Here is a 114470-nt window from a genome sequence, read left to right on the forward strand (position 1 = left end):
AATCTGTTTCTAGGAATTTGTCCCTTTCTTCCAGTTTGCCCATTTTATTTGCATATAATTGCTCATAGTATTCTGTTATTATTGTTTGTGTTTCTGCAGTATTGGTTGTGATCTCTCCTCTTTCATTCTTGATTTTGTTTATTTGGGTCCTTTCCTTTTTCTTTTTGCTCAAACTGGCTAGGGGTTTATCAATTTTGTTAATAATTTCAAAGAACCAGCTCCTGGTTTCATTGATCTGTTCTGTTTTTTGATTTTGGTATTATTGATTTCTACTCTAATCTTTATTATTTCCTGTCTTCTGGTTTGGGCTTTATTTGCTGTTCTTTTTCTAGCTATTTAAGGTGTGAGGTTAAGTTGTGTATCAGAGACCTTTCTTCCTTCTTTAGGAAACCCTGGATTGCTATATACTTCCCTCTTTTGACCACCTTTGCCCTGTCCCAGAGGTTTTTTGCTGTGGTGTTATCATTTTCATTGGCTTCCATGTAATTTTTAATTTCCTCTTTAATTTCTTGGTTTACCCATTCATTCTTTAGTAAGATGTTCTTTAGTCTCCAAGTATTTGTTGTCTTTCCAAATTTTTTCTTGTGCTTGATTTCGAGTTTCATAGCATTGTGGTTTGAAAATATGCATGGTATGATCTCTATCTTTTTGTACTTGTTGAGGGCTGATTTGTGTCCCAGTATGTGATCTGTTCTGGAGAATGTTCCATGTGCACTTGAGAAGAATGTGTATTATGATGTTTTGGTATGAAATGTTCTGAATATATCTGTTAAGTCCATCTGGTTCAGTGTGGCATTCAAAGCCATGGTTTCCTTGTTGATTTTCTGTTTAGATGATCTGTCCATTGCTGTAAGTGGGGTGTTGAAGGCTCCTACTATTATGGTATTATCAATGAGTTTCTATATGTTTGTGATTGATTGATTTATATATTTGGGTGCTTCCATATGGATGTTTACAATTGTTAGGTCCTCTTGGTGGATAAACCCCTTAATTATGGTATAATGCCCTTCTTTATCTCTTGTTACTATCTTTATTTTAAAATCTAGATTGTCTGATATAAGTATGGCTACTCTGGCTTTCTTTTGACATCCATTAGCATGATACATAGTTCTCCATCCCTTTACTTTCAATCTGAAGGTGTCTTTAGGTCTAAAATGGATCTTTTGTAAACAGCATGCAGATGGATCTTGTTTTCATATCCATTCTGTTACCCTGTGCCTTTTAATTAGAGCCTTTAGTCCATTGACATTTAGAGTGAGTACTGAAAGATAAGAATTTATTGCCATTGTGTTGCCAGTAGAGTTGGAGTTTCTGGTGGTGTTCTCTGGTCCTTTCTAGTCTTTGTTGATTTTGGTCTTTTTTGTTTTGTTTCATCTTTTCTCCCCTCAGCGTGTCCCCCTTAAAATTTCTTGCAGTGCTGGTTTAGTGGTCACAAACTCCTTTAGTTTTTGTTTGTCTGGGATACTGTTTATCTGTCCTTCTATTTTGAATGACAACCTTGCTGGATAAAGAATTCTTGGCTGCATATTTTTCCGATTCAGCACATTGAATATATCCTGCCACTCCTTTCTGGCCCGCCAAGTTTCTGTGTATTGGTCTACTGCGAACCTGATCCATCTTCCCTTATAGATTAAGGGCTTTTTTCCCTTGTTGCTTTCATGATTCTTTCCTTGTCTGTATATTTTGCGAATTGAACTATGATATGCCTTGTTGATAGTTGGTTTTTGTTGAATCTAATGGGAGTTCTCTGTGCTTCCTGGATTTTGATGTTTGTGTCTTTCCCCAGGTTAGGAAAATTTTCCACTATGATTTGCTCACAGAAACCTTCTACCCCTTTTTCTCTCTCTTCATCTTCTGGGAAGTGTATGATTTGGTTGTTACTCCTTTTTCATGGGTCACTGAGCTCTCTAATTCTTATATAGTGCTGTTTTGCCTTAGTTTACCTCTTTTTTTTCCTGCTACATGACCCTCCATAATTTGCCCTCTATATCACTGATTCGCTTCTCTGCTTCATCCATCCTTTCTGCTGTGGCATCCATTCAAGATTGCATCTCAGTTATAGCATTTTTAATTTTGTCTTGACTAGATTTTACTTCTTTTGCCTTCGCAGAAAGGGATTCTATGCTTTTTTCCACCCCTGCTAGTATTCTTGTTCAGACATCTTGCTTATATCTGTGTTAAGTCCCTGACTGTCAATTCTTTCTGTTCTTTCTTTTGAGGTGAATTCCTTTGTTTCATCATTTTCAAGGAAGAAAAATAATTGATAAAAAATGAAAATAAAAAACACAAAAATCAGATAAAGGATGCTAGATCCTAGGTTTGTTTTGGTCTGGTTGTTGAAGGAAGCTTGGTAGAATAGAGGAAAAAAGGAAATAAAAGAAAAGGAAAAAAAAGGAAAATGTTTGAAAATTAAAAAAAAGTGAATACAATAAAATAGAATAAAATGAAATGATTAAAGTGAAATAGAGTAAAAAAGTTACAAAGAAGTAAAAAATATAGTAGAAAAAAATTAAGGAAAAATCTTTCTTATAAAAACAAAAATAAAAATAAAAATTTTCTCTTTCTGTATTCAAGAATAAGAAAAGAAAAAGAAAAAAAAATGAATAGATGGACCAACGAACAGAATGGAATACGATGGAAATTACATCCAGTTTCCCCTAGCAGTCAAACTATGAAGCACTTTATACTCCGTAAACTAAGCAGGTGGAGAGACTTACGTTCCTCTAGAGCATGGTTGACACAGTTGGATGGAGCTTGGTGTAACGACTCCATTCTCTACTAGATGGCACTGGTTAACTTACCTGGGGTGGATTGTTGTGGTATGTGTACGTTCATGCACAGGAGAGGGGAAAATGGCATCACCCAGCTACCCAGTCTCTGGTATCAGAACTTTGTGTTTTTGCCAACCAGCAGTCAAGCACCCCTCCATTGTCTTTGGCCTCCACCCACTCCCCACTTCTACCCTGTCTGCTACCAAGACATCAGCCTGCCAGGTGGCACCTCCCTCCCGAGTTTTATCTCAGATGGGGCTGTGTTGCCAAACCCCTCGCTTCTGAGGGCCCTGACCCTTTGACCCACTCCACCCCTCTGGGGGAGGGTTTCACCAAGCAATGGCTGGGTGCTGGCCCACTTCCAGGAATGCTCACGTGACCGCTCTGATGCAGATGCTCAGAGACTGTAGCTGGGGGCCAGCCCGCCCCAGAAAAAGTCTGTGTGATTGTGTAGCAGCAGTGTTTCAAGGATTATGGTAAATCACAGCACACATCTGGCACCTTGTTCTTGTCTCTTAACGTCCTTGTTCCAACACTAGCAAGTGTGGCTGTTCCCTGGGTCCACTGGGACCTTTGCCTGTGGGGAGGCTGCACAGCCTCTACCAAATGTCCTCTCAGCAAGAGAACTGCCTCTCCCCGTGTGGCCCAAGGACCCCTCAGACCTTGCTGTCTGCTCCTAGGGATTTGCCCTTCTCACCACAGCTCCACCAGGTATCAAGGTACAGAGTCTCAGACTTTGCACTCCTCTGTTTACATAGAGTCTTGATGGTATCCAGACCCTCTCCTTTCTCTTTTCTCCCTTTCTTTTTAATTCCCTTATGGGTGCTTCCAGTCTTTCTCTTTCTCTCCAGCTGCTTTCAGGGGCAGTGCATTTCCTGTACTCTCCCCTCTGTCTCTGTTCTCTCTCTGAAAGCAAAAACAGCTCCCTACCTTCCCTGGCTTCTCTCTCCCCAAGTTCACCTCTCTGTATCACTTATGAGTTCTGTGGTTCAAGTCATGCAGATTGTTGAGTTAATCCTCAGATCAATTTTCTAGGTGTGCAGATTGGTTTGATGTTGATCTAGCTGCATTTCAGGGACAAGAGACACAAAAAATTTCTATGCTTTTCTGCCATCTTGGTCCCCTCCAACAGTGTTCTTAAAAATACTCCCCCACCCCCAGTTTTAAAGTCTATGTTTTAAGAAATGAATTATGGCCAGTAAAGTTCAAAGTTCTGCCTGTTTCTGAGTTGTAACTTCTTCTTCCTTCAGATTGTCTGGCCTTTGCACAGATTCAGATAATTTCCATGTTACCTTTTAATTTGATCTTTAAAAACTTTAAGACAGTGTTCCAACACCTACTGCAGAATCTCCTTATTTCTGGAGGGGTCCAAGAGGATGGAATATTTTTGATAGAAAATCATAATACCCTAGTCATGTTAATTTAAATCACTTACTATGTTCAACTGAGAACTGCCTACACCAAGGAGTCTCGCTTCAAGTAAAGGCAAAGAAAAATAGGGTAGAATATCCCTCAACAATATCTGTTTTTCTTTTGTCTTTTAACAGCTGAATATAGGATGTGGATGTAATTAAAGGGATACATTGGCTTAAATCCTTTTAAGGGCAACCATGTATCACATTCATAAACCAGTTTCCTGCTACTATAGGAGTAGCTTGAGGTCCCAATAGAACACCCACTCTAATTAAGGTAACCACTGCATAATTCTGCTTAGAGTCTTAAATACTACGTGGACACACACAGACACACACACACACACACACACACGCATTTAGTTGGCATAAACATGTGAGACTAAAACTTTACTCTTCAAAAAAATTTTTTTAATGTTTCTATTTATTTTTGAGAGAGAGTAAGAGAGAGAGAAAGAGTGAGTGAGGGGAGAGGCAGAGAGAGAGAGGAAGACACAGAATCCGAAGCAGGCTCTAGGCTCTGAGCTGTCAGCACAGAGCCTGATGCGGGGCTTGAACTCACGAACTGTGAGGTTCATGACCTGAGCTAAAGTTGTACATTTAACTGACTGAGTCACCCAGGTGCCTCTGAAATTTTACTCTTATCTGTATATTTGGCCAAGGTTTCAGATTGGTTTGTTCTCTATTACTTTGGATCCAGTATACCAGTTGTCCCATTCCCCAGGGCTTGACCACAGCCAGGTTATTGGAGATGATGCAGAAATTCTCTGTGTGTATTTAAGTCTGCAGTCTTTCAAGATCTTGGGGCCTGACATAGTTGCTGATTTCAGAGCCCTCATTTTCTAGTCCTGCAGCAGGGCCAGAGTCCTTGACAGGAAGTTTGAGAACAGAGGTCCAAAATGAGAAAAGACCCCTGAGGTCTGAGATACTGGTCTTCAGGGTAGTCACAATTCCCTGATCATGGGTCCCATTTGGTAAGGTGATCATTGACACAGGTATGGGTGAAATCCCTGGTAAATTGAATTTTATTTTATTTCCTAATATGTTTTTTACGTTTTTATTTTGGGCAGAGCTCTTACTAGCCTTAACCATCTCATGGCTGGTATCGTATCATTATTCAATTTTCGATAAGTAGTTTGTAACACTTGATGTCCTTCTGTGAGTAGATTTTTTTTTCTTACACCAAGTGCGTAGTTCATGTGGTATAAACCAAGTGAAAGTTACACACTTAATAAGAGGTATCAACTAAAATTTCACATGTGTAATTAATAAAGGCAGTGATTCTATTGTATGCCAAGATTCTAAATCCACATTAACAATATTATTAGGTAAACAGTAGATGAATTTGTTTCTATTTGAGTAGAGCAAATTGATTTGGGAGATTGTTCATGGATAGTACAAGTGAAACTTGGCCTCTTCTGTGTATCTTTAGTGAAAGATCAAAAGCCACAGTGTCTTTGGTGAGATGTTTGCCTTTGTAATAAAGACAAGCTCTTTGAGACCTTAAAGAAAGATTTGGATGGTAGGTTTAAATTACCCCTTCAGGGAATTTGTGTATTTGTCCTCTTCTAAAAGTCATATTTCTTTGCTTTAAAAAATTCACTTAGAATATTTTTTAAGAAGTGAAGACCATACTGGTAGGGGGCCTGGGTGGCTCAGTTGGTTGAGCGTCCGACTTCGGCTCAGGTCATGATCTCGTAGTTCATGAATTCAAGCCCCGTGTCAGGCTCTGTGCTTGATAGCTCAGAGCCTGGAGCCTGCTTGGGATTCTGTGTCTCCCTCTCTCTGCTCCTTCCCCGCTCATGCTCTGTCTCTGTCTCTCAAAGATGAATAAATGTTAAAAAAAATTAAAAAAAAAAAAAAGAAGTGAAGAGCATTTGACTAGCAATTTTATGGGAAGAGTCACGTGGATAAACTCGTAAACTAAAATGAAGGCACGGTCCGAGTTTGCCACTATGGGAACAATACTGTTGATAGCAAGGAGTTGTAATGTTTCTGAGTGGCCACAAGGAGGAGACAAAGAACAACATAGGTGGCCCCAGCATCTCCAATGCCTAAGTTCACTCAAGGTAGACATTACTTTAATTTCCTTTAGCAGGGCTTCTTATTTCATTTTAACAGTATTTGCTAGAGAAGTAGGAGATTTTATTGTTCTGTTCAGTGTGACCAACCATTAGTGCTTTAATGGTTTTGAAATTCATTGTCCATCCTAATAAGTCAGTGGCTATCTAGTGCTAAGGGAAGAAGATATAGGTAGAGTCCTTTTTATCACCTCAAAAACTGTAAAGCAGCCTTTACTACTTCCCTAAATTGCCCTAGGGTGATGTCTTTCCTTTGAAATTTGTCCAGTATTCTAGGAATTTGGGTATTTCAGATATTGGATCTAACAGGCTATAAGAACACATGTGGTTCCTTGTCCCATGCTCTGAGACACGAAGAATGGAAGTTGGGGTACCCTTAAGAATGAGCAAAGGACATGTGGATACAAGTCCTGTGTTTCAGACCAGATTCTAGGACTCCACCAGGCTGTTATTTTAAAGCATCAGATCTTTAAAATCCTCCAGACTAGATAGGCCAGGGTCATGGTATTAAAGGATGTGTACCTTAGATGAATGACCCTTATCATTAAGTAGTTTCTTTTGAGTAACTAGAAATAACGTTTTTTGGTTTTAGCAGTTTTGATCTGGTCATTTTTGGTTCAATAACTACGCATGCAAGTTTTTTTTTTAACGTTTATTTATTTTTGACAGAGAGAGAGAGAGAGAGAGAGAGAGAGCGCGAGCGAGCATGAATGGCAGAGGGGCAGAGAGAGGGAGGCACAGAAGGCTCCAGGCTCAGAGCTGGCAGCACAGAACCTGATGCAGGGCTTGAACTCACAAACTGTGAGATCATAACCTGGCCTAAAGTCAGACGCTTAACCACCTGAGCCACGCAGGCGCCCCTATTCATGCAAGTTTCATGCAAGAGGAGCTGGAGGTTGTGGCAGACCCAGGAAGCACGTGGTATGTTGGCTGAAGGTTTGGGCTCTGCAGTCCAACTTGGGCTTTACCACTTAGCTCTGTATTTCTACTTCCTTCTCTGCAAAATGGATATAGTAATAGTACTTACTCCGTAGGACTGTTGTGAACATAAAAAATAAAAGCACTTACAACAGTTCCTGGAAGACAGCATTTATTGATGTTGAGACCTACATTGACATCCTTGTGAGCAAATGTACTTGGATACAGAATACCCTGACATTGTAACAGTTAAAATTAATTGTGAACTCAGAAACAACCAGCAGAGCCATTTGTAAGAGGGAAGGACTCCAATTTCCACTACAGAGTGTGTGGGGGAAGAGTCAGGGTTTGTCTTTGTCTCTATGACAACCTCTTTTTTTTTTAATTTTATTTATTTTTTTAAATTGACATCCAAATTGGTTAGCATCTAGTGCAACAATGATTTCAGGAGTAGATTCCTTATTGCCCCTCACCCATTTAGCTCTTCCCCCCTCCTACAACCCCTCCAGTAACCCTGTTTGTTCTCCATATTTATCAGTCTCTTCTGTTTTGTCCCCCTCCCTGTTTTTATATTATTTTTGTTTCCCTTCCCTTATGTTAATCTATTTTTTTTCTTAAAGTCCTCATATGAGTGAAGTCATATGATTTTTGTCTTTCTCTGACTAATTTCACTTAGCATAATACCCTCCAGTTCCATCCATATAGTTGCAAATGGCAAGATTTCATTATTTTGATTGCTGAGTGATACTCCATTGTATATATACACCACATCTTTATCCATTCATCCATTGATGGACATTTGGGCTCTTTCCTTACTTTGGCTATCGTTGATAGTGCTGCTGTAAACATGGGGGTGCATGTGTCCCTTCGAAACAGCACACCTGTATCCCATGGATAAATACTTAGTAGTGCAGTTGCTGGGTTGTAGGGTAGTTCTATTTTTAATTTTTTGAGGGACCTCCATACTGTTTTCCAGAATGGCTGCACCAGCTTGCATTCCCACCAACAATGCAAAAGAGATCCTCTTTCTCCACATCCTCGCCAACATCTGTTGTTGCCTGAGTTGTTAATGTTAGCCATTCTGACAGGTGTCAGGTGGTATCTCATTGTGGTTTTGGTTTGTATTTCCCTGATGATGAGTGATGTTGAGCTTTTTTTAAAAATTTTTTTAAATTTTTTATTTTATTTTTTTTTATTGAGCATGTTTTCATGTGTCTGTTAGCCACCTGGATGTCTTCTTTGGAAAAGTATTCATGTCTTTTACCCATTTCTTCACTGGATTATTTGTTTTTTGGGTGTTGAGTTGGTAAGTTCTTTATAGATTTTGGATACTAACCCTTTATCTGATATGTCATTTGTGAATATCTTCTCCCATTCCGTTGGTTGCCTTTTAGTTTTGCTGATTGTTTCCTTTGCTTTTTATTTTGATGAGGTCCCAGTAGTTCATTTTTGCTTTTGTTTCCCTAGCCCCCGGAGACGTGTTGAGTAGGAAGTTGCTGTGGCTGAGGTCAGTGAGGTTGTTGCCTGTTTTCTCCTCGAGGATTTTGATAGCTTCCTGTCTTACATTGAGGTCTTTCATCCATTTTGAGTTTATTTTTGTGTGTGGTGTAAGAAAGTGACCCAGGTTCATTCTTTTGCATGTCGTTGTCCAGTTTTCCCAGCACCACTTGCTGAAGAGACTGTCTTTGTTCCATTGGATATTCTTTTCTGCTTTGTCAAAGATTAGCCATATGTTTGTGGGTCCATTTTTGGGTTCTCTATTCTGTTCCATTGATCTGAGTGTCTGTTCTTGTGACAGTACCATACTGTCTTGATGATTACAGCTTTGTAGTATAGGTTGAAGTCCAGGATTGTGATGCCTCCTGCTTTGGTTTTCTTTTTTAAAACTGCTTTGGCTATCCGGGGTCTTTTCTGGTTCCATACGAATTTTAGGATTATTTGTTCTAGCTCTGTGAAGAATGCAGGTGTTACTTTGATAGGGATTGCATTGAATATGTAGATTGCTTTGGATAGTATCAACATTTTAACAATATTTGTTCTTTCTATCCAGGAGCATGGAATGTTTTTCCATTTTTTTGTGTCTTCTTCAATTTCTTTCATAAGCTTTCTGTAGTTTTCAGTGTATAGATTTTCCACCTCTTTGGTTAGATTTATTCCTAGGTATTTTATGGTTTTTGGTGCAGTTGTAAATGGGATAGATTCCTTGATTTCTCTTTCTGTTGCTTCATTGTTGGTGTTCTATGGCAGCCTCTTAAAGCTGGTATTATCCATCCATGCAGTCTTCCTTAACATCATCGATAAGAATACCAGTTCTGGAGTTGAATTTCCTGGGTTCAACTCCTTTCTCTACCTATATGGAAGCTAACTAGTCACATGCTGAGACAACCAGAAAATCAGGTACCAATACTTTTTGGAACTTAAATTTGATATTTAGTAAAAATTCAGTATTTAACATGAAGTAAGTCAGAAGTTTGTTGAACTTCCATTTTCTAGGTAGATTTTTGTTTAAATTATAAATCTTTCATGGAGGAGTTTTTCACTGCTAGGGGTTTCACTCAAGCCCTGACTTTTCCTCTTATTATCTGGGTGACTTCAGAAGTTATTTAATATTCCTTAGTATCTGTCTCCTCATTTTTGACATGGGAATAATAATAGTACCTACTTCAAAGGTCTGTTGTGTAAATTCCATGAGATAACTCACATTAAATACCCCACACAGTGCCTGCACGCACTGATCGCTCATTGTGAGCTGGGTGTCATCACTGTTCTTTGAACTCACAAATGTTTATTGAGCACCTTTCATGTGAAAAGCACCTGAGAAAATATAGTAGTGAAATAAAAGGAAATTATCCTAGAATTGGGAGGAGGAGGATGGGATTCAAAAAAGGCATTTCCTAAGTCAGTTCTTCTTTAGAAGAGCTACTCTACTCTGAACGCAGTTCATGGAATGATATTCAAACCACAAAATATGGTTTAAAAGTAAGCTAGAGAAAAATGGCCACACCCCATTAATCCTGGAGATGTAGCTCCATTTAGAACTCCACCTAGCCAAAGAGTTGGGATGGGCTGGAATGCATTATTAGAAAGCTCAGGGTTAATTTGGTCTGCTGCATCCAGTAATCCTGCTCCTGAGTAAAGGCTGTCATGCACAAAGACTTTTCATTCAGTACAGCTGTTGTTATCACCGGACAGCGCCTTGATTCTTTGGTGACCAGAGGAGTCAGTCACCTATTTTGTGCTAAGAACAAACAGGCTGGTGGACCTGGTAGGGGTTACTGCTGTGACTTTACTTTTGGTTGAAACACAAGTACTAGAAGATGGAACTAACCAAAAAGACCAAGTGGCTTTGTAACATTGAGCTTGAATTTATACCATCTTACTTGAATTTATACCACTCTTTGGGTTAGGTCATACCCACGAGTCCTTCTAGAGGTGGGAGAAAGGATGTAAGACAGGCTAGGATCTCAGTACCTATCATCACCATGTCTGGAAACAACACCTGTACTCATTACATAGTCTTACACAGAGACTGCATGCCTACCTCAAGTGGCCAACTCTGAGGTGGGATTCAGTCTTCGGGTTGTCCACACAAGACTAGATAGACAGGCCAGGCCACCATGGGACCTGGCAAAAGCTGAAGAATGCCCTTGCATGTGTATGCATTTTGCAGTGGATGAACGTGTTCACCATTATCAAACGACTTTTATCCCCAAGTCACGGATGAGAATACAGAAGCACAGAGAGTTGAAGAGATTTCCCACAGAACCGAACAAGTCCAGGGCTCTCTATACCAGCCTGTCTCTCTTGCTATTAGAAAACTTCCCAAAGCATAAGAAATTTACAGTCATGTTCAAGGCTGGCAGGGGTGAGGGAGTGATGTCAGATTGTTATGGTAACCCATAGTCGTTAGAACTGTTGGTCAGAAGTAGAAGCCACGAGCCTGCAGGACCTCAAGATGCGCAGAAGAAAGGTCCTCTGCTGGAGAAGGAGGGTCGTGAAGCAAGTCGGTTGAACAGGGAAATAGTAACAAGGGCATTTTCCTGAGAAAGTTGGGGTCATTTTGTCTTATGACCTTAGCTGCCTTCCTGAAGACAGCTCGGGGATGGATGTGGGGCTCAGGCTCAAGAAGCTAAGCTGGAAACATGGGTGGTGGCCTTGGCGAGTGATCGTTCCTCCCCACCACCACCACCCCACTGCCTTGCTGCACATCCTTTATACCTGAGGATGCACGTACATCCGCATGGGGTTTTCTTGCCACTCAGGCAGACAGGACAGGCTGGCGGCCACTTCCTTCTGGACAGGCCAGCCCCAGGCCTCAAAGAATGGAGCCAGATTCTTCTGCACCTTTTCCGAGAACTTCTTCACCCACAGATTCATCTTGCCAGCCTTGTCTGTGGGGGTGCCAGAGAGTGTCTGGTACTCAGCAAATAACTGGGTGAATGGCTCCCACCCAAAGGCTTCCTGGAGCTGAGAAGAGAAGGAAGGGGCAGAATCAGGTACCAAGTTGTGAAAGCACCGGCAACATGCATGTTCAGAAGTATATTTCAGTTGCAGCGATTTCTTCTCCTTGACCATTCATGAGCCTCCCTCCTGTAGTCTTGGCTAAGACTACAGAGGTATAGAATGTGCAGGGATCCTGGGGTGTCCCAGACCACCCCTCTTTCGTGGAGGAGAATTCTGACCCTGGGGTATAAAAGCCAAAACGGATAACATCCTGAAGTCAGACCTCCCTCTGATCTTATTGCCCTGGCCTCTGACAGTCCTGCTCATCACTATTAATTAATGCATCAACAGACACTTATTACACATACAGCATTTATTAAATACCTATAGCGTGCCAGGCATTGCACTAAACAATGGTGATTAAGAGCCCCTGTCTTCCAGAGGTCACGGGTCAGTGGGAGAGACAGACGTGTAAATAAATGTTAAAAAAAAAAAAAAAGAGGCTTATCAAGGAGATAATGTCAGGAGAGGAGGGCAATAGAACTGAATGTTGACAGGGGACCTGACTTGATGGGTAGATAAGCTGTTCAAGCACATTTCAGCCACAGGAAGGAAGGAAACCTGGGAACTGGGGGACGAGAAGCTGAAGCAGCAAGATGTGTTCATAGTGGGAAGGAGTTTGGAGTACCAGAGGGTAACTCGAGGGGCACGGGAGCTGGGCGATGAAGCTGGTAAAAATCTGAAGCTGGCAGGGTCTTGTACACCCTGCTAGGTGGCTTTGACTTTGTATGTAGAGGAGATCACTTTAATAGTTTTAATCATGGAGTATTAAGATTGTTTTGGAAGTAAAGTGGATGAGGGACAGTAGGGGGTTGAGGCAAGGAGGCTGTTGTCACAGAGCAGAGACGAGCAGTGAGCACCTGTACCAGGGCAACAGTGGGAGGAAGGGTGGCGAGCAGGTAGAGGAATCAGAAGGTGCCTGCCCATCCTGAGACTGAGTCCCAGACCCCAAGATGATGGGTCTTTCCATAACTTCTGCAAAATGATCTTCAAGGCTCCATGGTGAGTGGGTAGGCGGGTAGGGTGAAATTATGGCTTTAACTTCCACTTCGGTGGCAAGCTACTATTTAAGGTCTGTCTCCATGTAGACCCTCAGACCGGCCGTGTAAGAATACAGAACTGAGGCAGTGCAAAGTCATCTCATTGAGTGGTGCTGTCTCCATTCACTCTTAGAAAATAAGGGGAAGAGGGGCACCTGGGTAGCTCAGTCGGTGTCCGACGTTAGCTCAGGTCACGATCTCGTGGTTTGTGAGTTCGTGCCTCACATCAGACTCACGGCTGTCAGACTGTCAGTGCAGAGCCCACTTCGGATCCTCTGTCCCCGTCTCTCTGCCCCTCCCCCGCTTGCACTCTCCCCAAAATAAATAAATATATTTTTTAAAGATAAGAGGAAGGGAAGTGATTGAGAGGCAGTGCCAAAGCTTGAGTTGTGTCATTAACTTCTGATTTTAGGTTCCGGGTCCATCATTTAAATGAGTGATATGGGAGAGGCTGCTGAACTTCTTTAATCTGGTATTTGCCTCTGTGAAAAGCAGGCCATACCACTGCCATATAGGGCTGTGGCAGGCAGCATAAGAGATCTGATCTGGGGAACAGACTTGAGAACTCTGAAACATTAATATTCAGAGCAGGCTGGGGAGGGGACAGGGCTTTGTGCTTATTTCACAGGAAGTCTACCCGCTTCAGGACTTTGGTATCCTTGGGAAGTGGGGTTGGTTGGTTATTCCTTTATTCGTTCTAAAGACATTTCAGGTTCAAGTGGTGTGACTGAAGTCAGAGAGCCTTGATAACAGTTATCTCCTAGAAAGCTCTTGTAATGCAGTTGTCCTGGACTCATACCACTGTTATTACAAACGGGTGGATGAAGGGATGTAACATTCTCTTAATTCACAGAACTAAGGTTAGGAAAAACAAAGAAAAACAGAACGACACCCATTTCTGGAGCACTCATTAGGCAACCATGGTCAGAACCAGTAAGTGGAAGTGCTTGGCTCCAGTCTCAGGAATGCCTCAGAACTTCTGCTCATGACCAGCAGACCAGTAGGCTGTATTTTGTCCGCTTACTTTGTTTTTCATAATACTTTTCATTTCCTCTTACTTAACATCGCAAAGTACAGAAGGCGAGTGGGACAGGTGTCATTATCTCTATCTTAGACATATATAACCTGGGAAGCCCCACCATGTGGTCCGGTCCCCCCCTACCTGTGCCCAGTCTGGAGGCGGCAGTGAAGGGGATCCAGGATGCTACATGGTAGAGGGTTCTGGTGGCTCTCAACTCCCTGACCTTCTCCGTACCTGTAGGTATGTTTCCAGAGCTGTCCACACATTCCAGTCGTGCAGTGGGGCTCCCTTTCTTACGTGGGTTTTAATTCTCTTCTCTCGTTCTGGAGGGCTCAGCGCAGGATGGGCCCGAGCCCTGGGGATGCCCAGGACCGTCTCATGCACATAGACTGACCAGAGGTTGCAGGTGGCCTCAGTGGTGTGTGGGGGGAACTCCCACTTTTGTTGCTGCTGGTTGTGACCCAGCTCATGGATGGGTCCCCACAGACCCCTGCTCCTCATGCCTGCCTCATTGATGAGCTCCTGCACTGACTCCAGGTGGCACATGATGGGGTATCCTGAGTGCATCCAGCCTGGGAACGCAGAAGCAAGAGATGAGGGGCAGGGGGTACCCAAACCCATCTCCCTTCATTCCTCTCTGCCGGGTAACTTTCCCTCACCATCCGGGTTGCCTTCCGCAACACCGGAATCTCCATGTTGATCCGAAAGTAGATGGCTTCCTTTACCCGGTCAGAAACTGAACGGTCCCTGGCCCCCTGCCCAGCCTTTCACGCCAGAGTTATGCCCTCCACCTCACTGTGGCCCTGAAGGATATGAATACACTTTACACAGCCATTCTTGCTACAATTCAGTGCTTCACTTTGTGTGATTTTCCTATCCTGTGAGTCTGTGACACCATGTCCTGTGTCTGGATTGGAGAACAGTGTCATTTCTTCTGCCACGTAAACCACTGTCTTGCAGATTTATACTCATCAGCAGAGGTCGTCATCTCCTTTTTTAAAGAGAAGAAAACCAAGGTCCAAAGGAAATGTCAATATGTCAGAACCAGATCTCCTCATTTTTCTTTCATGTAAACCTCTCAATACTGAACATAAACTGCTCCTTTCCATGGCCAACTCACTTCTGTTTGGAGGAATATTTCTATTTTAACCTCTCCTTGAAATAACAAAGAGATGGCTCGTCACTATCTGTGAACCCCCAGGAGCAATTTTTTTTCTGAGATTGTCCTGCCATCCTGTGAAATCTCACCTTGTAGATGTTCACCTTTTTACACGTGAACATCTCTGCATCCCCATCAAGGTCTTTTTTCCTTTACTGGTTAGATTTTACCCTTCACATACTGGACATGAAAAAAGGCAAAACACTGAATAAATGGTGTGCGCTGACTAGGAGGAGCACAGCCCTGGAGTACCCACCGGCTGAGATCTGCACGTCGGCAACAATCCTCTCGGGACGGCAGAGAGGGAAAGGCTGGGCTGCCAGCCGGGCTATCGCCTGCATCATCTCGTCCCAGAGGTGGAGTGCAGGCTCGGGGTCCTCCAGGGTACGGAGGTCTGCCGTTGGCACCGTCAGGATGATATTATCGGTGGCCAGCTCTCCCCAGGGAGCCAGGCTCTCCTGGACACAGTTCTTCCACTCCTGCACCGATGTCTTACCTGGGAACAAATATCATGGGCATGTCTCCCCACTTCTCCAGCTTACCTTGAACTCCAGGAGGAGGTCACTGAAATAATGAACTGGACATGTGGGTCTATGTGCCATGAAGTGAAGGACGGGCCTCTAGACCCTCCCCTTAGTTCTGCCCGGAAGTCTCCACAGCCACAGGGTGTTTCATAGCCCCACCCCACCTCTACTTACATCTTGAACACTTCTTCCCCCTTCTGTGTGCCAGTCCCCGCCCCAGCCCCCCTTAGCAACCGGCCTGTGACTCTGGTAGCATCCCCGGCATTGTCTCCTCACCCAGCTTGTAGTATGGGGCGGGCACGGCCCTCTTGATGGTGACAGGTATGGGGCCCAGTTTGCTGCCCTTCGGCACGATGACATAGAGGAGGCCGCCCCAGAGGCAGGAGACCGACCGCGTGGTCCTGTCCATGCAGCACTGGTGAGTCACCACAGGGGCTCGGGACAGCTTTCTGGCCTCGGTCAGGTTATCAGTGTGGCAGCCAACCTGTATCTGGGGAGGTGAGTCCATCATGTGTAGCAGGAGCTAGGTCTCTGTGGTGAGTGTGGGGGGCCCTGTGTGTGCTGGCTGGATGGCGGGTACCCGACAAACACCAGCTTCCCCCTTCTGTGAGCTACCCGTGAAACCTATGAGGTCGTCCTTCAGCAGTCATAGGGAATGAACGGTATGTGGGATCATTCTTCTGGGGGTTTAAACAGCCCAACGATGGAGTGTCACCAGACAGACCAGGCACAACAGCCCTGAGGCAGATATGGACCAGGGCCCTGCGGTGTCTCTGTACCAGGTGGGACCCGGGCTCTCGTGTCAGGGCCTACGCCGTGTGGTGATTCCAACACCAGGATGAGCCAGACGGGGTCCTGGGCCGCCTTTTGTGCACAGAGGGGGCCAGCCGTCCAGAGGTGGTGAGATGTGGCCCGAGGCGGGAGGGCTAGTTCTCACTTCCCCCCGCCCTTGTCCGGGGCCCCCCCACTCCCCTTCCTGGTCACACGGGTTGAGGTTTGTTTTGTCTGGAGTCCTGGGGTTGCTTCTTTTAGGTGGAACGTAAGCGAGCTCCCGAAAGGCGGACACAGAAGAGCCCCTGACTGTGGCAGGAAGTGACCCTCAGGTTGAGGCAGGACAGTGTTAATCCTGCCTGTAGGGCCTGCTTGTGTGAGTGACCAGATGAAGCACAGCCTCAGGGGTCAAGGTAATGACGTAAAACACAGAAAAGCCGTGTGCTGTTGGCGAAGTGGGTGAGGTTCTGAGGATGTGATGGGGCTCCTGGGGCCCCTCACATCCCTGTGGGGACGTAAAATCACCACACGTGGAAGTGCGAGGGCTTAGGTGTGAGTTCTATGCGTGACAGTAGCTCTGGCATCTCAGTTGCTCCTTTAGGCCCCCTGAAATAGATCTGCTTCGTCTATGAAACCTGTGAAATGGGCAGAATGGTCCCTCCTGGCCTCCCGGGAGCGCTGCCGAGACCCAAGGAAAGCCAATCGGCTCTGGGGTTTGGGGCGTTGGCAGTGGCTACTCTGGTCTTACCTTCAGACCGGCGCAGGCCGCAGCTTCGGACAGCGAGACTTCTGCACTTTGTCCGTGCGGGAGGTAGAGCCCGGTACTCACCCAGCGGTCCTGGTTGCCTGACAAAAGCCACAGGAAGGGCTGAGTTCTTCGCCCAGCTGACTCTGGGGCACCCTGGAGCCTCCCGGCCCCTCCCAGAGGCACAGCCCCTGCCCTGCAGACCTCAGCTCACCCATGCTTCCGGCATGCATGCCCCCAAACCCTCATTGGAACCCCGACCCCATCTTCCCTGAAGTACGTGATAGGGAATGACGCTGGCCCACTGGAGCTCGGTACCTGCAATGTCCTGTGACACCGAGGAACCCCCCCCACCCCCCTGCCCCGGGGCCTGCTGCTCTGGGCATCTCGCTCTGTACCTGGGTTGCTGCCATCGATCTCCACAGCGATGGGCTGATCTGAGGCGGCCGGAAGGGAGCCGCAGGTCCCCGTCCCAAGCTCCCGCACCAGCTGGGAGCAGTCAGTCCCAGAGCGTGCCAGCTCCGTGGCCAGGCAGAGCACCGCGGCCTCACAGGAATCGCCAGCCACTGGGTGCTCCCGGCTCACGGCTGGGAGGCCTGACAGACGCAGCATCTTCCTCAGGAGCCGGTGCAAGGAGGCGTAAGCCGGTACCCCCTCCGCGGGAATCTGTAGGAAGGCCGCACCGTCTGCTCCCAGCTTTGCCAGCCAGCGCTTTTCCAGGTTCCCAGCCCCACGGTTCAGCGTGGCCTGGAACTCGCACAGCGCCGTGCGGATGTGGTAGCTCCGCATCTCGGGGGTGGGGACAGGGAAGCAGCCCGGATCGAGGGTCTGAGCCAGGATGCTGAGGCCAAAGTGGTTGAGGATGACGTTGCCGGGGAAACCGGCCAAAGTGGAGCGGCCCGGGTTCTGGGAGGCCCACCACCAGGCCTGGCCCCCCATCAGCAAGCCCCCACCCTCGGCCACGAACTCCTGTAGCTGCTTGGCCTCCTTGTCACAGTAGGCCTTGCAGCAGTAGACACGCAAGTCGTGCGTCAGATGGGGCTGCAGACCGCACTCCAGGCCGTGCTCCGATAGGAGGGCGCACAGGTTTTTCAGCTCTGTGTTCACCCCACATTTGCCTGTCTGGCCTCTGGCCAGCCAGCGCACAGCATTGAGCAAAAAGGGCCCCATCTTGGGAGCCCAGAGCATGCCCTCGTGGGCGGCGAGGACCACCCGGCCCCGGCCATAGCGGGCGGCTGCCAGGAAGCAGCTGAGCGAGGCGTCTAACCCCAGCGGGAAGGCCAGGGCCCCGTGCACCAGCAGCTGCGAGGGAACTCCCCCCGTCTTGATGTCCAGCTCTGAGATCCCTTCCAGGAGCTGCTGCTGATCCCGCCTGAGATCCTCCCCGCACCTGGAGGGTGACACGGGGACAGAGGGTCAGAAGCACCGAAAACAAGCTCCTAGATAGGGAGTTCTCGGTGTGGGTGCAGAGGGGACAGTTCGTGCCAGCCTCCTGGTTCTGACTGATAACTGCTAGGATTCAAGTATGGAATACCATTTACCTTATCGGATCTGAGGCAGATTTTTTCACCTTTGAACGACTAACTGATGGCATATCGCTGTTTAATTGGCAGTGTTGACTCTTACTTCGTGACACAAAAATGGTGCTTATCTTATAACTGACATTGTCGTGGATTTGATGAAATACTGAGGAGTGACGTAGTGGCCTTATGTGTACATCTTAAAGTCCACCTTCTCCAAATAAACACTGCCAGGAATTCTTCCCATGTTAGTCAACTGGTTGTTGAATATTCTGGCTTGAATTTCATGTTTTTTTAAGTAATTAAACATATACATAAGTTAGTAAAAAAATAGTCTATTCCTAGAGAAAGTAGTCCTACTATATTTCTCAGAGCTAATTTTCTGCCAGAAAAAAAGCTGTAAAAACATCAGATTGCTAGCTCTGAGCTAGAAACACAAGTAAATTGTTTAATACTACAATTAAAGATTCATACACACACACACTGTAAAAATTCTCAAATCTGATGAGAGTATTTGTCACTTTTTATCGAGAAATGGTCTAAACGTAATAAATTTAAAAAAAACTTTTGTGTGTCAGGATTTTTTTAAACCAATTTGTAGATAGATTTGTGAATGTCAAACAACGGGACATTGGTTAAATAAGTTATGGTTAACTGTAGATGGCATACCATATGATAATTAAAATAACTGTAAGATAATATTGGAAAATGCTTCATGGAAAATATTTAAAAATCAGATTCCAAGATACTGTGCCCTAAATGAGCCAAATTTTTGGAACAAACCACCAAAAATGAAAAAGCAAATAGAAAACATGAAACCAGAGGCAGAATCTAAAGTCTGTTTATCACAACATCTTCAGTGACCATCTTGGCTAGTGGGATTATAGGCAATTTTAATTATCTTTACAAAACTTTATTGTCTCATCATAAAAATCAAGTGTTGTTAAAAAATAGTTTATCCATTTAAGTTGCAAAACATTATGGAAAAAAGTACCTCTTGCACAGCTTCTCCTTAATTTCTCTTCAGCATAAAGGAGGAACAAATAAAAAAATGGCATTAATCATACCATGGCTTGCTATTTATCAGTTAAAAACAACAGGTAAACCCATGCGAATTAACATGGGCAGATGTCCAGAACATTGTGCCGAGCAAAACAATTTGCAAAATAGCAGAACTTGGGGATGCAATTTATATAAGACAAAAATAAAACAATGTTAATATATGTCAATACATATGTCAAAAAAGTCAGGATAAAACCACAATAAACTTTTGGATCGTGGGATGGAGAGAAAGGGCTGATTTTGAAAGGGATGGTCACAGGGGTTTTTCCTCATTGGTAGTTTTCAAATAGGGAGAATATATGAATGTAATTTCTCTGGCAATTAAAAATTAAATTTAAAATGCTAAGGTAACTGCTGGAAAAATAGAAATAAAATGTATAATCTACAAATGTGTTCGGGACTTTAAGGAATAGAGAAAACTTAGTCAAAAAAAAAAAAAGAATGCAGAAAGAAACAAAGCATAAAAGCAGAAAATAAGGCAAGAGGAAGAGATACACTGAAATTATTATTTTATATAAATGGGTTAAATTTCTATATGAAATGACTGAGCCTCTTAGCTCAGGTTAAAAATATCTAGGTATAAGCTGCTTGTAAAAGACATACTCCAAACTGACACAGAAGGACTGAAAATGAGGAAATCTGTGTATCAACAAAGCTGTATCGGAAAAAACCACAACAAAAAGAAAGCAGAAGTGCCGGTATTAATATGAGATGCAACTAAATTGAAAGAGGAAAGAGTTAAAATACACCAAGTGAATATTTTCCATGGGTAAAAGTTACACTTTACCAAAGATACAATTTTCATCAATTTTTAGGGTCCTAAAAACAAAATGCTGAGAGCAAAAACTTGGCACAAAACAAATTAAAATTTGATGAACTCATAATTGCATTTGGGATGGTAGTGGATCTGTCAGCATCCAGTGGGTCAATTACATTAAAAAAAAGAAAAAAGAGGAGAGAGATGATTTGAGCAGAACAAAAAACACGCTTGATCAGAGAACACTGGTGCAATATCTCCCAGACGCTGAGGATGATGGGGAGAGAGCCTAGGATGCTGCATTCCACCAATTTGAGGCAAGACTATAAGGAAGAAAGTAGACTTTCTTAAACATGATGCATTAAATAACATACCAGTTTTCAGCACACAAGCACAGATGAGCAAATTAGATTATCTGCGTCAAGCTTTTAAGAGCAGTAGCAACCTCAGTCCAGAGGCGTCCTCTGGGGATAGGGCCTGGCAGTGTGGGATAAAAGACGATCTACTATTCTGTATATATTTCTCTGTGGTCTGTATGTTCTTGACAATAAGCTTGAATTCCTTTTGAAAGAGTTTTGTAAAAAGATGGGATGTTAAGACAAAGGAAAGATGGAAGGAAGAGCAAACATAGTAGATGGGATACCAAGTAATTCTCAGCAGAATGCTTGACAGTGTTATGAGGGCAATATTAATGATCTCAAGTATCGATTTACCAATATTCAAATCTTGCATACTATCAATGGTATTGAAGTCTGGAAAATAATGAACATAGCTATTGCTTAACGAGGCTTAATATATACTAGGTATCCACACACATGGATTCTTTCCTTTAATCATGATAAAACTGAAATACATTATTCTCGCTTCACAAATGAGGCTTAAAAAGTTAAGCAGTTTGCTCCATGGTTCTTAGCTAATAACTGGCAGGGACAGGAAGCAAATCCAGGGTGGTTTGCCTCTAGCCAATGTTGTCCACACAGTGAAAACTCTCCTTCAATTGCTTGAGTCTTTGGATTAAGCCCACAAGTGGGTATATGGCAATCAATGCATATAGTTTGTGCAAAGGAGACTTTAAAAAGATGTGAAGGTGCAACTAATACTGTGTTTATGAAAAATGAAATATGTGTGTCCCTTCGGAGCTGACAGTGAAGGGAAGCGAGAGGTGATAGTGTTCAGGTAATACACTAGGTCACACCTAAGCAGACAAGTGATACGTGCAGTGGCTTTTTTTTTTTTTTTTTTTTTTTTTATGTAGACTTCACACCCAGTGTGGAGCCCAACGCAGGGCTTGAACTTACCCTGAGATCGAGACCTAAGTTGAGGTCAGCAGTCAGATGCTCGCTCAACTGAGTCACCCAGGCATCCCATGTAATGGTTTTCTGAATGCAGCTTAAAGAACCTCACAATAATGACAACTATGAAGAGAGGGCTTAGTGGGAAGTGAGCCACTGTCCCCTTAACCATACATTGGCCTTCCCTATCCTATTCCTTATGATGCCTAATTGACTTTTTTCCTGAGGTGTTTGGTTCTGAGTTTGTTTTCTTTGCTCTGACATCCTTCTTTTCACTTCATTCTGTTACTTGTTTAACATATATTTTTGGAAAGTTCTAAATAGAACTTTAATAGCCTGAAACATTCTCAGGGAATCTGCTTCTGTTCACTGGGTCGCATTTTTCTCCCACGCCTGATTGATTCTGTCATCTTTCCATACTAAATTTGTCTTTTCTGTATTTCCCTTTCCAATGTATTACGGTGTTTTTATAGAGTTATTGTACAGATTTGTTCCCCCAATTAGCTGCTGCAGATCTCTTGCATGTTCTGAAATAGTTTGGTTCAGTTCGCCTTCATATGCTCCGGGACCCGTTTGCCTATACACACCCCCCACATCTATCCACCTTCCTGGATTCTACGGAGGTTGGGATATTGCTGCTTTCCACTTTCTTGTTGTCTGAGGTGTGTAGCATGAATCAAACGGCAAAGTAATCACCTGGGCCTACTGCTGTCCTTGCTGGGGGCTAGTCCCTGCACTTTGGGGGACTTAAGGCTATGCCTACCCCACCCGAGCAGGTGTGGAACACACCTGAGGGGTTCCACCCACCACTGTGCATGGAAGATGGCAGCTCCGGCTTCCCTTTCTGCCTCCACCAAGTCCTGCAGTGGCTCTGGTGCTTTTATATACTCCCCAGTGTGTTCGTTCTAGAATATGAGAAGGCATTAATGATAATTCTTGGATTTGTGGTGGTAGCTTTCTTCTTGCGTCTGGGTTGGGGTGGGGGTCAGGAGATGGTACATACCGTGCCACACATCAGTCACCTGCCAGCCTCGAAGCCTCCCGTTCAGCTGTCTACTTGGCATTGCTCATTCATTTGGTCAGATTTGGTGGAGAGGGCAGTTCTGGGATCTAGCCCCATTGCATACAGTCTTTACCTGGAAACTCTTTGGACCGTGGTGAGGATCAAATGAGAGAACACAACACCTTTAGAAGATGCATAAGCTGCTGGCATGTGTTTACTTTCACGTGAGCAATTCCTAATATATTCTAGACTTTCTAGGTTACACCACGTATAAATGTCACGAGCTATTGTTCTGGGAGTTGTTTTCCCTAGCAAGTGCCTTTGGATCTGACTTTGTTCTTTGTTTTTGTTTTTTTTGTTTTTTTTTTTTGAGAGAAAGCGAGTGTGGGAGGGGCAGAGAGGGGGACAGAGAATCCAAAGTGGGCTCTCTGCTGACAGCAGAGAGCCAATGCAGGGCTCCAACTCATAAACCATGAGATCATGACCTGAGCTGAGATCAAGAGTCAGACCCCTAACAGACTGAGCCACCCAGGCACCCCCTGACTTTGCGTATTAAAGTAACTTCAGTGTCTCTCTCAGTTATATAAGCATGGGTGTGCAGTCAGCGCTTGCCCTTGGGGACAAGACATTGAGAGTATCTTCTGTTTTGGTTTTTGGAGAATGCCCCTCCCCTTGGCAGAGCATTTCCCTTAAGACACTCCAGGGCCTCCAGCAGGACTTTGAAGTCAGCGAACCTGCTGGGTCAGTCCAGGCGCCTTTGACCAAGATTTGCCAGCAGGAAAGTTCCCTAAAAACCTCTAAGGGGACGCCAGGTAAAGGAGGCAGGAATCTGAGCTGAGGGCCTGGGCTCAACATTATCAGGTCTTATTAGACTTTAGACGTGACCCTCTCAGCCAGCTTCAACCCAGTTTTTGGCTGAGCTCCCCTGGCAGAACATTCCTTAACATGAACTTATCTGTCGGGTTAACACTAGCATACTAGCCACCCTTTCTCCTTCATGGTTTTGGGTGTGTATTCACCTACGTATCCATTAATTTATATGGTATACAAACATTTGTCGCTCTATACTGTGTTTCACACGGCAGGCGCAGCGAAGAAAGCAGCAGACATGACAAGCAAGAGCGAGGCATTGGTGCAGCTTAACGTTCTGGCTGGCTGGACAGGCGCCAGCCAGTGCACAGGTCGGGGGTGTGCAGGTTGTGATCACTGATGCCGAGGCCATAAATGCAGAAGAGTGACACGGGGAGGTTAGTCTTAGATTCAATAGGGTCATCAGGGAAGACTCCTCTGAGAAGGGGGTTTGAGCTTGAAACTGAATAAGAAGAATAAATTGTCTGGTCCAGAGCTTCCCAGAGTACGAAGAGAAATTTGAAAACCAGGTCTTAAAATGAACTTTGCCATTGAACTACTAGTGTTATTTTTTTTTTGAATAACTGGATTTGCAAATGTCTTTAAAAAACTTCTTTAAAGTTTATTTATTTTGAGAGAGAGAGGGAGGAAGAGAGAGAGAATCTCAAGCAGGCTCTGCACTGTCATGTGAGCACACAGCCGGACGCGGGGCTTAATTTCATGAGCTGTGAGATCATTACCTGAGCTAAAACCAAGAGTCAGATGCTTAACTGACTGAGCCACCCAGGCACCCCCACAAATGTCTTGAAACTTTATAGGACGAGAAACCTAATGTTACACCTTGAGGTCTTTGAATTTGGGGGGATTATTTTAGAAATTTAAAGATGTGTGTGGCTGATGTACAAGCTATACCCCCCCTCGAAATACTCAAGTTAGAAAATGTCTACGTACTCAACAAAAGGACACAGTTAAACCAACTGTGGCACGTATATTGTGACTAAAAATTCTCATTAAGAACATTACTTTTAAAAATAGAAAAATGTTCTTAAGCAAATACAAAATAGCAGTACATAACAACAACTGGCAAAAATGATGCATGATGACAGAAGATGTGTAAAGGTCAAAATTTTGTTGGGGACACAATGAAAAGCTAAAAATATTCAGATATTTCACTGTCATGTTGTTATTTCAGTAAAAGTTTTACAAATAAGGAAATCTGATAACATGGAAAACTTATTTTCATACATTACCTGAACATTCCCAACACTTCTGTTGGTCAATCAAGTATGGACTTCAGTTAAACACTACTGTAGGCCCAGAGCCCAAAATAGTGTCTACAGTTTCACAGGCTCTCAGCACATTTTAGCTGAGTGAAAGAATGGATTGACAGGTTCTAGAAAGAGGGAAGGAAAACTGATATGGTAATGAAATTTGCATCTTTACCCATTTTGTTGCTGCATTAATAGAACAATATAAGACATAAGGTCAGAGAAAGAATCTTAGTGTAATTTGAGGAAAATTTCCTATTGTGTAAGGGTTTATACAAAGGCAGAGGAGTGATATAAAATTTTTTTCAGGTTATAATTATAGACAACTTGGAGATAACAAATGTTTAAAGAAGAAAATAATAATCACCTATCAGCTTATCTCTAGAGATATACTATTAATACTTTTATTTTCTATCTGTACACATCTTAACTAATTTGGCATCATTTAATATAGTTTTATATACTAATTTTGTCTATTGTATCATCAGTATTTTCTTACTCCTTTAAGTAATAAGTCTTTAAGGAGTTAAAGAGTAAGATATACCATAATTACTATTTTTTTAAAGATTTTTATTTTATCTTATTAAAAAAATTTTTTTTTAACATTTATTTATTTTTGAGAGACAGAGACAGAGCATGAGAGGGGGAAGGGCAGAGAGCGAGAGGGAGACACAGAATCTGAAGCAGGCTCCAGGCTCTGAGCCGTCAGCCCAGAGCCCGACTCGGGGCTCGAACTCATGAACTGTGAGATCATGACCTGAGCCGAAGTTGGATGCTTAACTGACTGAACCACCCCGGTGCCCCTATACCATAATATTTTAAGCAATATTCCATCTGTTAGACACTTATAGTTTTCCCCGTGTTTTACTTACTAGTGAAACACCATTAAAATTTTTGCTACTAAACTTTGCCCCATAGACACATTTCTCTTTTCCAGTCCTTCCATCTTCCCTTCCCCCATAGGTGCTGATTCGGAGAGTCCCTCCTAGTAAACTTTCTGCTTACTCTCTCGGTCTTTGAGTTGGGTTCCTGGGGAACCCAATTCTGGGATAGTTGGTAATGTTTAGCAAAAATTACATGTGCATTTATCCTTTGACTCAGCAATCCCATTTCCAGCGATATGCAAAATTACAAAGACATGTGCACACAGGCATTTACTGCAATATAGATGAAATAGTAAGAATACTGGAAAAAATTTTTAAATACTACAAACTCAAATCTGTCAGTAAAAAACTATCTGAATAAACTATACTACATCCATACATTTCAGTGTAATATATAGTGCATATCTATAGGTTATTATGGAGCCATATCCAGAAAACAATATTAAGTGAAAAAGTAAGGTGGAGAAAAATATGTATCGTATACAGTTGCTTTTTTCAAGAAAAAGGACACCAGTGTGTGTGTGTGTGTGTGTGTGTGTGTGTGTGTTCATACATATACTAACAATGGAGTAAAATGATTTTTTTTTAAAAAAGTGAGAAAAAAAATTATATAAAGGAACAGGGATAGAATATTGGCTTCTTAAGATTTTACTTTAGATCCACATAGCTATGCTAAATTATTATAAAATAAAATTAATTCACAAAAGCGCTTCCAAACAGCAAAAGTAAAATATCCAAATGAATCTACATGTGTATCCATTTATTTATTTATTTATTTATTAAATTTTTTTTTTAACGTTTTTTTTATTTATTTATTTTTGAGACAGAGAGAGACAGAGCATGAACGGGGGAGGGGCAGAGAGAGAGAGGGAGACACAGAATCCAAAGCAGGCTCCAGGCTCTGAGCCATCAGCCCAGAGCCCGACGCGGGGCTCGAACTCATGGACCGCGAGATCGTGACCTGAGCTGAAGTCGGACGCTTAACCGACTGAGCCACCCAGGCGCCCCTACATGTGTATCCATTTAGTGGTGTAACCACAAAGAGAAGAACTAGTCTAAGTGACTTTAAAAGATGGTAATTTGACTTTATATACCTCATAAAATATATCATAAGGATGAAAGGAACTGAAAATAATCTTTAACTGTGCTGGTAGTACTGTTATTTGGCAACTGTTATGTGTGTCTTGTGGGATAAAACAAATGAGTTATTAGGGTGCTTTCTTTCAGAACTAGGATTATTTAGCATGGGACAAAAAGGAGGCAGATGTAATAAGATCACTGAAAGGAAATAAAACCCTATAGCTCTGAAGTTGAATTTGAAGCATGAGAATGAGCTCTTGATGTATTTATCATTTCAAAATCCTTATTTCTTAGCTCTGCCCACTCAAAAGGCCTGGAAACAATGATCAACCCAAGAGCAGTGAGCACACCACTGTGTCTCTGGCTCCTAAACACCATTTCCCACTCAAAGGAATAAGGGCTCCTTGTAGAAATGGCTGACGTTGGGTCTGGGGCAGGAAATGTGTAACATGAGGCTGAAACAAGGAAGTCCATTAAGGCTGGGTCAAAAAGTTTTAGTTTGACTTGAATAGGTTCATGATGGAACATGTTTATTATGTGAGTGTTCCAATCCATGAGTTCATAAGGACAATTAAAAAAAAAATAAGACACAGTGGAGACCTTTGGAAGATTCTAGGGAGTCCAACTCAGTGCTTTGGAAAATCCAGCATTTATCCTGCCTTCCCTAAGCAGACTATGCCAGGGTATGCAAATAGTAGATGAAGGGAATTATGTTTTTATAGAAGTATTCTTAATACTGGATAAAAGGAATGCTAGAATTTTAAATATACCATCTTAAGTTTATTTTTATTTATTTTGAGAGAGAGAGAGACACAGCAGGTGAGAGAGGGGCAGAGAGAGATAAATAAAATAAATAAAAGAGAATTTCAGGCAGGCTCAGCTATATCAGTGCAGAGCCCGAAGTGGGGCTTGAACTCACGAATGGTGAGATCATGACCTGAGCCAAAATCAAGAGTCAGACACTTAACTGGCTGAGCCGCCCAGGCGCCCCTAAAGCTACCATTTTATAGCCACTGATGAATTAATGGATCTAGGACTAGGCAATGATTATTAATGACTTTTAATATCACAGTGAGAGAAACAGACATTATGTTCCATTCTGTGGACATACACACATTACCACGTTTAAAGTGATCAGGCCAAAAATTCAAACATGAGGCTCATCAAGCTTCTAAATTGGGGGGTGGGAAACTTTTCCAGCAGGGTAGATAATAGACATTAGGCTTGTGGGCCACATGGTCTCTGTTGATCCTATTCAACTCTGCCATTGTAGCTCGAAAGCAGCCACAGACCACATGTACACAGAGGGGCATACTGTGTTGCACTGAAGCTTTATTTACAGAAACAGGGAGGGCATGGTTTGCTAATCCCTGCCATAGAATCTACATCTAACTTCCAGTGTACAGGAAATACAGGGAACAAAGGAATATATTACATGACACCGTAAGAATGCAATCTAAAAATTCAGACTGAAGTGAACTGTTCAGGCAGGACAAAGTGCCTAGTTTCTTCAACAACAACAACAACAACAACAACAACAACAACAACAAAACAGAACAACAAAAAAAGCAAGAGATAAAAAGAATTGGGAAGGAAACTGATATCTTACAGGAGACATAAAAGTCGTATCAGTCAAAATATTTGGGTTTTAATAAATACCAGTTCCAATAAACTTTGAAAAAAAAAGATAATCATGGAAATAAATGATGCCATTAAGGAATGACAGTGGTGCCTTGTGATTGTTTTTGAAAGAGTTTATATGTTTAGACATACATACTGAAACATGATGGGATCACCTGGGTGGCTCAGTTGGTTGAGTGGCTGGCTTTGGCTTGGATCATTATCTCATGGTTTGTGAGTTCAAGCCTCACATCAGGCTCACTGCTGTCAGAGCGGAGCCTGCTTCGGGTCCTCTGTTCCCCTCTCTATTCCCCTCCCCGGCCTGTGCTCTGTCTCTTAAAAAAAAAAAAAAAAAAAAAAAGAAAAAGAAATATGTTATGTCTGCAATTTACTTCCAAGTAATGGTAGGGCTGTGGGTAAAACCGACTATGAGTTGGCTCTTCTGAAGGTCAGGTCATGGCTGCATGGGGCTCATGGGACTGGTCTTTTGCATGTGTGAAGTTTTCCGTAATTAAAAGTTGAAACAAACACAAAACATAACTCAGGTTCAGCAACAGAGATGAAAAAAATGTACGTGTAGATGAAGAAAAATCGCTTTAGTTTGCCGGACAAGAGCCTCTGGAACAATTAAGTAGAATCGGGCTCATGGGATTTCCTGTTTGTCCCATAGAATTAGAATCAAAGACAAGCTGGAGTGGATCAGATCCACTCTGAGGTTTCTGAGTGACCCGTCCCCTCCCATCCCCTCCTGCCCCTCTCGGAGGGAAGGAGGTCCCAGGGCACCAGGGCTTGGGGCTGACGGCCCAGGGTGCTGCTAGCTGCTCACCCAACAAGCGTATGCTCTTCCTGGCATCAGCAACTTGATTTCTTCAGAGTTGCTAGTGCGCCTTTAAAAATACTCAGCAGGGGCGCCTGGGTGGCTCAGTCCGTTAAGCGGCCGACTTCAGCTCAGGTCATGATTTCGCGGTCTGTGAGTTCGAGCTCCGCGTCGGGCTCTGTGCTGACAGCTCAGAGCCTGAAGCCTGTTTCAGATTCTGTGTCTCCCACTCTCTGACCCTCCCCCGTTCATGCTCTGTCTCTGTCTCAAAAATAAATAAACCTTAAAAAGAAAAATTTTTAAAACACTCAGCCCCTCAGAGCCTCTGGCAGCAGAGCTGGCCAGGTGAACAGCAAGTCTAATGGTCGGGGCTTCCAAAAATATTTTATTTTCTGAACTAAAAGGGATCTACTCAGCAGGTGTGGATATCCTAGCTTATCCTAGGTATACTTACAGTGCCTGAAGTAGTAGGGGCAGCCTTGTGACCATAAAGAATAAGGTGATACGCCATGACGGGAGGGGTGGAGGTGACGGTGCAGAGACAGAGAGAGAATGAATGAACCTGGCACATCACGGAGTGTCTGCCACAGGCTTATCTACCTGAACTTTGTGCTCCACAAGAAAACTTAATCCTGCATGGTTAATCCACTGCGGTAAGGCTTCTGTGACATGTCACCGAACACAGTCACTGGTTTCACCGTTACCCCAACCCCCAAGTATCCAAAATTAAACTTCCTGGTCTCCTCTGAACTCCCTTCTCAGTCTTCTTCCACTTCATAAATAGCAACTTTGGTCTTTAAGGCATTCAGATCCAAACTCCTGTCGCTTTTTCCCTTCTCGCTCCATTTTCATCCATCAGCCATGCCTGTTGGGTCTCCAGTCTCACCTCCAGCTCCACTGCCGTCACCCTGGTGTGAGCCACGGTACCTCTTAGGTAGCCTGTTTCAGGAGCCTCCTGACTGGTGTCCTGCTTCAGTCCTGCCTCCTACAGCCTATTCTCCATCAATCAGAAGGCCCCTTTTGAAATGCAGGTACTTCCTGTCAGTCCTCTGACCCAAATTCTCTCACTTCCAGTAAGACCCAGAGCATGCCAAGGACTACCTCACGTCCTTTTACACCAGCCCTCATTCACCCAGCTCCGGTCACACCAGCTCCCTCAGTGTTCCTGCAACAAATCAGGTGGGCTTCTGCTTCGGGCTTTCACCTTTGCTCCCCCCTCTGCCTGAGTTCTCTTTTCTTTTTAAAAGTGTATTTATTTTGAGAGAGAGAGAGAGAGAAAGGGAGCGCATGCAGGTTGGGGAGGGGCAGAGAGAGAAGGAGAGAGGGAATCCCAAGCAGGCTCCACGCTATCAGCACAGCCCGATGTGGGCCTTGATCCCACAAACCATGAGATCTTAACCTGAGCCAAAATCAAGAGTAGGACGCTCAACTGACTGAGCCAGCCAGGCGCCCCCTCAGTTCTCTTTTCACGGATGTCCATATGGCTCATTCCTGAAATTCTTTCAGATCTCTTAGCTGTCACCTGACCAGACCAGAGAAGCCTTCCAAGGTGGCCGTTTTCTTGTTTGCACTCCTCTCCACTCCCCACGCTCCTCTGTCATGCTCTCCATTTTAGGGAATTGTGTTTCCCTGGCTTCCTTGCCCTTGGGCTTCTGGTGGGTACACCCACGGGAGGCAGAGGCAGAAAGAAGACTGAAGGCAGGCAGGCAACAAGAAAGAGACGAGGTCTGTGTCTCTCTCTTCAGGCTGTGTCTCTGGCACTCACGGTGTCTACTCTGAGATGCCAGGTCCCACAGACACCCCTCCATCTGGGGTCCCAGCTCCTGCTACACAGGCTCCTACCAGATGACTCAGAACCTGGGCTCCAGTGACAAGGCCACCTCCCTCTGTTGGTCATGCTGTCACTAAGCCCTCCATTACTGTGCTGTCTCTTGTGTGGCTTTCCAGTTCCTCCCTCACCTGCATAGTCAAGTTCTTATATTAAGTCCTTCTGTTTCAAACACCAACTAGTCCTGACGGGGCCTGACCGATAAGCCTTCCCTGATGACCCTCAGTGCCCTCGACTCCCCTCCCTGTCACTGTCCACTTATCCTGCATTACTTTCCCTGTGGCTCTTATCAACACATGCTAGAGTTTATATTTATTTGTTTTCTTAATTGCCTAACTCTTCACCGGCATATAAATGAGCAGGTAGTAGGACTTGGTGTGCTGTGTGGGGCTGGCAGTGGGCTGAGCTCACACAAATAAACCAGTGTTCTTTGATCTGTTTAAGAGATCTTGATAAGCACTCTCCCCATCCTGGACACTAGACACAGGAGACGGAGAGATGAATAAAGCAAACACTTCTATCTGGACATAGGACAGGGTGACGGTGAGAACCCAGCCTCCCTCCCTGTGTTTGCCTTGTGGTGCTTCCAAAACAGAGTGGAGAATCACGTGTGTGAAAATGGAAGCTCATCCAAGAGGGAGATCAAATCTATTGTTACCATGTGTCCGACTCCCCGTAGGGAAACACCACTCACCTGACATGGAGTGGGATCTTGGGTACCTTCTTAGAGACCTTGAACCGTCCTCTGTCCCCATAGATGTCGGTGAAGTACACTCCAGCCACACTTGTCACCTGGTTCCCGGGGAACCTGGACAGCACATTGTCACGACCATGCTGACTGGCCCAATACCAGGCTTGGCCCCCGATGAGCAGGCCACCTCCACGTTTCACAAACTGGATCAGCTCTGCAGTCATCTTATCATGGTAGGCACTGATGCAGTAAACCCCCAAGGGGGCCCCCAGTTCCGGCTGAATCTGTGCCTGAACCCCACAGCCCTGCAGGATACTTACTAGTGATCCCAGGGATGGGTGCACTCCAGTGGGAGCCCCAGGTGAGGGACAGAGCCAACCCACTGCATTAAGAAGAAATGGAACCAAGCCAGCATCCAGCAGGTAGCCTTCATGGGACACCACCACCAGGCGGCCTCGGCCGTAGAAGGAGGCAGCAATGAGGACCTGGCCCTTGTCATTCACCATCACCGGGAAGGCGGCCTCTCCAATAAGAAGAAGTTCACTAGGGATGGGGTCTTTGGGGACATTCCAGCTTGTCACTCCATCCATGAGGGCCTCGAAAGCACTGGCAGGAGTTGTCGCCATGGTTCAACCAGCTGCTGCGGAGGAGATGAAAGGCTGCGCTTGGTCAGAACTGATGAAGCATCAAGTGAAAACACAACTAAACACATTCAAACTAAACCATTCACTGGGTTCCCCACTGTGTGCCAACCACTAGGGGGCCCAGCAAGGCACACGGGGACAAGGCCTTCATTTTCATGAATCTGATATTTCAGCAGGGGAAGGACAATAAATAAATCGGTAGACAAACATAAACCCAGCAATTCCTAACCATTAGGATGAAAATAAGGAAGTGATGTGATATCAAGAGTAACTGGAGAGTCCGTTGAGATTGTGTGACAGGAAAGGCCTAGATGAGGAAGTGACCTTCAAGGTGTAACCTGACGTTTCAGCTGAGACGTGGCATGTGTGGGAGCCCAAAGTAGCCCTGGGCAGGGCAGAACACGACCTGAGTGGCTGAGGGGGGCGGGGCTGGGTCCTGCACAGCCTGGTACAAGGTGACAGCCATGTGCGTGAGCTGACTTAGTATTGTGCTGCATCTCTATGGACAAAACGGTCAAGTGACCTTTCAGAAAACTGCATTTTGGGGGACAGTTTTGACTAAATGAATTGAAATGTCTCCCAACTTATCATGGCTGCCCTAACTAGGAGTTCCCTACCTCTGTGTGGGTAGCTTTCTTTTTCCAGGGGTCTTTTAAAATTCATTGTGCCTGGAGAGCCTGGGTGGCTCAGTCTGTGAAGCATCAGACTTAGGCTCAGGTCATGATCTCGCGGTTCAAGGGTTCAAGCCCTCTTTTGGGCTCTGTGCTGACAACTTGGAGCCTGGAGCCTGCTTCAGTTTCTGTGTCTCCCTTTCTCTCGCCCCTCCCCTGCCTATGCATTCTCTATCTCTCAAATATAAATAACATTTTAAAAAAGTCAGTGTGCCTAAAATTCAGCTATTTTTTCCCTTAAAGCAGCTTCTCTTGGATAAATTACTTAAGCCTCAGTTTCCCCACTTATAATAAAGAATAATACATCCCTTGGAGGATCATTTTTGGAGATTAAGAGAATGCATATGAAAACACCTTGTTCTGGGTACACAGTGAGTGCTGAGAAAACATGAGGGTCTGTCCCTATGCTGACCTTTCTAACTTCCCCAAATGACAAGGGCCATGTTCTGGGTGCCTGTCTGCTCCCCTCGGCCTAACCCCGACTTCAGCAACTGCCATGGAGGAACTTCCTGGGCACTCGAATGCCTCCTCACTTCCGCAGGTACACAGGGGCAGCCCTGCAGTGGCCCTGAGCGGGGAAGTGGAGGGCATGTGGACTCCGTGCCATAGCGGCTGTCCTACGTGTGTCCACGAGTCCCTCAGCAAGCACCTGAGGGGCTCAGCTCCAGCTGCCCCAGTGGTGAGCAGCTCAGCCCTTCGCTGCCTTTCCCTCTTTCCTGGTCTCCCCCTCCCCACTTCCTCACCTGCATTCGGGGCTCACTTCCCAAATAGGCTACCCGGCTCCAGTCCTTGTAGCAGGCCTCGCTTTGGGGAAGAATCAAAACTAAGACACCAAAGTTTTCCTCTACCTTTGCCTCCTTCCTTCCTCTCTCCTGTTTCCATAGACAGTCGGCTACCTCACTTTGTTCTTCTTGCACCGGGTCTCTCCAACATGAGTGAGTGCCTTCCGCTTGTATTCACATCCAGACTAAACCCATCTGGCTTTAGTCCCAGGATGGATTCTCATCTACCGTCTTCTCAAGCCATCCTACCCACTTCACTTCGTAATAAAAACCCTCTGATTTCATCCACTCTCCATAAGGTAGAAGCTGAGTGCCTTGCCCTGGATTCTAAGACCTCCATGGTCTGGGCTGTTCCAGACTTTTTTTCCCTGCTACATACATTCTCTGCAAACCTCTAGCAGGCTTAGCATCCCTGAACATGTCCTGTATTTGCTATAGAAGTCCAGCTCCTGATCACCCTGTAACTTCCCGGCCCATCTAACCACCTCTTTCTCAGTAATGCTCCCAGGAAAGTGAATTCACAAAAGAGAACCGGTACCCACATCGAGCATCATGGGCCATGAGGGCGAGTGATCTCAGCTTTCTGGTTTAGGACTAGGGAAGAAGCAGCGAAAGAAGTCAGGCAGCCTGAGATCAAGATCATGTTAACTACCTTGGAAAGGGAAGTCTTTCAGTACCCTGGGCCTAACAGGAAAAACAGACAAAAAACCCAAGAGATGAGTAATAGTTCCTCCGAACCCTGACCTCAACTCTCAAGAAGTAGGTGCGCGCGTGTGCGCAGACATGCGCACGTACATGCATACATCTTGGTAAGATTTTTGATTCACAGGTTCAAAGAGGCGAGAGAAAAGTGTTTTCAGAAATATAGCAAACAGCACCAGACTGGGTACACGAAAGGAAACCCGGGACCCAGGCAGAGAGAAACACCTGAATGAAGGAACATTCCTGGGCATGCTTCCGGCACCAAGCGGCGCCCCAGCGAGCCCAGGTTCTCGGCCCCCGCCCCACCCGCAACGCTCTCGGATTGTTAAACTCACGATCGGTAGCAGGGTCCGTGGCGCTAGCTCCGAGCACGGGGAACTTAGGCGGTGGCACAGCAAGCGGTCTGGGGTGGGGCCTGATGGAGGAGGCAGGCGGGGTGGGGCGCGGTTGGGGCGGTCCGGGGCGCGGTTGGGGCGGTCCGCGGCGCGGTGGGCGGTCTCGGGGCCGCGTGGAGAGGGCGCGGAGTGGGACCCAGAGGCGGCGAGGATGCGGCGAGGTGCTGGGGGTACGGCCCGGGGGCAGGGCGCGGCGGTCGGTCTGGGCGCCTTGTGGAGGGGGCGCGGCTGGCGACCCAGGGGCGGGCGTGCGGGGCGGGGTTGGGGTGGTTCAGGGACGGGGCTCAGTGGGCGGTCTGTGGGGCGGAGCCGGCGGGGCGCGGCAGGGGTGGTGGGGCGCCGCCCGGTTGAGGCGGCCCGGGGGTGGGCGGGGCGCGGCGCGGTTGGGGCGGTTCGTGGGCGGGACAGGCAGGAGAGGGGGCGTGGCGAGGGGCATCTCGCCTCCGAGAGGCCCCTCCCGGCCCGCTGCGCTTGAGGTGGTGTCGCAATTTGCGGAGCTCCATCAGGGTGCGTGACTCATGCTCCCAGGAGGTGGAGTTCCTCGATCTGCGGGGTTCGGGCGGAAAGAGGCTCTCTCAGGCCCTCCGAGAGTTCTGGGGTACGAGAGGGGAGCTTTGCCGGAAAGCAAACGCCAGGTCTCTAGTAAACCAGATTCGGGGCAAGCAACGCCCGACGACAGCGTAACCCAGCGCCTAGGGGTTTTGGCGTGGAAGCGCCTCCCTCCCCTCCAGTGGTGGGGTGCAGCGCCGGAGAATAGTTTCCTGCGTTGAAAGGCTGCCTCCTGGTGGTCAGCACCCGCCCGCGCAGCCCGTGCTCGTGGGGTTTCCAGGCTGTGCAGGACACTCAAGCTAGTGCTGCGTCTGGGAGTAGAAGAGACATCGGTGCCAAAGATATTCTTGTTTCAGGGGTTTTCTTTAAGTGTATTCAGTGTGCAACACTCCTTACTAGGAAAGTGAAATTTTCTTCTCTTAGAAAGCGACGCTTTTTCTTACCTTAGCGCAGCAGTCACTTGCCTCGAAAAGAATTTCCTAACCTCCAGATTATACCAAATCCTGCTCCCGACCACACCAGACACCTCTTTCTTCTTCTTTCCCAGGTTGCCACTCCACACTTGCTTGTATGACCACCGATTACCGTTGGTTTCTCCCATAGGCTCTCTTGCTGAGTGTGCCATCTGTCTCCGTCCTGTCCATCATTGCATCCTCACTGCCGAGTTTCATTTGTCACGTAGCAGGCTTCCGTTTCTTAATAATTGCATGAAAGTGTGTGATTGAATAAGCGAATAAGCATATAGTGAATGTTCAAGAAATGTGTACTGAACTAGTAAATAACCGCGTCTTTGGAGGACTAGCAAAAATTTGTTTGGTAGAGGACCAAATGCAGTCAGGTTTCAGATGGAAGAGGCAAGGAGAAACCTATACAAGGCACGCGATTTGGCTAAGACCTATCCGAATTTGAGAATACTTCAGGGTGGAAGCCCAATGTGAGCTGGGGTTGGTTGAATTCCTAGGTTTCATACCAGGAAACAAACCTTGGAGAAGTAAGGTGGGAGCCAGCCACTGAGGGAGTGTGTCAGGAAAGTTCCATGTCAAATGCGGAGTCTAGGGGCCCTTTTGTGTTTGCGCTCTAAGGTTTTAACCAGTCTCTGCCTACATCAGTGTCACACTTTATGGTCAAGTGCCACGATTCTAGTAAGACACCTGTGAGTATTTTTGGTGTTGATCTAATAGAAGAAAGGGCTTCAAATAAAGGTGAATTTTTCAGGGCCAGCGAGCAAATGGTACCTGTGGTCATTAGGGTACCTCCATTTGGGAACAGAAGTTGGCTGAAGAATGGAAACAAAACAACACAAGAAACAGCACAAAGGTCCATTTAAAACCTAGCAAATGAAAGATGGTGGCCAACACGGGTCAGACTAAAGGGTCATTGCTCATGTGCAGACCTCCAGACCCTTCCTCCAGCCTAGGGGAAAACAGAGACTCCTCCATGAAAATCAGCATATTCTCACCGGGCACATATTCTGTGGGGTGCTCTGGGAGATGGAGATGATACTGTAGTCAGTAAATCTAAGAAGACAGTAGACACGAAAGAGCTGTAATGCCATAAGGATTTATGTAGGTGTCATAATCAGCTGAAAAATCAGTGCCAGGAAAGAGAAGGGAAGAGGCCATTATTTTTAGTCATCAGAGATGAACTTACAGGGACGGAGCCACTAAAACTTAGCTTTGAAAAACATAAATGTGATTTGTGAGCAGACAAGAGTCAAGGGCATTATAACACGAGGCCACATCGTAGTCCACGGCATGGAGATGTCCTTGTGAAAGCTTGGTCTGAGAAAGACAAAATGTTCATTGTGACCGAAATTTGTGAACCGCGCTTGTGGGAGTGAATTTGGATGGCAACCCAGGAGTTTGGATTGTAGTCTGCAGTCTGGAGGAAGGTTTTTAAGAAATGCCGTGTCGTAAACATGGAGAGTCCCTCCTCCACATCTATTCCCTACCCCACCTCTACTGCCCTTTCTCAGCAGATCCCATTTTTGTTAGATAATCTCCTTCTCCCTCTCCCTTAAGATGCAGGGGGAGATGGAGCCATTTCCAGGTCCAAGTGTGGGTCTGTCCTAGCTCAGGCCAAGCATGCCAACCCCTGTCCTTTGTGCTACAATGACTGACTCCTTCTGGGTTATACCTAATACGTATACATGAGCAATATGATACTTAATTGTCTAGCACATGCAAGGGGCATAGGGATCAGAACTTTTACTGTTAACCACTGGTACACCAGCCCGTTTTTGTCAAACAGAGGAAAACTCTTGCAGTAATTCCATTTTCTCACAAAGCCAAATGCAGGGGTTACCTAATACCTCAGCTTTCTAATTATGGGCTAGCATTAATAGTCACTGACTTCCTTCTTCAATTATTTTTAGCTCTGAGTTAAACTTAATGTGGTCCCATATATTCTTTCCCTGAAGGGCCTCAAGAATCTGGGAAGGATTAGCCATGGTCTAATTTAGGAATAGAGATGGTTGAATGCACCTATGCGCATTTATTGGTATGAGTCGCTGGGGAGGGTTACTAAGTCACTATTTAAGATGATCCAGAACAGGTGTCCGCAGCTGTTTGAAGAATAAGTACTGGGCCATGAAAAGGCTCCACTCTGATCTCCAACTGCAAGGAGCGGGTATGTAAGTGACAGGCGGCCACAGCTGGTGCACCCTGGAATCCTGGGTGCTGGGCCGTGGATTCTCCTGGCTGGTGATTAAGTGTACTCGGGCTATTGAGGCAGGCCCATTCCTGGGGTACATGGGACTCTTCTGATGGGTGACTTTGGCTCAAGGACTCCTATTGGCCTTGACAGGACTTTCTCTGAGACCTGCCCCACAGAAGCCTTTCCTGCGTTTGCTCTCTTCCTTCAGAGGATGAAACCTCCCTCACGGTCCCATGGCTCTCCCAGCCTCTTCTGGTCCCTCTCCATTTTCTCTCACAGATGTTTCCCTTGAGATAAATCTCTTGCGCATCTGACCTCATCTTGGCTTCTACTGCTTGGAGGATCCAGGCTAACACATGTACTGTTACAAGGATATCTCCTAAAGTTAAAATGCTCAAGTGCACTTATCAAAATTGTGCCTTAGTGGGAGTAAAGAGCAAAGCCGTTAACTTGAGAGCATGTAGGAAAGCCTCACCAACTACATTTTTTCATTCTTTAGTACATGTATGATAACCCTCATTCAGATTGTAGCATGGTCTATCTCTAGGGCAAGTTCCTGCCTGCCTATTTATTTAAAGCAGTGAGGCTGGAATTTGCTGCTACTCTTGACAGATGGCCAGCGCTTAATCGCAGTTAGAAGAGCTTTCATTTTCTCCTTTGGCGTCTTTGTGAAATTAACCTAGGCCTATTTTTTAAAATTTATTTATTTTAAGTAATCTCTACACCCAACACACTCACAACCCCGAGATCAGGAGTCACATGCTTTACCGACCGAGCCAGCCAGGTTCCCCAACCTGGGCCTGTATTTTCTTTTTGGATCGTAAGGATGTGGGACGTATGTGGCAGGAGCAGTAATATTGCAGTCACAGGGGGTGTCTTGGAACATACCACTACCACTCCACAGATGTCCATTCTGAAGATGTCTTCTTCACATCAGCAACAAGAGAGGAGTCTTCATACATTTCCAAACTTGTCCCATCTCCATAACGGTTGGTTTTGTACTGAAGATTTCAGTTGTCCCGGAGCCAGTGGAGCTGACTTAGCCCAAGGCTGAGTGTGGATGTTTTTCCTCTGGCTCTGAAATATCAGACCCATTAGGTAGGTATACAACAGACCCAGTTTCTATAATTGTATCCACACCAGTGTGGTTTATCTGTCTTCATGCGCAAACCCACAAGGGTCGCAGATGTCAAGATGCCAGAGGGGCTGCTGTATGGGAATTGGGAGTCACTGAAGGCCAATATCTCTACAATAAAATCCACGTAGAGAAGGAATATCAAAGCTACCAGTCCTATGGGATCAACAACATTATTTTTTAGATTTTTCTGCAAGTATAAACAATTATTTCCAAATTGATTTATTCTGAGAATTACTGTAATATCAAGGTTTTCCTCTCAAGGTTTTTCATTTTATATCGATACTTATGATCCAAGTATCTTTTCATTTTTTTAAGTTTATATATTTACTTAGAGAGTGTGTGTGTGTTTGTGGGTGTGTGTGTGTGTGTATGTGTGTGAGTGGGGGAGGATCAGAAAGAGAAGGAGAGAGAGAATCCCAAGCAGGCTCCGTGCTGTCAGTGCAGAGCCTGGTGTGGACCTCCATCTCACGAACCTCGAGCTCGTGACCTGAGCCGAAACCAAGAGTCAGATGCTCAACCTACTGAGCCACCCAGGTGCCCCCATGTGTCTTTTAATTTTAACCAAGGTCAAACGGATATTATACAGCTTAGCAGGGGAAGAGGGATATGGACTAGGAGGCCAAGGATAACTGAGGCTGTTTCCCATGACACATTTGTCCTAATGGACATCAGTATGGAAGTCTAAAACTTGCACTGCTGTGCAAATTTAGTCATTTGCTTCCAAATCAGTTTTCTCCCATGAATGTGGTTCCAAAGTCCACTTGTTACTGGATCCATCAGGCCATCAACAGGGACCCAGAACTTTGTATATAAAAGTTAAAGGCATGTCTTCATTCAGTACCTTTGGTAGAGGTCACAGCAGCCACTAAGATAAGCCCCTCATACTCCTCAGTCACAGGGATATTTCAGAGTGAGAAGTGTGCTTTGACTTTGAAGTTTGAGGAGAGATACTCAAAAGTTGTGAGTTTCCATTAAGTCAGTGGATTCTGTCATAAGGCTAAGGTCAGAAATTAAAGCTTATATCCAAGAAATAGCTATGGACTCTTACGGGGATGAAACTCTTGTCTGTCTTGCTGCTCTCAGTATGCCAAGTCTAATTTTACCTCTCTTTGCCTTGAAGTATCTGCATGCTTTGCTCCCTCATTTCCTTCAAGAATCTGCCACATGTCCCCTTTATCAGAGAGGCTTTCCTGGACCTCACTGCATAAAACAGCAAACACACCCCTTGTCCAGTGCCCTCCTCCCCAGAACACTCCTCTGTCTTAACTTTGTTTTATACTTCAACATACTCGATATATGTTTATTTGTTCATTTTAATGTTCAAACTGGAACATAAGCACTATGAAGACAGGTGCTTTATTATGTTTATTGTGTATTTCCAGACCCTCTAACTAGCATTGTAGTAGGTGTTCAATAAATGTTTATTGAGTGAATTTATAGGTGACCCAATGGCCAGATTGGAAGGAGATGCCCAAATGTGGGACATGCATCTTACAGAAGCCAAAATTTTATAATGATTTTATGAATGTTTAGGGAACATTTCTTCGAACATTTCTTTTTTTAAAACTTTTTTTAATGTTTATTTTTGAGAGAGAGAGACAGAGTGCAAATGGGGGAGGGGCAGAGAGAGAAGGAGACACAGAATCTGAAGCAGGTTCCAGGCTCTAAGCTGTTAGCACAGAGCCCGATGAGGGGCTTGGACTCACCAACTGTGAGATCACGACCTGAGCTGAAGTCAGATGCTTAACCGACAGAGCCACCCAGGTGCCCCTCTTTGAACATTTCTTAAAAGAGGGCAGATCAAACACGAAGAATTTTAATTTAACTTGGTAAAGCATTTTTCCAGTGGTTTCATTTAGTTTTATGCTAAAAAATATTTAAAATCTCAGTGAGGCCACAGATCTTTACTGCTTTACTCTCCTATCTCCCAGAGACTATGAGCTCCATAAGGGAAGTTTGAGCCCTGGAGAAAATGGTTTCTGCTACTCCTTTTATCAAAGCACTATAGATCTTTTTTAAATATACATTTTTTTTTAAAAGTTGACTTATTTTTGAGAGAGAGAGTGTGTACACAGCAAGCAGGGGAGGGGCAGAGAGGGAGAGAATCCCAAGCAGGCTCTGTGCTGTCAGCACAGAGCCTGATGAGGGGCTCAATTTCATGAAACATAATAAGATCATGACTTGAGCCCAAGTCAAGAGTCAGACGCTTAACTGACTGAGCCAGCTAGGTGCCCCGAAAGCATTATATATCTAACTAACATAAAGGCACCTTTCAGTTTCTGTTTTAAATTCCAATTTTTCCTGTGTGGCTCAACTAGCAAGTGCATTTAGACGGATTGTAATGGTATCTTACTGTTATGTTCTTCCTGTTAGGTAAAAGCAAACTGCTTCCCTAATGCCTACTTTATATTCTTCTCAGGAATGGCTCAGGGAACCTACATTTCAAAAGTGGGAATGTTTCAGAGAGTAAGTGGCCTGTTAGTTTTAACTTGTGGTCCCAGCCTCATTTTGAATTACAACCAAGACTTGCTCCAAGTCTAGGGAATCATTAGGGAACCACCCTTTCCAGGGGTTGCTCTTGGGCACCTTGTGATTATTTTTTTCCCCAACTCATCCGTATGCTCAGTCAAGAGAAATGCATATTTTAATCTTGTGTAAGAGGAACAGAGGCTCTTCATTTCATCCTCTAGCACTGAGAAAGAAAAAAAAAAAAAAAGCAGCTCCTGACATCAGGAGCCTGTCTGATACAGCTAGGTGCTGTTTTTCCCCTTTGTACATAAACCATTCCATGGAACATCCACGTCAAACAAGATCACTCTGAGACCATGATAAGGCAACAAGAGCAAGATCTCTGGGCAACCTCAAAATACCAAATATCCCTCTCTCTTACCTAAAATGAGGACCTGCTACTTTTTCAGAGACCAGTTCTGGCTCTATGGCCACTGTAGGCATCCCTTTACCAATAGATGAGATTTCCTGAGACAATCATAGAATTGCCCCTGCGTCTTGACAGCATCCAATCCAGAACGAAGCCTTGCTTCCTTAGACCCTCCCCACAATGATTCACCCAAAGCCAAATTCTCTAGTCGTTTCTTTTAAACACCTTTTACTGAGATGCCCAGTTCCCTGCAGTGTGTGCTTTTCCCTAGCCGCAATGAGTTACCCAGCTTGTTCAGCTAGAGGGGTGCTCCTGGTGGTCTTTGGCTGGAGGGCATCAATACCATCATCTGTTAGACCTGAGGATATTCACCCCTCCCCATCCCATCCATCCCATTAAATTCTCTTCTTCATCCAGTACCAGAGACTCAGTAGGCATTATCCAAAGGTCACTCCGACACTACTGATGTGAGTCACTGTTCGCCTTTTTATAGTTTAATCTCCATTTCCTACGAGGATCTGAGATTTGTCTGCTCTAGATTTTGACTGTTACCAACGGACCAGCTCACAGTGCCAAATGTCTTGTGAATAAATATCAGAAACCTTGATTACGACTTATTATTGCTTCCTTTGTGTGGCCCCCAAGCTGCTCTGACAGTAAGAACCACAGGAAAAACTGTTAAAAAATAAAACAAAAAATTGGAGTTGGCCTCTCCCACTCGCTACCTTGATGGAGGCTACAAGGAGAGCTCATGACCTCTTCCAGGTACTTGGCTCTTACTTAAAGCAAACACTTCACAGATAACAGGACTTGGCATAGGTATAGCCAGTTATATATACTTGGGTCCAGAATTACAGGTTGTGTTGGGGAAGGGGGGGGATGTCTCGGTCTGTGGGGCCTCTCCTGGACTCCTTGATTTGGTTGTCTTTATGTTTTACATTTGATCATTTTGCCCTCCTGGCTCCCACCCTCAACATTCTCCCACCCACCCACCTGTACTATCTCTGAACTCAAATTATACTAAATAATTTTGGCAGTCTGTGACAGTGAATTTTATGCCAAATTTAAGGCAGTTCATGCAAAGAAATTTTTAGTACCCACACGTACATATTTCTTAATTATGTATATTTGAGTTCCTTTATAGTTCAGATGAACAGAAGTAACATTTTAATGACCTTCATGTACACATGCTTGTGTTAACATAGTCCTTGGCTCCTGATAACTGTCATCACTGATCAATGATTGTTTTGTTTCTAATTTACTCATTTATCCTATTTTTTTCCTAATATAATGAGCACCTATAAAACTAAGCATCCAGCATGAGAACATTGCCAATAACAATGTACACAACCTTTCCTCTCAAAGAAATGCTTCTTTATAGCATTCAAATGTGTAAGAATCCAAATGAACCAGTAGCATTTCTATAGCTCTCTTGAATTAGATGTGGAGTGTGTGTGTGTGTGTGTGTGTGTGTGTGTGTGTGTAGTTAGAAGATGCTTGAAAAGTAGAGGATCACCCTCCCACCCAAACCTTCTCTACCACACTTCTGACTCTAATGATGAGGGTCAAAGAAAGAAATCCTTTTCAAAATGGAAGCTAAGTAGAGGTCCAAAAGCATTGAAGGAATAAAGAACCTAGAAGTGATGTCATCTTGAAAGAAGGCATAGAATGTGTTACTTTTGCCAGCAAAACCAGTCAACATCTAATGCCATATCTACTTACCTAGTGGCTTGCTAGCATATACCTTAGGTGAGGTTGCGACTCACCAATGTGAGGACATTGGTTTAGGGACTAAATATAGCAGCCTAATGTGTAAGGCCAATATATATGGCTGTAAGGCCAATGTTCCTTAGAGAGCTCCACCTGGCCTTGGGAGTTGGACAACAGAAGAAAGTAAACTAGTGGGGAAGGAAGAGCCACCAAGAGATGAAGATAGCAAAACACAAGAAATTTGGGAGCCTGAAGATTTCTCCTACATAGTTGACTGCCTCTCCAAAATACGGGGGTGGGAGGCAGAGGGAGAATTGGAGAAAACAGATTATGATGTTCAAGCAAAGTGGCAAAGAACATAACACGGAGACTGACGGGTAGAAATCTTCTGACATGACCTGGTCTCATCTAAGACTAAAACTTACCCAAATCGTCAAATGAATAGGAATGCAGGAAGACTTACAGCCCCATTATGATCTTGAGATGTTCCCTGGAATAGAATAGGGACAAGTATCATGCCTTCTTGGGAAAGAACACTGGTTGGCAATCTTCATGCAACACCTGTTGAGTGTTCCTTCACTCAATGAATATTAAAAATCTGCTAGAGAGTAAGCTTAATCTCAGTTACATGGTGAGATCAGGGACAAGCTTTGTTTTTTGTGGAACACCTGCAGAAACAAGGGACGGTGAAGTGTGAATAATGGCCGGACCTAGAGAGTAATGGGAAGAACAATGAACCTGGACACACTAGGTGGAACCAAATATCTGAGGGCCTCATAAGCCATTGTAAGGGTTTGGTTTGGAGCATATCTTAGTCAATATGAAGTCACTGGAGAATTTTTATTTGAGTTTATTAAAAATTTTTCAAAGTAATACATGCACAAGGTAAAAAATTAAATAGTACAGAAGGACTTAAAATGAAAAACACGGTTTCCCACCCCACCCTCTTTAACCCTAGCCCCGTTCCCTAGAGGCAATGCATTTAACATTTTCTATTTTTAGATCTTCTGTTAACTAACTTGCTAACATTAAATAATATGTCTGAACAATAATTCTTGACTTATTAACTTTAGACAATCTTTAATAATTCCCCATTACAAAAGATAAGGATTTAACTTACACTATCCCCACCTTTCCTTTGCCTGTCCTTTCCCAAGCTTTTGATAGATAATGCCATTTTTAAGACTTCTGTTGATTTCATTTATAACTTTGGACAGTATACTGCCCTCTAGTTCTTGTTCCATTAACTGCAGACTTCATCTTCTCATTCTCGCTGTGAATGCAGAAGTGGCCCATCTCTTCCTTCCACCCCTCCTCCCCCAACCAATTCTCAACCTCTTTCTGTTCTCTTGTTTCTTAGCTTGTCAGGATTCGTTATATTCCATTTCAGTTCTGAATAAAAAATTAAGCTTCTCATGTTTTGTCTCTAGGCTGATCAGAACACTGAATACCAACAGACAGCATCTACATTATTTTGTCTAGGTAAATAGTGTTTACTGAGAGCCGAGTAGATGCGAGGGCATTTTTTTGCCATTCAAAACCCAGTGTTCGTGATTCCTATGCCACTTGTAAGGAAAGGTACCTACCGCCAATGTCAAATTGCATCTCTTCGTACATTCCACGAGTTTTTGTTTCACAGTTGGACCTGAATGTCTCGACATACTTCCGTTTTCTTTTTGCCGACTGAAGCATGTATGTCTTCCATATTTTCAAACATTGCAGCTTCTCAATGATACGATCTGTGGAACAGAATGTATATTCTTCCCAAAGAGCCTGAGACTGTGTGCTCTCATCTGAAATGGGTCTGCTAGAGTGACGCATCCTGCTGGGACAGCTGTCACTCTAGAGTGACACATCCTGCTGGACTGTCACTCTAGAGTGAGGCATCCTGCTGGACAACTGTCACTGTAGAGTGAGACATCCTAGGTGAGGTCCATTGTTTCCTGGATTCCATTTCTTCTTCTTTCCTGGTCTTCTTCCTCATTTTCTTGGAGAACTTCCTCAAGGTACTTTCTTAGTAAGGGTGCAAAGTAGGTAGACTTTCTGAAAACTTGCCCGTCAGAAAATGTCTTTATTTTGACGTCACTCTTGACAGTTTGGCTTGCTAGGTTATCCGGGATCCAAATATTTCCCATAAGGGAAGAAACTGCTCCATTGGCTTCCAGCACTCAGTGTTGCTGATGAAAAATCTGCTGCCTGTCTATTTCTCATCCCTTTTTAGTTGAGCTAATTATGATGACTTTATTTTCTCTTTGGGCACTTGTAATATCTTCCCTCTTTCCTTAATATTCCAAAACTTCACAAGATCGTGTCTAGATATAGGTGGTATCAGGGTCCCTCCATCTGGAGACTTAGTTCTTTCTGTTCTTCAATTTTTAAAAAATTTCTTCACCTAGATTTTGTATGTTCTCTTTTCCAAAAAGTCCTAATGCTTAGATATTGATTGACTAGATCTCTTTCCTTCATTTTTTTCTACTGTTTCTTTTTGTTGTGTATCTAGGGAGTTGCCCTCAACTTTATTTTCTAGCCTGTCTACTGAATATTTTGGGTAGTTTTATTTCACTTTCAAAGGGCTCTTTTTATTCAGTTTTTCTTTCCTTTGTAGCCTTCTGTTTTCATGTTCACTTTGTTCACCATGTTCACTTTGTTTCCTCTAGAGTTGGTTGTATTTTTCAAGTCTCCCAATTCTCACTGGTTATTTTTCTTACATGCTCCTCCCCTGGTCCTCCCCCTCCACCTCCTAATGCCCAAACTACTGGGCTGACCGTTTGCATTTAAGAATCAATATAACTGTTAACTTCTATAGGAATTGGCGTGGGTATCCTCTGCCATTGTATGGCTGGGTCTGTTTCTCTAGTTAAGCCTCTTCTGGAACTAGAAGCACTTGGGCATTTGCAGAGGGATTTTGACAGAGAATTAGCTGATAGACTGGGGGGGGGGGGTCACTTATTTCCAAAAAAGAGAAATCTTATTCTGGGGCACCAACTTCTACCTCTCCTCAGGCAGCTTAATCAACTTCTGTACAAACAACAACAACAACAAGAACAACAGATTTTTAATGGGTACCAATCGCAATACTGCCTGTGTTCTGCACAATGGTTGGGGTAGGATAGGACGGGGTTCAGATTTACAACGGGTATAAGGTATAACTCTATAGACTCTTCAGGTGCTCATGTTTCTTTGGGATTAGGTTGTTCAGATCAGCTTCTATTCTGTCTGAAAGACACCTTCACTCTTTCATTCATTATCATGCTTCATCCACCTTCTCTCTTCCAGAAATGTGTTGAGATCTTCTTCAGTTATTATCAAATCTGTTCCATTTTCTTTGCTGAGATGTGTCAATCCTCTTTTGCATTTCTTGACTTCAATTTCAGTGGGGCCTGGGGAGGGAGGGGAAGTAAACTTATATGCTTAGTTCATCATCTTAAATTCAAAGTCCCACTGGAAGCTTTTAGACACAAGAGTGACATGAATAGCTTTATATATTTAAGAGGTCCCCGGGGCCGCAATGCTAAAAATGAACTAAAGAGGGCCAGAATGCATACAAATATTATTCTAGAGGACTAAGAATCTGATTTCCTCACTGAGAACATGCAATGTCTGGGACTTCTGGGAGTCAGGCACTTTACCAAAATAACCCATCATTCAAAACCCAGTAAGCTACTAGAATGTGTTCATGGTGCCCTAGAGATAATGTGTGAAACCTGAATAAACTGAACCTGAAAGACCCACACTGTCTTTGGGAAACACTTTAGGAGCCTACCGTAGATTCTTGCTTTGAACTGGCATTTGGGGTAAACAAAAGGACTTTCTGTTCTGATAAAATTGGATGGGGGGTGAGCACAAGCAGCCAAAAAGCTGGCAAGAAGGACATAAAGGTCCTTCTGTTCGCTGGCTGGTTTCATTTACTCACTGATTTGCTTATTCAAAGCACTTTCGTTACTAACACCATTCTGTAATCAGAGGGCCCTGGTTCGAATCCCAGGTCTACCACCTGTTAGCAATGTAGCCTCAGGCACTTTACTTGATCTCCATAAAATTCAGCTCACTTATTCCTGAAATGGGAGCGATACATTTCCACTTCATCAGATTATTGTGACGATTAAATTAATCTATATTAAAAACAAAAAACAAGTATGTTATTTGGCACACACTCAAAAACCCTCTAATTGACAGGATTTTTTCAAATGTTGAATGAACGTCCAACATCTACGTTTAAAGCATCTAGAGGAAGACATTCATGATAGAGGAAAATAATTCTAGGACTGAGAAATGACATAATAAAGGAATCCACAGAAGAATACTCTGTGGGTCCAATCTTATTGCCTATGCCTCCACCCAGTTCCTAACAAAGTGAATAAAATAGTGTATTAAAACAACTAAATGAATAGAAGTGATCTAAAGGAAACTGGCTGGGTGTACGAATTAATCCCAGAGCCTCAACTCTACTTCAAATTACACAGAAAATGGGAGGTTGTGAATAAGATCAGAAGAAAACTTAAGAAAGTCTTTGCATTGTAATTAAATGAAATTTGGGTCAGTCATATCCAGTTAGCTGGTTCTGAAGTAAAGATTTCTCTGTGTGTGTGGACTTTATCTGCCAAACTGGTAAGGAACTCTGGCAGCGATAGGAATCTGTGCCACTCTGGAAATATAGACACCATCACTAAGCCGGGTGCCCATTGTTTGCTAGACAAACACCCTCACGGATTTGTTCTAGTTTTTCAAGTGACTTCCACTCTTGATCTAATCAAGGAAGGGCTTTTACCTGAAAGGTGGAACTGAATGAAGAGACCAAACCCCAAGTAGCTATTAAAACCCCACTGTGGATTTAGAGCCTGTGGATCCTGTAGATGCTGAAGCAAGATTCCACAATGCTTTCAGAGGCTGGTGTGTAAAGTGTAGGATGCGATGGGACAGATCACACTGCCATCTGTAAATGCCATCTAAAAGGGCGGTCTAGCTCTACAATGATACCGAATTCATTAGACAGTAACAACAGAAGCTGACACTTTCTCAGTACCTGCCAACTGCCTGGTACTGTCCCAATTCCTTTTAGAGGTGCTAAAATTTAATCCTCACAATAATTCTATGAAATAGATCCCATTTTATAAGCAGTTTGCCCAGAGTCACGTGACTAACAGGTGGAAGAACCAGGTTTGGACGCAAGGAGTCTGCTGTGAGAGATGATGGTCTTAACCTCCAGGCTGTGGCGAGAAAAGAGGACGTACTAAGCTCACTACTCCGTGGGCCAGCAGAACGCGGAGCAGTCTCTGAGACGTGCAAGTACTGTATTTGCAGGCCTCTTCAGAGCTATTGGTCTGAGTCTTCACGACCACCCTGTGAGGCAGGGATTTTTGTCCTCACCTCACACTCATAGAGCTACAGTGACTTTCCCAAGAGCTAACCCCAGCTATGGGCTCTTTCTGGTACACTAGATTGCGTCTCATGCTCTTGGAAACCGACCTAAGACACAGAATATCAAGGAACTGTCTGGTTATCCTGGTAAATTTGTGCTGCAGTAGATTCTAGGGTCAGGTTTTTGGAGCAGCTGGTCAAAACATACAAGACCAGAGAGTGCTCAGGATGTCAGAATGAGGACCACCCCCTAAGGGCCATGGCCCCCAATGGTGAGCCAAGGGCTGGCATGAAGGCAGGTGTCAAAGCTCTCAGAACCAGGCCAGTATAGGGCCAGGAGGGAATCTGACAGCTGAGAGCAGAGGAACGAGACTCACAAACAGAAGGCCTTGCTCCTGAGAAATTAGGATTCCCCTTTTTGCTGTGTTCTTAACCCACTTTCTAGGGATGGAGCCAGGCAGTCAGGTACAGGGGCAGGGAGCTGAGAGGGCAAGGCTAGGACCCTAAGAGACAGAGGTCGAGGACTGAATCCCCATCTCTGCCTACCTCCCCAAACCTCTCTACCTGCCACCTCGCTGGGCACTCCTTACATCTGTGTGAGGAGGTATAATTTCATAATATTTTCCTTCCATTCAGGCAGATAGGCCAGGCTGGTAGCCACTTCCTTCTGGATAGGCCAGGCCCAGGCCTCAAAGAACGGAGCCAGATTCTTCTGCACTTGGTGGGAGAACATCTTCACCCACAGATTCATTTTGTCAACATTGTCTGTGGGCAAGTTGGTCTGGTTCCTGTACTCAGTGAAGAGACGGATGAACGGCTCCCACCCAAAGGCCTCCTGTAGCTGGGAAGAGAAAGCAGCAGCAAGATGAGACATTTAATCCACAGAAAGAAGGCCCAGCAGACACTACAGTAAATTAATGTATTTAACCTCTGAAACACAAGTTTCATCTCTGTCACTGACCCTGTCTCCCGTTGTGGCTGCTGGCCTCATGGGCCATCCTTGATCTTATCTTCGGAAGGGCCTCTGAGCTAGCACGGTGCTCAGCACCGAGCAGACACTCAATAAATGATGGCTGTGGTAATAACTGTAAAGGTTATTATCAGTATTTACCACCAGTATCGTTATTCATGTAGCTCACTAGATCGTGAAAGCGTCCACAGGATATCACACAAGGATTCAAAACAGGCTGACGTGGAAAAAAATCCTTGTATCTTCAACAGTTGCAAAGTTAAACCCCAATAGTTGGGGAACCTCCACCCTTACCCTGATGTTAGCCTGCATCGGCCACAGGCCTATGTTAGTCTGCAAGGCTAGGAACATGGCCTTTAGGGAAAAGAAGGTGAGTCCTATAGACACAGAAGATTATGTACAGTCTAGGTGGCTAGAATTAAGTTACGTAAGACATAGTTTTAGGAAAAGGCAGCTGTCCTGAGGCCACTGGCAACAGCCCACGTGAGGCTGGGTTATGGCGCTTTACCGTTGGGACGGACATTAGCCATTCTCTGGAACAGCGTCAGCTGGATTTCACACGTGAGCACCTTTTGTCCCTGGGGTGAAAGCGGCCCAACGACAAGGTTAAGGTCTGCAGGCACTCTCACTGTTGTTCTCAGGGCAGCGGATTCGAACAGAGCAAGAACCAGAATAGAGTGTGCCTGGCTGGAGGCCAAGTTCCAGAATCCCAGGTGGTGAGACGCTGCCCGGTGAGCTGGGAGCTGCCCCAGCAACTGCGGGGAGGGAACTGGCGTGTTGAACAGTAGTTCAAAGGCAGGGGCAACCTCATGTCTAGGCCAGTGAGGAATCTGGGACTGCCTAAGAGGGAGAAACTGAGGCAGGGAGAAGATCCGCCTCCTGTAAGGAAACAACAGGTCCCATCCCATATCTTGTGCGTGGAGGGCAGGGCGGGGGGGTGTTTGGTTTTAGAGGGCTATTCTGTGGCACGGCTTGGCTTCAGTCTCAGGTACGTCTGGGTTTAAAGCCAGAGATGATAACTGTACTTAAGTACTCTTTTCGCCTCTACCAAGTTTAAGCTTTCGTGGTGCTTTCTATCCACTCTACTGAACCTCCTCAGAATCATGGTGTGAGGGTGGGGCTGAGGCAGTCATGTCCACTGGGAGGCTTCATCAAATAGCACTGTCACACTTGGGCTCCGTCAGGTCTCCTGGGTCACTAGGACGTCACCTGACAAGGTTGCGCTGCCGGTCCCCTGAGTGGGAGGTTCCCAACCCCCTCCATTGCTGCCCAGTACCTGGAGATATGTTTCCAGGGCGGTCCACGCATTCCAGTTTTTCACATTGGGACCCTTGCCCAGGTAGATTCGGACCCTCTTCTCCCGAACCGGAGGCCACAGAGCAATATTGGCGCGGCCTCGAGGGATGCCCAGGACCGTCTCGTGCACATAAACACACCACAGGTTGCAGGTGGCCTCCGTGGTGTGCGGGGGGAACTCCCACTCCTGTCGTTGCTGGTTACGGCCGAGCTCGTGGACGGGGCCCCACAGCCCCTTGGTTCTGATGAGCTTCTCATTGATGAGCTCCTGCACAGACTCCAGATGGCACATGATGGGGTACCCTGCATGCATCCAGCCTGGGCCGCAGGAGGGAGGAAGAAGGGTTAGGATGCTCCCCACGCATCTGTACCAGGACTCCCAGAAACCGTAATGCTCAGAAGGACGATCCACACAAGACCCACCTGGGCTTCCCCCCTCCTCTCATGGTGGATGGGTGCCCCCACCCCACTCCCACCCGACAGGGTGTGGCTGCAGGACTGATGCACGTTACAGACAGCCCTTCGTGTTCCTCTTCAATTTCTATTTTTGTGAGAGTGTCCTGTCCATGTGAACCTGTCTCATTATACCCTTCTCTCAAAACTGAAAAACTCCTGACAGTGGTTTCCCCTTCTCAATATTTAGATGTGGAGTTGCCCACATTGACACTACTTTATAGGGATCATCTCCGGAGGGCAAGAAAACTGGGGTCCAGAGAAATTGCCATCGTTCTTTAATGTCCACACCCCCCCTGGTTTTTCTAGGCTTCTTAACCCCCTGGCACAGATCTCTTCATTCAGTGTCTTCTCAAAGTTGTTAAGTTCCTTCTCCCAACAACTGTGACCTAGGTCCAGACCCTCTGCCACTTTTACTTTCTCCTTGACATCCCCTGCTGGGGCTGCTGTGAAAGCCTGGCACTATTCTCTGAATGGTTCCTGCTGTTGAAGACCTCTCTTGACATGCTGACTTCAACTGTTACATACTTTTATGTTTTACTTTATGTTTATTTTTGAGAGAGGAAGAGAGAGAGTGGGAGTGGGGGAGAGAGAGAAAGAGAGAGAGAGAGAGAGAGGGAGAGAGAGAATATCCCAAGTGGGCTCCGGGCTGAGAGTGAAAAGCCTCATGGGGGCTCAAACTCACGAACTGTGAGATCATGACCTGAGCTGAAGTCTGACGCTTAACCAACTGAGCCACCCAAGCGCCTGTCAACTGTTACATATTTTAATGTGCTGCTCATATAGTTCTGTAGCCTGCTTTTGTGTCACATAATCCCATTATATTTCTTTCTGCCATCAAAAGATCACTTTAAATATCTTCCTCAATGACTGTTGAATGTACACACCATATATCACTTAACCGTTCCATACTTTTGGACATTTAGGTAGTTTCCCATTTTTTGTTGGGGGATATGGCTGCATCTATTTTTCTTAGATCCATTTTCCCCCTTTTCATCTATATGGCAAGACTTACATCTTATATGGCTTGCTAGAAAAACATTTTTAACCAGGTGGCCGCCCACTGGATGGCTGTTGGAAAAAAAAAAGGAGAGGCCCCGAGGGGAGCGCGCACAGAGGGCTGGTTCGCCCGGGGCACCCACCAACTGAGATCTGCACATCGGCGACGATCCTCTGGGGCAGACGCAAAGGGAAGGGCTCGGCCCCCAGCCGCGCCACAGCCTGCATCACCTCATCCCAGAGGCGAAGCAATGGCTCAGGGTTCTCCAGGGTACGGAGATTGGCGGTTGGCACGGTCAGGATGATGTTGTCCGTAGCCAGCTCTCCCCAGGGACCTGGATTCTCCTGGATACGCCTCTTCCACTCCTCCTGCGAGGTCTCCCCTGGGAAGAGAGGCCGTGGGGCTTGAAACTCACTTTCCCAAATCCCTTAACGTGAAAAGATACAACCTGAGCCCAGGCGGAGAACAGCAAGGTCATGAACAACCACATCCCCTCTCTCTCCTTCTGTGAAGTCCCTCCCCATGAATGTGGTTTGGTCCTTCTCTCCTTCCCTCTACCAACCCACATGTCTCTCTTCCTACACCGAACAGCCCCAGACGACCCATTCCCGCAGGCGTGCACCCCACGGCTTTCGCTCACCTAGCTTGTAGTATGGGGCATGCACAGCCCCCTTCACAGTGATGGGCACGGAGCCCAGTTTGCTGCTCTGAGGCACGATGATGTAGAGGAGGCCGCCCCAGAGGCAGGTGATGGACTTCGTGGGCTTGTCCAGGCAGCACCGGTTGATCACGAGCGGGCCTCGGAACAGCTTGCTGGCTCTGGTCAGGTCATCCGTGTGGCAGCCAATCTGTATCTGGAGCAGAAGATCCCCCCCGCCCAGAGTCACTTCGGGGAGTGTGCAGGTGGAAAGGGAAGGCTCCCAGGAGGTGGGGACAGTCAGGATCACTGGGCCATGATCCCACGCAAGCCCAGTTTTTCCACCATTCGTGAACCATGTGTGCCAAACCCATGCAATTCCATCATTCCTCAGGGCCGCGTGGACTGAACCGCGTGTAATGTCCTCCCAGGGACGCTGAAGTGAGGGGCACCAGGTGGAACCCACACGCTAATGCTGAGGGGGGCCGACTCCCGGGCCCCTGGGTGTCTCTGAGACCCACAGGATACTGGGTTGCCTATTTCACTGTGGCCATTCTGGCATTGGTAATGGGGCAGAGGGGACCTTGCGGACTTCTGCGTTTTGTTGACTAGAGAGGAGGCCCGGTGAAGGGCAGGGTGACCGGCTGATGGCCTGGAGGATAGATTCAGTTCCTCCTGTTCTCCGGGGCCCCCCTCCTGGGCCAGTGGAGCAGTCCCTGTACTTCACAGAGTCCTGGGATGGTTCTCCCAGGCTGATGCTAGAGAGTTCCAGGAGAGGTACAGGCACAGAACAGACCCTACCTGTCACAACTCTCAAGGGGGCTGAGCAGGATGGCTACTTAATTTGTGATATGTGTGTGTGATGACAGCGGCAGAGCTGAAGGTGGAACAGGGAAGCAGGAACAGTCTTCGGTGTCACAGGGAAGAGGTAGAAAGACCTTGGGCTCCAGTGGGAGGTTAGATGGGCATGGAAAGGGAACTGCGGTTGACTGAACATTGCTGTATGCCGGGATGCCTCCATGTGGTGCCTTATTTTATTTTACTTTAATGGAAGCATTTTATTTTTTAAATTATTATTATTATTATTTTTAAGTAGGCTCTGTGCCCAACGTGGGGCTTGAACTCACGACTCTGAGATTGAGAGTCGCTTGCGTACCGAGTGAGCCAGCCAGGCACTCCTGTTTGCTGCCCTTCTTATTCCCCACTGCAGGACATGAATGAAAGGCACAGAACTTGAGAGCTAGCAATTGGTGAGCTTTGAGTCCTGGGCTCCACAATGCATCAGATCTACTGATCGACCCAAGTATAGTTGACACACAGTGTCACATTAGTTCCAGGTGTACTAGATCAATATTTTCAATCCACCTGCCTCCTCAGTTGTCTTACCCTTAAAATGGGGTAAGTCCTTGCCTCACAAGGCCAGTAGGGTTTTTAACTGGCAACCAGGACAGCAAGGACCTCTGGCTTCTGCATCACATGGGAGATGGGGCCCGGCCTTACCTTCAGATCAGCAGAGGCAGCAGCTTCAGGCAGCGAGACCTCTATGATCTGCCTTCCAGGAATGTAGAGCCCGGTGCTCATCCAGCAGTATCTGGTGCCTGCCGACGCACAGAAGGGCAGACTTTATCCCTCCTCCGTGACGCCATCTCCGTCCAGCACATCCACAGCCCATTCTGGAGCTCCGCCCGCCTCCCTCCCTTCATGCCGCCCTGATTCAGGTGCTTAAATGTCACCTAAATCCCCAACCCCCATCTCCTGGAAAGTGCACGGCCAAGGGTGGCGATGGCCTTCTGAGGCCATCAGGCCCCGTCCCCACGGCCCCCCATGCTGAGTTCTCCTTCTCCCTGCCCCCATTCCTTACCTGGATTGTTGCAGTTGACGTCAACGGTGATAGGAGATTCCGAGGGGCGCAGATAGGGGCTGCTGTACATGTCTTCGATTTCTGGCACTAACAGAGAGAGGTCGCTTCCCGAGTGGGCCAGACCAGTGGCCAGGGAGAGCATAGCACCCCTGCAGCAATCATTGATAACGGGGTTCTCTCGCGTTGCTACCGGGAGCCGATAGCGACTCAGCAGTTTCCTCAGGAGCCGGTGCACAGACATATAGGCAGGGATCTCCTCTGCAGGGATCTGGAGGAAAGCAGCCCCGTCCGGCCCCAGCTTTGCCAGCCAGCCCTTTTCCACATTCCCTCTCTTCCGGCCCATTATGACCTGGAACTCGGCCAGAGTGGAGCGGAAGTGATAGGTCCTGATCCCTGCTTTAGGAGTACGGAAGGGCCCCGGATTGAGGCTCTGGCTTGTGATGCTGATGCCAAAGGGGTTGAGGAGGAGGTTTCCTGGGAACCGAGCCAAAGGGGACACTCCAGGGTTCTTGAAGGCCCACCACCAGGCTTGGGCTCCAACGAACAGTCCCCCGCCCTCTGCTACGAACTCCTGCAGCTCTTTGACCCCCACATCGCTCACGGGTTCAAAGCAATAGACACTCGCGTCGCTGGTCAGATGGGGCTCGATGCTGGTGTCTATGCCCCCCACTGCGAGCAGGCCGCTCAGTGTCCTCAGTTCTGTCTGCACCACGATCTTGCCTCTGCGGCCCCCGTCCAGCCAGCGCACGGCATTGAGCAGAAAGGGGCCCAGTTTGCCAACGGTGAATAATACCTTGTGGCCGGTCACGACCACCCGGCCCCGGCCGTAGCGGGCAGCCGCTATGACACAGCCATGGTAGGAGTCTAACCCCAGGGGAAAGGCCAGAGCCCCGTGCACCAGCAGCTGGGATGGGAAGCAGTCTGAGTTGCTGATGTCCAGCTCTGAAATCCCGTGCAGGAGCTCGTCTCTGTCCTCGGAGAGGTCATCCTCACAGCTGCAAAGACACACAAGTGTTCTCCATTCAAGGAGCAGCCACAGAAAGCCCCAGGGACAGCACCCAGCATACAGCAGGCAGCAGCTTTCCTAATATGACCACTTTTGTCTCTCACAGGGCAGCTGGGAGAACAAGGTGGGCATATCTGACCTCCCTGGGTATGGAGGCTGGTCAGAAGGAAGACAGGGGAACGTTGATTCTGGTCTACTCATTCTTGGAAGACAAACTCTCCAAAGCAAGGGCGCCTGGGTGGCTCTGTCAGTTAAGGGCCCTACTCTTGATTTCAGCTCCGGTCGTGATCTCCTGGTTGATGGGATCAAGCCCCACGTTGGGCTCTGCACTAAGAGCTCAGAGCTTGCTTGGGATTCTCTCTCTGACCTCTCTCTCTGCACTCCCCCCCACCCCCCAATTGCAAGTGTGTGCTGTCTCTCTCTCTCTCTCGCTCTCGCTCTCTCTCTCTCAAAATAAATAAATAAACAGGGGCTCCTGGGTGGCTCAGTCAGTTAAGCGTCCAACTTCGGCTCAGGTCACGATCTCGCAGTCAGTGAGTTCGAGTCCTGCATCAGGCTCTGTGCTGACAGCTCAGAGCCTGGGGCTTGCTTCAGGTTCTGTGTCTCCCTCTCTCTCTGCTCCTCCCCCACTCATGCTCTGTCTCTCAAAGATGAATAAATATTAAAAAAAATTAAAAATAAATAAACATTAAAAAAACACAACACAAATTTATTAAAAAAAAAAAAACCCAAATTCTCCAAAGGAAATCTCAAAGGAAGGCTTGCTGTGTTTACCTAATATTATATCTTAAATATTCCAGATTTAAGTGTTTATTTCAGCCTTTTGCACATTATATAAATAACTGAATGGTAAATCATGTTTTCATTCTCATAAAGAACCTTATTTATAAGTTCTGTGCAGCCAGTTTTCTGCAAATAAAGTCAATGGAGAGCTGAGTTGGTGGCACCAGTATTATCTCAAAAGGTGAGGCAGGGGAGCTGAGTGGCTTCAACTCTAGTGAGACCCTCCTGGTAACTTGAACCTAAAAGGATTGACTGCTGACACCCAGCACTCCACCCACTCATTGCCGGCTCGCTGGAGTGACATCCACACTATAAGGTCTTTCTCAGCACCATCTGTACCCGTCTCTGGGTAACGGACCCCTATCACCTCAGGACACCTGTAACCCCAAAACAGGAGACGCAGCCCTGGCCACCTAGTGGGATCCTCAGGGGGTAAGAGGTGGAGTGACCTCCATAAGTTCGAGATCCCAGAACTGGCTGTGCCACTTTTGTAAAGATGTGGTAACTGCAGAAGGCAGCTGCCAGGATACAATGGAAAACAGGAGCCAGGCGGACAGCAGAGCTGAGTCGTGTCCTCTGGCTGGGAGAACTCCAGTTAACCGACGGGGAGACTGCGGTGCTCTCAGTGGGTACGAGCCTTTCCTGGAGACAAGGTATCACCCTAGTGACTCTCCAGCTCCTTCAGGTAGTAACCTCCGAAGTTATTCAGCTCGCTGTTCCTGCTCTGAATCTCAGTTTACCCAACCACCTTGTGATTATAATCTTGCTTCTGATTCTGACGATCACCTGCCCCAACAGGCCAGGCCACGCAGAATGTTCTAGTTTTGTGACATGTCTATTTCTCAAGCAATATCTTGGACAGTCTGTCTTTAATTTGGTGATTCTAAAATTAAAAATATTAATTTAGGGGCGCCTGGGTGGCTCAGTCGGTTGGGCGGCCGACTTCGGCTCAGGTCATGATCTCGTGGTCTGTGAGTTCGAGCCCCGCGTCGGGCTCTGTGCTGACAGCTCAGAGCCTGGAGCCTGTTTCAGATTCTGTGTCTCCCTCTCTCTGACCCTCCCCCGTTCATGCTCTGTCTCTCTCTGTCTCAAAAATAAATAAACGTTAAAAAAAATAATTAAAAAAAATATATTAATTTAAAAAATTTTTTATGACTTTATGCCTGCATATAAAATTAAATGCAAAATGTGTTTAAATTCTTATAAGAAGCAGTTCTGTGTATAAATTTCACGCAGTTGTTTTACAGGTGAAATCAGTGAAGAGGTAGGTCACTGTGTTTTATTTATTGTTTTATTTTTTTTAAGTTTATTTATTTATTTTGAGAAAGACAAAAACTAGACAAGTAGGGGAGGGGCAGAGAGAGAGGGAGACAGAGAATCCCAAGCAGGCTCCACTGCCAGCACAGAGCCCGATGCTGGACTTGAACCCAAGAAACTGTGAGATCGTGACCTGAGCCAAACCCAAGAGTCAGACGCTTAACTGACTGAGCCACCCAGGCACCCCTGTGTTTTAGATAAATACACTGGCATCAAGGTTTATACACTATTATGACAAGGGGGGTGATACTGAATGTGCAAACTTGAGGTCCAGACACTGAGTCGCTAGAACCTCATCTAGACAATGACCCTGGGTGAGGTCCTGCTCATGCTAAGCTGGGGGGCACCCTCAGAGTGTCTTTTATGTCTAATAGCCATGACTTCTTTGCAGGGGGAGAAAAATTTTTCTTTCATAAACTGAAAAAAATCTGAACTGGATTTTTACTTCTCTTTCCCATTCTCTTCTGAAATGAAACATTAAGTTTTAAAATCAGAATAAATCCATGATAGCACTGGGTTTGGAGAAGGGCACAATCAATAAACTGGGCCAGTGAGAAATTTATAGAAAATGGAAATCAAATGGAATCAGACTGATCAGAAACCCTTGAAAACAGAAGAATCTGTAACTGCATCTATGTGAAAGAAAAAGACCAAGAAAACAGGAAGAGTAGGGATTATCATTTGTCCTGAGAAAATACACCTCAGTAACCAGTAATGACCAATCTAGAATTTCAATGCCACTTAACATTTAAATAAACAAGAATCACTGAATATGTGGTGAAAAGTAACACCGTGAAAGAGAAGCACGAAACTAACCACAGAAAACCAACACTCTAGTAACAGTGATAAATGAAGGTGAAAGTCCTACATAAATATTGCAGATTATTGGAGTTTTGAGATGACATACTTTGTCTCCAAAAAAAAAAAAAAAACAACAACAAAAAAACAGGCTGCTATAATAAGTTACTCATTAGAATAAAAGTATAATTGCCAGAGAATCTCAATTTTAATACATGGCAGAAAGTAAATCTTGATGGGGATGAACACTATGAATAAGTCAACAGGGAAACTGAGTCAAGTGATCGTTCCAGAGGGCAGTGCTGAAAGGCATGAAGCTAAACAGTAGCAGAAAAAAGAGAATGAAGGACAAAGAAGATCTAGCAAGCGGGAGTTAAGAAAGCAAAGAAAGAGAAAAAAGTAGCAAGAAACCTACAATTACATGGCAATTTCCTTGCACTGAAAAACCGATTTCAGTTCTCAGAAAGACAGGACTACCCGAATGCAAAGCAGGGTAAATGAGAAGTGCAGGATCTAGCTGGTTACTGACAAGCTAATGAACTTCAAACATGAAGAAAAAGCCTTGAAGGCCGCCAGAAAGAAAACAAAGCCAAAGAGAACAAATTACCTACAAAGAAGTGAAACAAGTTCCCTAAAAACAAAGTATTTGAGGGCAGTGAAGGCACTCTCTTCGTATGACACACACAGCCGCCTAAAACTCTTCGTTGGCACGTGGAAATGCTGATACCACATCAAGGGTTTAGAAAATGTACCACTCATGAAAGTTTTCCCCAAAATGTACCTAAGGTTACCCTGTAGGTCTAGAAAAAGAAAAACAGGTACAACAGACAAACAAATTGGCTTCAGGAAACAGTGGCGGGCACGAAGACCAGTGTAATTTATAAGTAATGCTGAGAAAGGTCTTCTGCAGTTGCTAAGAAAGAATCCCGAATTAGCAGAACCATGATGTTAAACTAAACTGAGGCAAAACCAAACTGGAACCAAGGTGCCGCTGTTTTGGGAGGTAGAGGGTGAGCATGCAAAAGTGCGAGAAAGAGACAAATGGCGTTCTTAATCTGGAGATGCAGATTATAAAAACTAGTTAATTCGCATCTCAGATCTAAAAATATAAAGCTTACTAAAACAATAAGGGCAACACAGTAAATATGGCTATTAGTGTATAATAAAGGTGGCATCTTGTATTACTGGGAAAAGATACTTTCATAAATATAATTTCAAATAACCTATATTATAAATTATATTAACTTCTTATAAATATTGATGTAATACATAATGCATAATATAATCTATAATTATATAATATAAATAATAAATATGTTATCATATTATAAATTATAAATATAATTTCATAAATGTTGGGATGACTGGTTAGGCATTTGGGAAAAGATAAAATGGATACCCTCTGACACACAACACACAAGACAAGATTCCAAATGCATCCGAGCGGTAAATTTTAAAAAGGAAACCACCCAAGTACTAGAAGAAACCAAGAGTGAAATCTCATAATCTAGGTGTGAGGAAAGGCTTCCTAACTATGACCCCAAATCAAATGTGCTAAGAGAAAAGATTGATAAAATTAGCTACATATGCATTTTTGAATGGCAGAAATACTAAGTACATTTAAAAAACAAACATGCTGTAATCACAGATAAAAGATGAATATTTCTAATCTGTAAAGACCTCTTAAAATGAGAACACGAAAAACATATCTGAAAATGGGCAAAACATGTAAAAGGACAGTTTGCAACCAAAAAAACCTAAATGACTCTTAACACACACTGATTTACTTCTAGAAAAAAGAATGAAGGGGCGCCTGGGTGGCTCAGTCAGTTAAGTGTCCGACTCTTAGATTTGGCTCAAATCATGACCTCATGGTCCCTGGGTTCAAGACCCTCTTCGGGCTCTGTGCTGACAGTGCAGAGCCTACTTGGGATTCTCTCTCTCTGCCCCTCTCCTGCTCATGCTCTCTCTCCCTCTCTCTAAAATTAAATAAACTTAAAACAGAAAAAAGAATCCAAGTTACAACGATATTGGAATACCATTTCCCAGCTATCAGGGTAACAAAGCTTCAGAAGTCTGATAACTGTCCTGTTAGAATTGTGTGGGGGAAACAGGCATTCTCTCTCCACTGCTGGTGAGAATGCTAAGTGGTACAACCCAACATGGGGATGAACTTGGCAATTTCTTACAAAAGCATACATACATTTATCCTTGGACCTAGCAATTTTATCTCTAGAAAGTTAGCCAAAAGGCACAATTTCAATAAAATGAAAACACTTAAAACAAACTTATCCATTGCAACTTTATGATAGCAAAAACATGAAAGCAACACGAATGCCCGTACATTAGAGGTTGGTTGAATAAACTATGGTATACTCATAGAGACAAACAGAACGCCACTATGGAAAAAAAAATAAGGGAGATTTCTAAATATTGTCAAAGCATAATTATTAAGATATATTAATTGAAAAAAGCAGGGTGTAAAAGAGTATTCATAGCATGCTTCCTTTAATTTGTGAACTACTGGGCACAATATGTATCCACACACACACTGTTGTAAAAAGAAACAGGAAGGAATAATCAAGAAACTAATGAAATTGATTATCATACAGGGGTGAGAACAGATTACAAACAGAGGGAAAGACAATGAGAAGGTTTTTTTTTTTTTTTCAGGCTTTAACATGCCAATTAAAAAAACTACGCTTTATTTATTTATTTTTTTTAAGTAGGCTCCATGCTCAATATGGGCGTGAACTTATGACCCTGGCATCAAGAGTCTCAAGCTGTACTGACTGAGCCAGCCAGAGGCCCCTAAGAGTACTTTTAGGCTCACAGCACTATTGAGGGGAGAGCACACAGAAGTCCCATATAGCCCCCCGCCAACACACACACACACACACACACACACACACACACACACACACACACAGCCTCCCGTTACCAACATCCCCATCAGGGTAGTACATTTGTTACACTCAAACCTACATTAGCACATTATTATCACCCAAAGCCCATGGTTCTCATTAGGGTTCACTCTTGTACATCCTGTGGGTTTGGACAAAGGTATAATGACATGTATCCCTAATTATGGAATCATCAAGTATTTTCACTGCCCCCAAAATACTCTGTGTCCTGCCTATTCATCCTCTCATCTTGCCCCTGGCATCCACAGATCTTTTTACTGTCTCCAGAGTTTTGCCTTTTCCAGATGTCATCCAGTCGCAATCATACATTAATCATGCATTTAAATTTCCTCCATGTCTGTTCATGGCTTATTAGCTCATTTATTTTTAGCACTGAATAATACCCCACTTCTGAATGTACCACAATTTACTTACTCATTCACCCCCTGAAGAACATCTTGGTTGCTTCTACGTTTGGCAATTATGAACACAGCTGCTACTAATATCCACATGCATGTTTTTGTGTGGATATAACTCCTTTGGGTAAACAGCAAGGAGTGTGATTGCAAGATCATATGGTAAGAGTAGTTTAGTCTGTAAGAAACTGTGAAACTGTCTTCGAAGGTGGCTGTACCATGTTGCATTCCCATCAGCAGTGAACGAGAGTTCCTGTTGCTCCACATCCTCATCAGCATTTGATGGTGTCAATGTCTTGGATTTTCAGTGTAGTGACAGCTCATTGTTTTACTTTGCATTTCCCCGATGACGTGTGATATGAAGTGTCTTTTTATAGGATTACCTTACATCTGTACATCTTATTGTGAGGTGTCTATTAAGGTCATTGGACCATTTTATTATATTGTTTTCTTATTGTTATTTTAAGAGTTCATTATATATTTTGGATGATAATGCTTTATATGATGTGCCTTTTGCAGATATATGTTCCCAGTCTGTGGCCTGTCTTCTCATTCTCTTGACATTGACTTTTGCAGAGAAGAAGTTTTCAATTTTAATGAAGCCCAGCCTACCCATGATCACGTTCATGTTTCCTTGGTATTATAGCTAAAAAGTCATAGCCACAGTCAAGATCATCTAGGATTATTTCCTATGTTATCTACTAGGAGTTTTATAGTTCTGTGTTTTACCTTTAGGTCTGTGATCTATTTTGAGTTACTTTATGAAAGCTATAAGGTCTGTGCCTAGGTTTCATTTTTTTTGCCTGTGGATGTCCAGTTCCAGCATCATTTTTGAAGACTTTCTTTGCTCCATTGTATGGCCTTTGTTCCTCTATCAAAGATCAGATGACCAGATTTATGTGGGTCTCTTTCTGGGCTCTCTATTCCATTCAGTTTGTCTGTTCTTTCACGAATACCACACTCTTTTCTCTTTTGATTACTGTGAGTCTCAAGTATAGTGAGTCCCACTTTGTTCTCCTTTGATATTGTGTTGAATATGCCAACTTTGAAAAAATCAACCTCGCAGACGTTAAAATCCATCCATTTAAAGTGTACACCTTGATGAGATTTTGTTACATTTGTACACTGGTATAATCACAATAAAAATACATAACATTTCCATCACCACATAAAGCTATCTTTTGCCCTATTTCGGTCACTTCGGTCTCCGGGCAACCACTGACATGCTGGCTTTCAGTGTAGATTAGGTCTGCCTTTTCTGAAACTTCATATAAATGGAATCACAAAGTAGATACTCTTGCATTTGGCTTCTTCCACTTAGAGTACATTTTTGAGAGCCACCTATATTATTAAGCCTATCAGTAATCTATCCCCCCCTTTTTTTTAACTGCTGAGTAGTATGTCCCTGGGTGGATATGTCACATTTTGTTTATCTGTTCATCTGTTGATGAACATTTGGGTAGCTTCCAGTTTGGGGCTTGCTGCCATGAACAATGATGTGCAGAATTTTTGTGTGGACGTGTTTTCTGTTCTTCTGGAAAAATACTTAGGAGTGAGATGTCTGAGTGGTATGGGAAGAGTAGGTTTAAGTTGATAAGAAATTGCCAAACTGTTTTCCAACTGTACATTCCCAACAGTAATGTATGAGAGCTCCAGTCGCTCCACATTATTACCAACACTTCTTGTCAGTCTTTTTAGGAGCAGTTCTAGTGGGGTGTATGGTATCTAATTGTGACATTAATTGGCATTTCTCTGATCACTAACAATATTGAGAATCTTTTCATGGGCTTACTGGCCTTTCATAGCTTATCTTCCATGAAGTATGTTGAAATATTTTGTCCTTTTATTTTTTTTTATTGGATCGTTTGTCTTCTTATTGAGATGTAAGAGTTCTCTATGTATCCTGAATGCAAATCCATTGTCAGATACAAATACAGCAAATAATTTTTCTAGTCTATAGCCTGCCTTTTTGTTTTCTTTCTCCCTTTTTTCTTTTCTTTTTCTTTTTCTTTCTTTCTTTCTTTCTTTCTTTCTTTCTTTCTTTCTTTCTTTCTTTCCTTCTCTTTCCTTTTTTTTCTTAATATTATCTACTGAACTTCAGAAGTTATTAAAATTTTATGAAGCTCAATTTATCAATCATTTCCTCTTATGGCTCATGTACTTTTTGTGTCCTATCTAGTCCATCTTTGCCTAACCCAGGGTCACAGATAATCTCTCCTGTGCATTCATTTAGAAGTTTTTGACATAAAAAAGGAAAAAGAAAAAAGAAGGAAGGATGAAAGGAAGAAAGAGAAAGAAAGAAAGAAAGAAAGAAAAAAAGAAAAGAAAGGAAAGGAAAAGAAAGGAAGGAAGGAAAAGAAAGGAAGGAAAGAAAGAAAGAAAGAAAGAAAGAGAAAAGAAAGAAGAAAGAAAAGAAAGAAAGAAAGAAAGAAAAAGAAAGAGAAAGAAAGAAAGAAGAAAGAAAAAGAAAGAAAGAAAGAAAAAGAAAGAAAGAAAGAGAAAGAAAAAGAAAAGATGGTTTTGAATCTTAGCCTCGGCTTTTCGGTCCAGATCTTTTTAGTTATTTGTTTTGTATGGAGCAGGATAAGTGTCAGGATTCACCTTTTCTCCATAAGGGTATCCATTTACTCCAGAACCATATGTTGAAAAGATTGAGCATGGATCTGTGAGCCTATTTCTGAACGATGTGTAGTCATTTCACTGATCTGTATGGCTGTCCTTATGCCAGCACCACAGTATCTTGATTACTTTAGCTTTCTAGTAAGTCTTGAACTTAGGTTATATTAGTTCCTTTCATTTGCATTAATTTTAGAGTCCATTTGAACTTTGGTTGGGACTGCATTGAATCTTTATGTCATTTGGGGGAAAACTGACATCTTAAAATTACTGAGTGTTCTGATTCATCAATCTGGTGTATTTCTCTATTTCTTTAGGCTTTACTTAATTTCAGTGATGTTTTATAGTTTCAGGATATAGGTCTTATAACATTTCGTTAACTTTATTCATTAGTATTTCATGATTTGGGGTCCTATCTTTATTGGATTATTTTTAATTTCAATTGTCAATTTTTGGCTGCTAGTATATAAGAATGTAATTGATTTTTATTGACCTTGTATCTTGCAACCTTACTAACTTCAATTATTATAGTGCTTTTTTTGTAGTTTTAAAGAGTGTTTTTTTACATAGATCTCATGTTTTCTGCTAATAAACATAGGTTTACTTCTTAATTTTTCATCTCTGCGCCTTCTTTTACCGGCCTTACTGAACTGGCTATGATCGTTAGTGCAGTGTTGAATAAAAGCAGTGACAGCAGATACCCTTCCTTGCCTTGTTTTCAATTTTAGGGTATTTCCCTATTAAGCACATTCTTAGCTATAGCTTTTTCAAAGATGATTCTCACAATATTGAAGAAGTTCCTTTTTATTTCTAGTTGGCTAAAATATTATCATGATTTGGCACTGAATTTTGTCAAATGCTTTTGTGTGTGTGTGTGTGTGTGCACACGTGTACTGAATTATATGGTTTTCTCATTCATTCTGTTCATATGGTGAATTACTGGGGTGCTCGGATGGCTCAGTCGGTTACGTGTCCAACTTCCGCTCAGGTCATGATCTCACGGTTCGTGGGTTCAAGGCCCACGTCCGGCTCCGTGCTGACAGCTCAGCCTGCTTCGGATTCTGTGTCTCTCTCTTTCTTTCTCTGCCCTTCCCCTGCTCATGCTTGGTCTCTCTCTGTTTCAAAAGTAAGTAAACATTAAAAAAAGTATGATGAATTACTTCCATGGTAGAGTGTTAAACCAGCCATGCATTCCCAGGATAAGCCATACTTGGTCACGATGTAGTATCCTTTTTATATATTACTTTTATTCTTTTTACTATATTTTATTAAGAATTTTTGCATCTGCATGAGGGACATTGTTCTGTAGTTTTCTTGTGATGTCTTTCTCCGGTTTTGGTATCAGAGAAATACTAGTGTAATAAATTAAGTTGCAAAAAGTTTCCTCCTCTTCTACTTTCTTGAAGAGTTTATGTAGGGTTAGTATCTTTTGTTCCTTGAATGTTTGGTCAAATTCATCAGTGAAGCTATCTCCTTATTGGTTTTTTTTGCATTGTTGTTTATTTTAAATAAAATTTTTATTTTAAAATAAAAAACCATAAAAGTTGCAAATAGTACCAAGTTCCAATATACCCTTCACTCAGTTTTCCAAATGTTAACATGTTACACAGTTATGGTACGTTTGCCAAAACTAGTTAAGTTAAAATTAGTAAAATGCTCTTAACTCCAGACTTTACACAAATTTCACCTTTTCCCACTGATATTTTCTAGGATCCAATCCAGGATACCAGATTGCATTAGTATTGGGTTGTTTTAAATTAGAATTCAACTCCTTTAACATACATTTTCTGTTTCTTCTTGTGTCAATTCTAGCAGTTTGTCTCTCTGTGGAAAGCTGTCAAATGCATTGGCATACAGTTGTAATATTCCCTTATATCTTAATGTCTGTAGGATCTATATTAATCATCTGTATTCCATTCCTGGAATTTATCATTTGTATTCCTCTCTTGTTTTTGTGATCAATGTATCTAGAGATTTATCACTTCATTGATTTTTTTCCAACTAACCAACTTCTGTTTTTACTGATTTTCCCTATTGTTTTTCTACTTCCTGTTTCATTGATTTCTGCTCTCATCTTCATTATCTTCTTATTCCTTCCACATATTTTGGGTCAGGTTTTTCTTTTCTTTTCTTTTCTTTTCTTTCTTTTTTTTTTTTTTTTTTTTTTTTTTTTTTTTTCTTTTTTAGCTTCTTGATGTGGAAATTCAGGCCACTGAATTTAAGGCTTTCATTTTTTTTAATAAAAGCATTTAAAAGTACACCTTTCTTTCTCTGCACTACTTTCACTATATTACACAAATTTTGGCATGTTGTGTTTTCATTTTTATTCAGTTCAAAACATTTCCTAATTTCCTTGGCAATTTCTTTTTTGACTTGTAGGGTATTCATGTATTTTTTAACTTACAAATATTTAGATATTCCAGATATGTTTATCCCATTGATTTCTAGTGCAGTACCACTGTGATCAGAACATACTATGTATAGGGGCACCTGGTGGCTGTTAAGAGTCCGACACTTGATTTCAGCTCAGGACATGATCTCATGGAGGTTAATCAAGCCCTACATTTGTCAGGCTCCGCACGTGGCATAGAGCCTGCTTAAGGTCGTCTCTCTCTGCCCCTCCCCAACTCGTGCATGCTCTCTCTCTCTCTCTCAAAATAAATAAGTAAACTTAAAAAAAAATAAAGAAGTGTACTTTGCTGTTACAACCATGTCAGTACTTAATACATTCAAAAAATAAAATTAAATAAGCAAATATAGGCAAAAACCCACATTAAATAAAAGTAGGACCAAATGAAAACAAACAATCCAAGTACCTTCTGAACACAGTACTCGGACATTCTACGCTCAGTGAAGTATATTCTGAGTATAAAAATAAATACAAAGAAATCTTTAAAACTTACTATTTATGCTCTTGGCTATACTGTGGGAATAGAAATCATGAAATTATTTTGTGCACACTGTAGGACTGAGCTAATGAGTAAATACTGAAGTTGTGGAAACCAGTATTCGCATTATGGGAGACGGAAGATACAAACAGGGAATATTCCCTGTGGTTTTGGATTCAAACTGGGGGTATCAGTATGAACTTATGATTATGAGATCAATATTTCCTGGCTGTCTTCTGAGGAGCCCAGGAATGAGGACAGTCCAACAGCAGTGAGTACACTGTGATGACCATAGTTTCTAAATACCATTCACCACCAAAAGGAGCTAAGAATTCTTGAAGAAATGGCTGAATCTGGTTTTGGACTAGAAAAGGACAACATGAACCTGCAACGTCTTGTTGTACCAGACACTGAGTAAATACAAGAAAACTGATGGGGCGTGTCAAATGATTTAGGAGGCAGCTTAATAGGGCTTTGCACTTGCCAAATTTGAGACAGTATGACCTTCCAAAAACACGCACTATAAATGATTTATATTTGATTTTTTAAAAAAGTGTCCATGTGTGGGGCGCCTAGGTGGCTCAGTCGGTTAAGCATCTGACTCCTGGTCTCCGCCGAGGTCATGATCTCATGGTTCATGAGTTCCAGCCCCACATCTGGCTCTGCACTGTCAGCACAGAGCCTATGTGGGGTTCTCTCTCTCCCTCTCTCTGCCCCCCCCCCCCCGCTCGCACTCTCTCTCTCTCTCAAAATAAATAAACTTAAAAAAAAAAGGGTCCATGAGTACAGAGTGATACTCAAGCAAAATTTTAAAACCACCACAAAATCAACAACAAATGTTGTGGGGGTGGGGAGGGATCCCAACCAATTCTGGCAGAAATCTACAAGTAAACCTACACTCAGCTAGAAGGTCAGGTTGCTACAGGTGCTCAGAAGAGAGACATCCATGTCAGAATGGGAGAGGGTGGGAGAGGTTTTCTGGAAGAGGTGATGTTTGACATGAATCTTTAAGAAAGGGGCAGGAAGTACCCGTGTGCAGTAGAAGTAATCACTTTTGTAAATATTGACCTGGGCACAGATCATCAACTAGTGCTAAAACCACTGGGTGGAAGGTTGCTGGTGAACAGGACATTAATACTCTCAAATTGTCACACCATAGGTTAAACTGGTTAAAAGGGGGGAAAGGCACTATTACACTAGGAAAATCTGGCAAACTCCAATTTAACTAAATAGCCAATTCTGTCATCACCAGTAACAATAAAACTGATGTCATATGCCTCCCAATTTGATACCTTGTAACGAGCCCAATGTCACCTATGTAGTATTCTTGCCAAAAAATGATTGGACTGAGTATAATCATGAGAAAATAATTAGACAAATCCAAACTGAGGGGCATTCCACAAAATGGCTGGGCTAGATGCTTCAAAAACACCAGCGTCCTGAAAGATAAGAAAAGCTGGCAAAGTTTTGGTTGGATCCTATATTAAAAAAAAAAAATCTAAAAAAAGATGTTGTTGGGGTAATTGCAGACAGTTGAACATGGACATTAAATAATAGTGTTGTATCAATGGCACCGTTTTTTTTTTTTTTAGAGCATTGTATTATGGTTATACTGGAAAATGCCCTTGTCTTTAGGAGATATATACTGAAGTATTTAGATGTGATGTGTTACTCCGTCTATAGGTTTCTCTCGAATGGTTAGGCAAAGTAATCTGTTTCTGTATGTTTATACAGTATATGTGACAAAATCTAGTCACTGACGTATCTAGGTGAAGGGTATGGTTATCATTACATTATTCTTGCAATGTTCCCATAAGTGTGAAAAATTTTTACATAAAGATGTGGGAAAAAATTAAGGATAGCTACAAGAAGAATAGAAAAATCCTGTATAATTTCCAGATAGTGAGAAGAGAAAAAGAAACTCAACCAATGGAGCAAAAGGCTGTAAAGGAAAATTTTAAAAGAAGCAATGAGAAAGTATAACAAAATATTGAGCAAGATTATAGTATCTAGAACATCAATTTTTTTATTATATAAATGGATTATTTACCTTGTAAACCACAGAGGCACTATGATTAGGTTAAAAAATCAGATTTACACTAAGAGACAAACCTTTTAGAAAAAAACATAGAAAGAGTAACAAAACAAAACGAGAAGCAAAACACAAAAAATAGGAATAGTAACTACATACTAGACAAAATAGAATTCAAGGTGAAAAACACCAGTTGCTAGAAAGGGTATGTTCTGACAAAATGTACACACCATGAAAAAAACTCAGGAGTTTTCAGGATACCAAAATATAGTTTTAAAATACGGGAAATAAAAGCCAAGTTCAGTTTTAAAATCTCAGTGGGAGTTTGGAACAGTTGTCTTAGAGATCTCTTTTAGATCAAGTATGCAAAAATTAAGTAATTTACGGAGAATATGAATAATCCAGTTTCTCTAAGGGATAAATTTAGACATATGTACGTAAGAGAGAATACTTACAGAATGCTCTCAAAAAACGATATTGTTACTGATAATTTGCTAGGTCAGAAAAAGTAATGCTATTTAAAATATGTGATAACAGTACTGTGGTTATATTTAAAGATCAGTCCTTGTCTTTTAGAGATACACTATTTTATGGACAGAATGATGCAATGCAGAGACTTGCTCAAAACAAACTGGAAGAGGGAGGAAAGGGGTAGGAAGGTGGTGAGTGGAGACAGTTAGCTGGTAGTTGAGAATTGCACTGGCTGGGTGACGGATACGTGTTTGTTCACTGCTCTTATTTCTATTTCTATGAATATATATGTTTGAAGATTTCCAAAATAAGAAATTTCTAAAAGGAAACTGCCAAGCACTTAAAATGAATAAGTGTATATCCAGCCTGTGTGGGTTTCAGTGAAAGGATATTCATTATATCTTTATTTACAGAAGAATTAGAAAGTAACTTTACTGTGTGCTAACAGGCGTATAGTTAAATGACTTATAGAACAACGAAAACGCTATACAGCCATTCTGAAGGGTGATGCACATTATCAGAAAGATGCACGTGGAAAATGTTCAAGATAATTAAGTGGAAAACCAAGTTGCAGGTTTCTCTGTCTCTCTGTTCCCCCAGCTCTTCCACACCGTCCTCCCACACAAATGGGGGAAAAGTCAGAAAAGATAGAGTCCAAACTCTGGAGGAACAAATCAGCAGGGGCAGAGGGACAGGCAGAGATGAAGATCTTTCCCTTTCTACTTTGCCTACTTCTGGATTATTGCTGTTATTTTCCAGCAAGCATGTATTTTGAAACTGGAAGAAAATGTTCATAAAAAGGGAAAGCAGGGGTGCCTGGGTGGGTCAGTCAGTTGAGCGGCCGACTTCGGCTCAGGTCGTGATCTCGCGGTCCATGAGTTCAAGCCCCGCGTTGGGCTCTGTGCTGACAGCTCAGAGCCTGGAGCCTGTTTCAGATTCTGTGTCTCCCTCTCTCTGACCCTCCCCCATTCATGCTCTGTCTCTCTCTGTCTCAAAAATAAATAAACGTTAAAAAAAAAAAAAAGGGAAAGCAATCTAAATTGTGATTTAGCAATTCCTCTTTTTTTTTATTTAAAATTTTTTAAAATGTTTATTTAGTTTTGAGAGAGAGACAGAGTATGAGTGGGGGAGGGACAGAGAGAGGGAGACACAGAATGCGAAGCAGGCTCCAGGCTCTGAGCTGTCAGCACAGAGCCCGACATGGAGCTCAAACTCACGGACCGCGAGATCATGACCTGAGCAGAAGTCAGAAGCTCAACCAACTGAGCCCCCAGGAGCCCCTAGCAATTACTCTTCTAACATGGCCTGTCTTTCCACTTGGATTCACTCTCTGAAATGTCTTGTTTATTTTTTGAGAACCAGTTTATGCAATTTTAGCCTACATAACTAAGCATGCAGTGAGGACAGTGTAGGAGTTAGGTGAGGATATTTACCCCCACCACGCCCAGCCATGATCCTGACATAAAATTCTATAGTTAGCATTCTGAATATTCCTAACACGTAACAAGCAATGACCTCCAACGATTTGTGGATCCTTGTTATAAGTAAGCTTATTAATTAATATCTGCGTAAGGTTTGTCAATTCAGGTTTCACAGGACCCAATTTGGAGCATGCAGACATTGGAGAGCACGACCGTTGGGATAACATTCTTTTCTATGCATCTCTGGTGACTGAATATATATGGGGATCACCATAGACAGAAAACCAGTCTCAATGGAGTAACAGCTAAAAGGAGGACAAGGATGTTCTACTCCAGCACTTTCCATTTAGAGGGAAGAAGAGGTGAAACTGCATGCCAAGCATGTCTTGCTGCATATACTGGCAGGAAGATCACAGGTTTCCAGGTTCCAGTGAAACTCAGTATCACAGCCCTCTTCCTAACACAGTTATTTGTTTTTTGTAAATTCTTCCAGCTCTTGTTACTGAAGGTTTCTGTGTTTTTAATTACTAGATCTTTGGAAATCATTGTCTTGACATACAAAATACTGCCTGGGACATAGAATATATTCAGTAAAATGCTGGCTATATAAATGTATGAACGAACAACATTCCTTAATAGAACTCTGTAATAGAAGCCTGAGATTTTGGTAAAAGTGAGATAAGGGACTTCTTATCCAAAAGAGGGTCTAGACAAACTATTCTGGTTTGTTTCCCTAACCTCCTCCTCTCCTAAACCTCCCTAAGTTGATCATCTAATGATGCGTTTAATTTACATCACATCTCTTATTGGTGGAGCCAGTCCGGTCCCTAGTACCTGTTTTATTAAATATATAAAGAAGATAAAATGTGGCAATTGATCATGATGATGCAGCTTCAGTTTGGTAGAGGAAGTAGGTGAAAACATGAGTAAAAATGCCAATATTTGCGGTGCCTGGGTAGCTCAGTCGGTTAAGCGTCCAACTCTTGATCTCGGCACAGGTCATGATCTCAAGGTTGGTGGGATGGAGCCTCGTGTCAGGCTCTGTGCTGACCACTTGGAGCCTGCTTGGGATTCTCTCTCTCCCCCTCTCTCTCTGCCCCTCTCCTCTTGCATGAGAACATATGCGCATGCTCTCTCTCTCTCTCAAAATAAATACATAATTTCCTAAAAGGCCAATACTTTACACAACTCGGAGAACACACATGACCTGGGTAAAGCAGCATAATGATGGATGCTAGGTAATCATCAGTGGTTGGGAATGATATTCACGGCATCCTACAACTTATATACCATAGTGTGGAGGCTGGATGTCAGAATAATTAAAGTGCCTTAGGTATTTGAGCATGTTTTCTTCATTCATTTAATCCTCACAACCACCCTGAAAGGTAGTCATTGTTAATCCCACTTTGAAGATGAGGCTTAGAGAGGGTGGCTCCAACACCAGGTTATAGCACATGCACCAGACAGAGCTTCGGAACTTACTGAAGTCTGCCTGCTCTAAAATCTGGGCCTTTTCCAGGTTATATGAATACTGAGTCCTGCAATGGGACCAGGTAGTTTATGACAATGGACCCAGTGTTTTTCAAATGAAATACTTTATAGAAGGTGAGGCTTCTTTTGCACATAAAGTGCAGTGCCACTGGCCTCAGAGCCAAGGCGCAATCGAGGCACTGAATGAAGCTGGTAGGAGAGTAGAAATCGCTCAGGGAACAGCCTACATGTGGCTTGGTCTTACGGGGCACGTGAAGGCTAGTGTTTTTCTTAAAATAAAAATTTTTTTTAATGTTTATTCATTTCTGAGAGAGAGAGAGAGAGAGAGAGAGAGAGAGAGAACACAAACGGGAGAGGAGCAGAGACAGAGAATGGAGACACAGAATCCAAAGCACACTCCAGGCTCTGAGCTGTCAGCACAGAGCCCGATGTGGGGCTTGAACTCACAAACCATGAGATGGTGACCTGAGCCGAAGTCGGAAACTTAACTGACTGAACCACCCAGGCGGCCCATGGAGGCTAGTGTTCTAAATGCAGATGATGACGCTTTGCTTTCCGGGCAGGAAACCAGGGCAGTGACTAGGAGGCTCATGTCCTGACAACTGTGGGTATTCTCACCCGGCTAAAAGTAGATCATCTGGTTTAATTACTTAGGGATATTATTTTTCTGATCATAAATTAGACTCTTCCTCTGATAAAAATGTGATTCATCTTGATAACAACCTGCGGATAGTTTACTCTTTTAGAAGGCTAAGAGGATCCCAGGATCGTATGTAGAATTTAATTTAGTAAGAAATATGCAAGTAATAAGATTAAGGTTAGCTTAATTCACACTCTTATGTTTAAATGAGGGTTTAAAAATAAATAAGATACTTTGGCAGAGTAACTAAATCCATAGGGGCTTTCCATCTGAACCTTGCTCAGCCGGTGATGGAAATAATCTCCCTTGAATTCTAATAGAATCATCTTGGTGTCTTGTATTGTCTAATACTTCTAAAATGTTTTGAAGATATTCTCTGCAGTACTACCTATAAGAACAAGAGTAGAGAAAGATGCAGATGCTCAACAGCAGGCAAATGATTAAATAAATATGGTGTATGCACTGCATTCTCATGAAGTGAATCAAATATAACTTTAAAGACTATATAGAATGAAAAATATTCGTGAGTAGAATTCAAACTAGCATGTATACTAAGAGGACAATGATGCAAAATTATGGATGAATGGGGAAAATAATATATGAAGACAAAAAGAGTTGTATTGTGAGTTTATGACATTACTTTTTAAAATGAAAATTAGGGGCGCCTGGGTGGCTCAGTCGGTTAAGCATCTAACTCTTAATTTTGGCTCAGGTCATGATCTCTTGGTTTGTGAGATCAAGCTCTGCACTGGGCTCCACAATGACAGCGGGGAGCTTGCTTGGGATTCTCTGTCTCCCTCTCTCTCTTCCCCTCCCTTGCTCATGCACGTGCTGTCTCTCTTTCAAAATAAATAAATAAACTTAAAAAAAATTTTTTTTAATGAAATGAAAATTAAAAAAATAATAGATCCCACAATATTGAAAAAGTGGTTTAAAAGACCATCCATGAAGAAGAAACATAATTCAAAAGTATTGGCAATTGGCAATACACACACACACACACACACACACACATTTATATGTATATCAGAGATGTCAAAAAAATTGAACTAGGAGACTTAAATTTGGTTTTATATTTTTTGTTTATGTCATAGAATGGTGCATTGATAGATGTGGAAGATCTTTGACAGGACTTCTAAATTATTTTTCTTGTCTTTAATGTTCTTGTATGTGAAGTGATATTATGGCCTTCTCCTTTGATAATATTTTCTACACATAGCTATATTTTTTGAACAGAAGTGGGAACATACTGAACAACAGGTTAGTATCCTACTTTATTTCATTTCATAGTACCCCCTGAGAGGTTTTCTCCATGCCCTTTTCCCCATGCCTAAAACTATATTCTTGGAAATAGTTTTAATGGTTGGTTAATAATTCTATAATTTATTTAACTATACTACTCTTCCTTATTGCAAATAGTGCTGCATTGCATATCCTTGGACATGAATCTGATTGTCTCTGATTATTTTTTTTTAAGTGCTATTAAATAATCTATTTTTTCTCCTGAAACCAATACCACACTGTATGTTAACTAACTTAAATTTATTTTATTGTATTTTTTTATGTTTATTTATTTTGAGAGAGAGAGAGATAAAGAGAGAGAGATCATGAACGGGGGAGCAGGGGGGAGAGAGAGAGACAGAGATAAGCACAAGCAGGCTCCACAATGTCAGCGCAGAGCCCAGTGCAGGGCTTGAACCCACAAACTGTGAGATCATGACCAGAGCTGAAATCAATAGTCAAACATTCAATGGGCTGAGCCACCCAGGCGCCCATTAACTAACTTGAATTTAAATTAAAAAATAAAAATAAATAAAAATAAAAACGCTAGTTTTAAAGGTTTATTAAGGTCTAATTTACATAAAGTAAAAGCCACTCAATTTAGGTTTATAATTAAAAAAAATTTTTAATGTTTATTTTTGAGAGAGGAGAGAACGAGCACGGGAGGGACAGAGACAGAGGGAGATAGAATCTGAAGCAGATTCCAGGCTCTGAGCTGTCAGCACAGAGCCTGATGTGGGGATGGAACTCACGAACTGCGAGATCATGACCTGAGCCTAAGTTGGATGCTCAACTGACTGAGCCACCCAGGGGCCCCAGATTTAGGTTTATAATTAATGAATGTGGATAAGTATATAGTTTAGCAACTGCAACAACATCAGGTGGGAGAAATATCCCTCAACGTCTACTTTTCAGCCTTGGCTACAAGAGAGTGAATATTAAAACTATGGGGAGAGGAGGAGAGGGTTCTTGTTTTCTCTTTTCCCATACTAACCTCAACGTATGCATTTAATCAGTATTTCATGCCTCTGTCTCTCTCCCTCACACACACACATGCACACGCTCAGCTCAGGAAAATCAGTATTGCCATCTTCAATCCATCTACACGTCTAAAATGACCCACCTAACATATGAGCAATGCTTTGCTATAGCTACCTGTAGAAGTAAAGACAGTCAATGATTGTGATGCAGTCTCACCTAGTTAACAACCAAAACTAAAAACCCACAATCTCCACAACAGAGTCTGCATGCTTGCCTTATTAACTCTGATTTCCCCTCAAGCATCAGTCTTCCAGTTGATTTTACACATGTGCATACACATATATGAGTGCACACACACACACAACCGAGCTCCACCCGCAATTCAGAATCACTGATGATGAGAGATGATTTAGGTAGAGCCAAAGAAAAAAGAAGTATGGTTTTGATAGAGAAAAACATCTTTGAAGGCAAGTAAGGGGGGTTGGTAGTTAAGAAAGAGAATTATGGCCAAGCCTTCCCTCCCTATTCCTTAGGATGAAGGTCATTGGTAAACTGAAATTTGATCAATTTGATCAATCACTATGCCCCAGAATAACCGTGTCTTTCCTCCTTGCACATATGGGGTTTTGTTTCAAATGTTCCATGCCAAGGAGAGGCCACAGCCCATGATCTGTATGTCTGTTCTAACCCTGCTGTGCCTTCCTCACCCAACCCTACTTTACCATGCTCCCACCAGTCAGAAATACCAGTGCTCTTTGCTCTAAGGATGCTGTGAGTTTTAATGTACAACAGGGTGTGGCCTGGTACACTTCTTCTACTCCTGGAACTACACCCGCCTCTACTCTCCCTCATTCATCCATCCAGTCACCAGACAACACGTGTTTACTGAGCATCTACAAACCTGCTTACGTCCAGCACTGTATGAGATGCTGGAGCATAGTGTACACAGAACAGGCTGGTTAGTGCTCTTAAAGAACCTTCCATGTAGCCTGTCTCTGTACCCATCATCGGTGTCCCTCATTCTCCATCATCAGGTCTTTTGCCTGCAGACATAAAATCCTCCCCTAACTCTTAGACTTAGCACAAACAACATATTTCAAGCTAGACGTCAGGGAACATCATGGTCACTAAGAAGTTTCTCTGCTCAAAGAGCCAAGTGGTCTGGTCTTGGGAGGCAACAGCAATGGTCTGGTCTGAGTGCCTGGTCTGAGAAGGCAGGAACCCTCCTGTGCCTCAGGGTATTTTTAAAATCTGGTTGATTTAGGGTGAATCAATGCCTAAGTGCCAAGTTCTCTTCTGTTAGCCTGGGAGCAACCTAAAGACAAGAACCATGTCTGTTTTTGAACCTGCAACCAAATCCCCACCGGGGTAAATGCACTTACCTAACTAAGACTGGGATCTTGGGCATCTTCTTGGAGACTTTAAAGAAACTTGTGTCCCCTTTGTTGTCAGTGAAGTACACGCCGGCCACACTGGTCACGAGGTTGCCAGGGAACGTGAAAAGCACCCTTTCGTCATCGCCCTGGTTGGCCCAGTCCCAGGCCTGGCCTCCAATGAGCAAGCCCCCTCCACGTTTCATAAACTTGACCAACTTTTCTGTCATGGTTTCATTGTAGGCATCAATGCAGTAAACCCCCAGGGAGTCTTTCACTTCAGGCTCAATCTTCGCCTCTACCCCAGAACCCTCAAGGATTTTGGCCAGGGGTGCCAGGGATGGGTGTATGCCAATGGGAGCCCCAGGGGAAGAACAAAGCCAACCCACTGCATTGAGGAGAAAGGGAGTGAGCTGGGCTTCTACCAAGTAGTCCTCGTGGGACACCACCACCAGGCGGCCTCGGCCATAGGAGGAGGCAGCAATGAGGACCTGGCCCATGTCATTCACCATGACCGGAAAGGAGGCCTCTCCAATGAGAAGCAGTTCACATGGGATGGCATCTTCGGGGACATCCCAGCTGGTCACTCCATTCATAAGGGCCTCAAAGGCAGCAGAGGGAGTCGCCATGGCTGGATCGGCTTCTGTAGAGAGAAAATCAAAGACTCAGTTTGGGGAAGGACAGATAAACAAATAAATAAACAAGCCAAACAGTTCACTGCTCCCCCAGCTGGGGCAATTCTTCTGTCTATGCAGACGAGACTGACTCTATGAAATGACTCAGGGACTCACCAAGGGGGGTCAAGGTATCCAATCCAGGAGAATGCATCGCACCCTGACCAGTCCTCCTAAACTCCTGTGGTTAAACTAAAAGAGCCCGGCACTTTTCTACCGCAGAAGGAAACAAACAGAAATGAAGGCAGAATTGTGTCCCCAAAGAGATACGTTCAAGTCCTAACTCCCGGTACCTGTGAATGCGACCTTCTTTGGAAATAGGGTCTTTGCAGGTACAATCCAGTTAAGATGAGGCCATACTGGATTTGAGCGGGCCCTAATTCAATGACTCACGTCCTTTAAGAAGAAATCTGGATGCAGACAAGACACACAGGGGAGAATGCTAAGAGATGGGAGTGATATATCTACACCAAGGGCGGCCAAAGGTTGCTGGTGAGCACTAGAAGCCAAGAGAGGGAGGCGAGGAGCAGATTTTCCTTTAGAACCTGCAGACCGAACCACCGTGCCAGTACCTTGACTTCAAACTTCTGTGCCCCCGGGACTGGGAGAGAATAGATTTCTGCCGTTTGAAGTCCCCCAGTTCATGGGAATGTCTTACAGCAGCCACCGGAAACACACACACTGGTGCAGCATGCTGTCCCCACCCCACTCAGCTCCCACACCGATCTCACTAAGTGCAGCTCGGGGACCCCAGAATTTCAGTCTGGAAAGCCTGCGTCCTCTGAGAAGTGTCCTTGGTCACAGTCACAGCTGGAGAAGAGGAAAGCGGAAGTCCTCTGTGGCTTGAATCCAGAAGCGGAATGTATGCAACACATTATGAAACGATGGCCAATTCTCACTTGTGCCCAGACACCGTGGAGACGGGTGTGTATGTCTGTGGCTGTGGCCTCGCATAAATCCTCTGCTGCTTCCCTGTGAGCTCCCTGCTCGGGATGTGCTACAGTCTGACCTCCACTATGGGCACGGCACTGGAGCGATCCCCTCAAGAGCAGATGTGTTTTCATCATCAGGACACCGAGGGCTTGCCGTTCTCACTGCCCACCCAGTGGCACCGGACAGTGCCGGTCCCCGAGGCTGTCACCACCAGTAACGTTACCGCCTGGGCCAAGCGCAACATCTTCAACCTGCTGACCCATTTACTTTCCAGCCTTCTCTTACCTCTTCTGAAAAGTCCCAGGTTTTTAGTCTTGGGCCCGTAACCTCTTTTCTTTCTGTTTCCCTTGTCAGAGAATATTCTCACTCTGAAGGCAATATGGCAAAGCGGCTCCAAGCCCAGGCTCTGGAGGTAGGCTACCAGGACTTGAATCTCAGCTGTTCGCTTACTGACTGTGAGATGGGCAGCACATTTCCGTCCTCATTTCCTCAATCATTAAGAAGGGTTAAGAGTATCTACCACATCAGGTTGTCCCAAGGATTAAAGGAAGTAACAGGTTAAGTGCCTTTCAATTACTTATTTCATATATATATATATATATATATATATACATATATATATATATATATATATATACCTGTATATATACACATTCATATATATATACATATATATATATACACACACATATATACACTTATATATGTATATACACATGTATGTTTGCTTATAATTATTTGGTTAAGGGTAAGCTATTTAACTTGCCAACGTGCATAATAGAGAATTCTTACAAAGTGAACAACAAGCAAACCTAATGTTAGAATTTACAAATACTGGACTAAGCATTTAATGATTTTTTTTTAAGTTTATTTATTTTGAAAGAGAGATGATGGGGGGAGGAGCAGAGACAGAGGGAGAGAGAGACAACTCCAAGCAGGCTCCATGCTGCCAGAGCACAGAGTCCGACGCGGGGCTGGGTCTCACGAACCATGAGATTGTGACGTGCGCCGATGCCAAGGGTCGGATGCGTAACCAACTGGGACACCCTGGTGCCCCTAATGATTCTGATTTTACAGTTTTCACATTTTGGAGCCAATGCTGACACTAAAACTAACGATGACTACGTTTAGTTCTCAAATATTTCCACGGGCCTTTGAAAAGGTCCAAGGCACAGACAAAAAGGCCCTGGTTCTGAGGTAACGAATAAACCCAAGATCCCTCCTGAAGGAGCACGTTCTACCATTTGCAGAGGCCTCTAAAACTAAAGAAGTACTAAATTTATTCTTTTCCCTTTAAACTAGCTCCTCTTAGGCAAATTATGTGAGCTTAGTGGCCCTAGTTGTTAAGGAGACATCTACCTCAGAGAAGCTTTGAGACCACAGAATCAGCAAGTGATTGGTTGCCAAGGGCTTGTGCCTTCTCCGTTCTTCCCGGTGTCCACAAATAGCCAGGACGGCAAACCACACAGGCACAGTTGTGTCCCTTCTCTCTCCTGTCCCGTATCCAGCTGGTCACAGTCCTGTCAAGGTCATCGTTCATGGTTTCCAACCACACTGCCAGTAACCTAGTTCGGGTGCTCGGTAATTCATTCCTCGACTGAAGTGATCCAGTTTCTCAGTCACCAGGGTCTTGTTCTGGCCTCTGTTCTCCTAAAGCTACAGATCACATTAGTTCCCAGAAGAGAACCCCCGCCTGGAGCTTCGCCTTTTCCTATGGGGTTAAATCTGACACCTTTATCCTGGGGTTTAAGGTCTCCGGGGCGGGCTGCTCCTTCCATTTTCCAGCCATGTCTCCGGCTACTCTGCAGTTTCCAGAACACTTGGCATCCCTGGACATACCCTGCTGTCATTTTAGATTCTCTTTCCTTCCTGTTCCCTCTCCCACATCTTTCTATCTGCTGAAATCCTATCCTTTTAAGAGAAGATATTCACAGAAGAGGACATTTAAGTGGCCAATTAGTCTATGAAAATGTGCTCAATCTCACTTTCAGGCAATTCACGATAGGATGCATGATGCTGCCCACAAGATTGTCAAAAAAGGGAGATGGTGAGGGAGAAAGGGAGGGAGGAGGAGGAGAAGGCGGAGAAGGTGAAGGCAGACAATAATGCCCAATGTCCAAAAGGCTAAGCAGACACTACTGCAATTTGCCGGACGGGCCGAGAAGCTGAGAGCGATCTGACAGATTGCTTTGTCAACAGAGTGGCAGCTCCGTTTCAGGGCCGAGCCTGTCCCCAGACCAGCAATCCCTCTTCTGATTACCCTGCTTACAGAAATAAGAGCAGCATTACAGATATATGTACAAGGATGCTCGCTGCCATACGAAACTATGAATGGAGACGGATAAATGCAAACCTAGGAGATAAATGACAAAGGATGTTTTCTGGAACCATCTGTGACTCCTGTGGGTGCAGCTCTCTACCCTAAAGCACACCTACCCCACTTCCACAAACTGTGGCACCCCACAGCCCATTATGGCAACATAAGACACCAGGGCGCAGCCCCCAGGCAGCCACCCATACATGCCCCACCCGGAAAGAGCTGCCCGTCAGATCCCTCCTCTGGGGGCCCTTGTCGCTGCCAGTTGCGGATCCTCCAAAAATGCTCAGGGCAGGGAACTCACATTTTTCTCTCACTAGCTGTCTTTCCAGCTAGTTCGTGGGAGAAGAACTATCTGTGGAAAAGTGACAAAGACACAGGCAGATGGCCTCGACACCTGAAAAGGAGGGGACCAGAATGAAGAGGGCTCTTCCTGTGGAGTTGCCTCCTTCTACCTGTCTCCTGGGCTGGACTAGTGGCCCGAGGTGAGTGGGGTTTGGTGGGGACACTCAAGCTGGCGTCCTCTCTGTCCTGCATCACGAGTGGGGACTTGAGTGCAGCCTCAGCTTTATACCAACACTGTGTGTGTGGCAAGCCAGCTTTTGAGAGGGAGAATGTCTGAATAAAGTATGATCATGTATATTGTAGAATATCCCATCACTGTTACAAAGAATGCGTTAAATTTTGCACGTACGTAGAATACCCTAGGTGTGTTTTAAATGAAACTTTCAAATCACTGTATGCAGGACACACACCCGTTTTTGTATGAGTGAAAATAGTAATCGTTTTAGTAGTAGTAATGACACTACACTGCTTCCCAGGCTCCAGACGTTACTGGAAGTGCTTTACATCAGTTCCTTGATCCTAACAATACACCTGTGAGGTATGTACTATCACTAGCTCCATTTTATAGGTGGGCAAAACCAAAAAATGTGATGGTCAGAGAATGTGTTACTTGCTCAAGTCACACAGGTGTGAGCGGTGGGACCCAGGATTCAAACCTGGGGAATCTTATACTGGAGTCCACACTTGTAAATACCGGAAATAGATAAGCCTCTTAAGTACCAGGATTTTATATACGATAAAAAAAAAATCTATGGAGGCCACATTTCAGCATGCAAACATTCACTGCATCAGGAAGGGACGAGGCGCACAAGTCTGCATCCTTTGAACTGCTGTGTGTATCACAGTGAAAAATAACACAGATAATAGAACTTCAAGCAAACATTAAATGAATGAGTATACACATCATTGGCCTGCTCAACCGATCATCTCTCACTCATTCTAAAATGTCTTTGTTCATCTCCCAGTCGGTTGAGCATTTACCCACCAAGAAATCTGATTTCCTCCTCTGTGGGGTTCCTTGAACTTTGCAGCTGGTTCTGTTCCCACTTTAACCAGTTATATCCAGCACTGCAGCACTTGACTGTTAAAACGAAATGCTTCCTGTTTATGCCCAAATCCCTGTTTGCTCTCCTAGCTTGGGGAACGCAGATGGACACGGCCTGGGGGAATCCCTTTTATTTCTCTAAGTTCTTCATCCTCCATTCTCCTTCCATGGCTCCTGCTTTCTCTCCTTTGGGCCAACTCTGGCCTCTGAGCTTGCTGGAACCCAAGGCACCCATAAAGCCGAAAGTACCTCAGGCACAACTTGTAACTCTACAAATCCCTCCCCCTACCACAAAGAGGCCTCATGCTACCTAAATGGTGTTTTCCTGTACGAGCTGTATTTGGAAGGGAAGGAGGGTAGTGGGCTGGTCTTGGATGATGTGCCACATCCTGCATTATGGTTCGATTTCAAATCCCCAAAGCAGGATACGTGTCTGAAATCAGGGGATACGTTTGATTCTTTGGATTCCCCAGGAGAATGAAGACGTACTCCATGGATGGGTGACTGGGAGATGGATGTGGGTATCAAGGGCAGGCCTAGGATCACTTCTCCAGCAAATAGCTACCTTGGCCTTGATGAATGAGTAATACCACAGACATCCAGTCCTATAGGTCTTCCCTTCTCCATGCCATTTTCTTCCACGAGCCCCTGTTTCTTTTTCCCTGTATACATCCAATATCCTTTCCAGTGTCCGTCAACTAAACCAGAGTTGGGGTGGGTTCCCCCTTCTTTTGCATTCTGTCCTACATACTTACAGATCAATCTTGTTTTTCACTTAAAAGTGGTTTCATTGGGGCACCTGAGTGGTTCAGTAGGCTGAGCATTTGACTTCGGCTCAGGTCAGGATCTCATGATTCATGAGTTCAAGCCTCACACCTGGAGCCTGCTTCAGATTCTGTGTCTCCCTCTCTCGCTGCCCCTCCCCCACACACTCTCTCTCTCAAAAAAGTAAACATTAAAATTTTTTTAATGGTAAGGAATATGTAATGTGTGTGGAAGGACACAGATGGTAAAACAAGTTAAAAAATTAAACATTCCTACATAGCTACTACCCAGCTTAAAAAACAGACCATTACCAGTTTTTGAAGGCCTCCTCGTGGCCCTGTCCCATCCCTCCCCCATTCCCTAAAAAGCACGATTCAAAATGCTGTTTTCTATTCCCCTGTTCCTATCTCACTACATTCCCTTAATTCCTGAGTTCCCCTGGGGCTCTCTTTCCCTCACTCATATTTGCTCAGTTCTCTCACCAGGAAACTCCCAGGAGAAGGCATCACGCAGGAGCCCCGGAGTGGTGACCGGCCTGCCTCCGAGAGCAGAGCGTTCTATCAAAGGGACAACGTGCAAGACAGGCCATTCTCAACCTCGAGGGGTTGTTGATACCTTCTTCTGGTGTGGGATCCTCTCCGTTAACCTCCAGGCTCCCACCCCAGCCAGACTATCCTACGCAGGCCCAGAGCCAGTAGGCAAAGAGCTTGGCGGTGACGTCAGAGGAGGAAGGGAGAGGGGCTGGGATGGGGGAGGACACGGGTGGGGGGCGGGGGAGGACACCATGGGGAGGAGGGGAGCGAGGCGGAAAAGCTCTGCCTGGCAGGGAATGGCTCCAGACCCGCTGGCACGGTTGGGGTGAGGTAGGGGTACACAGACAGACCACTGGCCCTTCCTGCACTTACATGAGCCCGCGCGCGCGTACACACACACACACACACACACACACCCACACCCACCAGCCTCCAGCGGGCCGGTGAGAGTGGGCAAGGGAGCTCAGTCCCCGAGCCAGTGTTTGCAAAGATCAAAGGGCAGTAAGACAGAAGTGATGCTCTGTCACCAGCCACCTGTGTGACCCCGCGCGAGCCCTGCCTCCTCCCTGGGCTGCGGCATTCTCCTCCGACGCAGCTGCGGACGAGATGCTGTGCTCCCGGCTCGGGCCTGCGCGTCTCGACGACACAAAGCACGCAAACACAAACATCAGATGTCAGAGCCCGGAGAGGGGCAGCACTGCGGCAGCGGCGACGCGGCGCCCAGGCCAGAGAACATCACCAGCAGGGGCGCGGACACGGTCAGCGAGAGGCCCGTCCCCGGCCTGGGAGTCCCCCGGCCCCGCGGCGGGCCGCTGCCGCAGGTCCGCCCGCGCCCCCATCGCGCCCCCTCGGCCTCCGGCACCGCCCTCCCCGGAGCCGGGCCGAGGCCACCGCCGGCCGCCCCTCCTGCGCTTTCGCAGAGGGCCACTCACCAGGTCGCCCTGCGACTTCCACGGGGACAGCCGGAGGGGGCAGGGCTGGGCGCAGAGGGGACGCGCGGTGCTGCGGGGAAGGGGCTTCCCTGCGGGCGGCGCCGGGCAGGCTGGCGAGCGGGCACCGGGAGGAGGGGTTCCCGAGGAGTCTCCTCCTCCCCACTTCCTCCCGGGCGCGACCGCCAGCCCGAGGGGCGGCGCTTGGCAGGGGACAGCGCTTCTTTGTGTCGCCGGCCCAGTGGGCTCGGCGCTGCGACGGCCCCCACCCTGGCAGAGTGGACGGGATTAGGGACATAAACTCTACTCGTTACCCAGGGCAAGGCTGAATAAATGATAGGGTATCAGTTCTTAGGAGGAGCTTAGATCTCCATTTGGTTGGGGGGAATGTACTTGACGCACTGCCAAGGGGAAAATAAAAACTGTAGGAAGCTGTTGACAATGCTTTCGTTTTTATAGTAAAAACTAGCCTTTTACGTATTCGTATTGCGGTGGGAGAAGGCACGCTGCGTCTCTACCTGTTAATACCGTTTGCCCTGAGGAACAGCGGAGGGCAACTTTCCTAGAGCTCTGCATTGTTACATACGTTACTTCTGTAAGTGAAAAATGAGATGATGTTGCAGACAGACAATAGGCAGCCAGAGTTTATGCATCTGGGTCCATTTCCGTTCCTATTTCTACCTCGAACTCGTTTCCAGTAACCAGCTGACTGTTGCTCCTCACTTCGTCTGGAGCCTTCACCTCCCTCAGGTGCTAGCTAGTTCCAGCATGTGAAGTGCAGGGTGGCGCAGCGGTTAGAAACTCAAGGCTGTCACCAGATGCCCTGGATTCAGATCGCGGTGCTACACTTCACAGGCTGAGTGGCTTCCCCAGAGTTACTCTGCACTTCAGTTTTACCTGTACACCGGGGATGATGAAATTAGTATATTACAGATCTCTTACAAGGCTTAAATTAGGTGAGTGAATACTTACAACGTTCTTAGATCAGTAAGACTGTACCAGTGCTTCTTAAGTAAAATAAATATTCAAGTTGTGCTAAGATTCAATTCTTCGTGTTTCAGGAAAATGCATCCAAGTCATATTTCCTTTCGGCACCTCCCTTCAACCCCCTTTCCAATTTCCTTTCTTCTTTAAATCCTTCCCCAAACCGAATCATATCAGCAAGAGCCAACAGGGGGATGTGGGTAGGTGAGCTCAGTGGCATAAAACATGGAACGCAGGGAACAGAAACCAAGAGAACCTCAATTCAGGCTCCTGCCCAGTGAAGGACCACCTGTGTGAAAGTGAGCAGGCAGATCCTTTACCTCCTACAGGGGTCAGGGCTCCCAGATGATAAAGGAGGAGGGCTGGAAACTTGCTAAGTCCCTTTCCAGTCTGAAATGCCACGACTAGAAGCACCGCAAGGCAAAACCCCCAAATACTGAGTTTCACGAAAAATGTTAAGGGGCAAAACAAAAACGCACATATTGCTTACATAAAGATAAATACAATAAAAGTACAAAAACATACATGAGAAGGACAGAATATAACAACATCTGAGGATGGACACGAGATTTGGTGGAGTAAGGATTTTCACTGTCAGGTTTTGTTTCTTAGGAGGGGACACACACACACACACACACACACACACACACACACACACACACACGGCGGAGTAGGGGAGACCAAGTGCGCTGAAGCAAAGGTAATAAAAAATGTTCGCATCTGATAATTCTGTTATGTAATTGTCTGTACCTATCTGCAGTTTTGGAACATTTCATTATGAGAAGTGTTTTTAAAAGGCATAAATTCCTGGAGAACAAGAATGAAGCACGAAAGAAATAAGAGCCAGAGTGGTAGAAAAGGAGCAGAACCAGACACAGGGATGGAGAGACCGCAGGGAATCCTCTTTGGAAGCCATCCGCCTCCTTAGGCCCAAGCGGTCTCAGGCCCAAAGCCCGACTACCTTCGCAGCCAGGCAGGCGCCCCCTCCCCCGCGCTCCCCGGGACCCCGGGCGGGTCCGTCCTTCTCCCCCCTCCCCCGCCCCCCGGGCCGCGCGGGCTTGATCGGTGGGCCAGATCGGTGCGCCGGGGGGGGGGGGGGGGGGGGGGGGCTGCCCCGGTTCTAGAAACGTCTTTGGACGAGACTCACCCGTTATCCAGCAGTTTGCACACCGGGCTACTTCGGAGGGGGAAGGGACTCCTCTGCAGAGACGTGACAAGGAGACAGGGCAATCAGCCTGCGGATTTGGTAATTGGTGGAGGTGGGGGCGGGAGGCGTGTGGGGGCAGACTGGCTGCAGTGCGGAGAGGGGCTGGGGGGGGGGGCGTGCATCCCGGGAGCTGATTGGCGGCTGCGGCAGTGGGGGGGGGGGGGTGGGCGGAGCCTGGCCGGCCGCCCCCAGACCTCAGAGGCCCTGCTTTGTGTCGGGTTCTGGGAGAGGATGCAGCCACGAATGCTGGAAGGTGTCCCGTCAGGGCTCCGGGAGTGCGGCAGGGCGATTAAAAAAATAATAAATCCGTGAGACTATTTACCAACAAGGGAGGGTTGGTAAATATAAATTTGCATGTAAGACAAGGATGAGTTAAATCTACATATATGTACCAGGAGTTGGGCTGTAGCTATATTCATATTTTTAATGAACATTTAACATGGTAGTAAGAATGGAGAGCTTGCATTTTTGTACGAAAAACTTTTAAAATATATATGCTTATATAAACACAGGAATTACATGGAAAACACATTAAAATATTAGAATCCGTTCAGTTAAGAGTAGATTACTTTTAAGTATCTTTACTTCACACCCCTCTGTAACATTTCAATGGTGATATGTGTCATTTTGTGATAAAAAAAACGATACATTTAATCAACTACAAGAGATAAAAAGATCCTTGCTCAAGTAGCTGGTAGCGACGCCTCTATAAATCTGATTTCTCCCTGTGTGGGGGATTCTTGAACTTTGTTCTTCGTCCTGTCTCATTTCAGTCAAGAAAGAGTGGGATATAACAGGTGACTTTTGAGCGGGGACTGGACTCTATGGCCCTGTCTTGAATCCATGGTGAGCTCAACATGAGAAGCTGGGGGAAAACCACCTGTCCCTTTTATGGCTGCCGGTCCCAAGGACCTGAAAGATTGGTGTGGCCTCTGCACATTCGCCTGTTTCCTCACCCTTCACCCCTCACTGCACTGGCCCCTGTTCTCTGGGTGCCTAAGGAGAAAGTGTCCCTGGCCAAACTTCTCAGGAAGCGACCATGAAACAGCTTTCTCCCCTCCTGCAAAACAGTGTCCAGGCTGGACCTTCCACAGGAATGCGGACTCAGTGGTAAAGGGGATAGATTACTACATCCTGTATTCCTTCACGGTTTCATTACCACTCACCACACTAGAGGAAACATAAGTCTAGACCTATGTTTTCTTCTTCTTCTTCAGATTCTCCACTTCATGTGGCCATAAACCGGTACTTCGTAATGTCCACTTGACGGACGGATGGACAAGATACATGAATGTGAGGTCAGCCTATCATTTTCTTCCTGTATCTGCTAAAACTTCAGCTAGTTCTAGCCTCTCTCTCTTTCAGACTGCACATTACCAGCTCGGTTTTAAATCCTATATCCTTCCTTATTTATACTTTCTCTAGCGTTTCTGTTTTTCTTTCCAGTTTCTACCTCGAGTAACAGAAATTGCCAGGAAATCCTGAAAGTACTGAAATAAATTTGGAGATGTTACGTTCTGTAAATACTCGGCTACATTGGGATGAATAAACAATTTGTTAAAAATCCATACTGTAAAATATTATGGAGTTCTAAAAAGGATGAGCTCAAGTTATACCTTGAATGCTCCCAATATATACTTCCAGTGAAAATTTTGTAATGCTCCTTTTGTGTATTTATGTTTATCTAGCAGGAAAAATAAGGACATATTTGGCTACCTCCAGAAGTGGGGCGGGTTGGCCAGTAATTTTTTTCTTTAGACATTTTGTATTTTTAAAATGTTACAAAAATAATTTTGAAAAAAAATAGGACTACTCAGTAATAGCACTCTTAGGTATATACATATACCCAAGATGTATATATATGTCACCAAAAGACATGCACTAGAATATTCAAAGCAGCACCACCCATAATAATCTAAAACTTGTGGCTAGTCAAATGCTACCCTCCCTGCTTTCTGACCCCTAGTGCTGTCCTGGCATTATCTTCTATTATAAGTGTCTTAAAAATGACCAGCAAATACTGAGAATTTATTTTCAAAAGCTCTTTAAAGGAAATTCTAAAGGATGTATCTCAAGAAGAAATAAAATAATATTAGATAAATTATCTAAAATGTAAGACAAAATGGTAAGAGACTTCTAAATCTGGCGTTGAGAGGATACCTTATTTGGAACAATACTTCCACTGAAAATTCACAGCAATAGATGTTGGACAAAATATAGGAAACAATGGAAGACTTTGAAGAGCAAACAACACAGGGAGAACTTGAGAAGCTACAGTCCCAAGGGAAGAAAAACACAGGACATGAGTTCCACATCTGCTGTGGCTTTTTGGTTTAGGACAGTTTCCAGTTCACGATGCATTTCACGAGCTGAAAGTGTCAATCTTACTGGTTCAGGATTCTCAAACCAACTGAACCCAAAGGGCAACATTTCAGACAAGAAGAAGTCCCTGAGAAGTGAATGTAAAAATCTATGTACAAGTTCCCCTTAATTTGTCCCTGGCTGACTGACTTTCAAGCTCTGCACACACAGGGATAGGCCCCCCACCTTCCCCCCCAAAAAAACTTGTTGAAAATAGAGGCTAACATGCTAAATAGTTGAGCTGTCAATTCAGTAATTGTACTTCTCTGGGAACAAAGCAGTAGAGGACAAGTCCCACAGAAGTAAGTGATTCTTATCAACACTCTGCTTTCAGTTGAGAAAATCCATGGCGTATCAATAAGAATGACACCTTAGGAGTAAGCATTAAGGGTGGGTAAAGGAAAAACTTCAAATGTACCAGTTTTAAGAAAGCTTAAAACTCAACTTTGATAGTATGAAAGTAATCTACTGGTGCTTTATCTGTTCCCCATCCCCCCAAAAGTCCTCTTTGACAAACAATAACATCAACCATAACTTTATAATTTTTCATTCATGATGTCCTGTCCCCATCAAAAATTTAGAGGGAGGCTAAAAATCAGAAGACATGGCCAAGAACTCAAAAGAAACAACACATAATAGAAATAGACTCACAGGTGGCTTGGACATTTGCATTCTTAGGGACTTACTTTAAAATAACTGTGATCCAATGGAGTACTAACGTGGCAATGAGAAAGAATGAAATATGGCCTTTTGTAGCAACGTGGATGGAACTGGAGAGTGTGATGCTAAGTGAAATAAGCCATACAGAGAAAGACAGATACCATATGTTTTCACTCTTATGTGGATCCTGAGAAACTTAACAGAAACCCATGAGGGAGGGGAAGGAAAAAAAAAAAAAGAGGTTAGAGTGGGAGAGAGCCAAAGCATAAGAGACTCTTAAAAACTGAGAACAAACTGAGGGTTGATGGGGGGTGGGAGGGAGGGGAGGGTAGGTGATTGGGCATTGAAGAGGGCATATTTTGGGATGAGCACTGGATGTTGTATGGAAACCAATTTGACAATAAATTTCATATATTAAAAAATAAATAAATAAATAAATAAATAAATAAATAAATAAATAAAATAACCATGATCAATATGTTAAAAAATTACAGAAGCCAGGTTGGAGGATTTCAGTATAGAATTAAAACTCATATATAGAAAACTATAAAAGCTCCATCAAAAAACTGTTAGAACTAATAAATGAATTCAGCATATTCAGTATGGTTTCAGGAAACATAATCAACATATAAAAATTAGTTATGTTTTTCTATACTAACAGTGAAGTATCTGTAAAGGAAAGTAAGAAAACAACCCCATTTACAATAGCATTAAAAACAATAAAATACTTAACCAATTTAACCAAAGAGGTAAAAGATCTGTACACTGATAACTATAAAACGTTGAAGAAAAAAGTTGAAGACACAAATAAATGAAACGATATTCCATGTTCATAGATTGGAAGAATTAAGGTTAAAATGTCCATACCAACCAAAATTATCTATTAATTTAATATAATCCCTATCAAAATTCCAATGGCATTTTTTCACAAAAATAGAAAAAAATTCCAAAATTTGTATGAACCATAAAAGAACTCAAGTTTCTAAAGCCATCTTCAGCAAGAAGAATAAAATTTGAGGCATAAAATGCCTGATTTCAAACTATACTACAAAGCTACAGTAATCAAAATACTATGGTACTTGCATAAAAACATATAGGACAATGGAAAAAAGTAGAGAGCCCAGAAATAGGCCCATACATTTGTATCCAACTCATTGTCAACAAAGGTACAAAGAACACACAATGGGGAAAGAATAGACTCTTCAATAAATGGTATTGAAATAACTGTATACCCACATGCAAAAAAATGAAATTAGGCTATTATCTCATACCATATACGAAAATCAACTCAAAATGCATTAAAGACTTAAAATTGTAAAGCTACTAGAAGTAAACATAGGGAAGAAAGTTCTTGACATTGATCTGGGCAATAAATGTTTATATGACCCCAAAAGGGATCCAGAGCAACAGGCAACAAGAGCAAAAATAAACAAGTGGGACTACTTCAAACTGAAGAGCATCTCCACAGCAAAGGAAACAATCAGCAGAGTGAAGGGACAACTTATGGAATCGGAGAAAATATTTGTAAACCATACATCCCCAACAAGGGGTTAATATCCAAAATACGTAAGGAATTCAAGCAACTAAATAGTAAATGGTCCAATTAAAAAATGAGCACAGGACGTAAGTGGACATTTCTCAAAGGAAGACATACAAATGGCCAATAGGTATATGAAAAGGCACACAAGTCCACTAATCATCAGGGAAATACAAATCTAAACCATGACATATCACCTCATAACCTGTTAGAAGAGCTACTATCAAAAAGATAAAAAGTGTTGGTGAGGATATGGAGAAAAGGAAAGACTTGTGCGCCGTTGGTGTGAATGCATATTGGTATAGCCATTATGGGAAATAGCATGGATGTTCCTTCTAAAATTAAAAGCAGAACTACCTGCGTGCTTGGATGGCTCAGTCAGTTAAGCGTCCAGCTCTTGTTTTTGGCACAGGTCATGATCTCATGGTTGTGAGATTGAGCCCTGCATCAATCAGGCTCTCAGCTGGGCATAGAGCCTGCTTAAAATTATTTCTCTCTCCCTCTCCCTTTGTCCCGCTTCCCTGCTCTCTCTCTCTAAAATAAAAAAAAAATGAAAAAAAAAAATAGAACTACCATATTATCCAGGAATCCAACTTTTAGGTATATATTCAAAGGAAATGAAATCAATATCTAGAAGTGATATTTGCACGTCCATGGTCACTGCAGCATTATTCGCAGTAACCGAGGTGTGGAAAAAACTTAAGTGTCTAGCAAATGAATGGATGGATAAATAAATTGTTGTATGAGTATACAGTGGAATTTATTTAGCCATAAAAAAGAAGAAAATCTGGCCATTTGTGGCAACACGGATGAAACTTGAATGCATTATGTTAAGTTTTGAAATAATTCAAGGCAAATACTATATGATCTCTATGTGGAATCTAACATAGTCGAACTCAGAAGCAGAAAGTAGCATAGTGGTTACTAGAATGTGGGAGGTGGGGGAAATGGGGAGATATATAGGTCAAAGGTTGCAAAGTTTCAGATATGTATGATAAATAAGTTCTGGAGATCTAATGTATAGTACAGTGTCTATAGTTAATAATATTGTATATATACTTGAAATTTGCTAAAAAAAATAGATCTCAGTTGTTCTCATACACACAAAAAAGGTAAACTATGTGTGGTGATCAGTGTATTAATTAGCATGTGTGGTAATCATTTAATAATTATACATATCACATTGTACATCTTTTATATATGCAAATTTTATCTCTCAGTTCTACCTCAATAAATGTTATGAATTAAATGTATCATACAACTAAGTTATAAAATTTAGGATTTTTGGAGTATTCCTAAAACATTCAAACTAAAATGTTACAACATGTAATTTCCAAATAAGAGGAGCGGTAAAATGGGGACACAAAGGAGTAAAAGAGGGGAGAGGAATAAAAGAGACAGACAAAGCATAAAAAATAATAAGCAAATAAAATTACAGAAATAAATCTATTTGCACTACTAATCACAATAAATATAACTGGAATAAATTATTCAGTGGTAAGTTATAAATTGTCAAACAATTTTATTTTACTTATTTTTTAAATGTTTATTCATTTTTGAGAGCGAGAACGTGAGCAGGGGAGGGGCAGAGGGAGATGGGGACAGAGGATCTGAAGCAGGCTCTGTGCTGACAGCAGTGGGCCTGATGCAGGGCTTGAACCCATGAACCATGAAATCATGACCTGAGTTGAAGTTGGAAGCTCAACCAACTGAGCCACCCAAATGCCCTGTCAAACAATAATTTTAAAACCCAGCATTTAAAAAATACAAATAAGTTCATGATATATATCCTTGAAACATAGATTCAGAAATATTTAAAGCCACAGGATGAAAGAAAGATAAATCTTCCTTGGAAGTAAACACCAATCAGGGTAAACACTAATCAGAGAAACCTTGATTGATTGATTTAAATCTTTATTTATTTTTGAGACAAAGACAGTGTGTGAGCAGGGGAGGAGCAGAGAGAGAGAGGGAGACACAGAATCTGAAGCAGGCTCCAGGCTCTGAGCTGTCAGCACAGAGTCCGATGTGGGGCTCAAACTCACGAACTGTGAGATCATGACCTGAGCCGAAGTCGGACACTCAACCAACTGAGCCACCCAGGCGCCCCAGAGAAACCTTGATTTGATACCTGAGCAAATTAAGCATTTAAAACAAAAAGCATTAATAGGTAGCCACAATATTGAATCCCTACATTATGATAAAATTTTCCATTTACTCCAATTCACTAGTAACATAGCCTCAAAATATATGAAGTAAAAATATACAGATCTATAATGATAAATTTCAAAATCTACCATCAGAGTGAGAGATTTTAACATACGTATTTTTGTAATTGATAATTTAAACAGACAAAAATTGGTAACGATATGGAAGATATGGATTGCACAATTAATGCACTTGTTTTAAAGGTATATATAGGACATTATATAATTAGAAACTACACATTATTTTCAAGCACACAGATGAAACTCACTGTGTGGTAGGTTATAAAACTAGCTTCAAGAAATCAAAAGCACTTGATATTGTACATTCTCTGACTACATTATGAATTAGGCAACATTTACTGCAAGATAAATCAAAGAATCTTCATGTGAATAACTGAAAATTAAAGTATACTGTCCAAAAAATTGCATGGCTTAAATAAGAAACCATAATCAAAATTATAGATACTTAAAGCTACATGATAGCAAAATATTCATATCAAAACTTGTGAGAGACAGCTAAGCAGTGACAAAATTTTATAGTTTTAAGAGCTTAACAAGCTAATCATATACCTTAAAAGCTTAGAAAATAAGGGGCGCCTGGATGACTCAGTTGGTTAAGTGACCAACTTTTGATTTTGGCTCTGGTCATGATCTCACTTTTCGTGGGATCACGCCCTGTAGGGCTCTGTGCTGACAGCATGGAGCCTGCTTGGGATTCTCTCTCTGCCCCTCCCCCAATCACATGCATATTCTCTCTCTCTCTCTCTCTCAAAAGTAAATAAATAAATATATTTTTTAAAAGCTTAGAAAATAAATAAAAATTCAAAGAATCAAGAAGTACTAATAAAATAATTAATGAAAAAAACCCCTAAGGGCTGTGTGTGTGTGTGTGTGTGTGTGTGTGTGAGTGTGTGTGTGTAAGTATTTGAAAGAGCTAATAAAGTAGTCCAAATTCTGACAAAATTAGTCAAAATAAAATGAGAAAATATATACACACATTAATAATGAAAAAATGGGTCAGAATAATAGGTGATGAAACTGTTTAAACAGATAATGACAGAATATTATAAAACCATTTTATTCTATTAAGTTTGAATAATACACATATGTAATGATAAAATATCTTAGAAAACAAGTTTAATGAAAATTGATTCCATAAGAAGACCTAAATAATCCTAAAATCCTTAAAATAACTGAAACAACAAGTTTAATACATTCTGATAAAGTGAACTTCACTCCCTAAAGGTTTTGCTGGTGATTCGAGGAAATACTCAAGGACCAGATAATTACAACCTAGACCAAATTCTTCCAAATTCCACAGAATTCTTCTACAGAATAGAAATAGTGAGAATACTACTCATCTTATTTTATGAGATGATATCAATAACAGATAAAGTTAGAACCAAACAGGATAATTACATGTCAATCTCAATTCACACATACAAATGCAGATATCTAATGCTTATCTTTATATCTGTATCTTTACATAAAAGTTATTGCATATTTACCATCGGCCATTTGTTCCAGGAATGCAAAGTTGAATTAATATTAAAGATTGAATACTACACTTCATCATATTAACATATTTAAATGGGAAAAATATATGAGAAAATCAATAGCTCCAGAAGAAGCATTCAATAAAACATCTCCTCATAATAAAAGTGCTTACCAGAAGAAGAATCAAACTTTCTTATGGGACAAGGCAATTACAAAATAACCATTGCAAATGCAATATTTAAAGTTCACCTAATGAAATCTTTTCTCTTTATTATGTTAAGGATAAAACAAGATGCCCTTCTCTACTTTTATTCTTTATACTGGCAATGCAGTAAGACCGGAAAAGGAAATTAAAGGTATAAGGATTGGAAAGGAAGAAACAAAACCGTCATTATTTTCAGGTGATATGATTGCCTATGTAGCAAATCTGAAAGACTCTATAGGTAATTTTTGAACTATTAATGGAGTTTATCAAGCTTGATACAGTTAATATATAAAAGGCAAATGAATGATACAGAAGCAGCAATAAGCTACACAATATAAACTTATAAAAGAAAACATTTACAATAGCAGTAAAAATATAACGTACTTAGAAATAAATTTAATAAAAGTAAGCAAAAGGAAAGCAATAAAAATATTACAAAATATTGAAAAACATTAAAGATGAACTAAATAAATAGCATTATATACCAAGTTCATAGATGAAAAGGTGAAACATCTTTTTTTTTACTGCTTATTTATTTTGGGAGACACACAGAGAGAGAGAGAGAGAGAGAGAGAGAGAGAGAGAGAGAGAGAGACAGAGAATCCAAGCAGGCTCCATGCTGTCAGCACAGAGCCCACACAGGGCTTGATCTCACCCGCAGGGCTCAATCTCACGAACCGTGAGATCATGACCTGAGCTGAAATTGAGTCAGACGCTTAACCAGCTGAGCCACCCAGGCACCCCAGGTACAAATCTTAAAGAGGCCTTTTCTCCACAGATTGATATATAAAGTTAATGCAATATCAATCAAAATTCTAGTGGGTATGTTTGTTTGCTTGTTTGTTTCTTGTTTTGGAGAACTTGACAAGTTTATTTAAATATTTATATGGAAGGTCAAAAATCCAAGAATTGTTAAAACACTTCTGAAGAAGAATAAAATAAATAGCAGGATCTTTATTACCATATTTCAAGACTTATTCTAAAAGTAGAGTAGTGAGGGAAATAGATAACTATAGGATTAGGGAGCTTATAACAAATTCATGCATATATGAAAAACCAAATTTATTCAGATCACTAGTGTTGAGACAATTGATTATCCCTGTGCAATAAACAATATAACAATCAGTTTCCAGGTGGATTAAGACTAATTGCCAAATGCAAAACTATAAATGCTTTTAGAGGTAAATGTAGTAAAATTAATGTGTTATCTTGAGAAAACAATTTTCTCAAACAAGACAGGGTATAAAAGAAAATCTTGGTAACTTGAAATTAAAATTCAAAACTTAGTTCTTTAAGAGAAATGGACATACAGAGAAAGAAAAGCTAAGCACCAAACTGAAAGCAAGTATTTGTGGCATATACAGCTGACAAAGGATTGATTATCCTCCACATTATATAAGGAAAGCATTCCAATGAGTCAATAAGAAAAAGACAAACAACCCACTAGGAAAATGAGGAAAAGACAGGGACCAGGATTTCAGAGAGGATGCACAAGAGTTCACAGATATATGAAAAGATGGACACTTCATTAGTTAGAAGAGAAATGCTAATTAAAATCACAATGGAACACTATTTCATGCCCACCAGACTGGTTAAAAATGAAATTTGATAATACCAAGTTATAACAAGTATGTGGAGGAACAGAAACGCTCATCCATTGCTGGAGGGAGTAAAAACTGGCTCAATACTTTGGAAACGGGTTGGAAATAACCTAATGAAGTTGAACATACACGAATCTTATAGCCCAGTAATTCTAGGTATACAATCCAGGGAACCAGAGTGAGCCTGTGCATGAGAAACAGAAGACATGTACAAGAGTGTTGGAGAACAACATTATTTGTTAATATCCCCTGTAGTAGGCAGCCTTTATAATGGCCCCCAATGATTCCTGCCTCCTGATATTCATGGTCTTGTGTAAGCCCTTTCCCTGGAGTGTGGGCTGCAAATAGTGACTCACTTCTAATAGAAGATCACATGTCGCTTTTGCGATTAGGTTACAAAAAGAATCTGGCCTTCGTCTTTCTCTCTCTCTTTCTCTCAGGGAGCCTTTACCCTGGGGGGAGCAAGTTTCCATGTTTTGACTAACTCCTAAATAGAGGCCCATTTGGCAACGAACTGATGTGTCCGACCCAAGCCAGTGAGGCCAAGAGGCCTGCCAAGAGTCACCTGAGGGAGTTTGAAAGGGGTTCCCCTCTACCCTCAGCCTTCAGATGATTGTAGTCTCGACACCTTGCTTAGAGCCCAGCCCATGAGAGACACTGAGTCAGAGATTCCCAGATGGATTCCTGACCCACAGAAACTGAGGTAATAGGTTTTTGTTTTGTTTTGTGTTAAGCCAAGTCTTGAGGTAATTTGTTACATAGCACTAGATAGCTAATACCTTTTCCAAACTAGCAACAGCCTAAATGGAGAAAGGATAAACTATAGTATACTCATACCATAAACAGTGAAAATGAAGGAACCATCAACAACGGTGAATCTCAAAAACTTGAGTATGTACCGTATACTGCCATTAATATGAAAATTTAAAAGGGAAAGCAAATATGTACATATATGTTTCTGGAATGCACACACAAATCACAAAGCTATAAAGAAAAGCAAAGAAATAATTAATACAAACTTCAGGAGAGATGTCACCTCTCGGGGGAGGGAGAAGGGGGCTTCTAAGATACTGCAATATCTTATTTTTTCGATCTAGGTGGTGGTCAGGCATTTTATTATTCTCTAGACCATTCTTAGATGTTTTATAATGCCTCTTAATGATTAAAAAAAAATCAAACCAAAGCAAAAAAGAAAGCAAGGTATTGAAATGAAGTCAATGGGCAAATAAATAGTTTGGAATATGAAAGGATGGATGGATGGATGGATGGATGGTTGGATGGATGGATGGATGGTTGGATGGATGGATGGTTGGATGGATGGATGGATGGATGGTTGGATGGATGGTTGGATGGATGGACGGATGGACGGATGGTTGGACGGATGGATGGTTGGACAGATGGATGGACGGATGGATGGACGGATGGATGGATGGTTGGATGGATGGTTGGATGGATGGACGGATGGACGGACGGTTGGACGGATGGATGGATGGACGGATGGATGGACGGATGGATGGATGGATGGTTGGATGGATGGATGGATGGATGGATGGTTGGATGGACGGATGGATGGACGGATGGATGGACGGATGGTTGGACGGATGGATGGTTGGATGGACGGTTGGACAGACGGTTGGATGGACGGTTGGACGGACGGATGGTTGGACGGATGGTTGGATGGATGGATGGTTGGATGGATGGATGGATGGATGGTTGGATGGATGGTTGGATGGATGGATGGATGGATGGTCTGCTAGACAGATACATTTGGTCCTTTATGTCTAATTTGACTTGCACGTGTTCCAAGAAGTTTCATGATTATGTGATTCATAAATCCTTCCTTTCTATAGTTAAGGCATTCACAGTCCATTGCAGGTTGACCCAACTCATTCATTGGCCAGCTTGGGCTGTTTCCCTGGGGAACTGTTTATAATCGGGCACTTACTGCTAAGGCCAAAGGCATTCCAGACTAAACATCCAGCCTGCTTCTCCACACCTACTCTCACCACCACCCCTCCAGCACCCTGCACCTCCCTCCCACAGAGCTGACACGCTCAGAGCCTTTGGGTGCCTAGAACACTGGAGTAGGTGAGGACATTACCTTTCGAGGGGTGGGGTGGGGTGGGGTGGGGTGGGAGTGTTCCTGTAAAGGCAAGCAACGCCCAAATAATTCAAAAGAAAGGCCGCAGGAGATGAGGTAACATCACCTCCAGGGCTCCCTTTTAGCTCAAATCTCGGTAGCTCCTTGCAGAGCACACACACACAAAAGCGCAAGAAAATGGGGAAGGGGAAGTTCATCCATCGCCTCCTGACAAGCAAGGGTGAAAAACAATGCGGCAAGAAGAAAAGAGAGACGGAGCTGCAGAGACAGCTGAGAAGGATCCGAGAGGTAAACAGCAAGAAGTCCTCTATCCGACACGTCTGCCACCCTCCCCTTGGGGCCCCGCAGAGGCCCACACCAGTCCCCATCCTTCCCTACCCCACACCTCGCACAGTCTCCCCGGGCATCCCTCTGTCCCCGGTCTCCCCTCCCGGGCCACCGCACTTCAAGCAGTGGCCTGTATCACTAGCAGGCCTCTTTGGGCCACTCACCGTTTGCCCCGCTCTTCCCTGCGGCGTGGGTTGGGGCAGAGAAGACCTGCTCGCTGGGGGCAGCGTCAGTTCCCTAAGGGAAGGCGCCTCTCAGGTGAGAAGGGACTGGGCGGCCGACGACGCTGGGGACGTGGAAAGTCGCAGGCAGACGGGGTGGGAGGGGGGATGCGGGGGAGTGGGGGCGTCCCGGGAGCTGATTGGTGGCCGCAGCGCTGGGGCGGAGCCTGGCCCGCAGTCCCTGGACCGCAGAGGCCTCGCTTTGTATCAGTTTCTGCAGGGAGATGCGTGTCCCAAATCCGGGGCTGAGACCCCAGCACCCGTCCAGAGAGTGCGGCTGGGCAATTTGTTGAAAAATAAATCTGAGACTATTCATGAACAAGTGAGCAGTTGACATATAATAATATATTTTTCTGTAAACAGTGCACACTTATTTCTAAGGACGAATTTAATCTATGGGTCCTAGATACATTTTTTAATTAAAAGCATCAAGTTGCATTAGAATGGAGCATACGATTACAAGAAAATCTTGCATCGTTTATATAAAGGGCGAGGATAAGAGTGAAGAAGTTGGCAATTGATATCTTCATAACCATTGAATTATTTTAAAGTAGCCCATGTTTTGTTTTATAAGAGAAATAAAACACGAAGGTGTCAACAATTTTACTAACCAACAAATAGGTGACAGATATTGGGCATGAGAGAGAGAAAGAAAGGTGTGGCTACTAAAAACCTAGACTCTGTATCGACTGCCGCTTACCAGCCTACCAGCTGGGGAGTGCATGTACTTTCTGGGGCCTCAGTAAGAAACGACCACAAATTTGGGGACTTGAAACAGTACATTTATTATCTGACACTTCTGTAGGTCAGGAGCCCACTGGCTAAGATCCAGGTGTAACAGGGGTGTGTTTTCTGGAGGCTCTAGGGGTAGAATCCACTTCCTTGCCTTTTTCAGCTCCTGGAGGCTGCCCAAATTCGTTGCCTTTTGGGCCCCATCTCCAAAGCCGACCATCTCACCGCCTGAATCTCTGCCTGTGTCTGCATATTTCTCTGCTTCTGTTTCACTTCTTTCTGAGCGAGTCTGACCTGTTAAGTTCCCTTTCTGTCCCGGACCCAGCAGGCCACCCTCAATTCTAAATCCCACCTCGTTTTTTGTGCTTATAGTATTTCTCTTTCTTTTCATCTGCTCTCTTCCTGCGTTTGTTTGCCTCTGTCCCCCAGATAACTTCCCCTCTTTACAGGTAGAAAGTGTAGTGGGTGAAACACCTTATCAAAAGGACACTTGGCTGTGTGCTCTTACTGCCACTTAAAGCTGGTGCTCTCCAGGGCTGTTGAAACACATATGATAACGTGTGAGACACGACGTTTTTGTTTTTTTAATGATCATTCATTTTTGAGAGAGAGGTGGGGAGGGGCAGAGAGAGAGGGAGACACAGAATCCCAAGCAGGCTCCAGGCTCCAAGCTGTCAGCATAGAGCTGTCAGCACAGAGCCCCACGAGGGGCTCAAACTCACCAACCAGGAGATCATGAGCTGAGCTCAAGTCTGAGGCTTAACCCGCTGAGCCACCCAGGCGTCCCTCGAGATAGGAGATTCTTAACTGATGGCTGTCTGTACTAGTTCCCGGTCTCTCTCCCCTCCTCTCCAGACCCTCACCCCAGGCCGAGCTTTCCTTCCCAGGTCCAATGCGGGTCCTCAAAGAGCATATTGGTGATTTCACAGGAGGAGGGCCTAGGGGGCTGGCGTGTGGGGAGGCAGCTGTGGGAGGAGAGGAGCTGAGCAGAACAGCCGGGCCCCCCATTGGCAGGGGATTAGCTGGCTGAGGTCCGTGCTGTCTTGGGTGGAGGAGATTTGCAGGCTGCACTTGCCCTGTCTCTTGCCAGCACCCCCCCCCCCCACCAGGAGCAAAGCCTAGAGGGCTGGCCCAGGGATCTCTGCCAGGGGGATTTTGTGCTGAAAGCACTGGCCTCAGTGGGTATTGAAATGTCAAGGTCATGCTTTCTTGCTACCTATGCTAACTCTTTCTGCTGTCTGCATTCAGTATTTCTTTTTTTCCATAAAGGAGGTTGGGTGAGATGTTTTCACTCTCAAAGTCTGTGACCAAATGCTCAGGAAAAGCAACTGGAAATGGTGGGTTTTGTGAGTGTGTCAGGGGAGAGAGTGGGGGCAGGCAGGCATGTGTCCTGCTGACTCTCAGTGTCTGGGAGGAGGAGGAATATGGCAAGAGAGAAACGCAGCTGCCTTGGCAGAGAGAATGAGTGAGAGAGAAAACTCAACGCCAAAGAAGCCCAGGTCTTTCAGGAACACTCTGTCTGCCTCCACAGAAACCCGCTCCCCAAGCACCCCTCTCAGCTGCACAAACATGCCCAGACATTGGCTTTGCCTTTCACCCTCAGAGGACTTTCTAGTCAGAGACTGCCCCTCTGTGTCTGGGAAGCTGGTTGCTCATTTCTAGAAACCCCTGAGAACTGAACCCCCATGTCTGCCCTTCACTCTGTGTCCAGGCCTGGTGGGACTGTTCTGAGGGAGACGAGGCTTTGGCAGGGAGGCGAGGAGAGAGGACAGGCGGCTTGCAGATTTCCAGAGAGCAGGAGATGGTGGTTGTACCAGTGAACAGAAAGGCTGATCCTCTCCTGAGTAAGAGGATTCTTCCTGTCCTTTCTCCCTGGATGTTGAGCCCGTTGGCCTTGGGACTGGAGTTTCACCGGTGAGTTCTCAGTGTGCTGACTGTAGAGTTGGCCTCCACAATCGCCCAAGTCAACTCCTCGATATAAATCCGTGTGTGATGTACTATCCACACAGATACACCGAGTGTATCTGTCCCGGTGGGTCTGTTCCTCTGGAGAGTGCTGACTGTGGCAGGCCCCTTTCCACACCCCCGCCCCCCCAGGGTTATTCATTTGGAATTTGCTGCTGTTTCAGCTGCTTCCAGTCTCCACTGGGGCTTTGCCTGTGGCCACTACTGACAACTCCCTGGGGCTTTTCTTTATTTACAGAGATGGAGGGTGAACACTGGGTGGGCCTCACTCCCTGAGTGTTTCCCTGAGCCTTTTTTCCTCCTCCCTACCCCTAAGAGCTTTATGTTGCATAACGAAGGGACTTGTAGGGTGAGAGGGGGACACTTACCTACACCGAATGTAACTCTTCACTGTATAGTCTGTGATAAAGGCCTCCAGGAAGAGAAAATGGCTACTGGAGGGCCCTTCTGGTTGATTCCTTCTCTCCCCATTTTTTTCCCTCATTTCCTCCTGTGTCCCTTCCTGTGGGTTTTAATAGGGACTGAAATTGATTTGTAAAATGGAATTATTACAAACACAAGTACAAAGAAGAACATTTCTAAAGCTTATCTTGGAACATTTTGTATTTAGAAATCAAGTTTGCTCAGAGTCTTAGGAACTTCACTGAGCAATAAATATAATCAAAATTAGGAACAGTGGAAGGATGGGGGAGAAATGAGGGAAGACTGGTGGGAAAATTATTGTTATTATTATTATTATTTCTAAGTTTACTTACTTATTTTGTGAGAGAGAGCCTGTGTGTGGGAGCACAAGTTGGGGAGGGGTGGGGAGGGGGGGCACAGAGTCCCAGCAGAGCCTGACGTGGGCTCAATCTCACAACCGTGAGATCGTGACCTGAGCTAAAATCAAGAGTCCGAGGCTTAACCAACTGGAGCCACTCAGGCACCCTCATTTTTCTTTTTAAAGAATGGTTAAGTGCTATCTTCTGTTTTTAGGACAACAAATTCCTTATTTTTATGAAAGCAATACAGTTCATCAATAGATGGAAATAAAAGAAAAAAGAAAGAGGATTGTACTGCACCTGCCATTTTTAATTTAAAAGGTATTTAACTAGTCCCAGCTGCTTTGGGCTGCTATAACGAAACTATCGTAGCTGGATGGCTTGAAAACAAATACTTTTCTCACAATTTGCTGGAGTGTCATGTTGTTGTTGTCGTTGTTGTTGTTGTTAATTTATTTAATTTGAGAGACAGAGAGAGCATAGAGGGAGCAGAGAGAGGAGAGAGAGAGTCCCAAATGGGCTCTGCACTGTCAGCGTGGAGCCTGATGCAGGGCTCAAACTCACGAACTTGAGCTGATTATCGAGTCAGACCCTTAACCAACTAAGCCACCCAGGGCCCCCCTGGTACCTAGCAGTGTCACTTTTAAGTGAACTTGAATTCAACTAAGAAGCCAAAGAATTGCTCAGCTAAATGTGTCTCTACAGCACGGATGTCTGAAATACGCAAAGTGTTCTGAACCAAAGTTTTCTGCACTTGACTGGATGTGTCTTCTTGGGGTGCAGCACTTTTGAACCCTAGGAAACTGCGAGTGCTAAAGGTTTCTTTGGGCTCTGTGAAGACTATGTTGGATGTAGAGAGATGATTCTACCTTGAAAGATTTTACTGTCTTTTTCCAGAGCTACGCGCCTCACCAGTCCACTATCTCAGGATTGGCCAATAACAGCAAGAATTCCTAGCATTTTGTCAACTCACCTTCAGTATAATTTCTCAGGTTCTGGGGGAGCTCTTGGCAGAATGAGTAGGGGAGAGTGTTTAAATATCATTCAAAGATGAACCAGAATCGTGTTTTTTGTTTGTTTTTGCAGAGGATTTGGAGCCAAACATCCTGGCCTCAAATATCCATTCTTACATAAGACATCTTTGAAGAGAGCCTCGTACATAGAAGGGCTCAGTAAATGTCATGAATTTTTTAAATTATATTCACGTTTAGGCTTCATGGAATGATGTTGTGCCCCATTCCTTCTTTGCTTTATCCTAAGAAATGTATTTTTTATGCTTGTATACCTTTCTTTAACTTAATTTCATTAGATATTGATGGAAGGGATTCTGTGACCTAGCCTCCTACCATCTTTACATGGAATTTCCTGTTTCTGCCTCCTAACAGAAGAAGCATTTAGGCTAACCAGCATGTTCCTGGAAGGATTTTACCTATTTCCCTTTATAGATGTCTCAAATGTTCAGTTTTTACATTGACTTGAAAAAATGCCTTGGCCTTTTTTCTCCTGGTCACTGAAATAGATAGCCTCCCCACCCTAAATCTGTGGTCTCTTTCTCTCTCAGTCTGTCTCTCTTTAAATCCCATGTAGGAATTCAAATAGGGTGGTTTGGAGAAAGAAAAACAAAATACACTAACATCCTTCTAAAAGAAGAAAAATAACCTACTCGAAAGGATCCAGAAACAAGTCTTTACAGATCTGACGCGGGCCTGGACACTCTTAGGGGGCACTCATGGGCACTTCTTGGCTTACGGATGTTCCTCGGCAAAGACACTAACAGAGCCTGGGGGCAAGGGAGCCTCCAAGGCCACCCGCTTCTTTCAGCTAGCCTCCTCCTAGGGCCCCAGTCCCTCAGATCCAGGGCCTGGATTTCAGGTGTATAACCCTTGGGCAAGTTGGATTTAGGTTGGCCATTCATGGAGGAAATTCCCATTTCCTGAAGACACTAGGGCTGCGGCTCCAACAGACCCAGGGGCAGCAGAAGCCTCCCAACCCACCCACACCTCCTGAGCCAGACAGATGTCGTGCCCTCATCACCGCCCCCCCCCCCCCCCCCGCCTTTTTTTTCTTCCAGGGTCTCGCTGCTAGGCTGGAAGTCCTGGAAGAGGCTGGAAGCTGACTGAGGCTCATGTGTTTTGAAAGGCAAGAGACTCCAACTGACCCTTGGGTGTGAGGAAAGTCCCTTTTCTCAACCCACCGCACCCCTTGAGCTAACTGCCAGTTCTGCCCCTAACCCACTAGGACCTCCATCTGACCTGGAAGCCCCCAGGGGGGGGTCTAGCGATGGCCAGGCGATGCTCATAGCAATCTCTCTCTATCTACAAGGTAGATAGGTGGGGTCTGTCCTCACCCTCGGCTACTGCCAAAAAGAAACAAAAACCCACCACCCCTGTTTTATTTGCTGTGGATAGAAAACTACACATCCCCATTAGGTTGGATACCCACTGGATTGCCGAAAAAGATCCCTCACAGATGGTGCAGGCTCCCAATAGGACTGATGTACTTTCAATGGCAAGTGCAGAGGGGCTGAAGAAGTCAAACGAAAAGCCAGGTATGTAACCACTGTGATTCTGTGAGGTTTTGACTTTAGACACTGATGTAAATCCTATTTATGGCCTGTTTATTTTGTTCACCTAAAATATCATTTTTTTTGTCACTACATTTTCCAACTGGCCATTGCTGTTCTGAAGGAATGCTACTGATATTTTGTTTTAAAGAACCTATTAAGTGAGATGTTAGCTATTGATTTAAAGTGGAGAGATAATACTTAATCATGTTAAAGAAATATACTTTTATTTCTAGTGTGCCAAAATATATAAAACATGGAGTGAACAAAGCATCTTACTAAATTTCTTCCTTTTTTTTATTGATCCAGGAGATTTTCAGGTTTAACGTCTTACATTCATAGAATATATGCACTTAATTATGGTAAATTATGTTTTCATTAAGTTGTTAAAATTACTAATCCTTCCTTTTTTAGGAGTTTTGATCTATTTTTTTTTTTTAATGAACTTCATCTAATCAGCAGTTTTAGATTTTTATTCTGTGGAACAGTGGTCAGGAACATATTAGTAAGTGAACTACTTAAATAACTTTAAGAAATGCCATGTTTACATATGTTTTTGCAAATTCAAAGTCATGTTAGCATATTGAAGACTCTGAGCAATCCTGTAGTAAATAATACTCCTTAAATTTATTTAATACAATACTCTATATATTTACTTAAAAATGAAAGGAAACCTTTCCTATTTATTAAAATATATGGGTCAGACTTCTGTAGAATACCAACTTTGGGACACATTGATCTGTGGGGTTTTTTTTTTCCTTATACTGACTTTGCCAGATTTTGTACCATAGCTATATTAGCTTTATAAGATCTAGGCATGGACAGACTTTTGCCAATATTTTCACTTATTTATATTAAAATAAAATTTTTATGATGATAAAAGTACTGTATGTTTAATATAAAAAGTGAAGAGAGGCACCTGGGCGGCTTGGTCAGTAGAGTGTCCAACTCTTGTTCTCAGCTCAGGTCAAGATCCCAGGGTTGTGGGATCAAGCCCCATGTCAGGCTCCATGCTAAGGCACTGAGCACAGAGCCTGCTTAAGATTCTCTCTCTCTGTCTGCCCTTCACCCCCACGCTCACGAACATGTTCTGTCTCTCTAAAGTAAATATTTAAAAAAATGAGGAGGGGCTCCTGGGTGGCTCAGTAGGTTAAGTGCCTGACTCTTGATTTCGGCTCAGATCATGATCTTACTGTTCATGAGTCTGAGCCCCTGTTTGGGCTCTGTGCCGACAGTGAGGAGCCTGCTTGGGATTCTCTCTGTACCTCTCTCTTTGCCCCCGCTTGTGCTTGCTTGGTCTCTCTCTCAAAAATAAGTAAATTAAAAAAGAGAAAATGAGGAAATACCAAAAATAATAGACAAAAATATCACCTATATATAATCCCAATATTAGAAATAACCCTAGTTAACATTCCAATCAATTATTATACATCTGTATATATAAAGTATCTATTTATATAGAATCTATATATGTACATATATTTAGGTATTTGTAAAATTGGGATTATTTTGTATATTGTATACAATTCCATGTTGTATTCTTTTACCCATGATTTACATCTTGAACGTTTTACCACACATACATATATTTAAACATAGTTTTTTAATGGCTGTATAACAGCCCAACTCTTTTACTGAAATTGCATTTGGTCATTTTCCATTTTGGAAATTAAATTGTTCCAGAACTGTGGTAGTCACAATAATTGTGTTAAAAATATCTGCTTTACTTACCTTTTTTTTTTTAATGTTTATTTATTTTGAGAGAGAGAGAGAGACAGCGTATGAGTGGGGGAGGGGCAGAGAGAGATGGAGACACAGAATCCCAGCAGGCTCTGGCTCTGAACTGGCAGCACAGAGCCTGACACAGGGCTCAAACTCATGAACTATGAGATCATGACCTGAGCTGAAGTCGGACGCTCGATCAACTGAGCCACCTAGGTGCCCCTGTATTATCTACCTCTTGATCTGCATTTCTGATTATAAGATGGATCCTAGAAGGAGAATTGAAACAAGCCAAAAGATTAGCATTTAGAGGGTTTTTGATACATAGTGACAAATTATCCTGCAGAAATGTTTTTATACATTTATACGTCCATCCCTGGATATGCATGTACCCATCTGAACTTCTGATGCACTCAGTATCTTCTTTTCCAAACATTATGGAGGCTCTCTACATGTTGACTGAAATCCTTTTCAGTACAGATTACAGCATGTGTGAAAGAATGGGTTTTTCTCTCCTTTCTTTCCTTCCTGGAGCCTGATCCATATAGAGCCTACAATGAGGAAAGGGGCTTATTTTCAAAATATGAGCTAGGGTGTGGGGGAGTTTAGGAAGATTTACCAGCTTAAACTTAGTACCTGCAGTTTATAAGCCCATATATCTTCTAGACAATCCTTGCAGAGGCCAGTCTGGTAAGGATCTTGCCACCTCTCCTTTGCCATCTCATTCCCCCTTCCCAACTCAGCCTCGGAATAAGTAGGGAAGCTGAACGGAGCAAGAAAAATGGCTAGACCAGGCACAGAGCATTTGCCAAAGGGCTGGCAAAGAAAAGGGAGAAGACCCAGGAAGAAAGGTTGCTGCTGGTTGCAGAAACATGCTTAGGATAAACGTTGAGAATATAGAACTAAAGCCCTGTGCTCGTGGATGGAGTTTGGAAACAGGTAGAATATAAAAAAGAAGTTGCTCCAAAATCTCTGCATGGATTAGAATTTATCACACACACTTGCGATAAGACATGATTGGTCTTTCTCTGGGATTCAGATTGTGTGGCGGATTGGGCAGCATGAAGCCTGCTTTGTTGCTGTGCGTTGCCCTCCAGTGTTTCAATGTCATCAGGTTATAGAACTGAGCCAAGGGCATTGCTTAGCCATGGCTGCTAAACCGTTAGAAAAATAGTTTCAAGAAGCTGAAGTAGACCCTGAGAAAGTGGTAATGGTACCTAAGATGTGTTTTGAGGAGAAAAGAAGATGCTCTGGCCTCATTTCCTTAAAAAATTTTTTTTAATGTTTATTTATTTTTGAGAGAGAGGGACAGAAGGCAAGCAGGGGAGGGGCAGAGAGAGAGGGAGACACAGAATCCAAAGCAGGCTCCAGGCTCTGAGCTGTCAGCACAGAGCCCTACATGGGGCTTGAACCCACGAACTGAGAGATCATGACCTGAGCTGAAGTTGGACACATAACCGACTGAGCCACTCAGGCGTCCCATGGTCTCATTTCTAAAGATGAAGCATATGCTTTAAAACTGATGGTTCAATTGCAGAGTCAGGGTTATTCGGTGTTGTGAAAGATGCCAGGTAGCTCATAGCAGGGTGGGGGATGTGTGCTGGTGAGAACAGTCCATATCAATTAACATATTTGGGGGGGAAAAGTAGATTGTTTTTGGAGGACAACATTAGATTGACAGGTGATATGAAAAATCCAGACAGAATGGGACTTTCTGGTTTCATTTCTAGGATCCCGGGCTTTGGGCCTCTGATGGGAAACAGGACAAGCCACACATCCATGTGGGATCACATTCATGTCTTTCTACCAAGTCCAGAAAGTCGTGGGTGTTCATATGGTGCAGAAAAGGCAGGGCCGAAGTAGGGAGGAGCTCAAACTATGGAACAGATCCATTAGGAGGCTGAGAGAAAGGACTCTTATGGCAGGTGGAATGCAAAGGTGATGGATGAATTGGAAGCTATGAAAGCAGTAACTCAGTGCATTATTGTGTGCTGGTCTTCGAGCCTTTGGAAAGGTAGAGAGGGCTGAGAAAATGCATGCCAGATTTCTGACTGTCAGGGAATGAGCAAAACATTTCAATTATGTAATGAGGTTACAAAAAGTTTTCTATAAGGCAATAATAAAGACCCTGAAAAAATGGGGCCGGTTCAGCCAAGCACAGGGTAAAGCTTGACTCCTGGCCCTTGTAGAAGCAGCCTGCGAGCCGCCTGGAGCTCTGTTTGCTAGTGTAACTGCAGTGATGGCAGGGGAAGGCAGGGCCAGGAGAATGAGGAGACTCAGGACAGAGCAGCTGAGGCTGCATGCTGGACCCTCGCTGGCGTCTTGGTGGATGACGCACGAGGTGACAGGTTGAACTGACCGTGGCTCTTCTCTTCTAAAGGCAGAGAGCCCTGAGGCAGCAAACCCCACCTTGGCCCCCGGAGGGTGAGGTGGAAGGGATGCCTCAACTTTCATTATTTATGAAAGCTCGATGGGCCTGAGATCACAAACTTTACTCTCCTGGAGGGACTTCACTTCCGTGTTGAGGTTAAACAACGTGTCTTAACGGCCAGTTGGATGATTTTGATAGAAACACGTTGGACATTTGAGTCAGAGTCTTGCCCGACTCATTACGGATCCCACAACCTCCCTGACCTTTGGGGACCACGTGATTCCCCTGAAGGACCTGGCAGTGTCCGCTCCAAGGAGTTACACGCGTTACATTTGATTGTCATTGTTTGAGTCTTCTTCAGTCTTTCCTTCACCTTATGACCTTGACACATTTGACGACTACAGCCGGTGTCTTTGTATATCCTCAATTTGAATTTCTCTTGCTATTTCCTCGTCATTAGTTTTAGGTTATGCATTTGGGCCAGAGTATCACAGAAGCTGACGCTGGGTTCTTCATGCTATCAGATGTCACGTGATTTCCACTTACCCCATTACAAATGATGTTCATGCTCATTACTTGACTAAGGTGATGTCTGCCAAGCAGTTTCTTTAGCAAAATTCTCTCATGTAGCTCCCCTGTAATACAGTCCTCCGATGCTATTTTAATTTAGTGGATTCATTTCACAACCGCATAAACTCACTTCTCCCAAATGTGGTAGCCATGGTATATAACTAAGGCCACTGACCTGGCTTTATCTGTATTGGCAGCATTCTTGTTTCACGTTAGCCTTTTTTCTTTGATTATTTGCAACATCTCTCTTAGCTTTTTAAAAAGGTTTATTTATTTTGAGAGAGAGAGAGAGAGAGAGAGAGCGCTCATGCATGAGAGGGGAAGGGGCGAGAGAGAATCTCAAGCAGGCTCCTCCCCGTCAGCACAGAGCCCAGTGTGGGGCTCTGACTCAAGAACCATGAGATCATGACCTGAGCCGAAATCGAGAGTCAGATGCTTAACTGATGGAGCCACCCAGGCGCCCCTCTCTTAGCTGTTTTTGATGGGAGGGTCAGAAGGGGGAGACGGCAAAAGGGGATGGGAGAGGAAGGGCTGTGTCTGCCTCTGCCATCATGAATCAAGGCTGCACCCCAGCCTGGGTGCCGAGTGTGTGAGTGCCGGCTGGTGGATCGCCCTTGCCTGTGCCCCCAACATGTGGAACCGGTGTGAGTGTGCTCAGCTCCAGGGGTCGTGCAACGGAAAGAACAGATGGAAGGTAGAGAACCGGGGATGGGTGGGGGGAGGTGGCGGGGGGGGGGGGTGCTGTGCTCTGGGGTTGATTCCTTGTGTGATGCTGAGTAACCCTTGTTCTTCTCTGCACCTCAGTTTTCAGGTCATGGCAATGAAGAGAGTTCCCTTTCCACATAGCTAAAGAAAAAAAGGAATACGTCAGGACTGTGAAATTTTGAGATGAGAAAGAAGGCACAAGAGTAACACAGGTGGAGTAAAACGGAAACAGATGCTCCTCAAGGAAGCTTTGTCCCCCTCTGGGCTCACAGAGAGTCTTTAGCTCCTGGATGCACCTTCCTATGCCTCACGGGTTCATGAAGATCCACCATTCCAGCCGCTCGCACTGCTTGCGACCTTGCCCAAGAAAAGGTCCTCCCGCCCTCTCATCTGGAACTTGTATATTCCAGAAACTCTTAGAGGTAAAAACCCCCTCATCTGTGCTACTATTTCAGCTCAAAACACGTTTAAAAGGAGGTTATCTCAGAGAAGTGATAAGGAGACAGATAAACATCCTGGAGTTTGTAAGGTAGGAAAAGAGAGTGAAAAGGACAATTGTTGTCCATAGAAGCCTCCTTCCTTCCTTCTGGGCCCCACTGGAGGCCCGAGGGGCTGGAGCTTTGTGGTGGAGATGTTCCTGATTCAATAAGATTCATAGATGGCAACTTGTGGGGCTCCCACACTTTGGCAATTCACAGAGCTGGGTGAAAAGAAATGACAAAACCACTTAAAAATCTTTTAGTCTTGATAAATGTGCTTTTTTTCTTTTTTTTTTTTCCTTTTAAAGGATCAAATTCTTTCTTAGCTCTTGGTTCTGACACAGCTTTCTCACTGGAGTGCTATCAGCGACATTTTGCACAATTGGAGGCTGCTAGTTCCAAAAACCTTCTGAAAATTGTTGCCAAGGGCCTATCGGGTAGGGAGCAGAAAGGAGAAGGAAGGAGGTTGTTTTGCATTAAAATAAATAAGAGTCTGAGGGTTATATGTAAGAATCACTAAATTCTATTCCTGAAATTTATTATTACACTCTACGTTAACTAACTTGGATTTAAATTTTAAAAAACTAGAAAATTGAGCCCCCCTCCCCCCAAATAAATAAATAAATAGGTTCAATTTGTAAAGCTGAGCTGCCTTCTAGGAATGGAAAGAATGAGTCACGGGCATGGCTTTCCAATGGCATTAGGAGCACAATGCCCTTATATGCCCACAAAACTTCTCTTTCTGTTTCAGGTGGGAGGGGCAGGGAGAAAATATTTCCTTTAGGCAAACTACCTAAAACCCACAAACCACATCTGTTCTTTCCGATGGGCTTGTCCAGTGGTAGGCAAGACAAATCAACTCTCCAGTGGAGGAAGACATCAAGCAGTTTTCAGAGGCTGGCTGGAGAGAGACCACTGGTATCTACAGCCCATAGCAGCTTCGCCGGGCAACCACGTGATTTACTAGGTTCCGGGGACATGTTCTCACCTTAGGGCAAACTGGGGGCTCGGCTTAGGGGGCTGGGTTGATATCTTTACATTTCAAGGATTATTTGAAAGCCTCTTTCTTTGGCAAGAGACTCAAAGAATATCTAAAGGACCAAAAAAACAAAAAAACAAAAAACAAAACAAAACAAAAGGAAACCCAAACCAAAACAAAAGTGAAAGTCTAAAGTTACATTTTTTTTCCATGAGGAATTTAAACATCTAGATAGACAAAAATAAATCTGCCATCAGTACGAGATCCAAAGAAAGCTACTCTGAACACTATTAAATATTATCTTCCTTTTGAAGTTCTTATTTTTAAAAACAAACCTGAATATTGTGCTTAATGAATTAATTAAATCATTCACCAGTTTGAAAAACTTTTTAGTTTGAAATAGTTATAGATTAACAGGGAGCTGTAAAAGAAAAAATGAACAGGGGTTTCTTGTGTACCCTTTACCTAGTTTTCCATAATGGTGACATCTTGCGTAATTATAGTGCAATGTCACAGATAGGAAACAGACGTTGGGACAAGCCACAGAGCTGGCTCAGATTTCATCAGTTTTATATGTACTCGTGTGTGTGTGTGTGTGTGTGTGTGTGTGTGTGTGTAGTTCTATGCTGTTGTATCACGTGTAGATTTGTGTAAGCACCAATCAAGATACAGAATTACTCTTCCACCACGAAGCTCCCCTGAGGCTACCCCTTTATAGCCACATGCACCCTAACTGAACGGCATATCCTTATAATTCTGTACACTTTCCTTTAAAAAAAATTCTTTTTTTACATTTATCCGTTTTTGAGAGACAGAGCACAAGTGGGGGAGGGGCAGAGAGAGAGGGAGACACAGAATCCGAAGCCGGCCCCAGGCTCTGAGCTGTCAGCACAGAACCTGACGTGGGGCTCGAACTCATGAGCTGTGAGATCATGACCTGAGCTGAAGTAGGACGCCTAACCGACTGAGCCACCCAGGTGCCCCAATTCTGTACACTTTCTATGTGCAAGTCCCTGCTCTGGGTACCAGGAATACATCATTGAACAAACACAAGTCCCTGCAGTATTGAGAAGAGACAGGAAAGAAACATCTTTTAAAAATAAACATTGTGTTAGGTGATGAGTGCAGTTAAGTGAGACCCAAAAGAATAGATACTGAAGATTCCATTTTAATGAATTGCAGGAATAGGAAGACTAATATCTACGGGGATAAAGATCAGAAATTGGCTGTTATTATGGGCGTGTATTGGCTACAATGGGGCACGAGGCCCAAAGCGAGTTTCTGGAAATGTATTATATCTTGTTTGGAGGGAGAGTATAGGGCATGTATGTCAAAACTCACAGCTCTGAACACTCAATTCTATACATTTTATTGTATAAAAGTTATGTCTCAATTAAAAAAAAGTGAGGTAGGGGTGCCTGGGTGGCTCAGTCCATTAAGTG

At 43.8% G+C, this 114470-nt stretch overlaps 2 protein-coding genes and 2 long non-coding RNA genes across 13 annotated transcripts; 2 read left to right on the forward strand and 2 right to left on the reverse strand.

Moving 5' to 3' along the window:
• Positions 1 to 9765: 9765 nt before the first annotated feature.
• TCAF2 (TRPM8 channel associated factor 2) lies at positions 9766 to 34836 on the reverse strand. Of its 7 annotated transcripts, none has more exons than XM_042974203.1 (8): positions 34751 to 34836; positions 31620 to 32256; positions 17344 to 18335; positions 16949 to 17046; positions 15706 to 15919; positions 15162 to 15401; positions 13981 to 14318; positions 9766 to 11649 (listed from the first exon to the last, which is right to left on the reverse strand). In XM_042974203.1, the coding sequence occupies exons 2-8, from the start codon at positions 32240 to 32242 to the stop codon at positions 11395 to 11397; spliced, it is 2760 nt and encodes a 919-aa protein (XP_042830137.1). In that variant the 5' UTR covers positions 32243 to 32256; positions 34751 to 34836; the 3' UTR covers positions 9766 to 11394. The 7 variants fall into 7 exon arrangements, 6 of the variants coding, with proteins under 6 accessions (XP_042830137.1, XP_042830145.1, XP_042830154.1 ...); XM_042974211.1 differs by having other exon boundaries at positions 31620 to 32275; positions 34751 to 34811; XM_042974220.1 differs by having other exon boundaries at positions 31620 to 32253; positions 34751 to 34807.
• On the forward strand, positions 15776 to 50208 carry LOC122235361. The gene is made up of 2 exons (XR_006213432.1): positions 15776 to 15847; positions 49735 to 50208. It is a non-coding gene; the product is annotated as an uncharacterized LOC122235361 (long non-coding RNA).
• On the reverse strand, positions 46778 to 87491 carry TCAF1 (TRPM8 channel associated factor 1). Of its 4 annotated transcripts, none has more exons than XM_042974169.1 (9): positions 87405 to 87491; positions 77742 to 78375; positions 55316 to 56310; positions 54955 to 55052; positions 53458 to 53671; positions 52960 to 53199; positions 51345 to 51682; positions 49689 to 49939; positions 46778 to 47120 (listed from the first exon to the last, which is right to left on the reverse strand). In XM_042974169.1, exons 2-9 carry the CDS (start codon positions 78359 to 78361, stop codon positions 47111 to 47113), a joined length of 2766 nt encoding a protein of 921 aa, XP_042830103.1. In that variant the 5' UTR covers positions 78362 to 78375; positions 87405 to 87491; the 3' UTR covers positions 46778 to 47110. The 4 variants fall into 4 exon arrangements, with proteins under 4 accessions (XP_042830103.1, XP_042830099.1, XP_042830108.1 ...); XM_042974165.1 differs by lacking the exon at positions 87405 to 87491 and adding an exon at positions 85277 to 85511; XM_042974174.1 differs by lacking the exon at positions 87405 to 87491 and adding an exon at positions 85277 to 85511 and having other exon boundaries at positions 49663 to 49939.
• Positions 87492 to 88267: 776 nt separating this feature from the next.
• Positions 88268 to 88994, forward strand: LOC122235358. The gene is made up of 3 exons (XR_006213430.1): positions 88268 to 88574; positions 88682 to 88762; positions 88911 to 88994. It is a non-coding gene; the product is annotated as an uncharacterized LOC122235358 (long non-coding RNA).
• The last annotated feature ends 25476 nt before the right edge of the window (positions 88995 to 114470 follow it).

Source organism: Panthera tigris, chromosome A2, assembly GCF_018350195.1.
Source record: "Panthera tigris isolate Pti1 chromosome A2, P.tigris_Pti1_mat1.1, whole genome shotgun sequence".
Classification (NCBI taxonomy): domain Eukaryota; kingdom Metazoa; phylum Chordata; class Mammalia; order Carnivora; family Felidae; genus Panthera; species Panthera tigris.

Excerpts from the sequence above, each read along its gene's own strand:
- TCAF1 (XM_042974169.1), bottom strand. The coding sequence starts at position 78,361 with ATGGCGACTCCCTCTGCTGCCTTTGAGGCCCTTATGAATGGAGTGACC. Across the intron at positions 55,053-55,315 it reads CGTCAACTGCAACAATCCAG|GCACCAGATACTGCTGGATG; the intron begins GTAAGGAATGGG and ends GTGCGTCGGCAG. Across the intron at positions 53,200-53,457 it reads TGCCCCATACTACAAGCTAG|GGGAGACCTCGCAGGAGGAG; the intron begins GTGAGCGAAAGC and ends CTCTCTTCCCAG.
- TCAF2 (XM_042974203.1), bottom strand. The coding sequence starts at position 32,242 with ATGGCGACAACTCCTGCCAGTGCTTTCGAGGCCCTCATGGATGGAGTG. Across the intron at positions 18,336-31,619 it reads AAGATCCCACTCCATGTCAG|GTGCGGGGAGGATCTCAGGC; the intron begins GTGAGTGGTGTT and ends GTCACCCTCCAG. Across the intron at positions 15,920-16,948 it reads CGGCCTGCGCCGGTCTGAAG|ATACAGGTTGGCTGCCACAC; the intron begins GTAAGACCAGAG and ends TCACCTCCCCAG.